The following is a 144179-nucleotide window of genomic DNA, read 5'->3' on the forward strand; positions in this document are numbered from 1 at the left end:
AGATATGCACCATTTACTTATGAAAGCATTTCATTGTTCTCACGCTGTCAGACAGCAGTTTTGTTTCACCATACTTTTTCTCCCAGCAATTTACTTCCTTCTGGATTGATGTGCAAATTCTCTTACAGAAGAGAAACGCTGGACCCTTATCAAAGTGTGAAGGATGTTAATATAATGCTCTCCAGGATAAGGGGATAAATCTGTGCATATTTGGTCTGGTGTATATCTGCACAGGTTTGTGATAACGCTGGACAGAAGCATCTGTTAAATAAGCATCTACTTCAAAAGGAATATTTTCTTATTTGCTTGGTAAAGAGGAGAGCTAGAACTCCTCATGATAAATATTGCACTTAGTAATTAAATTTTCATATTTACAAGGTCCATGTAGTAAATAAATAATCTTCATTTGCATACATTTCAATCCAAAGGGCGTCATTAGAGGACAGTATCTCCAAGACAATAATGAGCTGTTTTCATGAACCATGCCTTAATGATTACAGCAGGCTTGTACTTCAAGAGTTGTGAGATAGTTACCCAGGTGAGACCAAAGAAATAATTCTCTGTCTTTATCTATCACCCCTTCCATGTACGTCCCCGAGTTAGAAGGCTGTTTCCCGCTCCTGGGTTGATGTGCTCAGGAACGTCTTGAAAAAGATTTAATTGAACTTGGATGTGGTGCAGATAAAGGACCAGAAAAAGAAATCTCATCTCAGTTATAGCTCTGAAAATCTGGAATAATGCAAATAAAGTATTGTAGGAAGGAACAGACTTTCACTTTCTGCCTCTACAATCCTGAACATAACCATATCCTCTTATTGTTGCCAAATAAAATTATGTTTAAAATTACCAAAGGGATTGACGTGCTTTTTGCTAACTTTGCAATTGTCTATTTATTTTTTAAATAGAATCTTTCAATGTGTCTGTCATCACAATGTAAGAACATTTAACTTTAAATTTGGAAAATTTGTTATTCATATGTTACTGATCATCCACGCTATTTGATTCATTTTTATATTTTTCTATCCAAAAATGATATGTGATATTTTTTGCTTCTGTCAGGTCTGTCTGATTTGTGTTTGACAAGTATATATTATCCCCTATACTGCTGAGGAATTATCACTGAAAACAGATCTATAAAGGGCTTCAGTCAATCATATTGTTCATCTTTTGCCCTCCATATATCAACTAGATCTTTGTTATACCAAATGAGTGTTTGTCCAGCTTGCTCTTTAAATGCTTTAATGATGATAGAGTTTCCACAGCCTCCCTAGGCAACCTATTCCAGTACCTAATTATTCTTACTGTTAGAAAGTTGGGGTTTTTTAATGTCTAAGTTAAATTTCCCTTGCCACTATTAAAAAGGCGATTACTTTTTGTACTATCCACAGTGGACATGAAGGAAAGATTATTCACATCTTTTTTTGCAACAACTTTTTATGCGTTTGAACTATCATGTTCCTTATCCATTTATTTATTTATTTACTTATTTATTTAAATCAAGCAACCCCAATAACTTCATAGTGCATTTATAAGCCACGTTCTCAGATCTTTCTTACAGGTCATGTTTCTAGGGTCTTACATCATTCTTGTGGAACTCTGGATATTCTTCAGATGGTGCATACCTTTGCCAAAGTGCTGTGCTTAAAATTGGGCACAACGTTACAGCTAGTGTCTTAACATTGGTAGTATAACACAAATAACATTGGCAGTATTTGGGCAGCTGTAAGAATAAGTATTCTGAGTTGTATCTTTCTTTCTCCATTTATAGTTCATCTGTCTTTATAGCAGATTCACATCATGCCAGTGTTTTGAAGCTGCAGAAAACAGAGACACTTCTCAGCCCTGGTTTGTGCCAAGCCTCATTCAAGCCACCCAGGTGTTCAGCAGATGTTCGTCCACTTACTGGCTCTGCTGGTTTACGTAAGGACATTTTTGTTACAAATTACTGGTCCTGTGCCAGAGTCAGTTATTCAGGCTCCAGGCATGAGAAGTAACGTAAGCCCCACTAACATAATTTCATTCTGTCACATAGCCATACCCTAGCATCTCCCAACATTATCCAAAATTTGCATCAATAACTAATGTAGCCATGTACGTATGTTAAGTTTATTTAAATAATATTATTTAGCTTACTATTCATGGCATCTCATCCAAGAGGGGCTGTCATGTACCATGAATGATCTCGGTTCCCAGCTTCAGCTTTATGAACCACAAATTCCATCAAACCTTCTGTGCGGATATTTTCACCTACTTCTTCACAGAACCATAGTGTAGACTGGAGAAGACCCTGGGAGCGCCTCTGGTCTAACCTCTGCCTTGAAAGAGAGCTCTCATCAAATGGATCTGGTCAGCCATGACACTGTTTAGATACCATTTTCTTCAGTGGTGATGAAGTGAGAGCCCAGATTCAATAATCTAATGAAACATATGGTTAATGTCATTCTGCAAACTTCAGTAAAGTTACTCATGTACTTAAATTCAAACTCATGAATAAAAACATAGAAACTGTAACCTATAAAAAGCAGAGTTTATATCAAGTTTGAGACTGTACTGGGAGAATCACCTGCAGAGAAAAGAAAAAAAAAAAAAAAAAGAAAAAAACCACCCACCAAACTGTTGTTTTGGGAATACTGCAAAAATTGAAATGAGCCAGTTAATGTGTTCTGTGATGAATGGCATTGTTCTGTGCACAGGAGCCTTTCTAGAGGTTTTCTGTCTTATTTAAACGCTTGCACTGAGGGAAATCCCATCGCAAGGTTCCTGGGCGATCAGGTTAGATGGAGGAAAGCACCTGCTCCAAGCACGAGACGTCAGTTCTGCTCTGAATATCACACTTATCGGCTGCAGAGCCCAAGTCCGATTGCCAACCTGCCAGAACCTCAGTCCTCATCAACTGCCTGTGAAGTGTGCTGTGACCGGCATCAGTTGGTGATTACAGGAATGACTAGCTGAGGACTGGAAATATCACTGTCTGAGCTAGGTATGAACGATGTTCATTCCTGGCGGAGGCTCCCGTTCCAGCAGGCTGGTCCTCAGTACACCTGAGCCTCCTGGGTCCCGGTGGGCCCCATAGCTACTCCCTGAGGACAGAGCCCGTAGTCATGTCATGAATTTTGGCTCAAAAACCCAAACGGTGAACAACTAGGTAAAAGTAACAAACCTATGGCAGGTTTTAAGTGTATATGCTCTCACTTGTAACGTCCCGCTCTTCCTTTCTGCATAGCCCATTTTCAGCAGCCGTGCCTGGAGATGCATATGCGCCCAAACACCAGCCCTTTCCACCTGTCTCACCAGGTTTTGGCCTTTCCAACCTTCTAGAGTTTGGTGCTTTTCTCTTCTAACCCTCCTGCTTGCGCTAAGGCCAAATCTGAGTCTGAGTGACTTCCCAGAAATCTGCTGCCCTCCCATGGTCTCTAAAAAGGTTCACTGGGGCAGAACAGTCAATGAAAGCAGGTCTGGCTTTAGTCAACACTGACTACAGTTTTCAGATGCCAAGGAGGAATTTGGGGATTTGTGTAAAACTGGACAATCTCAGGTTTTTTTTACTAGCAAACCAGATATTAAAAAAACATCTCTGTCTGGTGCATTTTTTTCAATGAAGGAGTTTGATCAAGGTCAAAGCACGGTGAGAAAAACCCAAATGAACTGAAGCACAGAATTCACAGATAACCATAACTGTAAGTGTTACCATAATCAATAACTGCTGTCAGCTAGGTAAGTCAGAAATTTGAATGTCTCCTCTCAAATATAAACAGTTGGAATGTTACTCCCCAAGTTCCAGGTAAGGGACTAATTAAAGATCTGTCTATCACCAAATATGTGATGGAGGGGGGAAAAAAAAAAAAGTAAAAAAAAAAAGTATATACTTCTAAAATGCAAAGATATTTCAGAATATTGAATTTAAATATTCTACCTAGAAAAATATCAGAAGGAGAATGTGAGGAACTTATTAAAATGACTCAATTTGCATTTCTCTTTTCCCATTAATTGTCACAATTTTATATCAAAAATGCATTTGTATGGTAAATTTCTGTTTTAGTGAAATATTGTTCTATTATTAGAAACAGTATTTGAACCAATCATAAATAGATATATCTGCTTTGAAAACAAAAAATAATGATTTCTGTAATTTCCATAAAGTTTCAGTTAAAATATGAAGAAAAACAGTCTTGCATACCCCCCTCCAAAAAAAAAAAAAATTAAAATTCATAATTATGTTTAAGGGTTTTTTTAACCTCCTTTTATGCCAGCCCTAATTATCTGCAGTTTTGGCTGAGGACTATGAAAGTATCTGTATGCTTAAAATAAATATGCATGCATATCTAACTGATTCATATGCTCCTTCAGAACAGCTTTATTCTTTACTCTTCACCATCTGTTTCAGGGATGAAAGGAACAAGAAGGCAGAGTCCATACAACGGCTTAAAAAACATGTTTTTTCTTTCTTTCACCTTAGTCTTGTTCTGCATCTGATGTCAATTCTTTAGTACAAAGGCTCAGAAAAAAATCATAAAAACTCTGAAGTATTTTCCTTCAGTGCTTGCCATTCTCAATAGTGCTACACACTGCTGTTGAGGGCTTTATATTAATAAATTACACTTGAAATTATTCAAACTGTTTTAATTTTTTTTTTTTTCTCTGTGGGGGTAACTATGTAAAATCAAACAAAAGAATTTGAATTGGTCAGGAAACATGATTCAAACTAACATGACATTTAAGATTGTCTCTAATGTAGTCAAGTGAAAATCTACTTGCATTCCACTGTGACCTAATGATGAAGAATCCTATAATTGGAATTAGAGTGAGTAGACGATTCACAGAAATATGAGAGCTGTGATACTTACTATATTGATCAGCAGTGGTATTTGTCTTGACGAAGTGAAAAAGAGTATGAACAATTCCATCAGAGGCAGTTTCCTTTCATGGCATTTATCCTACATGGCCCAGTGTCCATGACAGAACAGACTGGAGTCTCAGCTACACTCCCTGGGTACTTTTTTTGAATTTTAGAAATGACAAAGGTAAATGATAAACAAAGATCTTGTAGCAGGTCCACTGTGAATATAAATCAGTAGAGCCCTGCTGAAGCAGAGCCCACTGTTGTGATTTACAGCTGGGAGGACTGTACCAACAAATTATGTGTATGGCAGAAGAAGCAAAAAGGAAATCAGAGAAAATAAGATACTTTGGTTTTAAAGACAAAAATATGTTAATTGGAAATATTTAAGTTTGTCAGTTAAAATTTACAGAAGTCCTTTTGGGAGTTGGATGGCAAGCTGTGATTCAGCAAATAGCTGTTTTCCATCACCCACCTGCTTCTTAACTGCCTAGAAGTCTGGAGTGCCAATTACCCTTATCATTGCCTCATGAATGGCCGGATAAAATGCTCCACCATTCACTGACCATGAGTAGTGCATGGACTGTAAAGACACCACCTAGAACACACACTCAGTTATGAGGATAAATGTGATGTGGCTCATAAGGCAAAAAAATAATAAAGTAAAATATCTGCTGCATAAACCCTAAATAAACAAATGTCGTTTCACACACTTAATCTAATGCCAAGATAATAATACTGTGGAATCAACGGGTAAACAGGTATTTAGCCTTAATATTCACTTCAGTCGCAGAAAGAGAGGTCTTTTAGGAGGTCTTTTATTTATCACATTCTCATCTCTTTTCAGTAGGCTTTTCCATTAAGTAATAGACCATTGACTTACAGTTCAATGGCACTTTGTAAATTAGACACAATCATGTTTTATGTAAAGGATAAAAATGAGTGTAGAAGAAACATGAGGAGTAAAAGAGTGCAGACTCCCAGGAACAGGATAACACATTTCATGTCACTTATTATTGAGTTGGGGTGGGGGGAATTTTGGTATTTTCTAATACTTGAAAAAGTTTTCTCTTTTTAGTTTCTGAAGGTTGTGAAGCTGGCTAAAGAAATGATAAACTGAAAGTCATATTTCCAGTTCAGTGTGACCTACCGTGGTGGTACCACTGTCCCTGATCATCCACTTCTAAAAGAGCCAAGCAGAGTCTTCTGCCATTAACCAGCTTTAATCAGTTCTTCAGCTGATCAATTTTTCCATACAATAGCACTATACTATACTATACACAGGTACAATATTTTAAGATTGATCCTAAAGCAGATCCCAGGAATCCCTGCACCTCTCTGCAGTATTGACTTCTGCCCAGCCACCTCCGGTGACGGCAGCTTTGCAGAAGAGGGTGTCATGGTAGGTGAGCATGACGCGTACTTCAGGTGTGTGGGAGGGAGATGCAGGCTGAAGCATCTATTTGGTTCAGGCTCAGCTCTTTTGACACAATTTAATAAAACAACCAACCAAACAAACTTTTTTTCCTCTTCCATGGCAGAATAAGAACAAATTTGAAGGTCTGTCACAAAGTGGACCTGTCAGGCCCTTCCAGTTCTGGTCCTCACAACCTCCTGCTGTGTGGGAGCTGAAGTAATTCCTCAGTGAAAAGGGGGATGTTGCTGATTCTGCCAAAGCTAATTTAGATGGTATCCACACTATCTCAAAAGATAAGGATTTTTTAAAAAAAAAAATCCACTTGCAGTTTTCTGCATTTTTTTATTACAGCAGATAATTTCCTAATCTCTCACTGTCGCTGTAAAATAAAATATACTTTTTAGAAAATTGCTATTCAGTCTTACTCTTGTAAAGTAGGCAGCACACATTTTAAGATATTCTTTCAGAGATTAAATCTTCTGAGTGGCTGTCAGAGGTCAGAAGACACATTGCTTTAGAGACTTAAGCACTAAAGAAGCACTTAATTATCAATTATACACAGAGACAGTTCCTAAATGATTTTTAAAACCATGAAAAATGAAATTACTTCATAAGGCAATTAAAAGATGCACACCTTCAGCATAGCTTACTGCATGGCTTAGACATACTTTTACCTCTTAGTCCCATCTAAGGCTGTTCTCTAAGTTTCTAGCACCAACTATGTTATGGAAGAAAAGCTCTAAAAGACTTCACCTTATCTGAACTGTATTTTTTTTAAAGTGTTGCTCTATGTGGAAAAAAAAAATCACTTTTCTGCTATATTTTAGAAATTAATAGCAATCCAAAATTTGCTGAATTTTCAACTGCCTTTTTCATGAACAAAGAACAAAGATGCTTTTTACCATCACCTTATACCTCTTTGAGGTCCTTAGAATTTAATCAGGTTGCAGTTGTTGTTGGAAACCGGAATTGCCTCTATCTTGCAATGAAATGGGGCTGACAAGAGCCAACAATCGAAGAAAGAGGAAGTGCAGAGATATTCTGTTTCTAGACACTTCATTGTTTTGGGAGGTGGGTTGTAATCACCATCATCTTGCAGTTATTATATGGTAAGTAAAAGTTGGTTACATCACGGCAATAGCATTTTTAAAAGGCTGAGAATCTTCCAATAGGACTCCCATACAGATTTCTTTCCAGAAAATGAGATTTTCACAATATGATCCATAAAAGGAGAAAGCAGCACTATATCTACAGCAAGTCACGCTATTCAGTTTTGTGCAGGACAGCAGTGCCCAAGAAGAGCTTCACTGAGCTAAACTCTGTCCTTGCTTCTGCCTTTCACTTGCTGTCTAAGCTAAGTCTCCACTTTTGCTGCTCTCCTTATCACTTTCCAAAACAGTAAAAATGCCCTCTGGTGCTTTTCTATCATAACGCATACTATAGAAGTCTCTGTCTTCACTTAGTCCTCTAAATGCTACTGCACAACAGTTAATTCGTTAATGATGAGAATACATCTATGTAAAGCAGCACAGATGCAGTCCTGCACAGGCAGAAGTGTTGGCGAGGCAATGGGGTCGGTAGGTTTACAAGGCTGGCATGAAGCCTGGGGAGGACAGATGAAATTCTGTGGTGTAAAATGGACTTGCCCTGCTGTTTATAGTATGGTCCAGCCTAGCAATGCCCAAACACAAGCATAAAGGATGGTCTGAGTGCTTCATATAGAGTCTGTTCTAGGACAAAAAGGCATCCATTTATTCATTTCCCATTAGCCTGCTCTTGTCAAAGGAGATAATGTTTGCTTTTAATGGGAGATGGAATTTGCCTGCTGGTTTGTAGGTTATTGAATTGACCTCTGGTTTTCAGGAATACATTTGGAAACTTGACTTCTTAAAAGGGATTTCTACTAAAAGATATAAGAAATCCCTCCAAGGGTGTTTACAGTGACTGGTTATCTGGTGTTGACATTAATTGTGCTGGCATATTTTGCAGAACAGCCTCAAGTGTAACATCAGCTGAACTGTAAGACCCTTCCACATATAACAGCCTAGCTTAATATACTTCATAGATACATCCCCTGCTTTGTGCCTATCGCTCAGCAGAAAGAATCTGGGCAATTTTATGCAGATGTCTCTTGGGCTGAGCCCTGTAGGTACATTCATAACGGTTAAGGATGTGCTTTTATTTGCTACATATATGTATACTACATTGGCTTTTTTTCAAAAATCTTCTCTCCAAAGAGAAGAAATAACTTCTCAGCAAATATATCTTAAAATCAAAATATCCAACATCCTATAGCAAAGCTCAAAACTTTTCATGTTATAGATTACAGTCTCCATATAGATATAGCCCTTCTTTAGCTCCTAGTCTTGGTTATGTACATTTTTGTGGTAGCTATCTCAATTGCCCCCATTAAGTTAATCGCTTAGCATTGTATCAATCAAAACTACACAGGATGAATTCTGATGTAAAATGAAGCAATACCTTGGCTGCATTAATCCATTTTTCACCAATTTAATATCTTCTTTTTCCTGTGGTATGGCACTTTAGTCTTTCAACTCTAACTCACCACTCCAGAGAGCTCAAGGTCCTGCCAGTATGAAGAGTAATGTCAAATCTTGACACAACTAGGAGCTGGATGTGGGATCAGCATGGTTAAGTGTGACCACAATGGCATCATGTCACAGCAGGTCATTTCTGCAGTGGATGCTGTGACAGGGTCATGAGGTAGCAGTGTAAGGTGACAGCCTGCAAGCTGTAAGCACTGGCACTTTTCACTTAGCATTCACTACCAAATGGACTTTCTGTCCCTTCTGCAGATTCCCTTCTTCTGTGTTTTGTAAGGGTTTATTAAATTCTATTAACCTGATAACCTGCCAGTTTTGTAGTTTATTGATGATGCATTATAAATGTATTGAATTTTTGGTAATGGCGTGCTAACTGAATTGCTTATTCTGAATTTAGGTCAGGAGTTACCATAATCATGGAGTCTCTATGAAATAATGGTACCAATTATTTATTCTTGTTGGTTGATTTTAATAACACACATCAAAGGGGAACAGGAGCCCCACTCCCTTAGAAAAATGAAACAAACCCAGGCTGATGAGACTCTAAGTGCACATCAGCTTGTTCTCCAAAAAGCCCAGTTAGCCCCCTTCAAATTAGCTATAGGTTCTTATGTAGCAGAAATAAGAGTGGATCAAGAACGGTGAAAACAGTAATGGAAATACAACCTTGAATTTTCTGGTTTTTTCAATGCATTGCAACACATGTAGTGAATTCACATTCACTGATGCTGCCTTGGAGAGTGATGAAAAAGAAATTACCAAGTGATTGAGAGATAGACAAATCAGTAACAGAAGATATATCCTTTATTATCAGCAATGTACATAAAAATATAAAGCCCAGGAGGCAGGTATTTTAAGGAACCAGTCTGAAATCCATAGGATTCCATTTTTTTTTTTTTTTTGCATGGTGGCAGGCAGCTTTGTTTTCACAAAGTAAACTTGCTCAAAAAAAAAAAAAAAATCGTCTAGGAGAATAGGAAATCACTGGGAATACCTAAGGCTCTGGTAATTTTTTCCCCATTTCAAGGTCTGAAACCCTCTGGTTGTTGTATAGACACCCATTGCTTGAAGGCCAGTCTGGGAAATGTGGAAAACCACTATACCCAACTGGAAGTAGAATACAAACTCCATATATGCAACATTACAATAACTTTGATGGATAAATTAGATGTCTCTCCATCTTGCAATGGAGTGGGATGAGGAATATGAGCCCAGACACTCCCAAAGTGGGCAGAGAGATGCAATCCAGACACTCACCATGAGCCCAGCAAATCCCACTGGCTTATGCACTGGCAGTATAGCTTGCTCTCCCAAGGCACCTCGCTCTCATGGGCTTGGCCTGGGAGCCCAAACACCAAGCTGCAGCCTTGGGTGCTGTTGCAGCAGCTCCAGCCATTGTCACTCAGCCTTTCAGCCTGGCCTCTGATGCCTTCAAGCCTCTCAGGACTCATCATTATTGTGACAAACACACTTGGTGTTAAAGTGTTCCCATCAACTTTGCCAGTCGTGGATCAATCTCAGTGACGAGGGTTTGAAGGCCTTCATGTTAGGACTCTTGAATGATTCCTTAAGACTGTCAAGCGTGTTTCAGAGGGATTTTACAGAGTGATGACAGAGTTAAATATGATGGAGTGTTTGTAATCAACAGATTGAACATCTACCACTATCAGCAAAAAAGGGATCCTCCAACTTAATAGGAGGACACTGTGGTTTCCTGGTTTCTTTGTTCTTTCCCTAAGCATTCACTACTCACCCTGTGAGAATACACTGGTAGTGCTGGTGGTGCCTGGGTTTGACACCAAATAAAGCTATTTTCCTCAATTCTTATTAACAAGGAGTAGAGAACAGGACACAACTGACACTAAACATTCTCTGTTGCAATCTGTCACTTAAAAAAAATAATAGCCACGGATCACACAAGGAGGTATGAGTGTGGCAGGTCATTAATATCATCTACCATGCAGCAAATTGCTTGTCATGCTTCCTTTATACTCATTTATGAGTAAAGAGGACTGTTCAAAATGAGAGACAATAAATATTTTTCACACAACTTCATTTGTTAACAAAGATGAATTCCCTAAGTTTCCTACAGCACTGAGGAGTTGAATCAAAGAGAAGAAAATTAAAGAAACAAAAAAAAGACTTATACAAATTTATGATCACAGAAACTTCATGGACTTTGCTATTTAAATATTTGACTTCAATAATGTTATACATCTTATATATCTTATTTCCACTCAGAATATGATGACATCATAATGGGAAATAATCATAATCATCAATATTGTTTTTCTCTATGGCAGAAAGTAGAGTACGTGTAATGGAGATGGATTGGGAGGTAAGCATTAATATTTTTGCAACTCCAAAACTTCAGATCATTGCAAAATAATCAGTGAACTGTACAACTCCATATCTCATACATTATCTTCAGGTATTTCCATTTCCAAGTTGAGAATTTAGAAATGGCTTTATGATAACTCATTGTAATTTTTCATTAGCAAATTTTGGTTTTCCATGTCCAACATTTTTTTCTTTTTTGGTGGTCCCAGAGAAGCTTGCACTTCCCACCTGCTTTTGCAGGAAGAATTTCAATGGATAGCAAAACTTAAACTACAGTCAAGTTTGGTTATTCTGCTGCTGAAAATGGTAATAACACAGAAAGCATTCCATGATACGCTAAATTTCTGAAATGAGGGTAGAGCCCAGAGACTGCAAAAGACACTGATGTTGGGTGAGATCATTGTGCTTACTAAAGTAAAAACAGAAGAAAAATATCTTCTGAGAATGTACTGAGTAGGTGAAAACTTCCATGTTTTTAATGAAGAGTTCTGATAGTTTCAAGCTATGTTTATGAAATGTATCAAAAATGGAAAACTGAGTCAAATATCAGAATCAATTAAAATGAGACTGGAAGTTGCTGCATGGTACTGTCCTTCTGCTTGTAAATGATAATGAAATTGGGTTGTTCAACTTGAAAATGAAGGCAGCAGAAAGCCCCTGACAATATACTGCAGAAAGCCCCTGACAATATACTGCAGTCATGGCAGCAGTTCGCCAGGTTAATCAGAACACACTTCATTTTAGTCATTGGTCATCGTGCCTGCTGTGCTGGGGTAGCCAAATCACAGCCAAACAGACATCCACGTAAAATAGTACGCCTCATCCCAGTGCCTGCTTCACGTAACCAGTACTTTAGCTGTGCAAGTCAAGTTTCTGAGTAGGTCATGTCTTTATGACTCGATGTGTTTCTTGCTCATCGATCTTTCATTCTCTGTATCACTACAACATTTTGATACCACTGTCATTGGAGTACAAGAATATACTATGGTTTGGTTTGGGTTGAGTTGTTTCAGCTGGTTTCTCCAAGAATTATGATGACTGGGCAGAAGACTGGAATTTAGATTATAGCTGCTAGTTCAAACTCTCACCCTGGTCCAGACAGTCAGCTTCTCAAAAAAAGTTCCCTAACTGCCAGTATCTTTAGCCTCATATAATGTTGGAGATATTTTAAAGCACTTTGAGGATGAAAGGATGTGTATTAGCTAGCTCTAGCCCTCTAAGATTATCAGATCATTTTGTTGCATGTAATTGCATTCAATATTCTGGGATATAAATAAATATGTGCCACGTGGACTCTCATGAGTTCAGTACAGGAACCATTTCAGAGAAGTAATTAAGATTGCTGTCCAATTCTTAACATTGCTGAACTTTCCCTCTCCCTTGCTTCCTTTTGCCTTTATTTAATCCTTCTTTCTCTGTTTTGTATAAATTCTTTTCTTCTCTTTCTGCAACAATATTATTCCCATTTTTGTTTCTGGGAACTTTACCTTTGATGTGAATCTCATGCATTACCTGGGAACTTGTTGTGGTCTGCTGTAGTTTCAGAATGCTTTTGAAGGCATCTTTAGAGGAAAGACTTAATGTTCAGATCTAAGGACGAATCCTTTCTTTCCTCCTGTCCATTCTGGAACTTGCTATCCATCTCCCTCATAAGAAAAGATACGAAAAAAGTAGAAGATATGTGGCAATCCATCCACACCTGCTCTCTCACAGGGTAAGGAGAACATACCTCATCAGCAAACTGCCCAAGGTTTTAATCCTCATTCTCCAAAAGTTTCAACCATTTCCAAGTTTTATATATCTGAAATGCAAGGTTTGATTTGTATCTCTGTGAAGCTGAAATCCTCTTTGAGTTCAAAGGGAGTATCATGAGTGTGAAAGTTTGCAAAGCATCCCAAAATTGATGTACCGGATACTCTGTTGATGTGAACTGATGCTGTTCCATTGATTTCACCGACAGTATTACAGTTTAGTACTGAAAGAACTAGGTAGAAGATATGTTACTTAGGTTATAGTCTCCAGTGGATTGATTGGTTTCTATCAATGCTATTGGAATTGGTGAGGAAGAACATCAATAATCTAACTCATAGAATTGGGATAAATGATATCTTGTAGTCCTGCCTCTACCTTACTGAACTTCTATAAATAACAATTCCCTCCTTGGATATTTTTTTAGAAGTGCAGCTATGAATGTTGGAGTAAACAAATATGTATGATATTGGTATGTGAGCCTCTAAGAGAGATGATAATGAAGAAGTATGGATGCAAGATTAAGCTATAAAATTCTGTTAAAGTTTTATGATATTAAGCCTTTTTTTTTTCCAGAAAAAAATCTCCCTTGACTTAGTGAGTTACAGATCTAAAAGCAAAACACTTACTTGCTTCTAGAACTGTTTTTAAAATATGGATTCTTTGGATGAGTTATCAGTCTCATAGTCCTTAAGTAGCATATGAATATTACGGCCCAGACTGAGCAGGGGGTGTTGGAGATTTTATCAGACTACCTCCAGCAGTGTCTTCCTTAACAAGTGATTCTGTGATTCTATGATTCTTAGTTTTCCACACAACTTATTATTATTAAAAATCTCAGGTGAGTGCTATACTATGTTTCTTCAAAAAATGTCCGTCATATGTAGATTTTTTTTTTTTTGGGGGGGGGGAAGGAAAATACCTCAAAACCTAAAAATTTTAATACAAAAATGCCAGTGTGGTACTCCATACACTTTATACCAACCTCACTAGTTTTTAACAGATGGGCATAAAATAAACTCCACAAGTGGCATTAAGTATCACTTTTACTGGAAGGGACAGTGTATGATAAAGCATGAATATTCTTATCTACTGAGAATAGTTGCTTTCTGAGGCATGAACACGGTGGCAGGACAGTTCAAGATACCATTCACCCTGACGTCCACTGAGGAGGTGTGATTTCAGAGTCACTAATTACCTGGGATGCATCTCCATGGCTCACTGCAATTCGTGTAAGGAGAATATGACCTAACCCTGGGTGACCTTGGCATGGCCACACACCATAGTGCTACACCATACAGGGATAATAACTTATTATAGGACTAATTAACTTACACTGGAGGTAATTCTTCTCAGCAGGTACAATTAGGAGAAGCATAGCACTGCACTGTACTTCCAGTCCTTAAAGAAGCTCTTTGAGCTCTGACAAGGCTTCACTGACGTAGACATGTTGCAAAGGGAAAAAAAAAATCTCTACAAGTGTGCATGCATGTAGATGCCTATAGTTATATAGATATAGGTATAAAATAAATGTATATTTATTCAGGCTTTTCCTTAATTGACATTGCACTATTCTTCGGAAGAACAAACTGCTAGCATAAAATACTTCATGACTAGTAATAATTCTTTTATTTATGATCAATTGCCTTGTGTCTCCAAGTGTGGTGCTGATACACTTCTGTCAATAAGATCCTCTGGAAATGAAATCAAAACCCTGCAGGAAATATATTTAGCATCAGCTCAGCTCACTACAGTACACTGCTCTGACTTGCTTAGTAGTTATCTCTTTCTATTCACAGTGAAGGTATGGACACTTCTTGGTTTATCTCCATAAGGACAATTAAGTGTGGTGTTTTGGAGAAAGGTGGTGAGACATACTGATGAGCCTGTAGTCTGGAAAGAAGGGCTGTAAGTACTGGTAAGGTTTTACTGATCCTTTTTTTCTTTTTTTTTTTTTTTTAAGAAAATTCTATGAAAGTCGAGAGCAGAACAAAAGAGATAGCTTACACTGAGCATTTCAAATTACAGCCACAGCTTCTGAATAGGCCACATTTCTACATTCAGTGGGGTTCTTGTAAAGCATCATGTCCTGTCACTACCAGGATATCATTTGACACATTGACTTTTTCCATTTACCAGGGAATCCCTATGCCCAAATAATCATTCCAAGAAAACCTAAATGTAGATGATCAGATCTTGAGGAAACATCAGTTTTCTATGTTCATCAACAGCACAAACATCCTACTACTCCCCAAAATGTACAGAATTGTACAGAGTAAAACATTAAAAAAATTATGCCTCTTTCAATAAAAATGAAAAAAGGAATAAGTAAAGCTGTATGAGAATTCATTGACCATGTGCTCAAGCTAAGCCAAGCTGACTTTGCTACCAACAAAACATAACCCTCTCCTCCCCATCTTTGCCCTTCATCAAGAAAACAATGTTTCTTTCCAGATAGAAGTTTGATATATTTTACACTCAATCCTGTTTCTTTGGGGATTTATTCTTTGGGTCATTATTCTTCATGCTGGAGACCTATTACAACAGCATAGTCATACAAGGAGACCTGTGCATCTAGCACCAAATAGACAAAGCTCACCTTAAGTTAACAAGTATTGAGTCAAAAGGGCTGAATTTTAACACGGCAGCAGAAGGGAAAAAAAAAAAACAACACTAAAACTTAACCTCGATTTACCGAGACCATCAGTCAGTTAACGTTTTCCCTTCCTTATTCACTTAATTTTCTATTCACTGCTCTACCCCTCCCCCAGCAGATGATTTCGTACTTCAGGGTTAAACCCTTAGATCATAATGCTGGCAGCTGCTTTCTATCAGTGATTGTGATCCACTAAAGAAGTCAGGTTTCTGACCAGGGAATATTTCATAAACACTTATAAGAGAAAGGGATAATTGAATGATATAAGGGTGGCAGCCAAACCTCAGTTCTAGCTTTAACAAACCTTACCATATATTCAGGAATCTTCAGACATGAAAATTAAAGGCAATGAAAGTGAGGATGGATTTTATTTGGCAGGTGCTGATTTGGAACGAGAGATGTTGCACAGCAGGATAATAGATTTTGACTCAATGAAAAGGATAATTATAGAATAGAAGAAAACAGACTGATGATATCACCAAATAGAGATCTTAAAAGGACAGGTAAAATATCTGTTTGGTTTAATTTTATTTCTTCCACTTATTATTTGTTCTACTATTTTATCCACCCCCAAAGTCATAATTGTAGCTTAATTCACCTTCCACTTTTTGTTGCTGACAAGCCAGATGCCTTGTCTCAGTTGATCATCTAGGCTCTGCATAGTTTAACCACAACAGTGGTGTCTTTAGACCATCCTAGCCTAAGACAGATGGGGTACCACACAAGTGTACTGCAGCACCCTTTAGATTCACCTCTCTCTATTCTTTGGCAAAACAAAGAACCTTTAGACTGGATGTCTCATTCTTACCGGGTTAAAGTTATGTGAGAGGTATCCTATTCACAATAGTTACTCATGAACATTTTCTTCTCAATAAAGAAGACATAATCTATCCCTCAGGTGAAAAGTCTAAAAATCAGGAGTGCTAACCTTCCCAGATTTGGATTAGTGTCACCATTAAATATAGCTTTCACATATCAAGTGTGATTTCCGTATGGAGAGCAGTCATATTACACCCTACTTTGGAAGAAGAATCGCCCTTGAATATGAAGCTAATATTTAACAAGAGTCATCACTATAAATCACTTTACAGAAGCTGGTGAAAAGCCATTCATGAAACTGATAAACTATACGTACATGCTTCTGAACATTCACAGCAGACAAATTTCCTATTTGGTATTCACACAGACACCTAGAAGTGACAGCTTACCCCTTCATCCCCCATGAGTAGCAGACACAAAACTTTCTCAAATTCAAAACTGGCTTTAATTGTGTGTTGGAAATGCACAAAGACTGTCTCTCCCATATAATCCAGAGATTGGAAATCATTTACAGAAACTGTTAGATGCACAACACTGAGAAAATCTAGATTTCTCTTTGGATGATTTACAGACAGAAAAGGGGAATGAAATTCATTAAATAAATTATTGTGTTAAGATTTCTAGAATCCTAAAGAAATTTGATCAAATTACTGTCTACTCGAAGCTCTTATGCATTATGATGCATATTGCTACAGAGATTTCAGGGGTTTATATATTTGCTGGTTTTATTTGGGGAGTTGGAAGTAAACTTCAGAACTGACTGCCCTGGCCTGTGCTTGTGTGACCAGCTCTGAGACAGTACCAGATTATTTCTGTTCCCTTTAGTAGATAGAAGGCAAATGAGTGTAGCACAAACACTTTCAAACTCCTGCTTAAGCAAACTGATGTGACCAGAAGCCATGGTACAGAAGTGAAGAAAAATGTGAACCCAGTCCTGACAGCAGTGTGGCTGTTTCAGTAGGGTACTGTGTTCATGAGTTATTCTTTCTGTAGCTCTTGAGCCAGCTGGGTGTCTGCTACCTTAGGTGACTCTTCATCAAAATCCACTGTATAATGTCAAATACTCCACACAGATTTCAAGTCCTGCATTCTTAGTGAGTGATAGCCTTTGAAGGTAGGACCTCTGAGTCTCTGTTAAATGACACAGGGCCGTTTTGTCCAAAGATAACACTATAGACACTCCAGGTAAATCATTCAAAAGTGCACCAACTTATTTTGAATTGAAGATGAGGCTTTTGGAAAAGCTGTGACCACACATTTTTAAAGACTTATTTGCCACAGTGTGCATGAAGCACTTCACATTGTACTGGAGGCATTGTCTACCTTTTGTCCAGAAAACTCAGATCAAGTACATTCTAAATGAAGAGTTTCATATTGGTTTTCATATGTATTTCCTTTCATCTATCACTAGTAGCTATCAAGATAAATAACGAGCTAAGAAAAGACCTAGACAGTTAGATGACTGTAAACAATGGGATTACTATTATGTAAGCTATAAAAGTGGTTTTTAAATTAAAAAAACCCCAACCAAACAAACAACAACAAAAAAAACCCCAAACAAACAAACAAAAAACCCAACAAAAAACCCCTTACCCTTTGTAAAACTGAGCCCTCCATGGGTCTTTGTATTTCCTCTGCAGGTAAATCTGGCAAAGGTAAGAGACTGACAGACTCTGGAGACAGAAGTCATTCGTTAGAATCCTAGGTCTCAGCAATAGTTGTGCAAATTAGTCCATGTTGCTTTATTTGTGTACTACCATCCAGAAGGATAGCACAAAGAGATAAAACAGTCCACATATACCAGGGCAGGTCTAGACTGCCATTGGCAGGATAAATAGAAGAGATTTCATGGTGGAGATTGTGACTGTCAAGTGCTCTTGATGGCTGTCGGAAATAGGGCAGAGGGCACTAACTCCTTCTGAATGAGATGGACACAAGCAATCATTTATCCTGTCCAAAAGTGGTTGGGAGGGAACTTTTGGAGGGGAATATCCATCCCCTCTGACTACAGAAGTTGACTGGCTTAAATTAAATGCCTGATTTTAGGAAGGCTAGAAGTAGCTGATATTAAATCAATGTGTCCATGCAACCATCTCTAAGACAGTATAGATTACTGTTGATGGTGATGAGATCAAATGAGGAGGAAAAGGGCATGGTACTTCATTAAAAAAATGTTTCCATGATAGATTTCAGTTTACAGAAGTCCAGTTCATTACATCTATGTTAAAACTTGAGTTTTATGACAGTGCTGCTGTGATTTCCCACAATGTCCGTGGCATTTAAACTCTCCACTTGCATTGATCTGCCCAACAGTACCCTTCAAGAACACCAAAAAATGACTGAATCATTATCTTGCCATCAAAAGAAGTATTTCAATGACTTTCCTTCAGGCATGAGCTACCCTTTGTGAAAGGAGTTGTCAAAAGGCCAAGGCCAAATGGCACAATTTGTAAATAAAGCTGTCAATCAGTCTATGAGGTCACAAGAGAATTGCTGCAAACAAATTGTTCTCTTTCTGCTCAGTTGTGGCAGCAGTTGTTATCTTAAAGGATACTAAAGACTTAGGCCAGGGACATGTTCCACCTGTGAACCCAAAGAACCCAATTTTGTCCCATCTCACTCCAACATTTTTCCTTTTAGAAATCCAAACACAGTCCCCAGTCCAGCATCCTTTCTGACTAGGGAAAGCACTGCTGAACACCATCTGTATCTGTGACCCAGCTGTTGAGCTTCAGCTCCTTCAGCTTAAAGCCGTTACCCCTTGTCCCCTTGTCCTATCACTACGTGCTCTTGTAAGCAGTCCCTCTACAGCTTTCTTGTAGGCCCCTTAGGTACTGGAAGGCTGCTATAAGGTCTTCCCGGAGCCTTCTCTTCTCCAGGCTGAACAACCCCAACTGTCTCAGCCTGTCTTCATAGGAGAGGTGCTCCAGCCCTCTGATCATCTTTGTGGCCCTTCTCTGGACTTGCTCCAACAGGTCCATGTCCTTCTTATGTTGGGGACCCTAGAGCTGGATGCAGTACTTCAGGTGGGGTCTCAGGAGAGTGGAGTAGAGGAGGAGAATCACCTCCCTTGATCTGCTGGTCATGTTTCTTTCAATGCAGCCCAAGTACCTTCAGGGACAACAGGTTTTCCCAAAGTTTCCTCTCTCTCTTTTTCTTTTTGCTAAATATGGAGGCAGGTGGGTTGAGTCCAGAATGAAAGTAGGATATTTAAAGGCTTATAAACAAGGAATTGTTCCATGTCCTCCAAATAACCTGTGAGAATAAATGCCAATATCATCTTTTTTTTTCTTTTTTTTTTTCTCTACCTACACCCAATTATTGTAATTCTATTTATATTTCTTTTGTGATTTTATTTTAGGGCTCATCAGAACAGGAATGAATGAATAAGGGGAGCTGGGAATTGGAGAACATGAGAAACATGCAGTCAATGAAGATGAAGCAGGTATACACTGGTCTATTGTGGAGAAAAAGAGGTGCTTCATTCTTTCCTAGCAGGTGTCTCCAGGCTTCTGCTTTTTGACTAAACTGCCCTCCCATTTTTCATGCTTGTAGATGTTTGTTAAATTGCTCCTCCGTGATCAGGACTCATACTGAGCTCTCGGTGAGGCGTCCAACATCATGATGAGCAGCGTGAACATCTCATGACTTTTGACATCAGAAACAAAACATAACACTGAGATTTCCATTTTCACAAAGTGGTGGGTCCTATCTCCAGCTTTGACCTCAATATCCCCATGATTATTATTTTTTAATGGCCAGCACATCTGAAGGGTTTGAACTATCCTGCTGGAAAGAAATGTTAGAAACAGGAATGAGGTACAATTTAGATGCTTTAACCTGGACTTCTCTGGTTTCCCAGCCTGCTCTGGTTTCAAGGCACAGGCTGCCTCAGGCACCAGCCTCAGTATGTTCCGCAGCACGGTACTTAGAGCTGCCATCTGAGCATATTCAGGTGGGAATCTCAGTCCTCTTGGTGAGGAGTAAATCCTGTACTTCTCAGATTCCAGGAACAGTGTATTTTGAGGGGTTAGAGTTTTATTTCTCCAACAACAACATGTTTGGAAAGGTCAAAGGTTTACACTAATTAAAAGGAAAGATAACTTTGAAACCCTGATAACTTTTGGAAACCTGAAATTATTGATCTCTGTTCTGCTTTCTTAGTAAGAAAAACAAGATTATCAGTTGTTTTAAACCAGTATTGAGTTCTCGATTCATGCTAATTTTGAACTAATTTGACAAACTTATGTGATTCAGGAATCCAAGTTTATAAGATGAGAGATTCATCTCATTGATTCGATCATTTTAAAGTCTATTATTGTCTGTTCCCTTACTCTTGAAAGTTAACTTCGTTACCTAAGAGAAAGGTGAATAATCCATTAGAAATCCCATTTAATGTGGGTGCACTCTAAGCGTGGAAGAAAAAGAGAATTATCAAAAGTCACTATATATAATAAATGGAAATTATTGCTACAGGCAAATGTGTATACAGCTAAGAGCACTGCACACATAATCCAGTTATAAATATGACTTTCTGCTTTATGGTTAAAAAAGCAATGTTTGTATCAATTCTGAAGCACCTTTCTTATGCTCACAAAAAATATAGCAAGTCTTCAGTAGGTTTTAATAAATAATAAACAGACAGCAGTCTAGTGGATGGAGGTGATGAATAACCAAAAGGAAGAGACTAAATACAATATTTGTGTATAATTAAAACACTGAGCTACTGCTGGTTGATTTGATTAATGGCACCTTCTTAATTATAAAGTGTCTTTACTTATAATTTAAAACTGTGACAGAATGTCTTTTGCTCATCCAGAATCATGAGACAGTGGAGAGATTAAGTATTTTATTATCTTTCTTGAATAAAGATGAGTTCTAATATAAGGCAAGCACTGCAATGCCAAAGTGCGCAGGAGGTTAAGGAATCTACAGGTTAGAACTCACAACCAGTAGATGGCACTCATTTTATTTAATTCCATTCTACCAACCTAGAGCAAACTTACTTTCTCTCCTGCAGTTATTTCATGGGTTTTTTTTTAAAGATAGAGAGCAACTTTTGCTGAAGGAAAATAAAGTTTTGGAGAAAATATTTAAAGATTTGGTCTCATCATGCATTTTAAAAAGGGGAAGAGAGGTTCAAAGTGTTTCAACATTTCCAAAACTAAGCTTTTAAATTACAAAACCAGACAAGGAAACAAACAAGAGGACAAGGTTAGAAAGAAGCCAAAAAATGGTACAGAACCTTATCTCAATTTAAATTAAACGTTTCTGCTAGACCCACAATGAAATATCTTTTTTTTTTCCAAAAATCAACCTCTAGAAACATTTTTAAGTTAATGAAAATCAGTTTGCCTCCTCACCACCTTTTCAACCAGCAGATCTATTGTAAACCAGTATCATTGAACTGCAGAAGTTTCACTTCTCAGTTTAGACTGAAGGCCCGCCACATCTGCTCTCCATATCAAATTGTGCAGATAGCCCCAGTCACAGGGAGGGTCCCTTCCTTTGATGAAGATAAAGCTTCAGTTATTCCATGTCTGAAGTTCAACCAGAACTGCTAGAAGAGCGGCCCTCACCACTACATCTGTAGAGGAATGATTTCAATTCTGATTTCTATTCTAGAAGCCAACAACTAGACAAGGAAAATCATAAAGTCACCAATAAGCAGCTACTTTCAGGTCATACCCTATTGACATCTTTAGAAGTACCTGTGCAACCGTTCACAGTTTCTATAGAGTCCATCCACTGGATCAGTGTGTCTTTTTTGCTTATACTCAACAGTGCCTTAACACATGGTTGGTACTACTGGAACTGTCAGGGGAACAGCGCAGGGTATGCGCTACCATAAGCTAGTACGCCTAAAGGCAGAAGGACGGGGGCATAACCTAGTTTTAGGTTTCGGGGAACCAGACTGGTTTCATGTTTCTTGGAAAGGGAGTGAGCTGGTAGCACGGCAGCTCTGGACACCATCCAGAAACAATGAGCAGAACCAATGCAGACAACTGAGCTGCCAGCTACTCACATAATTTTCTACAGCATGGTGGGCTTTCTCTAAATTTAATTTAAGTATTAAATAGATCTTAGTTTATTTACTAAACTTCCTGATTAGGGGAAAGAAAAAAAAAGATATAAGGAAGGAAGCATAACAAATTTGAAATAACATCTGCCTTCAGGTCTCAATAGTAAGATCACTCCAGACTTGCGGGGGATAGAGAGAGAAAACAAATTACTCCAATGTTAGAACAATTTTTTTGGCAAGCAAACTGGATGAATGAAAGAACCTGTTCTACAGCTAAGATATTGGCTAGCCTTTGATCTCTGCCTGAATAGACTGATCAGTGCCTGTTTGGTGCAGTTCTAACAGCAAATACCATTTCACAAAAGGAGACTGTGAAACAAGATTCTTCTTGAAATGCAGCCAAAAAGGTCTGAATTTTTATGGAGCGATCAAATTTACTCTGGCTACCTCTGGTACAAAAGTGACCTCTAATAAAACTGAACTTATGTCCCAGCTGTATAGGTGTTTAGGAAGATGCTATCACATTACTTTTCCCCCTCACTTCTAGCAGAGTATGGATTGGATTAAGAATTGAAGAAGTCCCAAAGACTTAACCTTGCTGTATTTGATGGCATTTTCAATGAATATATGTGCAGGATTTAGAAGAAACATGCCTAGCTGAAACTTAGCTTCAAAGGCACACAAACTTTGAGGCTTGGAGATCTGAATTTTTACATCTGGCTGTTATATATCTAATGTAGTAAAGCAGAACCCACCATTTCTCTTTGTTCAGAGTTACCTCCGGACAATACACAGTGTTGAGCAAATAAAAAATGCTGAAGTGGACTGTAAAAGGCTAAGGCTGCTTTGAACAATGCAGACCATTGGAAAGCAAAGCTTCCACCACTCTCCGTTCCCATCCTAACCAAACCTGGAGATGACAGTGAGTATTGTGATCAGGCACCCCAGAGATTTATATGTGACCGAAGTTTGTGAACTTTTGTTCCTTTATTTATCCACAGCTATGCATACCTCTGCTTCCCCTTCTTCCCCTTCTTCTACCTGAAATCCACTGAAAGCCCAGAGCAATGGCATCTGGACTATCACGGGTGTCAGAGAAATAGCAAGCTAAGAGCCCATGTTTCCTAGAAATACACAAAGGTCTTGAATGAAATGAAGGAGGTCATAAGTTTGTTGCTGATGCCACCCAGCTAGGCATGTACCTAGCTGGGCAGTCCAGACATTCCCGGTCTGGACCGCATTGAGGATTTCAGTTTAGTGATGGTGTGGTAGGAGTCAGCCCCATTAGAGCTTGCACTGCTCTTTAACAAGAGTCAGATTTGCCAGTCTAGGAAGGTAACACTTTTCCTTACAAAGCATATTGTCCTAAACCAAAGGTCAACAGGACTCAGACTGGCTCGCCATGAGTACAGGACCACTTGAAGTGAGTAATTCTTAACAGACGTATTGGAAATCAGTTTAAAATCTTTAACCTCTCAGTCAGCCTCATTACAGGAACCCAATACACTCTCTGGTGAAAATGCTGGTCAGATACCCAACTAGAGCAGGATATGATGGGCACGTAGAAAGGAACAGAGTCATTCGCTGTGTAGATCCCTCTTCTCCTTTATGCTATTCATTTCTACATATGTGTGATGCACCGGCAAAATGGAGATTCTTCATTCTTTGTTGCAGGAGAAAGCACAGACATTTGGGGCTGACGAGGTTTTTCTTTTTTTGGCAGCCTAGTATTTTCAGTGACTGATTTGACTGATTATATTAATATTTAATATTAATAATAGTAATATAAGTAAATTAATATTTTGTTCTCTGATCTTTTGGGTCTTTACAAAAAACAACAGAAAGATTAAATAAGCCACTGAAGACAGAATTAACTATTTGATCACAGAAACAGTCTAGGTTTTAAGCAGTGTGTGGAAAACACCTTCAGTGCTATTCCTGCCCATTTTTATTATTTTTATTTCACAGAGGACTGTACATCTATTTTGGTAAAAATGAGCAACAATTTTGGTGCCCCTCTTAAGGAATTGAGTTGGGTGTTTCTGTCTTGCACAGTACAAAATAGCGCTGAGATATCCAAACTACTTCTGAAAACCTATTTCCCAGATGATTTTCCCAATGGTAGTCTGTGTTACCACTAGTAAATTGCCCTAAGCAAGCCAGCTTGACTATCTTGAAACAACTGCCCTAAATATAGAGCAGAAACTGTCACAACTACTCAACCTTCATATTCTCTGGCTTTTGGCAGATCAGTGCCAAAAGCCAGGCAGGGCTTTACTGTGAGAGCATTAGAAAAGAGTTGTCATGGTAAAGTTTGGGGTTATTTTTTGTTGCTGTCACGTGAGCAACAATTATTGATTACTGAAGGTTTTGTAAACAAGCCCACATATTGTCACTGTGGGTGGCATATTAATTATTAAGTAAACAAGAGAAAATAAATGTGTGCAAAGTATTGTTATTACAAGCAGTAGGAGCCATTTATCATGGTGCCATATGAATTCAAACTGAACAGAAGTGATAATTGAATCCCTTAGTTAATACCATTCTTCTGGCAGAGGATCCCTGGGAAGCATAACTGTTAATTGATTGCCTTGTATGATTAAAAATGCAGAAATAAGCGTCAGCAATATTTCACATACTTCAGTTCACGTGTCAATGCATTTACATCAGGAACGGTCTTTGGCCCAGATTAATAAAATAGGCTATTGAGATTTGATTTTTTTTTTCCCCACAGTAAATGTTCTCTTTGTTGTAGACAGTACCAATACAGTACACAAGATGCTCCCACAGTTGGCATCTGTCCTGATTTTTATCATGGGATTTGCAACCTGCAACAATTTTTTTAGAACTCATTTGCAGGAATCATTGTTATCAGACAACCTCAACTTTTATTAAAAAAAGTGCAAATGCAATCTAGTCCTCATAACTTTGCCTACCTGCAAAATGTAAACCTGAAACATTCAGTAGCAAAGAAAAACAGGAAATGAAGTTTAAGGATTTAAGAATGGTGAAAGCATGTCCTGATTTCTGAACACTTATGTCAATGTCCTTTTACTTTCCACTGTATAATGCTATAAATGAAATGGAAAAACCATAATGGAAATAGAGTAGTAAAGTCTCCGTATTTCTTCTAATAAATCAAGAGTCAAAAAAATGATGTGATTTATCTAATGTCTCACAGATGGTCTGTGCCACAGACCAGAAATAAACCCAACTTATTTGTCACAAGACTGCTCTCCTTTTCAGATCAGCATTACCCAGTGCTGAGTAACGTAAACGAATAGAGTTTGTCGAAGAGGTTAGGAATCCAGCACCCAAAGAAAGGCTCAGACCAGACCCACTCAAGCAGTATTCCCAATAGCTGAAGACAAATACAGAGATGTAATAGTTGCTATTCGATACTTTAATCTCAAACTGGTTTGACATTACTGAAATAACCTTTCATGATTGCATTCTGCAGAAGTAAAAAATATGACTCAATAACTGCAAACCACATGAAAACTTTTAAAACAGAACTTGTATTTGCAGGCATTAGAGTGAGATTATCTTAAAATCTCAATGGCCCTCCATCAGCCTAGATGATCACTGATATAGAAATCTTAATGAGTCAGCTAACATGCAATGACAAGCTGTCTCCTTGATAATGTTTAAAAGGATCTATTTATTCTTCAGGCTCTGTGGGAGGATGGGACGTGTTCTATGGAGAAGAAATGGATATAAAGACCCTGCGTCGCAATTTTAGCTTAGCTGCCCAGTGCAATTGTAACCACATTTTCAGGATATGTAACTGCAATCGATCATAGTTTGTGAGCATGGAAAAAAAAAGAATTTTTTTCTTGAAAGGTACAAGGATGAATATTAGAGAAAAATTGATTCCAGAAAGCTTGCAAAGCTCATCAGATCAGGAAACAGAAATAATGTCATGTGACTTTTCAGAGCAATTGCCCATACTCAATAAAGGAAAGTGAGGCTTTTTTCACTGTTTTAAATATTTCTTTCTTCTTGAACCAAGGCCTGAACCACAATATTGGTGCCCTGTAGGGAACTAAATCTTCCCTGGCTCTGAATCCCTGGTGAGAGTTTTTCAGAAGCTACTACAGTATTTTCCTTCAGATTCCTGTCTAATTCTTGTGTTTTGACCAATGTCCTGTGACCATCTTTCTCTGCTTCTGAGTAATTCTGTCTTGTAGTTTCTTCCTGTTCCTTACTAACTCCACAGAAATCTTACTTTGAAAAAAGGGTAACCTCCAAGCAGGCAGACAGATGTCCACTCAATGAGCACCTGTTCCCTCCACTGCTATTCATGACTCCTTACTCTGGATTACTTTCCTTTCTGCCTCACATCACCTGCTCCTTGTTCAAAATGCTGGCACAGTTTACCGCCCCGAGACTTTTCTTCTAGAAATGAGAGGAGTTATTGGCTCCCTCACATCTCCCCAGTGTACTAGCATCTCTCGAGGGTCTCTTCTTGTTTTTGACGGAAAAAGATGCCCAGCCAGCCCTCTTCCTCTTTGGGCTTCTAGATTTTCTTCTTGCTCTAAGATTCTTCATTTATAAGACACTCTTCCTGCCACCATTTATCTTGAATTGTCTCAACTCAAGAAACCAGATGTGCTAATTATTTACTTGTACCAGTTAACTGGTAATATAATATATATATTTCAGAGTTATTTGATACTACTGAAATGCTTAGAAAATACAGGAATTCCACACACATAAAAGGAAGATAGTTCTCTAGATCATCAAAATTATATATATATATAAAAAAGATATTTATTGTATGTGTCTGAGAAGTTTCTATAAAGTGGATTCTGTAAAAGTATTTATGTGCATAAGTGTTTAAGTGGCTTAGTGCACTGTAGGCATAACATAGCAGATGCACTCTTGTGGAAATTAGTCCTACAGATATAGTTACCATCTTAAAAATGCCCACATCCATGTTTTCAGCAGAGTTCTACTTGGAGATTTTTTTTTCAGCAAGTTCTTTGCAGATACACCAGTGAAAATAGATTTAAGTTCAGGCAAGTCAGGTAAGATATATTATTTGGGTGAAAGACAACAAATTCTAGGTTATCACTTATTTTTGTCTCAGAATAAACACGTTTCAGACATTTCAGTGGACTTTTCATTGACAGCTTTGTATCTGGATCTCAGATTTCAGGGAAGGGGGGAGTTTTGAACAAAGGGAAAGGTTTGCCTAAACCCAGTTTTACATTTCAAAAGACAATTCTGAGTATATATGCAGCACTCCCCTCCCCAAAGACGCTCCTGGAGTGAAAGGGAACCATTCTAACAATGTGCCTGTGGTTTATCCGTGTCCAAAATCTGGCTCAAAATCTTTGAAAACAAAGTCCCTGCAAAATAAATTTAGTCTATTTAAGGCACCCAAAGTGGTCATCATTACACTCATTACAAAAGGTCAGCCAAGTTTTATGAAGTCTTATGTCAAATTTACCCTGTTGCAAACTTAGTACCTTTTTTAAGCTGATCCAAAGAGAATGAATTACTGGTAATTTGCCAAAATGAAGTGAGAACTACTCACTTCCTCCTTCATTTTAATACTTGTAGTTTATTGCTGGTGTAAATAGGTTTATAACCTTCTAGTATGAAGCACAGACATCTGCTCAGCTTAGCACTAAACATCTGGTTATTCCAACAAAGCATATAATTATATCTAATGGATGAGAAGTGTTTGATGGATTACATCCAAGTATCTGAATAAGACAGTTATGCATAAAGACTATTTGCATGGATTAGCTTGACAGGCTAACAAGACACAGTAGAACATTATTTTGTCTGATAGTTATATTGATTTCAACTGATGTTTTGTATTGCAGAGGCTGCAGACATTTATTTTGGTTGTAATCACAAATTCTTTTTATTTTCTTTAGGCAGCGACAAAATGTAGAAATTTTTATTTGCTTGACCATCGAGTCCAGCCCACTAACACTGCAAGATTTCTCTCTGTTGTACTTTGTCAACAAGTCATGTTTTTCAAACTTAGCATTAAATGTTGAAAGAAAGAATTCCTCTACTCTTTGCCCTCATAATCTATTGTCATCAGCTAAAAGATGGTTTTGTCAGGAAGCATTCCTTCAGCAGAAAAAAATTGGACATTTTTCAGTTAATTGATGTGAGCAAGTAGCTCGCCAAAGGCAATGCAACAACAGTTTGTCTTAAAATGAGAAGTATTGTTCTAGAAACATTAGTAGTGGAATTCCTCCAGGAGTACTTATTTTCATTAAGAATCATGACACAAAAGTGGGAATGCTCTAATTAAGTTGAAAAGCATTGTTAATAGAGAATGATCAGAATATCAGACAGGAATAGCTGGATGACCTTGAAAACGCTAGCAGAAATGGGATGCAACTTAATTGCGTAAACTGCAAGGTCACGTTCTTGGAGGCTACTAACAGGTTATAGGCCGTGAGCTCAGCAGCTGGAAAGGACAGAGAGCGAGGCAGACATTGGTGCAGTGGACAACACTTTGAACCACATCAAAACCTCAGACGCAATCCCAGCTGGTAATCAGGCACGCTTTGTCTATTATGGACAGAGAAATATTAACAGCATGACATGGAGAGTTGGTCTGGAAGGCTGTGTACTGTTCGGGCCACCTACATCCAAGGAAGGTAAGATCAAACAGCAGCAGTTACAGAGAACACTGATAGGCTGCCTGGAGGCATGGACAGCTTACCTTATCACACTGGATAGAAGAGTTTGTCCCTTTTGCTCTAACATAAGACAGTCTCAGAGATTATAGGACTGATCCCTACAAATACATCATGGGGAGAAAATAAATCTCTAAGGAAAAAGAAGAGCTAAAGGAGCTATTTAAATTAAGTGATAATTTGGGACCATTAATACGTTAACATAAGCCTGCCTTGAATAAATTAAAATTGTAAATTAGCAGACATTTCCTACCCACTAGGTTAGTAAGATTATAGAACTAGCTTCCAAGAATATCAGTGGGTAAACAGTTTTAAGACAGACACTAATAGATTTCTTAAGGGAATTATATGACATTGCTGTCTATAGTAACATAGGCTGGGTTCAGTGGCAGAAGATACCTTTGCCATCCACGTCTTGTGTTCCAGTAAAAGCAATAATAAATGGAATTGCATTACTACTGAATCACTACAGCACTGTTACTACCAATCATTGCTTGGTTATTGACACTGCAGAGGTCAATTGAGCAATTCAATGTGGGTATTTGGCAAACATCTGTTGAAAACTACATGTCACTTTTTGAAAATATAATGCTTTATACGATAGGGGTTTTTTTTGTACTAGAGGTAAAGAAAAACATTGTGGACACTTTTCTAAAGGGTGGGATTATTAATGTGATTTGCCTTGTGAGACTGATTGACTGACTTATCCCATGACACTGTGGACTGGGTGTCTGGAAATAGCTTCAGCAAATGGTGTCAGTCACAACCAGGAGAGGGACAGGGACTTGCTGAGATTAATTCTTTCCCATTTCTTCCTCTGAGATACGGTAGATACTTGCTGCCCTTTATTCAGAGCACATTCTCAGGCTACATTACCTCATCTTTTACAGATGAAGGAAGAAACAAAACAAGCTCCAAATCCAGAAACATTCAAGAAATAAATCTTGTGTTTTCCTTTGGAAATGTTAATTCATCCAGATAGATAGAAACATTAGGTGGGAATGTATCCATGTTGATACAAATTTCTTCCAAAAAAACCCAACCACCAAACCAAACAAATCAAACTAAAACCAAGTTAAACTCCTCACAAAACCTGATGTACTTAAAATGTTGTATCAAGCTAAAAATTGGTTTGCAAAAATTTAGTTGACCTTGAACTAATATTTTCATCCCAGAGAAACTTCAACATCTGAATCTTATTTGGAGCAAAATTTAATTTCTAAATCACATAATTTACTGCCACAGTGAAATTCCAGTTCCCTCATAGCACCAATTAAAATATAAAACACAGTGTACACAAAGTTCGGATCTTGATGGAAAATTCCTGATCTGTTACAAAGACATGCAGTCCTTGCTCTCCCATTCTTATTTAGAAAAAAACCCCAACAATTCTCATCAAGAATTGCACATGATAAATGAACAAGTGATAACTTTACTTTTAGTGACTCACAAAGGTTACTTTCCATCATAGCTGATGGAATACAGCTAATTTTTAGTGACTGGATTTTGTAGACCAAAGTTCTGGGAGGATGTGAAGGAGGGACTCAGGAACACACAATATGCACAGAACTTTGAAATACTATTCAAAGTTTTTCTTAGCTGCTGTCGCTGGTGAAGGAACCCTCTGCCTTGTCTAGAAAATAACAAGCACAGGTCAGTGTTATGAAGCCATGATCTTCATAGGTCTATCCTATTTTCTCAGGCAAACCACGCTATGCAAGATCATGCGAACCTCTGCTCATGACTACTGGTCTTTTGCAAACAGAGTCTTTTGAGTGAGAAATCTAGCTTGAAGAGCTGTGATGTGTAATAAATACTGGTATTAAAAGTTTAGTGTTGCCCAAAATTTCTAGTCTAAGTACTTCTGTACATAATCAGCAGGTTCAATCATTACCGCAAGTTAATTAGCCTGGAAGCGGCCATGTTTCTACAAGCAAATCTCTGCTGATTAAAACTTATTGGCTTATTGTCTTGGCAATTTTTTGTGCCAAAGCTTGAGCCATAAGCCCATATTTCCAACAAAGGTGTTACAGTCTTTACAACTGGAGGGAAAAATGGATTTTAAAGAAAATACAGAAAAAATGTTGCTCAGACATACAGTGGCATAGGAGAGCTATTGCTAGAAGACATTTTCAACTGAGGTAACCCAGGCCTAATTCCATTCCACACTCTGAAAATGATAAATTCAATCCTGACCTTGTGTGCATGTTCAAGATCATGAAGCAGAGGGATGCCAAGGTGAGGAGATCTTAACAGTTTGGATTTCCTTCCTGACTCTGTCATAGTTTCCGTCACCCAGCAAATTACATGGTTGATTTGTACTACTGTTCCTACCTCTGTAAAAATGGGATAATGGCAATTCATATTTTCCATCTCTGTAGCAATTTAGGGCATAAATATCTTGAGCCTAGGGCTATCTTTCACCATCTTTTTTATAAGGCACATGGTACAAAAAGGTTTCCATGGGCTTGGTGCTTCTTGGCGCTGGAATGATACAGATTATATGTTCGTCATTTCCCTTGAGTTCCATTTCTTCATTTGGTCCTGAAACAGGTGCTTTGTACAAAAAGATTTTTCACAAAGTGCTTTAAAATATTTTTAGTCATTTACCACAGCAAATGGATTCTAAAGAGCTGCCACTGCCAGTCTACTCTTCTTCAGAATAGGAATGCAAAGAAGTAATTATTTGCATACTTTTTTCTTTTGATCTGATGATGCCATGAAATATATTTATAACACACTACATTTAAACGTTTCTGTATTTGCTTGCATTTCATGTGTTTATTAAAAAAAAAAAAAAAGCAAAAAAAGCTCCAAGCTTCCAATCAAGCCTGCAATCCTCCCAGTGCTTAGTATTTGTACTTGGCTGTGTCTCCAAAGTGATAGGACTGGCAGTGCTTGTTGTTTTCTCAACTCACATCCAAGTTTTTCATTTTCTACCAGAGACACCAGCTTCACATGACCTATTTTCAGTGCTTTTTTGTTTGTGATAGTCAGCTTTGCCATATACTGATAAAAATATGTGGCCTACCTACATTCTGCACATAATATGCAGTCTTATTTGTGCATCAGCCACCCAACTAACTAGGCAACTTTTTCTACCAGTTCTTACATCTATGCATCTTTTAATTACCCATTTCTCATTGCACCATCTTTCCAATAACTTTGTGTGCCAAGACAGCACTGAAGGTGATGGTAACGAATCATACAAGAATGCAAGCTGAACAGACTGCCTGTGCTACAGTCCTGTTGGAAATGAAAATGAAATAATCTGTATGGATGACATTTTAGTAGCTGTTTAGTACAATAATCACACCGAGTGAAATCTTGGTCAGAGGGACACAATCTTTTAATTGTCCAGCATGATTCTGGTGAAGTAAAAACATTCAACTACCAAGTGACTTTTATTGAACTCATCAGATAAGGAACTAGAACTGTCTTGGGACAGAGCCATTGGGCTGAAATTAGGTAAAATTCTGAATTCTGTTCTAATTGTGGTATGTCTTTTGGTAAGTGATTTCAGCCCAGGTAATTCAGTGAATGTAGTCATATCACTGTCTTCCCAGTCCACTTGCTTAACTATTTTCACACAAGTTTACTAAAATTTGTATGAGCACAAGCAGTTGCTGATACCACAGATGAATGCAGAAGGTTTAACATGTTAGATCCAACAGTCTAGACCTTAACACACCTAACCAACACTCATTCCCTGTTAGCAGAAGGTATGTAAAGGGAAAGATAGAGCCATCATTGTCTTTATTGGAAGTAGTACAGCCAAAAACATCTGCCCAAAGATCTGAGTAGTGAATAAAAACACAAGTCTAACCTAATAACAAGATGCGATGATGTGAAGATCCTTGTAGACTTCTTCTGGTATGGATAGAGCAATAGAGACCAGAAGAAAATGGGCACCCTAATGAATCAAGAGAGTAGCACATTCACCAGGGGGGAAAAAAAAAAAAAAAAAAAGCCTATCAAGAGATGCTTCATCCCTAGGATAAGCACTCGCCATAGGAAAAGACATTAAAAGTCTTACTGATTCAGCACCAGAGTGTCTCTAGACAAAATCCAGCACTGAACTCAGGTGAACTCCTAGAAAAGAATAAGAACAAGGCAAGGATATATGATACTTGCTTCCTAATACACTCCTCAACTTCCAGTTATTTTAGTTCAGGGGATTTTCTGAGTCTATGTTGTATGCCCACTACCCCAAAGGTTCTCTCTTCCACATTTATTCAGTCCTGAACTCACACAAACTTTTTGCATCTGCATCTTAGAAAAAGTATTAGAGGAAATTAATAGCCATTAAGCATAAGATTAGAAAGAACAGTAAAAAAGAACAAAATGGCATCAATTATGATATCTGTCCATGACTTCGAAGAATTATGACCATTTGCAAAACTGTTCCGTCAGAGACATCTCTTATATCGCAATAATGCTCCAGCCCTTCAGAAGCCAACCAGTCTAATGATCAAATTCAAAAATAACAGTCATATAGACACTGATATCAGTCCAGGACACTGTGATATGTATTTTAGTAACAGTGAAGGGAACAGACTCAGAGAAACACTATGTGCTTTATTTGGTAAAGTGGAGGTCTTCCTGAGAGCAACTGACCCCTGCAAAACCCCACTAATGACTGGGGCAGATTTGCAGTAACTTGCCTTTCTAAAATCAAGAGTTGTTGTTCATCTAAACAGGACTTAATGCCAGGCATTTCAATGATCTATGGTATAGCAGAGGTCATATCACACAATGGTCCCTTCTACAGGCCTCTGACTTTTTCAGATGCAGCCCCTGCATATTTACTGAGAACACAGGGACTCTCTTTTAAAAAAACAGAACAGGGTGTTGTTCAGTGGGACTGACCTGGCTTAGCAGATGTTAAAGATCCATTGTTATAAAAGAAGCAATAAATGAAACCAGCTTCTTTTCAGCCAAATGTTTCTCTGCTTCTGGATAAAATAAATGGATGTAAGGGAAGAGGAAAGAGTATCTCTCCCTCTGCGTATAGTTCTATGCCTGTGAAAGGGTTTCCTTTCAGAATGGTAAAGATATCAGCATTTGTCTTCTGGAATGGGTAGATTTGTATTCACTTTTATAACTTCAGTAAAATTTAGCAACAAGCTTGCCCGTGATACTGTGTAGTACATGTATAAGGTCATGAAAATTTCAAGAACTTTACAAAGAGAATCACGTAGCATGCATGGCAGAGTGTGTCCTTCCTTCACCAAGGCAGACCAAACAATCCTGTCAGCTGCAGGACTGGGTGTTTGGGCAGTGGTGACAACAATCCTCACTTCCCTTCAGATGCAGAAGGAGCTTCCAATATACTTCAGTTAAATGAGAGATCTGAAACCTAATTCCTGAGCTGAACACCCTGAGCACACAGGAGAGGGAAACCTGTACTGGAAAGAGTATTCGCCATTTGCAAACTGATTTATCACTGCCATCCAGCAAAATCAGTGCCCAGGCACACATCATGCTTTGGGTGACAGGACAAAAAGCCAGCCTTCTGTAATCCTTTATCCAGCTCTGCATACAAGATACAAGGCAGTGCATCCTGTCTGTATGCAAAACAATTTAAACTCCAGGTGTCTTATTCTCCCCCACTTCCTCTTATGGCATGTTTTATGAAGTTCTGTCTGGAAAGTACCCCAGCACTGACCAAACTGCTTGAGATTGGCAATCTTATAGAATCATATAGTCATAGAATGGTTTGGGTTGGAAGGGACCTCAAAGATCACCTAGTTCCAACCCCCCTGCCATGGGCAGGGACACCCTCCACTAGACCAGGTTGCCCAAAGCCTCATCCAACCTGGCCTTGAACACTTCCAGGGATGGGGCGTCCACAGCTTCTCTGGGCAGCCTGTTCCAGTGCCTCACCACCCTCATAGAGAACATTTTTTTTTTTCTAATATCTGATCTAAATCTACCCTTTTTCGGCTTAGAGCCAAAGTAGAGAGGGAGAATCACCTCCCTCAACCTGCTGGTCACGTTCTCACATTGCAAAAGCAAATGGGCTACATGGTAAGGATAAAAGAAAAAGAAAACAGAGAGGTTTTACTTTTGTGTTCACATTCTTAGGTCAGTGCTGGCTTGCCCTAAGATGTGTTTAAGCCTGTGTCTGAGCAGAGATTTGCACCTGCACAGTGTAGGTGTGAGATAAGTTTGGGGAGGCTGGAAGCAGCCTACCACACTGCACAATAAATGAAGTAGGGAAAAAAGTAACCAAGGATTCACAAGCAAAGCCGTATGTCCTGTGAAACAGCACGTCTTACAGACACTTCAGACAGAAAGTTTGACACCTCCCCTTTGCACTCTCTTAGGGGAAAAAAAAGAAAGTCCTTACAGCCAGGGCCTGAATCATTTTCTCTGTGAGACACAGATGTCTCATTCCAGAATCTCACACAGCCGCCCCTTCGTTATCCGCGGGAACAAGCCTGTGGAAGTACTCTGTGTTCCACACCGGTAACTGCACAGCTCCTTTCATCCCTCTACTGTCTTCTTGTTTTCTTTAATTGAGCCAGTACCTTCCAAAATCATTAGAACAATATAAAAGAAAGACATCTAAGCTGTGGGGCCCTGAAATCAAGTGCAGAAGGAAGGAAGGAAGCTGTGTGTATGTGTGTGTGTGCGTGCATGGAGGGGGGAACAGAAGACGACTCATCTTAAAGAAAAGATTTAAAAATGCAACAACCTCTATGTAATGTGATCTGTCTGCCCGAGTTCCCACTTCTCTCAGTGCCACAGCTTCAGTGACCAGCTGTTTTCCCATTATTACAAAAGGAGAGAGACCACCCAAAGGAAAGGAATTCTCTGCAGAAGCATCGTGAGCTGAAGTTTGCTTCCCACCAACATGCATGGTACACCAAACATCCGGCCACGCTGCAAAGGCTTTTTGCAGTGAGTGGATATGTATGTGCTCGAATGTGTGAAGAATAACGAATGAAGATTCATTTTATGACTTCATGGATTTGCTACCAAAATATAAATATTTTATGCTACCAGGTGGACTCCACCACTTAACCATAAGCTAAAAGCAGTTGGGGCCTACCTTTGCTTTCTTGAGTGCTTTTACTATTGAATTTCTGTAAATAAGTAGCAAACCAAACTATTACAGAAAAAGCTAAAGCCTTAGCCATAACTATATTAGAGATGGAAGATCTGCTTTTGGTCATCCCAAAGTCTCTATTCCCAACATCTAAAGAGAATGATAGAATAAATGTGTCATCATCACTGAATTAATTTAATATTCTTCCCCAAACAGTATTATCAGGACAATTAACTGCACTTCCAGGAAATCAGAATGACCAGTTGCCACCTTGAAAAGCTCAGATAACAAGGACCAAGGCACATGCGGGGAGGCCAGAGAAGCCTCAGGCCCAGATTCTCTGGATGTGTATTGTGTGCTTTGGGAGATACCTCATAAAAAATTGAGTGTGAAGTGTGCAGCTCGCTCAGGAGAAAATCATGGCTAGAAGAAACATGCCTGGGGAAGATACAAGTGGAGATGAAAGAGATAGACGGGCTTAAGTGTAGGGATCTTTGCTATGGGGGATATAGAATAACCTAGTGTAAAGATGAAAGGTGTCTTCTCATCTTGAACTAGAACTTTTCTGCATTTGGCAGATGAGTCATTTTAAGGACTCAAAACAATAACAATTTTGTTTTCTCCTAAAAGACCACACACACATGGGGAGGGACCCTTGGAGGGGGGGACAAAGCAGCTAGTAAGAACAGAAAGATCTCAGAACAAGAGGTGATCAACAAAGTAGTATATAAGAGTCACTATTCCTCTAGCTCCATGGATACAAGAAGTTGGGAAATTCATAATTTTAAAACCATTTTATTCACTGTAGGCCACCATAATTTCAAAAGCTGCTAAACATGACAGCACACTATATCATTGAGGGAGCAGAAAATTTTGCAGTTTAGTAAGAGACTTATTGAACTCCAACATTAATTACTCAAAGGGTAAGACTGGGTTCAATAACCTACTAAGAAAATACATATATTGGGGCTGTCTGTGCAAAACAAACAGAAGAGAAGTAGTACCTCAGATAGGAGAGAAGTAGCATGTCTGCTACTGCTTCGCATTTATAACTCTTAATAAATTCTCATTAGACTTTTAGAAAAATTTGTATTTTGAAATAAATTGAAATGTGACAAAACTATAACATAACACAAGTATCAATGTTGTCTTGTTAAAAGAGAAGAATATATTGTGTGAGGTTCCCCAGGAATGTCACAGCCTGAGTTATGAAGGACCTGGATGATGGAATGAATATATGTATTACATCTGCAGACGATGTTATGCTGGAAGGACCTGGACATTCCCCTGAAGTTAAATCTTGGATGTAGTGTGGGGAGAACCTACGTTTCCTTTTAACCAGCAGGTTGTAACGTATCTCAGAGAGACATCGCTGTGATAACAGAACTATGTTGCTGTGGGCATATATGTGAAGGTATTTGTCCTCAGCTCACAAGGAACACACAATGAGGAGCACAATGTCTGTTAAGAAGGGAGAGGAAAGATTTCAAAAGCCAAACTGTGTTATACTCAGGCTACCTCTCTGTAAGTTTGACAAAGCTTACACTGAGAACAGTTTCACCTTGAGGGAGCAGAGATCAGTGAGGAGCTCCGAGGACTGCAGAGGTATGAGCAACATCAGCAGAGAGGGATTTTCTTTCTCCTGCGCTGTTACCCATTGGCGTTATTTTAGATCTAAAGATGCGCATCTGAGAAACCACATTTATAAAAAGGCAAGAATGAGAAAGTGAGAGGAAAACAGCAATACCAACCTGGCATAATACAGAGGGGACAAATGACCACACAATGTCAAGTTCTGCTCATTTCTGCTTTTCCAATAAGAACGGGGGCAGGGGATTACATTTGCAGGTGCACTGCTGCTACCAACAGCAGTGTATTGTATTCTCAAAATGAAGAAACCTTGGGGTTTACTCATATAGACATATTTAAGTTGTAGAGTAAAATCAGATCACAGTGGGAAAGGAAGGATGGTACCACTGCTGCCATTCAGAATCGGGCACCCCAGAGGAGTCAAGATATCCCCAGGATGACCTATTTAGAAGAAACCGGTGATGTTCAGTAGGGAAAAGAAAGCACTTGGCAGCTCTGTGCTTAAGCACCATTCAGCCTGGAGCAGGACAGGGTCACCTGCAGGACCATCTGTCCTGGGAGGAGAAGCACAGGCTCAACCACAGACACAGAAAGTCCTGTGACTCAAGCACTTCCCATCCAAACATCTGCTCAGCACAGGGTCACAGCCCCTCATGAGCTGAGCGCAGGGTATCTGTTGGAAGACTGGGCTGCAGCACCCACAGCTCTGCTCCTTCCTGCCATACAAGAGTTCAGGCCAGTGCTGAATCTGGAAGTATATAAAACTTGTAGAAGTCTGATCTTAGGAGATAGAAGGGGCTACAGTGCTTGCTGAAATCAGAAAATTCCATTTGGCTTTTCTTCTTTCATTTTTTTTCAAATTGTAGGAAGACTTAGAAAGAACGGAGGGATGAGGAATAGGCTGCAGCTCTGATCTGACTGGACTAGAAATCTCACAGAGACCTTTTTGAGTCAAACTACAGCCTCTAGATGTACTATTGCACTGCCAAGCCCAAGGAGTTCTCCTTGCTGTGTGGTTTGCTGTACTGACTTCAGTCTCGTGCTGCCAAAATGTGACAGGGGATTTGAGCCATCTCACATCCCACCAAAAGTCTGACAAAAGTGAGTTCACTTCAGCTCATATTAAATCATTTAGACAAAAGGCAAACTATGTTAGGAGATGTAACTTGCTAGTGGCTTTTTCATGTCTCTCATAATACTATGCTAACAGGGAGACTCAGTGGTTGGGGAGGAGTTTCCTTTGTTCTGTTTTGCTTTGAAAACTATTTATTATAATGTTTTTGTTTCATTAGAGGGGAAAAAAGGGTTTGCTTTTTTTTTTTTTTGGTGGGAGAATAAGATTTTAATTTTATTAACAAAAAGCCAGAATATGGGTTCTTGAATAAGCAAGGATAATTATTCAAAATATTTGCTTATGATAAGAACCATATTCACATCAAGGGGGAAATAAGCCATCAGCTTACTTTTCTCTATAATCATGCAATTATTTTTTTCCAGACTCAACATTTTACTAAAAGATATATGACTGACAGATGAAAAAAGAACTAATGACGTTCTGTGTTTCTTTTTCTCCAAAAGAAAAAAAAATAAAAATTATGTGAACCCATTGGCTAAAATGAGGTTGGTCATTTATAGAATAATTTCTTATGAGAGCAGATTTTCTGTTTCCTTTTGTTAAACTTGATTAAAAAAATGAGTCTTCTCTAAGTCACACTTAAGGGTGATTTCTTTCAAATTAGTGAGCTCACAGGCAGCAAATTTCACTGATTCCTTCTAGTCATTAAGTTTAGGCCTGATGAGTGCAGAGGAAACTTTTACTTGGCTGCACAGGCTTTTCAGGAACTTTTGGATCTGTTCATTCCTTTTTGTGAACACAAAAAGGCTTTCATCAGGTTTTTAACTCAGTACCACAATTTAGGCCCTGAGTCAGAGCAACTGAGCCACACTATGCCCAGTTGTGCAGTCCTGGCTGCACAGCTTGGCCATCTCAGAGCTGCGTACAATGACAAAATCTGATGTATTTCATTCCCTGGATTCCTCTGGGAGGACATCCCGACATGGGCACAGAAGGACCCTGGGTGGGTTTGTCTGGATGATCAGGGGGCCAGTACTACCCAAGCTGTGGTGTAGACATAACCATGGTGCCCACATAACAGGCCTCTCGCTTGCAGTGTCTGAGTCCTAGCACCACTGAAGCATTGCCACATGGCTCCGGGGCAAGAAGGTGGCATGCATCATTGCCATCCTGAAACACCATCCAGTAACACCCATCAGTATAAACGTTCCTGTGAGCACGATCTTCTCCCTGTGACTTCATACTTCATAGAGGCCCCAGGATCAGGTCTGAAAACTTTGTTTATGTTGCTCAATGTGGAGTCCAAATGTTCAGCATTTGCCAGGAACGCTCTCTGCAAACAGCTCTCGAGCCTTCACATTGTGACTTTCTGAACTTTCTTCTGTATTTTCCTTCATTTTTCTTTGAGGCGCAATTTACATTACGGGCAGCAGTGGGAAGCTGAAAATTCACAGATCCCACAGATTTAATGTTACTTTGCTTGGGAAAAAGATGGAGCAAAAATTGCCTAAAAACTAAATAAGTACTTTAATAAATATTAATAGCAAAGCTTTGCACTTACAGAGCAGCTTCCATCTGGAGGTCTTGCCTGGCTTCATAAATATTAACAATCCAGTGCCATCAAAATCTATCAGAATATTTCCACTGGGAGTCTATAAAAATAGGTCTTGGTGTTGGGTTTTTTGGTGATTAATATTTTTCACCCCTTCTTCTGACTCATAGCAATCCCATTCCTCCTTGGATCTTGTCAGGCATTGGAGTGTGTGGTCTGAACAGGCCTCTGTCTGAACACCTCTCCTTGATTTGTGAGCTTAATTATCCCTGAAGCGAGTCTTTTTTTCAAGAGGTGGTGACTCCTTATGTGTTTGTTTTTCCTGTCCTCTACAAGCACAAGGGAGAGCTGGTCAGAAAAGCGTTATCATCAGGAACAAGCGTATTTCAGCTGTTCCTGAAAGCAGGATTCAAAGCCCTTCTTCTCTTATTTCCTGAACCTCCCTACCTGTTAACTATTTCTCTGCTGCCAGTGGTCCCCTGTGTTACAGAAGGGCTCTGATCAGAAGCAGCTTTAACATGAACATGAATCAGATCTTCATTAGAGGAGTGCTCAAAATGCAAAGGCAGAAGGTGATGTAACATCTTGAAAAGAGTCATACCTGTCAAAACTGTAGAGTTTTTATTTTTTTTTTTTTTTTACTTGGCTTTGCCTGATGGCAGCACTTCAGTGAAGAGTCAAGACCCTGCACTGCAAGTTGGCTTGATGTGCACCTCTGGGAGAGTCACAAGATCGCGGATAGTTCCAAGGCATCACCAGAGGCAGAGCTGCTGCTTCCCATGACACAAGGTGACATTTGAATTGTGAAGTCAGCAGGAGCCCAGAGCTGCCGCCTCACATCATAGAAGCCGAATTTGGTCAGTCAAATAACATTTGTTTTCCCATTAGGGAATTTTTTTGTTTGCTCATGCAGGTTATTTGCTTGTTTTACTCTCTCTTGCCTTTTTTCTTGCTTCCTCAAATATTAATTCATTGAATAATTTCTCTCAGGGTATCCACAGTGCCAAAAGAAAGACTAACACAACTCTGGGGAGAGGGAATTTTCTGCAGTCTGGTTTGCTGTTGATGAAGGGTTTCCTTTGTTTTTGTTTCATGGATGCAACCACTTCTCTAGACTGTGACACATTGCTGGACACTATTCTATTTTTTCAATTTCCAATGGAAAGTATCTAGTTTTAAAACATATTTTAAAAGGTTTTTTACTTTTTTGGTGTTAATTTTAAACATTTTTTTTGTTTTCATGCTTGCTTTACTTTATAGAAAAATAAATATTTGAAACTGGATGTTACCAGGGAAGATTGTTTTCCCTTCTCCCACTTCGCTCATCTCTAAATGAACGAACACATCGTCAAGTAATGAGTTCATAGGATGACTTGGCAGTTAATTTGGAAAAGAGGAAAATAATGATGAAAGGAGTATATTTGTTAAAAAAGTCAAAAAAATCATGACTTGTGCATTCAGACAGGAATCTAAGATTCAACCTTAATTTAAAAAAACACGTGCAAAACAACATTGTGGTGTAGTCTGATTCATCATGCTTTTAAAACAGAAAAGTTCAAAGAAATTTAATAAAAGTATTTTTAAAAAATCAATTCTGCACCACGAAAGCCAAAATGCTAACACTGTGTGCAAGGTATCCAAGCCTATAATGTGGATCAGAAGCCAATATCCTTGCTAATAGGAAGAGAGTGGGAGGATCATTTCAGTTGCCTTGTCCTCAGTGCTTTGTGTTCCGGTTTTGTCCTGAATAAATGGTTTCACAAGTAAGCTGTTGAAGTAAATTGCCTTTAAATGACATAAAAAATGAATTGTAAACAACAGGACCTTTGCAGTTTAAAGGAGAAACATTAGGTTCAGTTCTTCCTGTATCTGAAAGCCCTGAATATCTCACAGAACAACACACATCCAATATAAATGCTGCAGCATCTTTGTTTGCTTAGAGAATTTTCAGATTGACTCAGTATAAAGTCAATCCATCCTCAGCTAATACTCCAGCTGAGCCCAGGGGGTAAAATTATGTGATAACTTTCTAACAGGGCTTCCATTGCTGAGGTTTACCTTTAAAATGTAAGCATTTTACCATCAATCACCTATCAAAAGTGATTCTTATATTTTACGATGTGGTTGCTAAAACCAAGCCGCTCATGGCTACCAGAACTCATGACCTACAGCACGCAAGATGCAAAGAGAGGTTAAAGGATCTGTGCTTGTTTAGTCCAGCAAAAGGAGGCCAAGATGCTTGCTGGCAGTGGCCACTGTCTGCTGTTATTATGATACCTGTGCTATCCTTTTGGATCCAGGGGAACAGCAGCAGAAACACAGTGGGACCAGGGGCGAGTCCCTCAGGTAAGTGTCAGAGTTCCGGAGTTAAGGACAACATGACTCAGCCAAGTTGACCTATTTGTTCCTTCTGCTGGCTGAAACTGCCAACATTAATTCACACCAGAGAGCAGTCAGAGCAAGGAAGTCATTGCACGTAGACCAGCCATCAGCTGCCAGGCACTAACAATGCTTGATTCCTACCTGACCCGACTCATTTCCTAGATATGAAAGAGTTTGCACTTCACTGCCTCTTCTGTGGGCTAGCCAGTCCTGCCTTACAATCCTGCCTAGAAATATAAATAGCTTTAAAATAACGCCTTTTTTTTTTTAACTGCTCAGGATTTGACCTCTGACAGTGATAACATGAGAGGAGAGGCAGCCGTACATGAAAGCAAACAGCCTGAACTTTATGAAAAGGGAATTCACTGCTGAAATTTCACTGTTAAGTTCATACCACAAACCCCAGTTTATGTACCTCCCTGCTTTCAGAAAAACATGCTCCTCACCTTTCCCAGGTCCAGGTGCCCTGGTGTTTTTGTAGGAATTCCTCCAGAAGGGTCACTTTTTTTCCTTTTCCTTTTTTTCTTTTTACTTTCTTCTTCCCCTCCCCCCGCCCCCAGCTGAGAGAAAGAAAAGAAAACACAAGGCAGCTGAATGGCATTCAGACTCCAGGACCTCTCCTTTAGTCCCCCACTGGGACATTTATGCTTACATTCCTCCCTGGACTTCCTTTTCCTGCACTTCTGTGGGCTCGTTTTAGCCACAACCACCACCTGTCAGAAAGTATGGATTTTCAGCGCTTTTGCTGAAGCAGCAAGTACTAGCACCAACCACCGGGACTAGGGATATCGTTTCTTCCCAGTCAGGGTTAGTAAGAGCAGGAGTGCTGTTGCCTTGATTAGCTGTGACAGAAAATGCTCCCAAGCAAGTGAAAGAACAAAAGAGAGGGTGCCAGGATCAGGTCTTTGCTGGAATGTATTTTCCTTCCTGTAACACAATTCCTTGAGACCAGGGCTTGTGAGCGTGCGACGTGTGGCACCCTCTTCCTCCACCGTGTCTAGGCAGTGCTCACTCAGCCCCGCGGACATCAAAAGGCAAATCTCCCCTCACAAGCCTTTGTGGTGAGTCACCCACCTACCTAGAGCTTAAACATGCATCACAGCCTACCCGAAAGTCTCCCATGTAACACAGAGGCGAGTTTATCTTTCTGTTCCTGGCTGTTGAAAAATATCTTGTGCTACAATACGGTGTCAGAGGGACATACTCCTCCCAGAGCATTTCTGATTCATGAGGACAGTCTTTGCGACAGAAGCTGAGGGCTTAAGCAATCTCTTTTCCCCTGCTGGTGACCAGAGCTCTTGTTCTTAATGCTGCTTACAGATATTCATCTCTTGCACAAAATTGTCTTATCTTGCTCCCATAAAGGAGACTGTCTGAGATGCATCTGGGAGCGCTGGAGATGAATACATGTTTATCTCAGCCTGCCTCTTTCAAGATGCCTTAGCTCAGAGATAGGGGAAGGACGTTAGACCTTTTGTTTTCTCCTGTGAAGAAAAATCCAGGCTCTGGGAGGGGCTGAGAGACTTTAAACAAGATATAAGGAGGCTTGAGGGAATGCAGAGAGTTCTCACTTTTTTCTTTAGAATAAGAAAATAGGAACAGAAAGAAGTGGAACTGGGTGAAAAGAAAAAGAGTAAACGGGTATGATGGGCAATGGAGAGAGATATTGAAACAAGGCCAGAGCTGGGAATGGAGGAAAAGAAAAGGAGATAGTTTTCCACAGAGAAAGCACAGGTCTAAATTCTGCAAGCCATTATCTCTTTCTGAAGGAAAATATCTAAACAGCAAAAAAACCCCAAAGACACTGTGATATCCCCCTCAGGATGTCTTCCAGCAGAAGGCTGTATGGGGCCGCATCGATAATGGGCTGCTGGCCTGTGCAGGCAGGGATGTGGTTGTGCAGGAAGCCCAGTGCATCCCTAGGGAGACGGGATGACTGCCCATCTGCTTGCCCTGACAATTTGGCCCTGATATTTGCTGGGGTCCCAGAGCTGCACAGGAAAGAAATTGGGATGACAAAACGGTAAGGACGCTTTTGGCTGTCTGTCTAGCTGCTTATCCAGGCACTGCTGTCTCCTTCCTCTTGCCCTTCCTGGAAATCGGGAGCCAAGCAGTGGCTGCTGAGCTCTCCTTCCTGCCTCGGTGCTTGCAAAGCTCCTCTCAGTGGAGTTTAAGAGGAAGAAGGCAGTGCAAGTGTTGGGGATCCCAGGACATCATCCTGACCTCTTCCTTTCCTTTCCCATGGAGATGATTCCAGCTGCTGTTCTTACTCTGTTTTAGCTTCAGGCTCCTTGTATTTGGGCCTCACCATGATAAAAGTTAGGGCTTCCAGTTCATGTACAAAGAAAAGAGGCAAGTAGTAATAATGATAGCAGTAATAATAATAATCATAATTTGGAAGATGTTACATGGTGCAGAATGAGTCAGAGATAAGAGCAGGAGATGAAAAAAGGGCATGAAAACATTCTGATATGCTTTTAAATACCAAGGCCTAAGATAATCAGGCTTTTTCCCAGGGATTTTTGCTATCTTTCTGCTTAGGTTGCATTGTATTTTCTTCTCAATGCAAATACAAAACCTAGAGCTTCTGCTGACATGGAGAGATTCTTCAAAATAAATGCTAATATGATCTGCCCCACCTCCCAAAGACAGGCTCTCATTTTGAGCACAGCCTGTGATAATTCCCAGTTTCACCCTCCAAACCCAAGACCAAACTAATGCAAACTACAAACCTAAATTAAGGTTTTAAAATACTCTCTACAAGTACTTAAAAAGAAACACAAGATTTGTGTTATTGTCATTATTATTATTTAATACATATCTGGGGAATCTAATCTAATATGCCACCCTGCCTTGCAATGCTGAAGTCCATCAAACCAAATTAATTATCCAAGTGGAATTAATTAATTCCTTTGATACTACCCAGTTTGAGAACTGAGTGTTTGGGGTTTTTTAAACCTTCAAACCAGCAGCTGGGAGAAATTATTTCTTTTAAACAAATAAGCAAATGAAAAATGGTGAAAAGAGTAATTTTTCTGTCTTGATTTAAGATTATTTAGGTTTCCTCCTCATGTTGTAATTTTTCCTATTAATATCTTTTTCTCTCCCTACCATTCTAGATGTTAGGGTAGAATATAAACATTACTTTAGGCCTAAATTAAGCCAAGGTAATAAAATGTTTAGAACAGAATCTAGATATAGAATTAGTAGCAGACTAAGGAGCCTTTTTCTTCTCCATTAACACTGGCTGGTCTAATATGGGCTCTCACATCACATAGTATTGTCATCGTCAAGTGACAACATAGCCCTTTAGACTGGAACTACATTTTGGTCCTGTTACTTCTTGTCTTGGCTCTGTGACCATGGAAAACATTTATATGTATTTGCATATTTGTGATCATTTCTCCACACAGGCATGTTTTCTTTAGGCCAAGGACCAAAACCACTTTTTTTTTCTCCCAGCATTTTATCACAAGTCATGTTTACCAGAGCAATGATCATTCACTTGGTCTCCCCTGAACTCTGCAATTGCTTGATATCTTTTCTGCAGTGTAGTTTAGAAAGCTATACATGGTAGTTCATCTAAAGCCTTGTCAATGCTCAGATAACTTCCTATATTTTACAGGTGATACTCCTGCTTATATGTTTGCTTTTCCCATGATATCATGAACATGACATGACTTGTTCAACTGTTACAACTCTTCAGCTGTCTGAAGAACTGCTACCTATTCCCCATCCTCTGTTTCTGCACCTAATTTTTCATTGCTCACTCTGCTGTCTCACACTTTCTATTTTTATATTATGTCATCCCAGATTTTTCCCAACCATGACTCCAACATACCAGAATTAGTTTGAATTCTTATCTTCTTCTACAGTGTCTTTGCAAGTCCCTCCTAGGTTATACACTGCAGTTTTAATAAATGTTTCTACTGCATCAGGCAGGTTATTAATGAAAAAGTTAAAAGATTTGCGCTATAGGCCTGCAGAATTACATGCAAAATGTTATTGTTCGAAGGCAGAATCACTGAATCACTACTTTTTTTCTCAGTTGATACCCACTGGATATCATTTTCATCATATCAGCCTCCCTTTCTCGATTTTCTTTTGCTGTCCGACAGAGTCCCTGTGTATTCTTTCCCCACTAGCAGGTTTTTTTCACAACTGAGGACAGAAGACAGGAACAGGAAAATTCCCTGTGAGGTTTGACTGTTCAGTGTTCCTCAATGTCTGCCCACAAGTCTGACGGACCCAATTTCTCCTGCTTTTTCACTTTGCTGCTAGGCCGATACAAAGTGCACAAAGCATCACCTTATTTTTCCTAGGGCCTGGGAAAATACATCTTCCTATTAAAGAACATAAATAGCTTCCTAGTATTGTCCCACCAATGATGAACCCAGTCATTTCCTTCTTCCTCGATGTACAAAAATGTTTGTCCAGCTATGCCAGATTCCCCCTGTCTTGTTATTCACAGACTATGGGGATGTGTTACTGGGGGGGGGGGGAACAAATCAAAACAAAAATCTAGTCCAGATATATTAATAAAAATGAGCAGAATAAAGAACCAAAGTCGAGACTATTCCAAGATACCTAATCCAGTAAAATCCTTTTTTATTGTAATATGCCAGTCACTGTGGTTTTATTGTGCCTAACATTTGCATATGTATACTTTCAAATTCTAGCTAACACTTCCAGACCACGTTCAGACCACCTACTGCAGCATCTAATGTATATTTAGCCTATATTGTAATATCTATTGCCAAAAAGCAATGAGCAATATAGACACAGATGGTGAGAGTCACGTCACAGATGATGAGATGCATGCCACCTAACTTGTAAAGCCTTCAGGATAAGCACCATATCTAAAGTAGGTAGTCCAGATTCCCTTTATAGAGAGTGGACAGAAATAGGAATTTCTCAGTTGCAATTTGTCACAGCCTAAATTACATGTTTAAAAAGGATTAGATGAATCATTTCTTGGAAACACCTATTGCTTTCCCTTAGTCATAAAAGGAATCAACCATATCACTATATCCATCAATATTGTACATATTTAAACTCAGAAGAATCTCAGTGGAAAGCTTGGAGCTGACATATCCAAGACAATCCACAGCCAGAAACAAAAGTTGTGTCCAGGTTATTGTTATGTCTTGTCCCACTTCGCTGACCTGATGGGAATACACGCAGCCCCTGGAAGTGCCAGCGCTCCTGGGGACCTGAGGGCTGTATTAAGGGCTCAAGCCCCCTCCCTTTGTGCTAAATGTCAGCAGAGGGGTGAGAATCAGCTGGATAATGCAACTATTCCAACTTTCAAAACTGGGTCACGTTAATTATAAGCTCATATGACAAACATTTCTCTAAGAAGCAACCTTCTGAGTTGCTAACTTAAGTTGAAATGATGTGTTACCAAGAAAGTGAAGGCATTTATCAGGCAAAGATCTTTAAGAGTACATCACTTGAAAATAACACATGGCTTTGAAGGCATAATACAGTATCCTTGGAAGTGCAGGGGAATGGATGTGACTTACACAGATTTCAGCAGGATTTTTAATACATCACTATGCATAGGCAGGTGGTGAACAAGATCAGTGAAGGCAGGGAAAAGGACCAGGGGCTTAGTATGCAGAAGTCCAAAGATGTAACACTTAAGTATTGCAGGTACACAGAAATCGTTGCTGGTAAATACAGCATGAGGATCTAGCAAAAGCAAGGGACCTGACGCTCATTTATCCATGCTTTTCTTAGGCTTGATTTTGAATCAGTACAATTAATGGCAGCTCTTTAGAAAAGATGGAATTTGGTCAGGATATGTAGAAGAAGCCAAACCTTAAGCGTATTAGCTGAAATGATTAAAATATCAGATAATTACAAATGGTACTCTCTAACTGGGGAACAAGCAGCTGATGAAGAGACAGATTTCCAAGGTTTCAGAAAGCATATGGCAATACATCAGAAGAAAGCAGACAAACAAGCCCTCAATTAAGCAAAACCCCTCAGTTTCTTTTAAAATGAATATGTTTGGCAAGGGTGAGGGAAGCAAAGGAATTGGTGAGGCTCTGAACAAGCAATATGATAACTACATCCTACTTAATATATTTGTGTTACATATATACAAAACCAATACAGAGCCAGACCTCAATAACTAACAGACAATGATAGATGAATGGATAGAGGAGGAACGGGCTTTTGGTCTGAAACAGGGGAAGACTCCAAAAAGTTCAAGAGAATAAATATGTTGTATTTAGGAAGGAAACTGCTAGATAATTTCACCACTGTTTCAGATACCTTAAGGGAAAGTGCAGGTCTTTAGAGTGACCCAGCTGGTTTGTTTCTGGCAACCCACCTGAATATTGGTCCTTCCTTTCATGGATCATCTCCAAAAATGTACTGGAAGCAAAGATCTGCTTTTTTAATGTTTAACTACTTCAACAGGAAAAAACAATGAGATTGTCTCTCATTTCCAAGGACATCCTGAAAGCAGACAGCAAGCACTCAGCTTACTTCATCAAATGGACAACACATTAGAGAATCCAGAAGAAACATTTTAAAAAAAAAAAAAAAAAGCTTCAGCACTCCTTTTGTTTTGGGACATTTCCTTTGTGTATCTTTCTGACCGGATATTTAACATTGTTCCATATCAAGTGGCTGCATATTCTACTGTATTAAATGACACTAAGCAGAGCCTTCGACTTTTGTAAATTTTAATGGTTATTAGTATGGTGCTAAGCTACTGCAGTGCAAAAGCATGACCATGGACATGACTGATTTGCAGCCAGCCAGGTGAGATACAAGTGGGCAGATTACATGTCAGTCTTCAGCACTTACAGGGGCCGAACTGTATAATAGATGCAAAGAGATGCCGGCTGCTCTTCCAGCCTCTAGACTATGATAGCACAAGAATGAACAAGTCTCCCAGAACTCAAACTTGGTGCCATTGTGAATGTAATGTGTTGGACCTACATGTGCAGAAAGGCAGGAGAAATAGTTGGGTGACTGATGTGCATATACAACTATTCTTTTGCATGCATAAAGTGTGTAATTACATTCACTTCATTTGCACGTTATATCCTAATTGACTATCGTATCAGCAAACATCACAGATAAGATGCTGAATTTTTGCTGTATTTACGGATAAAATCTTACCGTCAAAGTTTTCAGTGATTTGGGGTCTTGTTATTTATTTCTTTTGTCTTCAGATATTTCTGCACAGACAGGAATTGCAGGAATTTCTAACTGTTTGGTATAGAATTATTAAGACCCAAGAGGTTTAAAAACATGAAAAATATTTATCATAGGAAAAGGAGGAATCAAAGACATTTCAGAAGGTAAGTTATGATTCAAGCTTTTTGCCAAGACAGTTTTTATTGGTACACTTAGATAAGCAATGACATAACTATGTATGAAAAAAATAACAGGTTCCTCTACATAAAGGAATAAGAAAGTATCTGCCCTGACCTTGACAAAGCAACATTTTTCTTGTGAAGACATCCACCAGCAGCTGTCTGGAGAAGTAATACCAAGACTCATCATTGATATGGCTGGTTTGGAAGCCTCCTTTCTGTCGAAATGCTCTCAGTGACAGTTCATCTGCATTGGTGTCAGTCTTTTTCTTTAATGTCTCCCAAGGATATATTCCCCTTCTGCTGAAATGTGTACTTACAACTCAGACCTTTGAAGCCTACTGGCACATCATCACCTGTACTATATTACAAAGAGTTTTCCAAGAAGGTGACATTTGGTTCCAGAGTCTGCAGCCCCATCCTGGGACATGTGGCACCGCTTTGATACAAGCTCCTTCCAGAAACTTCAGTAGAATTGCACATCGTGTAATTCAAACTGAGTGAATTTAGTAACAGGTGCCCTCAGCTTTGAAAACAGATGCCTCATAAATACCATCCAGACATTAGAAAACCAGAGGACTCCTGAGGACTTCACAAAGCGTAAAAGGAAGCAACATTAATACATTGTTTGGAGGAATCTGGTGCCAAAAAAAAAGAGCAGATATTAAAAGCAAACATCAAAAAGAAATAACAGTTGTTTCGAATAGTTGCTACTGTGTTAGGCATTGGGGAGCTGTAATACTTCCTCAGCCATTCTTGCTGCTATCATTTTCCTACATTGTCACTAATACCCAAGCTACTGTAGTAATTTAATTTTACTTTATTGCACTGCTTTTCTAGCCCTTCTAATGAGATAAACATTTCTGACAGTGTTGTAATTTAAGGTGACAACAATTTCCAAGACAGAGTATGAACTGCACACATTATAAACAAAAGGGAGGAGGGGAAAAAAACAAAACAAAACAAAACAAAAGTATATTTTGCATTCCTTGGAGTCAGACCAGAGAAGAAAGACCCCACTTCTCACTGCTGAGAGGTATTTGAGATAGTGAGGAGTTGGCTCAGCGCATGACTATCTGTAAAGTTTGGCTCCAAGACAAAACTGGCTTTCTGATTACTCTAAACAAGAGGATGGATGCCTTTGTGGTTCAGGTACCTGAACCACGCTCAGGAGGATGACCAGCTTGAACTTCTTGGGTGATCTTTTACAGGGGACACAGAAAATACCTACATTTGTGAGGAGGGTGTACCATGAAAAGCCAGTTTATTTAGCACCACTATATCCAGAAGGAATACAGCTGTGGAAGTACAGAGCTTTGTCAGGGCTGCTTTCCTTTCTAGAAGAGCTCCACACAGTGTTGGCACACTTACCCTGCTTCCCAACACTCTGAACGACAGAGACAGACAGACTGGCCCATTCAGAGGTAGCTTGGTTTACTTTATTGCACCCTTACTCTGGACAGAACAGTCATCATCCCTCTCTGCTCCTCCTTTGCCTGTTTCTAAAAGAATGGAGAATTTCTTTCTCACTCCTTTTTCTGGAGCTCTTCCTCACTTCATCTTTATTCTGCAATATTACCTAATTTCCTATTGTTTACTACAGTACTACATACTACAATACTTCAACTATTCCTTTTTATCTCGGTACCTTTTACTAAATCATATCATTACCTCCTACTTCTCACTTTCACGCACCAAACCATCCTTGACCCCTCTGTTTGCAATGTGGTTTGTCAGCATAACTAGTTGGTAACACCAAATCCTTTTGAGAGCATTTTGGGAAAGTAACAACAAGCAGGTTATTTTTGGTAGAGCACATTTTGTCACACCAGGAAAGACGAGGTTACATCACAAGGACAAATGTGTCATGATTTCCAGGAGACACCAATCTGTTTAGAAACCATACCTACAGGTGTGAGAGAGCTCGTGGCATCGCACTAACGTCCACAGCAGGATAACGGAGAAAACCTGTAGTGAATGACTCTACGGTGAGAAACTTTGATGACTTGGGCTCATGCTGAGAAAAGTAGTTGTGCTGAAGTCATGAAATAAAGTAGAAAACACTATATCCTCCTACTCAATTGTTCTCTCTAGGTATTTTTTAAATATTCTGAACCCCAGGTCAGAATCTCTTTTATTTCCAACAGAGCTCTTTCGTTTTATGTCAGCAGAGAATTTGTCCCTCTTTCTTTTGCACAGGGAAGGGTTATATTAAATTTAACACCTAATATCACTCTAAGTTACATAGTGATAAATCTGAAGTTACTCTACTCTTTTGAGCTCAAAGTACCGAGCACAAATCTGATAGCTTTATCCCTCTTTTACAGTGAGATAACAGAAAATAAGCTGCACTTCAGGACATTAAGACCAGAAGTAACATACAGTAAAAGGACTAATCTTGGAAATAAATTATTGGGATTGTACAAATACAAGAAATAAAATCTCCATGGGCAGGGAGAGAAGAGTTAAGACACTCCGCCTGGAACTGCAATCAATTTTCTTCTCCTGGTAGAAGCTGTCCCAGACCTGATACGCCAGCTGCTGTCTCTGATATATGTCTCCTGCCTCCCTATATGCTTCATGTATATGCTTGCATATCACTCTGCAGTCAGCCAGCAGCTTTCAAATGTCACACTGATAGCTTGCTTGGTGACACTCTCCACCCTCTGTGCTCATGACTTAATTTGTATGTCTCAAGTCTACTTCTATAGCCATAAAGGCAGAACCAAGGAGGTTGTTTACAGTGAATTTCTTGGGCAGTGCTATAACAGCGAACTCTGGAGTGAGCTAATACAGATGGTTTCATCGGCCTGTGGCCTGTAGGGACAGAGGAGACATCACGATCATGTCATCGGATACTCTGCCCTTTACAGGCCATAGATTTTCATTGGCTGATTCACAGATTAGTATCTCCAAGGCCACTCAGGCCACAGAATGATATCAAACTAATAACTTCTGTTTGACTCATAAATCTTCCAGCAAGGTGTCTGTAAGATTTTAAGAAATAGAAAAATTCATACTTTTTCTCAGTACCTTGTTCCAAATCTTGATTCTTAAAAAAATGTATCTTTTTTTTCTCATTTGCATTGTTACAGAGAAAATACACAACTGCTAACTCTCATTAAACTTTACTCCACTAGATTAAAACCCCTTTTTAGTACCTATTTTTTCCTTCCCATGGAGATTCTTGCAAGGAATAATGATTGTACCTCTCAATCTTCTTTTTGATAATCTAAACAGAAGTATTTCTGCAGCAAGTCCTTGGGCTTGTATGAAGCATAAACCCAATATACTTAAATATTTCTATCTTCCATACTTTCAAAATGGAAGAGAAAAATCTCCTCCATGATGATTCTTCTTGTTTTCCAAAATGTTGATGAGACCACAGAAGTTAGCTCAAGCCACCACAGTTCCCAGAAGAGGTAAGGTCAACCATTGGCGGTTCATCTCAGGCTTCTTATAAAGATCTGCAGCTGATGAGATTCTTTTAAAAGTGAAAAGACACATTTAGCTTCAAGCAGTCAACTGGACTTCCCAGGGAATTCAGACAGTCTATGCAAGGGGCAAAAGTCCCTGTAGAGTTGATGGAGGAAAATTTCTAAATGGAAAAAAGCCCTTCATATCTCAATATTACAGGTCTGTGTTTCTTTCTAGATAATATTTGCAGTGCAGGATTCTTTTAAATCTTTTTTTTCCCCAGCGATCAAAAACCTCAAAATTTCCAACCTTTTCTGTCAGTACATTGTAGGTGATCTTCTACTCCTCTAAGAAATCTAAATAATTTTTAACTCTCTGCCAGCAAACTGCAGTTTTATGGTATCAGCTCACTAGCAGTGTATGGAGAATTGCTAGAAATGTGCTGTCCTCCTTCTGCTATTAGGACAAACCCATGAATAGAATTACTGAATCTCACCACATACCTTCCAAAACTTGAAAGACACTGACCTTACACTGTTATAAAGCTGACTATAAACATAAATATTGGGGGTTTTCAGTGCGTGTATGTAATTAAAGTCTATATATTGCCCATGGCCATTCAATTTGCCATTAAATTCACTAGTAAGTCAATGCTGACTTTAATGGACAATATAAAAATGTTAACTGATATGATAACAACAGAGTTAGACTGCTCATATCTGTGCACAGATAATTTGTTACAAGGTGCAGCTAACCGGATGCAGCTGTTAACGCACTTCGAGTCTGGGCTGGACTGATGGTTGTGCTGGATTGCCAGTGATTTAAGAGTAGTTAGATGGGAAGATTAACAGGCAGGGCTAGCAGCAAAAGAAATATATAGTAACACAAGAGAAAAACAACAGTGTTATTTGGTGGAGATGTTTCTGATTTTTTTCAGGTGAATTGCACATTTTGAATACCTGAGGAGGATAAAACATCATTCTCAACAACCACTGTAAACCACAGTGGCTTTATACAATGCCCTTAACAACATGCTTAAACTTTTGATCAGCCCCAAATTGGTCAGGCAGTTGGACTAGATGATCATGGTAGTCCCTTCCATCTGAAATATTCTTCTCTTCTCTTCTCTTCTCTTCTCTTCTCTTCTCTTCCCTCTCCTCTCCTCTCCTCTCCTCTCCTCTCCTCTCCTCTCCTCTCCTCTCCTCCATGTAGACAATATCTGGATACTCTATTCAGTGAGATCGGATACCAGCAAGACACTACCATTTTATTTTTCATTTTATATCTTAGCTGAGATACTCCAAGCTAGATCATTTACATGGGAATTTGTCCAGGTCCGCTAGATATCTTTAAGCACTTATTTCTCTTCTTTATTTCTGCACCTACAAAAAGCACACAGCAATATTTGTATAGTTATCAGATGTGCGATCTCACAGCCCAAAGATTAATTATTTTAGACTATTAGGTACAACAAAATTCTGAAACTTTGAAGGTACTACAGAAAAAAAATATTATTTAATGATAGCTAGTTAAATTCAAGTTCCGAGGGGTCATTCCCAGTTCTAAACTTGAAAGATGATGGTCTTATATCCAATATATGATAAACAGAGGGATAACTTATTAAGTATTTGCAATTACTTTTCTTTACCTGCTTCATTAGAAAAAAATCTACTCTTTTATTAGAACTTGTATACCTCCATCTCACTATCAAAAAGCATATCTAAAGTTCTATTCTAAATATCTACTAACACAGTCCTAACACAAGTAAATTTCTGGAAGCATTAAAGCTGAGAGCAATCATTATCACTGATGCGAATATTAACAAGGACTACAGTGACTAGAAAACAGTACATGTTTTCAGAGAAAGGTCAGGATTTGAATTAATGTAAAAAAAAATTAACCAACAGTAAAAGAAACAAAGTAAGTAAAAATTTATTTGGCTGTAATTACTGTACTTTTCAGGCAATTAAAGCTTTTAAGGCATTATGGATAACATGCAATAACACCGGTTTATTTAAATTTATTTAAACTATAAGCACAACATTTCAGAGGATATCTGACAATTATTTTAAGTTCAAAAAGAAAACAACAGAAGATGATGACAGGTGAAATTTCAAATGATGGAATATTGATACAGAGCGTTAATTAACACAGAGTGTTTATTCATGCTACATGGTGCATATAATCAGTTGCACTTTCTAAATGAGTATTTGATTGCCCACTGTTCCAAAGCATACCAGCACTTTTACATGGTAAAGGCAAGGACTCTGTCCATTTGTATTTGCTCAGTACAAGAGGGATGGCTTCTGTGAGGAGCGTGAAATGGTACCAGAATACAAATAGCAAATTTAAATATTCCTAGAAATGCTGCAATGTCCTTTAGGTCTGGATCTCAGCAAAGAAGGGGGTTGTTTATTTCCTTAGAGGGGAGACAGAATTATTGGACATGATGTAGTTCATTGCACCTAATTTTAGCCATAGAACGAATCACCTTCTGGAAACCTCTATCTCCTCTTTTTACTCCAGAGGGAATGCAGAAGACTAGAACAGATTATGTGACTAATATCTCAGTCACTGAAGTTACATAAAATGACACTAACCCCTTATCTTTAAAAAGCTTTTTCAATAGACTGCCTCATCATAGAGTCTGAGTATAATTAGGAAATTTAATTTTGGTGATGTGGTAGAGAAGTGTCCATACATGAATATTTATAGGAAGCCTTCAGTAATCAGGGAAATCTTTAAGCGTGCTTTCAACTTGGAAAAAGACCTAATCATGTGCTTAAAATTAAGAGCATGCTTTGTGTTTTCTTAAATCAAGGTAGCCATAAGGACAGTCTTCCGTGCTTTCCTAATAGGGGTTTGAGTTCCCAGAGGCAAATCAACAGTGTAGCGCTGGTGTTACACAGAATTTCTCCAGCTCTTGTTTCAGTGTTTGGAAAAAAAAAAAAAAAAAGACAAAATCCAGTGATTCTACAGATTTCTGAACGTAGATCTTCTTTCCCAAAACTTCCTGATCTAAACCGATTCCATTCCTGAACTCTCCCTGTCAAATCTACTTTCAGCCTGACTTCATAAGCCACAACTCTACTCGGTAGAGAAAATAAATATATGTTTAGATTATTCAGATATTTTCCCTGTAGTTATGTTTATTGTCCTGACTTATAACTTCCTGGGCAGCTCCTTGATTAAATAAGGAAGAAAACTATTTCTAAATAAAGCATTGCAGATTTCACAGTGAAGTATGTACATATCAGTAGATTTTGCTTGCAGCACATTACAAGAAAGGAGTAATCGCTACATATTCTCTTTCAGCATCTCACCTTTTACTTGCAGTGTAATGCCTACCATGTCTAACAGGAACACAGGGATGCTAAAAAGTAGATCCACAGGAGTGTTGTAGAATCAACAGCTAAAATTTTCAACCACGTTCATACATGTCATTTAAATAAGTTTCAAGGAAGTCTGTGACATTGTATCCAGAATGAAACATTTGGAATCTGCATGATAACAAAACAAAACTTATTGTATAATTTAGTCAGCAAAAGCATTCATTGTGTGTCCCAGTGCCTGATTAGTCGTGAGTGGGTCTGGTGAACTGTTGCAGTTGGGCTTGTTGCCATTCCAGCATGTGCAGTTTGAGAGGTTTTTGCTTTGTTTTGGGTTTTGCAGCTGTATATTTTTCTCCTGCTGAACGTCAAAAATCTTGAAGTAGTGCCAATCAGATACAGCTGAATTGCCTTTGCTGCAGTAAAAAAAAAAAAAAAGATCAGCATGCAATTTATTATTAGAATAGACGACTCTAAATTTTTACTCCCATCACAGCAGACAGCTATATCCATTTTTGTATAAAAACTTACTTAGCACAAATAAAAGGAACAGCAGATTAGCTGGTTTTAAGACCGTATCCTATTTTAGCTGGACTCACTGCGCAGTGGGCCTCAAGGATAGCCACATCCAGCGCGTTTAGCTGCACTTTGGGAACACTTTCTCTCCCACTCCCTGTACAAAGCTTGCAACACAAATTTATTATCAGTGGCTTAGGAACCTCACTTATGTGAGATGAATATTTAACTGTTTGAGAGAACCATAAACTACCCTTAAGCAGGGGTGGATGAATTTCCTTTAAAATTAAAAGGAAAAGTAAGGCACCCTCTTGTGTCTTGTTAAAAGACAGTGGGGAATCACATGTCTAATGCTTGGGTTTGGCTTCAAGAGTCCTCCCTGGAGCTCTGGTTTTACACTCAGTTTCTCATCTGCTTAATTCCTGTGAATAGTCTGTTGAAAGCAATGGGAGGAACTGTGTGCAGGATGTTAGTAAATCCAGGCACATGACTGCACTGGGAAGACATACGTGTCCATATAGCAGGGGTTAAAAAACATGGGGGCTTTTATGTTTTGTTTTCCTTAGAGTACACCAGTGAGCAGGTAAGAAAAAATAAGTTTACAGCAGGATTTTAGCCAGGGCTCCCCAGATCCTATGTCTATTGATTTAGGAATTGTTTAGAATAAGATTAATTAAAAAAAACACCAACACCCAACCGCCCCCCCCAAAAAAAAACCAAAACAACCCAGCACTACCAGAATAAAAGTCTTCATTGCTTTGGGAGCTTCCAAATTTCATCTTTGTGGCCCTAAGAGATGCCCTGCATGCAGGATATGGCAACCATTTGCCACTTTGGGAATGGTCTCCAAGAGCCTAAGGATTTGCAAACACTACAGGCAGGGATCAGAGGAGAACACACCCTGAGGGAGCTTGGGAGGACCCAGATCTGTCCTAACTGCCTGTAAGCCCTTTCTTCCCGCTGCAGTGAATTATTGGTGAGATTCTAATGAACTCCATTAGGATTGCTGACTACGTCTTCGAGTTATTGAATTAATCACTTAACAAAGGAAGCAACTAGACTAAGTCAGTAAACACAAACATCTTCATGATTGCTCAGACAAGTTGCAGAATGAAAGAAAAACCATGCAAGTTTAAGGTTGTTTTAAAATAAAAACAACTAATATGACATGACTCATCAGAAAAATGAAGTTCGAGCTTCCTTTGGGCTAGGAATTTTGTGGAGTTATTTTTAAAACAGTGATAGGAGCAGTGCTAAGCGACAGGGTCTCAGGGTCATCACACACATCCTCATGGTGCCCTAGTTTCATTCAATGTAACTATGCCTTTATCACATGCCAGCTTTGTGCTCAAATAGTGGGTTGAAACTCTAAACTCTGCGCTGAAGCATCTCTGCTTTTATAATTAATCCAAGGCTATGGAAAGCAGTCTGATAACCAAAGTGAAGACTGTTACAACATCAATATGATGAGGAAGATATCTAGCACAGTAATTATAAAGTGTGTTTCTAAAAATTAGCAGGACAGCATTAATTTGGTAGGATAAGTACCTCTAAGTAAATTTAGCCTGCAATCCTGCATAGAGACTGCCAGTTGTGGATTGGCCAGAGGTACAAAAGAGAAAGAGAAGAGAAGAGAAGAGAAGAGAAGAGAAGAGAAGAGAAGAGAAGAGAAGAGAAGAGAAGAGAAGAGAAGAGAAGAGAAGAGAAGAGAAGAGAAGGGAAGAGAGAAGCAAGACCCTTTTGCTCTTGCACTTACAAAAGTAGTCTTAATCTGATGCCTTTTTCTCCAGAGATGATAGTACATGCAGGCTAAAAATGAGATCAAATACCTCAGTGATATTACATTTCATGAAATATCATCTGCCAGTCTGACTGTGCGGCTTCATGTTGCTGCAACGTGGGAAGCAGATTCAGGAATGGATTTAAAGCACACATACTTATATACTTATCCAACACCTTTGTTGGACATACCCCAGCTACTGCTTTGGTCAAAGCATTCACACTGTGATTAGAAAGATCTCAACTTTGAATATGTCCCACCCGAGCCTGATCCATCCAGACTACAAAGGGTAGAAAAGAGGCTGAAGCCCTTGCTGAAGTACAGAAGAGATTGGGATCCAAACTCCCAGAGAACTCAGGCAGAGACAAACCCGGATGTTACAAAAGGACAGTCCAGATGACGGACAGGAAACCTTTGAGAGAATTTTGACCTGCGCTTAACTAGTAGTGAAAGCTTAATTTAACACTTGGGTAACAAAACACGCCAGGCTCCGCAAGCATCAGGACTCTTGATTTTCAATTTTCCATCCATTTTGGAGTTATGCAATGACCTAGAAAAAAACAACTTATTGAATTTATGCTACAGATAATACAGTTCCAACTATGTAATCATGAATGATGGTTTTCAGTCAAACTGAAGGTCTAACTACACCAGATCCCCTAGGAACGATGACTTCCACTGTTTCTGCTTTGTGTGAGCAAGTCTTCCCTTTGGTTTGTTTTAAAGTTTAGCATGATTATTTTATTTATCTTTTAGTTCTTTTGTTATGAGAAATCTATGTACCAAAGCCTGCTCTCAGATTTCTTTAGCTCAGCAAGAGCTGATAGTATGATTCACCGCCTCCACATCTCCCCAGTTTATGTTACTACTGACCCAAATGTGCACTATCAAACAGCATGTCAACATCCTGTTGACTGGTCTAGAGTACAAGCAGATGACGTGCTTTCCAGTGGTATCAGGTATTAGACTGGAGAGGAGGCAGGAATCAGCGGCTCTAAGGCATCCTGTGTGATCTTTGGACACGACAACATTATAGATAGCCACAGAGAATCTGCAACACTTTGTCCACTGTGCTCTTGACTTCACCCATTTTCCCTCCATATGGTGTCATTAAATAAACAACAGTTCATGCACAGGGCCATAGAGAAGACGTAGAGTCTCCTTATATTTCCATTTGACAGAGTGATGGCATGTTTTGAGAAGGATTTCTATTGTAGTGACACTGAAGGTTCCCCTGAGTTCACAGATACCTTACAGACACAAATGGAAAAGAACCTGCCCCAAATAAACTAACAGCCTAAGCAGGGATGTCTTAAACACAAACAGGCACACTACATCTGTTAGCTGCAAATACATGTGAGATAAGGCAAAGCAGAGGGTACGCTGTGTTCCAGGGATAGGAATATATCCCAAAGGTTCAACTGGAAGTCAGAGGGGTGGTAAAAAAAAAAAGTTGCATGCCTGAGATACAAAGTAGGAAGGAGAGTTGATCTCTTATCTCCAGAGTAAATCCTTCTCTTTTGGCATTATGTGAAGGTTAGGAACTTGTTCAGTAACAATTACTGCTATGACTGCCGACAGAAAATTCCTGCTCTGTGCCCCAAGGATTTCACAAGCTAGTTGCACTTACAGTCACTGGCAGCATAGGGACCACATAAAACAGGAGTTACTCTAGCATCACAGTCCATCCTGGGTAATAACTCTACTTTGATCCCTTTTCCATGGCCACAAAGGTTTCATTCTCCATTACATTCTCCAGACCTGAGTTAGCTCACACAGGGGATGGGTAGTCTATGACCAGTAATCCCCACACTCCTCGCACAAAAATAAATGGGAAACAGGAAGGAAACAAGAGGATTGAAGTCAGGACTGAAGACCCTACCTCACAAGGTAACAAATAAATAGACTATTATTCCTTCCAGAGATGGAGAGGAAGGTAATCAGTAGAAAATGGTATTTCACAAGGTGTCCAGAGCTAAATGCCTTCTTGAAGCACCTCTCATATGAAGTATCCCTCCTTCAGAATTCGGCCTAGCTTCTGCTGCACCATAGCTATATCTCTCCTTGACCTGCAGAAAGTCTTCAAAGTTTGGGATCCATCCCGACCACACATAGCTGACCAGCCTGGTGTGTTTAACACAGCCTGAAGTGTGTAGCCAGAAGAGGAGAGGAGAAAGCCACCACCGTCTCTCACACTAGCTGACCAGGTGACCACGGCACACAGCCTGGTGGGATACACCGCTGGCTCATGCAAATGTGGCCATTAGTATGGGCATGAGATCCATCCTGAACTCACAAACAGGCAAGAACAGCTTCAGTTGCTGCTACATCCTCTCCTCAAAGGTCCAGGTGATGGATCCAAACACCATCTCCAAGGCTGGGAGGCTGTGTAGGATAGACAATGAAGGATATTACCGAGAGATTTCCTCTCAGCTTCTTTCAATCTTGCTACAGATTTTACAGGCTGACATTACAGATTTTGCATTATGTTTTGTCATAAAAATCCAGCAAAGACAGGGATTTCTAGTCTGATGTCCTATTGTCGTCAGGCATAACTCCCTGAAAAGAGACTTTTTCCTTTGGCTTATTTATTTATTTTCCTTTGAGTGCAGCCTAAACCCTCCCTTCCTGTTGGGAACAACAGCAGCAGCACGTGGCATCGGCTTGCCCAGCCTGAATGACTGTGAAATATCATTTATCTTAGAGCAAGATAGTATCAAAGAGAACAACCATGTGTGCCTGACTATGAATGCATTACATAGCTGTGGTTAAGAGGAGGGGGCTAAGTTGCAGTATCAGAGGCAAAAGGGGTCCCACTTCTGAGCTAACACTCTTGGTCCTGAAAGGACTGTCACATCTGAAAGCACTACTGAGACAAAAAGGGAATTTTGGTTCCCTTGCTCAAAAAGCCACCCTAAGCTTTCAAAGGTTGGAGATACAAAAGTATTCACCAGGGCAGGAAGCTGATACTTCTCCTGTAGGTTGATGGGCACATGGTGGCCCCAGAAGATCAGGTAATTGGCTGATGAAAGCCACACAGCTGACACACACGCTTCCCAGCATATCTGTGTTACCCCACTGTTCCGGTGGATCCTGTATGAATGCCACAGCCCTTAGACAGGACATGCTTTCAGCTACCCCGGTGTTATCTTCACCCTTTCGCCATTTGGGGGGCTTTTTTGCCAGAAGCAACAGCTGTATTTAAAGTTTAGGAAAGTGTTCAGGCAAGCTGGAAATGAACAATTAATCCCATATTTTCCCCATCACCACCCCACTCCCATTTTTGCCTCTGGGTTCCTTTGGTGGCTCCCGTCCCCCAGGGGTGGCCAGCTGAAGGTCAGGGCAGGAAGAGAGCACTGGGCTGCTCTTTGTTCTGTGACCCAGTCTCAGGCTCTCCGGAAGCATGCTGGGCTGCGTGGAGCTGTCGTGCTCGCTTCCCTTTTCAACCTCACATATTTCCCATTAATGATGAGTGGGAAAGGTCAAGGGGAGTCTCTTTTATAGCCTGCTTGAGGGCAAGCAACAGCCTTGGGACATGGCACTCTGATTTCCTGGGAATCACAGCCTATTCAATAAACCAAGAAAGAAGTCCTAAGAAAAGTGAAGATATCAAGGTGTTAAGGGGGACTTTCCCATGTGGGCTTGGTTCTGCCAGAATCCTTTTATATAAACTTGGGTATAACTCTCCCAGTGATTTTGGTGGTAGGAGAGTAGCCTTAAAAAGAACAAAGACAGATGCAGGAAGTGTTGCATAGATGCAAAGAGGTTACGCACTGGGAGCTAACTGAGATCAGTTTAGGGGAGCCCACCTGGTTATGTGTATGCCATTTTGAGTAGTCCACCACAAAACTCCCGGGAAGTGTCTAGACCACTGGCACTAACATAATGAAGGTATCAATACCTTCCATCCTTTAATTCAGCTGCAGTTGAGAAGTCTTTTCACGACAGCAGTTCTGAAATTTCTCAGGGATCAGTATGATGAAAGATTTAAATGTAACAACTTTGCCTGACAACGATTCTCATGCCCCAGGACAGAAAACCCCAATTTTACCTGTGAATATTGTACGTCAAGTATAGAAAAAGTAACAGATAACATGCCCATCATTTTTTTCATAGAGAAGCTACCTGGTGTAAATCCATGTTGTGCTATAGAGTTGCAGCCAGTGGAGCAACGTCAGGAGTTTTTGCTATTATTTTTCCCTCTTTGTTTTGTGCCTTGCTTTGCTCTGTCTATCACTAAATGTTCCAGGGCTCTCTACCACGAATCCAGAGTGTGGAAAATGCTGACCAAAGTTGTTTGCTGTATCTGTGCTCACAAACAAGCTGTTATTTGTCGTTGGCATGTAAATAAGTCACTGTTATTTCCATCCTATGGCTGTTAAATAAATACTGTTAACCAACTCCATAACATTGATTTCTTGTAGGAGGTCACTGAGATGATTTCACAGAAATATCCTGCGACAGTTTTGCAAAACAGGATGAGTCTCAGGCTGAATTTCATGACTGGTTTTTTCCACTTCCATTCCAACGGTTACTGTGCTTTTGCTGTCACAGGCGGGTGGTTAATCCATTCTGGCTCACAGAAAACAGGACCAGGCTTTGTCCACTCTTCTTAGTGTCTAAGACATATGTGTTACAAATTACTTGGATTTTGGTATGACCTAGAAGTCCTAGCCCATGTCAACCACAGGCTGACTGTGTATGCACGCTTACAACAACTACATACTGCTGATTGCAGTATAGCATGCTGATAGCCAGACAGATAGCTTTAAATTATAGCAATATAAACAAGGGAGCTGGTAGCCTCGTCCATGCTGAAAAACTTGCTGCTGAGTATGAGTAAATTACGTCATGGAGATCAATAAATATATCCTATTTATAAACAACGCCTGCCTGCAGATTAAAATAAAAATACCAAGACTAGGAGGAAATCAGTTGTATCATCTTTATTCTACAGATAAGAAACTGAGGCAGAGATTAATTGCTTTGCCCAAGGTGCCATTAGAAGCCTGTGTCAGAGCCAGGACTGGAGTAACCTGTGTGCCTCAGCCTGTGCCTCAGCCACAGGTTCCTCCTTGTTCTGAGCACGGTGTAGATTCACGCTATACGCTGACGTAACTCCTCTGACCCACTAAATGTCATTCTCAATTTTCACCCGTTAAAAGGACTGAATCGGTTAGACTGTGAGTGTTAAGGATGCTGCTGGGCAATGAAAATTGAAAGCCCTACTTTTGATCTCACTCACCGATGACAGGCATTTTGGGAAGGGAGTCAGCAGCAAGTTTTGCACTTAAAAGAAATAATAACAACAGTGGTGGGTAGGGGTTTGGGAAGCGAATCTAATAGGTGCGTCTAGATTTGGCTAAGAATGAAAAGAGCGTTTTCTTTCCACTGGTTGCTGGCTAGTAAAAGCAGAGGGGTGGAATACATCCAACTTGCAAAACTTGAAAACAGTTACTGCTATCTGCAAATGGGTGCCCCTCCCCGCTCATGTGAGCTACACAGGCAAAAGAGAATGACACATGTGCTGTTTCCTTTTCCAGTTGTAAAGGGGTCAGGAGCCAGGCAAGGAGAGCCCGAACAAGAGGAGCATTTTCCTGGGCTCTTCCAGCTGTTCTGTTCAATCCCGCCGTCGGTTCTGAGCAGGGAAGAGAGACTGTCAACACAAATAAGGCATTTTTCAAAGGCGTAAATTATGAGTTACCAAAACAATACGACATCTCAACCACGTGAGTACCCTTATCCCCCTCCTCCTTACAATAAGAGTGGATTTACCACGCTGCTGCTTAAGGAAAAGATTGTCTAATGCGTTGCATATGAAAAAAAAAAAAAAGAAAAACGCCTGAGACTAATCCTGAAAAAAAAAAGTTGTGATGAAACTGTTTTCCTTTTTTCCTTCTTTGTGTTTGCGTGTGCGCGTGTGTGTGAAGAACTGAAATGGGCTCTGCAAGCTCCGGCTCCTGAATAGGACCGAGCAAACTTAGTAACGTTTCCGCCTCAACCCTGGCTTAGAAAAGTTTCATCTGAATGTTTTTTCCCTCCCCCCTGCCTTCAGGAATGAAAATACAGAGCATTTCGAAAGCGTACTGACACTTTTCTAAGATATTAATGGTGCTGCCCAACTCGTGTTTAGAGTCTCAAGCTGTCTGTGTGTAACATGAGACGCAAGCCACAAACTGACAGTCTATATTTAAAGCCACAATGCGTTTCTGCTCCTGGAAATTTAGAAACGTAGGCTTAAGGACAAACAAATTAGTTTCTTAGCAAGAGAGAGTATAGGAGGGCAAGTCCTCTGCTGGTGTAATGCTGCATATTGCAGTAGATTTGAAAAGGGAGAATTTGGCCCGAACAGTCCAGTGAGCACCGAGGCTTAACTGCAGCACGGTAGCGTTCACTTTGGGATAGTATTAAAAAGAAAGCGGAGGGGCAGGGGGTGGATTCTGATTTGATAAACTGAGAAAAGTCAATGGGAAAACTCCAAATTTTCAGTGCTGCAATAGCAGCTCCATCTCTATTTTATGGCTTTAGTATAAACTTTCCTGGTTTAATTCAAGACAGTAGTTTTGTATTGTTTCAATAAACTGCCAATAGCAGAATTGTTTATTATACTGTGGTATCTGTAATGAAGGCAGAAAGTACAGACAGTATTGCTGTGAGCTGCCTGTAATTCAGGATTTGATCCAGAGATTGCTGTAAGAATATTTGTTCTGTATGGATGTTGCCACTGATGAGGTTTCCCAAGCTCTGAATGAGGCAAGCTGATCCAGCAGAAATGACACAGTGAGCAGCATCTCTGGAATCCTGACCAGCAATTGCTATTTACCCTGTAGTTCTTTTTGCAAGTTCTAACCAACAAGAAAGAGCAGATGCTAGTTTTATATTATATTTATTCTCTTTTATTCAGCAGTTTAGAATATTATAGTTTGTTTTCTATTGTTTCTATTACAGCTTGTTTTCTATTATTGATAGGAAACAAGCATGCAAGCTAATTCAGGATTCTGAGAGTTTGGGTTTGGAAGAACTAGAGTAAATTACTGCCATTGGTGTTCTCCAAGGATGTGCAGGAGGGTGGTCATGACTCATTGAGGTGCATTTTGCTCATTGTGCAATATCAACAAGGGTCCAGGACCGATCTTGTATCTTTAGTGACAGGCTTGGCCAGGTGACAGGTCCAGGACCAGCTCTACAGTCCTGAACACATTACGAGTCGCTTCTCTGACAGACCCAGGTTGTAAGAGGACCCCACAGAGGGCCCTAGGGTAGAACCGAATGAGGAGTTAGTGCCCTGTGGGCCTTTTGTCAGTTCATAATGAAAAAAGGCTGATGCATCAGGTTCTCTTGTTTTTTTTCAAAATCTAGGCAGGAATTCTCAGCTTGAATCATTTTAAGATCATGTGATTGCCAGTGAAAATAAATGGCTTGCAATCTAGCTAGATGAAGTACTCTGACTGAAAACTAGTGACTATCTATTCTTTATTTGCCCTCATAACTTCCCTTACTGATTCAGACAGGATGTTCCCGTATTTTGTTTCAGTCTGTCTTTGTTGGTTTTTGTTTGTTTGTTTGTTTTTTCCAATTGCATGGATCAAATTTACAGATTAAGAACAAAATTAAATTAGAGGGAAGTCTGACAGTATTGTACTCCTGTATAATGCAAGTTTGGTGCATTTTTTTTATAATGGTTGAGGTTTTGGGGGTAGGTCTTGGGGAAAAGGGTCTTACTTCTTAGTAAAATTGTAGCAATTTTTGCAAGAAACAAGATATTGAAAGATCAGTGTATTGACAGGCACTGCACAGCATGGACAGCAGATGTTTGCCAGAGAATTAGAGTAATTGGGAGAACAAATTTGCTTCATAACCGTAGTGAAAATCTTTGAAATGGGTGTGAAAATGCATGAGGAATCAGCAAAAACCTTTAACTATGCTGAACATATTAATTCTTTGCTGAGTACCTGCAGGTGAGACCACAGAGCAGCTGCTTACTGATGTAAACTGAACAGTGTTAAGTTACGTAATTGCTCATGTTCTTTGCTTATCTCCTTGTATTTGCTTGCAGCTGATAAGGAATTTTTATTCATTCTGTAAATACAGTATGGTCCTGGCAATCCAGGTGGGAGCAGACTACTGTTTCATATTTAAAATATTCAACTCTGTGAATCCTGAAAATGTATTCTGCCTCTATACAGGGATGCCACATCATCTAACCTTGGGCACTTCCATGCCCAGCTCAGCTATCCCATCGCTCTGAGTGGGCTCTTTGTATACTCAACAGAGAGGCAAGGGAGCCAGTAAGTCAGCCTGCTGACGTTAGGCAGTGTGTGTATATTTACTTCATCGTTCATTGTTAATGGACATTTGTGTGTGGCTGGTATAAAATGGAATACATAAGTAAAGAAGTCTGCTACCAAAGCCAAAAATGGAGTTGGGCTTGAGTTTCGTTGGCTCAGATTCAGTATAATATTGTACTGTGAATATATCTCCAGTTCCATCTTTCTTCTTCTTCTTCTTCTTCTTTTTCTTCTTCTTCTTCTTATGATGATGATGATGATGATGATGATGACGACGACGATGACGATTATATACAAAGGATCTAGCCTGACTGCAGGAATGTGAACTTCCCGATTTTTAAATGCATCACTCTTAAATTTTTGCTTCCTCTCACCTCTGCTCAGATGTACAGGCAGTAGCTACCTGACTTATTACAAAATCCAAGGAATTCCACAGGTTTGGGAATCTCTGTTCAGACTGTAGCTTTTGCCCTCTTCCCTTTAGACTGCAGTGACCCAGTTCCGAGGCAATGGGACAACTCAAATGAGGTGAAGGACTCACACAAACGTCACTGGGTCGAAGGTTCAGCATGAGGGGGGGCAGTGATCTATGCAAAGCCATCTTTGGGGTTAAAGGTGTTCATTCCCTTTTGTAAGGTGCTCTGCACCTTACAGGATTTAATCTGTACTCGGCACACTGGGAATGTTTTATCTGGGGACTCATACTGCAAATGCCAGTTGTCGAAGGAATCAGTGGTTAAGGACAGCAGTTTGTGGAGGCTTCTCTTCCTCATCACCTACCAGCAGAAAAGGTCTTCCTTCTGGGTGGGCAGGGAAGCAGTGCAGTCTGTGCTATGTAGAAGGATTGGCCCAAAAGGAAACCAAGAGGCAAGACTGGACCTCAGGCCATGTCCCAGCTGTAGAGAGAGGTAGAGGGTCAGGAACAGGGTGAATAAAGCGAGCCCGGTGAGCTGCGTGCTTTCCATCTGCACCGCCAGCTGTAGTTCAGCAGCAGCCCAGGTGCAAGTTCTCCCTGCCCAGCTCAGAGGAGGTCTCAGCTCCATCGTGCCCAGCTTCTCCACCTGCCGCAATGACAGCTAGGGCTTCTGGCAAAAAGAGTCAAGTACGTGCAGGCTGTCCCCTCCAGAGAGGCTGAGAGCTTGCAAGGGTGGCCCCCAAAATAGGCAAAGTGACTTCCAGCTGTGAATGGTGAGTCTGGGTCTGAGAACAGCCTTGCCCTATCGTTAACTCCTGATGAGATGTGTTTTGGGGCTGCAGACTGGTCCTTTCAACGTTCCTGGAGCTTTACCACTACCTTTCACACAGGGCCTGTGAAAAGCTGCGAATGATCCCTGTAAACATTTAATCATGTTATTCACTGCCTTGGCAATAGATTCGATTTCATTGCCCTTAATCAACAGAAGTGTTTGTCTGTGACAGTAACTAATAAACAAAAATGGAGGCTATTGACTATGAAAATTTTGGTCTTCACTGGTAAACCTGTGAGCATTTATAAGCAAGGAAACCTATGGATTATAATAACCTCTCATTTTTAGCACAGAAGTCTCAAAACGTGTCCCACAAGCATTTATGTAAATCAAATGCCTCTGCTTATATATTTGTCTCCCACCACTGTGCATATGAATTGGAAAATTTGGCTTTATACCCCAGGGCTCTTCCCAACACCCTCATTGCCTGAGATGTTGATGTGAAAGTCTGCACATTGAAAGGCTCAGAATACACCTGAAATTTCAATAATTAACAGCAGAAATGTTGGCAAACCACTAAGCCGGAGGGAATAGGGGGAAATGTCCACCCAAATAGGAGTCTGCTTTTTTAAAATACATAGTTATCAGCATTTCTGTGCACTGTTTTTCACACACACACCAAAAAAAAAAAAAAAAAAAAGAAAAAAAAAGGAAAGGAAAAGAAAAAAAAAGCCAATGATTTACACAGTAGATGTTAAAGATTCAGGTTATGCCTGGTTATGTGCTTAAGCCTATTAGTGTTACAGAATTGTGCAGTGTCTGCATCTCACTGCTGATACTGCTGCACCTTTCTTTCTAGGCTTTTGTGGAATATACCCTGTATCCATCACTGTTCAAATGACCGAGTCCAATCAGCAAAGCCTTTTGTAAAAAGGCTTTCGGGGCTGCATTCTCTAATGAAAGTCTGTTTGTGTGACTGCTCTGTGGAGTGCCTGTCTCTATTGTTGGGAAAGGATTAGTATTCCTATAGCATAGAGGAATTCAAGCCAACAGTGGGATCTGATTGTGCTAGGTGCTGTACAAGCACCCTTTCTTCAAAAGGCTGGTCGACTACATAGAGAGGACAGAATACAGGTAGGAGAGAAATGACTGCTTTCCAGGGGCACTGCGGGGGAGGCAGCTTTTGGCTATGGGAAGGCATTTATAGCAGCCAGGAGTATTGATTCCAGTAGAGCTGGGGCAACGGCTCTTTCCTTCCCACTGTCTAATTTTGTAATGTATGCTTAGGAAAAAGACGTAGCTCAGAAGTCATTTGCTTCTGGCCTATTTGTTTCCCACAGAAAGATCAGAAAACTTTTAAACACGGCGTTTGACACTAGTAGGATCTTCGCTTACATTTTTTTTGCTTCACATCCAATTTGTGATAGGAAATGCATGGAAAATTGGGGGACACCCAGATGCCGCAGTGACAAGAATACATGAACACCTTAGCTGGGCAAGTATTCTGTGGTTCAGAATCACAGAATCATAGAATGGTTTGGGTTGGAAGGGACCTCAAAGATCATCTAGTTCCAACCCCCCTGCTGTGGGCAGGGACACCCTCCACTAGACCACATTGCCCAAAGCCTCATCCAACCTGGCCTTGAACACTGCCAGGGATGGGGCATCCACAGGCTCTCTGGGCAACCTGTTCCAGTGCCTCACCACTCTTAACAGTAAAGAATTTCTTCCTAATATCTAAACTAAATCTACCCTCTTTCAGTTTTACTTACTTCTGGAAGACTTAAGTTCCTAAGTCAAATGAATTTGACAATGTTACCCCAGGAATGAGTTGATGAAAAGTTCACCAGCTGCTACGGATTCTGAAAAACTACTTGGCAAATTAAGAAAAGTGGCATTTGGAGAAATCAGGTTTGGTTTGCCAGCAATTTATGAACACGAATGGAAGAAAGGACTGCCTTCTCTGGATGATTTATTTGTAACTCATAACTCAACTGCATGAAGTAACGATACTGCAACGTTATAACAACAGACATGCAGCTCATAATTTGTAGCTGAAATAAGATCCATACTCCTCTGTTTCTCCAAGAGTCAGCATGATCTAATTCACATATCTCTTCAATGTTAGTGTGGAAATCAAATGCACAGTCTGTGCTATGCTGCTCCCTTATTGCAGATGTACCTTGCACGTGTAGTTTCACCAGTGAGACATCTGGCTAAGTGATTTTCCTCTTAATTAATCTTCTCATCTGCAAAGGAGGCCAGTTTCGCATATCTGCTTCTTTTCTGACATATGTTTCACCACAGGGTTCTTCCTGATGAAGCAGAAAACTTCACTTAAAATCTCAATGGGTTAAACTTGTTCTACTGCACTGAAGTTTTAAAGTGATTTTTTTTTTCCTTCCCTCTCCCTCTCTTTTTCATCTTAGAGAAAAAAATAAATTCAGTTATTTCATGAGGGTCTACCTCTTTCTTCCTCAGATAAGCCCTGAAATGGAGTTAAGCTTTTTATCAGTAAGTTGCAGGGGGGCTTTTGAACACACCCTGAGACAGCTCCATGTTATCTTGGGTGATAAATGCCTATTTTACTGAGGACTGCATGTTTAAAATAGTTTTATGTGGCAGTCCACATTATAAACAGCATGTGTGACAAGGTCACAGGAATGCAGAATCAGACATCAAGTCCTTACATATGTGTGTGTGTTTAGATTTGCAAACAGAGACATCAAACCTAGAAAATGGATTTGAATTCTTTATATCCATACATATATACACAGAGTGTATGTACATATAATATTATGTATATCTGTATGCATACATACATACAGACATACATATATATACACACACCACCCTTTTCACTACTTCGACGGCTTTTCACTAGTCAGACTTCCGGGTGTGGAGAGTTTTATCTCCCTGACCACACCTCTCTTCACAAGCCAATACTCACAAGCTCATGTTTCCCTTTTTACATGATAGTTACCGTCAAAAGTAGGAGAAAAAATGACTACATTTTTGAAGCCTTAGTAGAGGCGTAAACTCAGTAACAAGAAAGCAAGCAAGAAGATGATTTGGGCTATATACAAGAAGTTGGAAAACATTACAAAATATCCTTTTTATATGTATAGTAAAATACATAGCCTTATGCAAACTATCCCTTGCAGATGCCAGATTCAGGTGTCTCTCTGCTGATGATGGTATAGACACTGAATCATTTCATGTATTGAATTTAAGCATCTACAGTATTTGCCTGAATCCATCTTGGAGACCATTACAGGACCCATGTCCCCATAAGCAAAGCTCCAGAGAAAAGCAATGATAATGACTTAAGAAACAAGGAGGAAGTATATGTTCCATATGGATCGAGCTATTTAAAAGGGAGAATCCAGATTAGGAAAAGCCAAGTCTGTGGTGTTCAGGCAGTGAACGGTGCAAGTTTAAACCTCGAGCTGGTCAGGTTTGTGTTCCTCTAGTAGCTCGTCTGTGCTGGGAGAATTTGGTAGTTGCATCTTCAGGACAGTTTTCTAGAAAAAATGATGATTGTAGCATATCATGCTAAAACTACTCTCCTTTGTAAACAGAATACTTACTCAAGAATCAATTAAATCATATGTAATTCTCTGTCCACCTCCATCAATTATGGGAAAATGAATTTATACTGGAATAGCTTTCACAGAGTTGTTACTCCAGGTTAACTTGATCCTTTTGTGTAGGCAAATTTGTTCTCTGTACACAAGAAAAATAACCTTGTTTTCTTTGAAAAAGTATTCTTATTAACACAAAAGCAAGATGCTTCTCAGCTGCTAATGGGATATTTCAAAAATTTCAGTCACTTAACAAGGGGTGAAAAAGCATCTCTTGATGACCAACTTTAGCTAAACCAAGTAATTCTTAGGTAAAACAAATAGCCCATAAATCAGTTAACTGCAGGTGATTAAAGAGTTACATGTACGAATGAGTAGAGGGAAAAAATATTTCTAGTGGATTGTGAAGAGTTACCATAAAAATGTGATCATACAAAAATTCAAGAAACTTGTGTACCTTTTCAAAAATTCTGAAGTATGTTTAAAATGACACTCTGGATTTTTATATTTATTTCTATCTTCTGGGATCTATATGGGTATATTGTTGAATTCTGCTTTCAAGGTTTTCTTAGCATGTATTAGGGCTAGAAATTTACCAATTTATTATGAAATTACATTTTCAGTAGAGTCTGTTATATCCTGAGAGTTTAATAGCCAGCACTCATGAGCTAGCAGAGGTTGTTCTTCTAACAACTGATGGTTCATTCAAGTGCCATGAGCACAGTCCCTGTCCTGTCCAATAGAGAGCAGAAAATTAAATTCTTGATGTATCTGTGATACAAGGATGCTCTCAGAGAGCAGACCAGTCTCTATCATTACCTCTCTCTCACACCTGCCCTCTCAAGTTGTCTAGTTCAAATATCCTCTGTGCCTCCTAATTCTTCCTGTCTGTCCCTTTCTCAGCCCACAGCTAAGTGCTCACATCTCAACATAGGAGAGACACACAGGTCCCAGTTGTTAAATGCTATTTCCTCCCTTGTTTCAAGGACCTTCCACAGTCCTGGCAGTGGGAAGGAAGAAAAGCATAGGCAAGGAAGACATAAATCTTCCTCTGTCATCCTCTGGGCTGAGGCCTTGTTTCCTTTGAGAGTCACTCCCTCTTCCATCTCCCTTTTCTCTTTTCCATTGGTTTCTCTTTGCTTTCTCATCTTCGTGGCTTGCTATGAAACACCACCTTCCCCCTCCAGATCTTTCCTGTCATCACATAGAAATTTTTATTTACAACCTGGGACATGCTTTTTACATCATGGATCACACGATTGGGAGAGTTTATTATTGTCTGTCTCTCTTGAATTTCCATTATTACATCAGTGGACTTTGATTTTTGGACTCCGTTGCACAGAAACCCAATTTTCCCCTCACTGAACTCATTGGAACTTCTTTATTTTAAAGAAACCTATACTACCAGTGACTAATGGCAATTAAGCCCTGCGTGGAAACAGGGGGATATACACAGGATTAGGCAGCATCTCTACAGAAAAAACAGCACAAGGTGTTGGGCAGAGCAGACCAGGAAACAAAACTGCCGTTGAGAGCCATGCTTCCGTTCCGGCTTCCTCTTTGCTTTGGGAAAAGGGGAAGTCATGGGTTTCTCACTCTTTTTCAAAACCACTCAGTGTGCTCTGCATACCCTGTTGCTTTTCCTATTACTCATCCTATTCCTGCCGCAGTCATGAAGAAGAGTGGAGTGAATGGCTTCTGCTAACATCAGCATGGCCAAGAAGAACACCACCAGGTCAGGGAGGAGAATGGTGCTTTGTAGGTCCTTCTTGTGCAGGCTGTGTCCACCTAATGGAAAGGGACCAATTCTTCTGAAACCTTGTTGATTGTCTTTAGCACTTTCCCATCTCCCACTGAGAGGTGTCTTCTCATCCACACCTAGAGTTCAAGCAATAGTGTCAGGAACCTTGATTATTCTTTAAAAAAATGAAAAATCACCTTCTATCTCACCTTCTGTAGAGCTGGATGGATCCGGTCCTTCCAAATACCTCTCCCATGCTGCTTAGTTGCCCACCCACCTCACCGTATCTCCCCAGTTTATGCTCCCTCCTTCTCAAGTTAACCATCCCACACCTTGACACAGGAACCCAGCTCTCATTTCTACTTCCTTGCTGTATAGGGGACAATTTGGGATTATTTCCAAGCCATTACCACAAAGGCAGTGAAGCATGGTGACTTCATGTGGCAAGAGATGGAAAAGATGGTGTTGCACAGCCCCAGAAAGAAACTGGTTTGCTCATGTTTTCCCTATTTCTTCTTAACAAAATACAATCTTCCCCATTGCATAAATGTATCCTTTTTGCTTTGTTTAGTTTGTAAATTCCTCATAACAGAAATCATCTCTCCTTCTACCTCCTTTCTAAACAAAAATCACCAAACAATTATTTGCCACTTCAGTGCTCATGGTAAGGGGCACTGACCACATCCCTCTTCCCAAGTTACCTCATCAAGTTGCTCATTCTGGGCAGAGCTTTAGGCCTCCTGAAGCGTAAAGATAAAATGCAAAAAGCAACCTTAGGTATGACATCAACTGGCAAAGCATATCAAGCTGGAAGGACTTTAGGGTTTTCTCCGTGAAAATATTTTCCCCTTAAACATACTTATTTGTATTCTCTGAGATAGTCTCTAGACTGTGGAGATCAAAGCAAGCTGGAAATCCAGCAGAGTTGTTAAGTGCATTAAAAGGTAGTGTGTTTCAAAGTCACATGCTTGAACATTTAAGCACCATGGAAGCACTGAAGTAGCAGGTGGTAATACATGTAAACATGATTGTTCTAATCTTAATACTTTTCAACTTGTCAAAGACTAACTCTGTGACACAACGTTTGACAAGGAGCAAAAACACAGGATGCTGAGTGCACACACAGACACACAGGAGAGCATAAAACCCAAGGACACAAGCCAGCTTTGAATCTTCTCTTTCAGCCACATTTCTGATCTTGTAAGTCATTTACAGCAATAAGGATGTAGATTTACCAGACTTATGTGGTACCTAGCAAATCTGAGCATGGAGTGAGTACTTCTTGGGAGATTTAAATACAGAAATGTAGTTCTCTGCTGCACACTTTTTCGCCAGGGTAAAGAGTATAAAATGCCATCCACTACAGACTAGTGGCATTTTGTAAATGTCTGCGTATCGTGAATAAATATAATCAGTCTTTAATGTTTCTCACTTAGCAACTGAAGCATTATGGAAAAATTTTCAGGTGGCTTCAGAGAGCTGAAGTGAGACAAAATGAGACTATTTTTATTACTCCTAAAGAAATGAGAACATAATAACTAGAGGTGTCCACCAGATCTAATCCCTTTCCTACCATAACTTTTGATGCAAGTTTTCTGATCAGCTCTAGCTACAAACAGAAAGCTTCGTCACCTGATGTCCTGGCGTGTAAACAAATATTTGACCATTTCTGTCTCCTTCACATTTCTGCAGTGCTTCTCAGGAAATGCCTTACTCAGTGCAAGTTATCATTTCATTGCCGAAGTTGTGCTGAGATACTTGTACCCTGGAACTTGAGATTGCTCATATTGATTTCATTGGACTTTGGATCAGAATTTGCTGATTTCAGATCTTCACTTTTTAATGTTACTCTGCTTCAAATGCCTTGATTTAGCTCAGGGCAGCCTCATCTACTATCACCACAGATTTTAATGAAGGTAAAGTGATTTATCAGTCATAAATAGAGCTCTTGTAGGAACCACTACTGAAGGCAAGGGGTAGTGGGGAGCAAATAAAGATAAACTGACCCTGTATGCTCCCAAAGAAGAATACTTCCTGCTGATTCAAGGTTCTTGCACATTCAGAAAAGATGTCAATGGCTCCTGAGCTCGTTCTCCCTGTGGATTAATGATCCATAAGGTACTCTGTGTACCAAGGAGAAGTAAATCACCCCTCCCATTTTGGCAGACAGGAATGCGACTGGGGAGATAAATGCTTTTGGATTTCTCTGAACTTTGCTGTTGCTTCTCGGTAAAAGATTTCCCCTTATGGAATCCATTAAAATCTGTGAATTTCAGAAAAACTCTTCTTCCTCCTCCCACGTTCTGTGTGAGATGCTTAATCTCTGCATCCTGGGGACATAACCATTTGTGAGCTGGAAACAGCACATGAACCAAGCCCTTCTCCTCTTGGGGTACCTCCTCTGATTTCCTTTCCTTGCAATGAATGAAACCTTTCATTTCAACAGCATCTGACTTGTGTCAGAAGGTTCATGACTGACTGGAGTAACAATGGGGTGGCAGAGATGGATGGAACTGTTTAAAATGTGTCATTGCTAAATAAGTAAGGATCAGATTTAAACACGGGGAGAAAGCAAGAGGAGGTACAACTCCATGACACTGTTTTTAAGACAAAATGCAGCCTGCACTTTTTTCCCCTGGTCCTCTCCATGACTTGCATTTCTTTTAAGGAAAAGGTCATGCCTTCTCTCCCAGGCTGCTACAAGCCTTCCCCAGGCAGGAAGCATATCCTGTGTCCTGTTTTCTCCAGAGGCAAGTAGCAGAGCAGAAGGGAGTATGACTTCCACATTGCTGCGTCCACTGTGCTGTTTTTAAGTGACCCGAGTACCGAATCACTGGATAAATCTCCCTCCCTTTCAAACGTAGTGCAGCCCAGCCCCAGGACCGTGCAGAGTCTGGCAGCTGCTGGAGGTGGTTGGAGGGGGAAATACAAGCTACTCCCTTTGGAGGTCTGGGTGCCTATTTTTGTCAGATATGAAATTGCAGCAGTCATTGGGGGAGGGTGGGAGCACATCTCCTGTAATCAAGGATTGTGTCAGTGATTCATTCCAGGGGAGAGGGGTGTATTTTCCTCATTGAATGAGCAAAATAGGCTTGGAAACTGGAACATCTAGCACATGCCGTTTTCCACCTAAGTGATTTCCTTCACAGCTCACACCCGAGAAGAGTCTCTCAAACCCTAAGGGATCAACCCTCCCCAGTCACACCCTGCATGTGCCTGCGGCACACAGCAAGGTCCAGGACTTGTGGGTAGCTGAAGGAGGTCAGCCAGGGAGATACTGATAAATGTGGGTGTCCAGCTTTGCAATTGATTTTGTTTGCCACTATTTGGCACATTAAGGTAATAGCTTGTGGTCTGTGGGCGTGAGCATCCATATCCCTAAGAGGATACTTCTCCCGCACACTGAACATAATCCCGGGTGAGGGAAAACGTAGCAAGAAATGCGAAATCAGTCCCTTGACAGGCACAAAGCCATGGCATGCTAGCTTTGGCCAAGGGCCGTATCGTTTCCGCAGACTCCCAGGGCACACATATCTTTCTTTCCCATTCCCCATCCTTGATGGGATATTTCCAATCCATCTTCTAGCTAACGGGATTTGGTACCAATTTTTGCCATCCTTTGTTTCACTGCACTGCACAATGAAGCGATGCTGTGGCATTACCAGAGCTGCCAGTGTGTTTCCCTTGGCCCTCGCCAGCTGGCTGTTAGGTTACACCAGTATCAAGAAAAAGAGACTTTCTTTCCCAGGGACATTACCACCTCTTCCCATCTGCTACAGTATCCATGACAAGCGATTGCCAAGGTAGGTTTGATCCTGATGTTGCTGGGTATTCTTGCCTAACCAGGACTTAAACACGTTTTCAGCTCTGCCCATGAAAATGCTGTAGTGAGCGTGGAGCTGATGGTCTGTTAGAGCCAGTAACAGATGCATAATGGAGAGTTAAACACAGGGCAACCATCTAGGGATCTGAGGCATGGGAAATTCTTGAGCCAGAGTTAGTATTTCAGTGTTTAAAGGGTTGCCTTGGGGTATAAAAGCTCTTGCATTTTTCAGGGTTTCTCATATGAAATACTTTAACCTCCTGCTCACATCCAGACTCAGCGCTTGGCAGGACTGAGCCTTACCTCCCCCCCTTCCTTCTTCTTGAATGAGCTCTTTCAACTTGTAGTTCAAGGAATTCAACCTTGGGAGCTCAGCACTACTGAAGGCACAGCTCGTGTCAGGGAGAAAGGCACTCCTCTGCCTCGTTCCCCCAGGTAACCATGGTGCCTCCAGGAGCCAGGAAATACGTGTGGCCATGGCTTTATCCTTTTTTCCCCTCTAACAGCCAGCTATGCAGCAGGAGCCTGCCCCAGCAACTATACAGGCTGTTGCCTGAAGCTATCCATGCAACTCAGCACAGCACAAGGGTGCCGACATGCCTGGCCCCTGTCTGGGAATGCAAGCAGGATAGGGAAAGTGTCTGCCACTCCTTCTTCCCTCCTCATTCAGCGGAGCTCCTACTTGTCAAACAAAAATGTTCAGTGGAAGCGTTTAAGGAAGTAAAACCAGATTGCTGCATATGTCCCTTCTTCACAAAGCATGTGCATATCCTAGGGAACACTTCTTGCTGACTGTCTCCTAAAGGGACTCCCAAGAGTAAAGAAGCCAGAAAGGCAAGCCCTAGAGCTTCTGCCTGTGTGTTTAACTCTCGTGGGGGTAGCCGGGGCAGAGGGAAAGGCTACCACATCTCATTAAAGTAGCTTAGTGAATTTAGAAACATGAGCATTCAGGTCTTATGGAAAAAGGAATTAAGTTTGATAGACAGGCCCTATAAAAGCATGGACTATTTTATCCAGTTCTTTCAGTTTTCTATTCCATCTATGCAGATGGAACCAAAAAATGCAAAAGGGGTGTAGGCTTTACTCCTCTCTGACTTGTAACAGATACATACTTGTGTTGAAGCCTTGCCCTGACATGAAGTACAGCACAGCTCCCCCTGAAATAAACTGCAGCTCACACATATCTCGGGGTGGAACTTGGCTCTTAAACAAAGTTTAATGGGAGTCTGCTCTGGCTGAACTCTACTTATGACTTCATATTTTCCAGGGCTGTGCTAGTGCTGTTGGTTTGTTAATTTTTCTTTTTTTTTTTTTTTTTTTTTTATTCTCTGTATACTAATAGGTGTGTTTCAGTGGGATAACTTGACCTTATGGTACTGTTCCAAAGCAGACTTCTCTGGAGGCAATGGTGAATAGTTTGGGTATATTATGAAAGGGCTTTGAGAAATTTGCAGGCTCTCTCATGAGTGCTTGAGAAGTCAGATTTTTGCAGCCTGTTAGGCAGCATCAACTGGAGAATTAAACCGGCAAGTTGGAAAACAGAGAGGATGGACAGAAGTTATATATAATGATCTTGACAATGAGTTCTTGGTTCTATCATGTTTCTAATATTCACAAAATAGAGCTTTTTGAAGTTTTCACCATCGGCCCAACTGAGCAGTTGGAATGTGTGGGAGATCTCCCACCAACTTCAAAGGGAGCAGAAGCAGTTTAACAGAGAGAGCTTTTGCAAATCCCACCTTGTATGTATACCACTTGCTGTTTCATTTTGTGTGTTGGAACAGTGCCCTGCTACAAGTGTAAATGGGACAGCAGTGACTGCTGCTGCTCCGCTGCAGAAGAGCAGAATCCCTCCAGGCAGGGAGGGAGGTACAGAGCTCTGCCCTGTGGTCCCTATTTTGACAGCTGAGAGTGGCTTTACTTCTCAGTGCATTCCAATATATTCTTACACAGGGAATACCAAGCCCAGCTTTTTCCATGGCCTTCTAGAGATACTGTATTTCAAAGGAGTCACTTGTCTGTGAAAATCTGGAGTTTTCTATTCTGATCAGAGCAATCTAGCAATGAAATCTTCAGCTTTATCCAGCTGTTTTTCTCCTTATGCTTCTCTTTTGGGGGAATTGTTTTTTCTGAGTGCAGATTCACCTGCCCAAAAGACCATTCCTGCTTTTTGCCCTCTCTATCTGCACCTAGCAAATCCCTCCCTGTTAACAGACTGATGAACAGTCAGACTTGGATCAGTTTGCCAATAAGTAAATACCCCCCACCTCTTTCCTTTTGGTGGGCTAGTTTTCTGCTGGATCAGCTTGAAAGGAAAAGGGTTAGGAACAAGAATGCCCTTTTCTGCTGGAATGTAGCAGCCAGCTCAAGTCATAACAATTCACTCACAGCTTTCCTGCATGTATATTTCATACATTTAGGAAAAGAGCAGCCCAAAGGCTTTACAGTAAGTCAAAAATATGTTGATCAGAGAAGTGCCATAGCAAGCATTTGTTGCTGTTGAAAAGTACTAGACCATATTTCTTTGCTTAATGACACGCATTAATCCTCCATTGAAATTGCCAGGGCTGCCCAAGACAAATCTGGCTTTAAAGGTTTAAAATATAGTCCAAACTATAAAAATATAGCATTCTCACCAAAACGTGAGCTGAAAAAACATCTCAGCAATGTCCGTTTGTTTTTTTAAAACCACTAATGACATCATCTACAAGCTTTGAAATGGTCGCAAAAACATACCATTTTTTAAATTGGTGACCGAAATATGAATATTATCCAAGTACCCATTGCTACTTCTGTTTTCAGTCCAGTTTCCTAATGAAATGAGTCTTATGTGTTACTACTATCTGTCTGCTTAATCATCTGTTCATCCATCTGTCACTTCCATCAAGAACTTTTAGATCCACTGACCAGATTTGAAAGAGAAGCAGAAGCCTCAGAAATTATTATCATTCTCCAAGTTGTATGAAAGTCAACATTTGTCTACATAGAGCCATTCAAATGAGCAGTAAAACAAAAAGGACTCCTTGGTAGGAGACCAAACTAAATGGAGTTCTTTTCTAGTTAGGAATGTAGTAGCATCAAATTTTGGCACAGTAAGATTGCTTCCATAAACAGGACTGAAACTTAACAGCCAAAAGCAGAGTGTAAGACGCTATTGAAGCACCTGTAGGAGAGATCTAGCCCTTCTGAGCAGTGCATATTGAAAGCTCTGCCAAAAAGTCTCTAAGACCTAAGGCTCTCCCTCAGCACAGGCTTTAGAAAGGGATGGTTAAGCAATGCTAACAGTAATGGTTGGGGTTTATTTTCCCTAATTATAGACACCAGAAAGCTAGGCTTCTAGTCTAAGCTAGTCTTCCAGGTTTGTTGCTTGGCTGATGGGAAGAGAAATTCCCACCCCATCCCCCAGGACTCATCGCACCTCTCTTGGAGCAGAATGGATCTCCTTGCAAGAAGGCATGTCAGAACAGAACAGAATAGTTCCAGTTGGAAGGGACCTACAACAATCATCTAGGCCAACTTCCAACTAGTGTCCTCTCTGCAGCACCTGTGAAGACAGTTTAGATCACAGACTCCTTTCCAGTAGTCAAACATCTCACCAGGTTGGTTATTAGCTTTCCACCTGGTACTTAGCGTTCATGTTTCCTTAGGAGAGAAAAACATTAGTAATGAATTGTTAATGAATCTCACAACAATGTAAGTCCCATGCTGAAAAACATTCAATGAAGGCTTTTTTCATGTTCAGCTCTGTTAATATGTTCAATATGCTATTTGACAAGTAATGCCAGACAACTGGCCAAAAATAATAGACAAGCGAGACTTTTTCTTTTTTTTTTTTGCCTCTTTTTAAAAATTATTGCACAATCTGTCTAGAATTGCTCAGATGAATGATAGATTCATCAGTAAAGAAATTTTACTAAAATTGCTCAACTCCATTCAGACAGCTTGCACTGGTATGTAAACACCTTTCAGATAATAAAATGTGCTTTGTCTTTTTAAATGGAGCAGATATGCAAAAGAAATCTGCATACTCATTGCAGAATCCTTGGAAGATGAGAAATGTTGTTGCCCTGAGCTACTATTTGCCTTGCAAGTTTCTAAGGTGTTTCAATATGTTTTATTTCCTTTGTTTAATATGTTCAATATTTAAAGCATTTGGAAGATTGTTTCCACTATGGATATGTCCAATAATAATATTAACCTCATCAGCGTTCCAGAAAAGATCTCTGTGTCCCTGAAGAGCATATGCTAAACATCCTGACATTTCCACCTGCAATGCTTAGTAGACAGTGCCTTAGGCAAGCACTGGTGTATGAGCTGGATGTAGCTGAATACAATTCATATCAAATAAGCTAGGGGAAAGGGCACAGAGAGCTCCTGTTTCCAAAAACTGTCAGCTGTCAGACTGCTTTGCTACAAAATATTAGAATCATAGAATCATTTAGGTTGGAAAAGACCTTTAAGATCATCAGGTACAACCATTAACCCAGCGCTGCCAAGTCCACCGTTAAACCATGTCCCTAAGCACCACATCTACACATCTTTTAAATACCTCCAAGGATGGTGACTCAACCACTTCCCTGGGCAGCCTGTTCCAATGCTTGATAACGCTTTTGCTGAAGAAATTTTTCCTAATATCCAGTCTAAACCTCTCCTGGCACAATCTGAGGCCATTTCCTCTGGTCCTCTCACTTGTTACTTGGGATAAGAGACCAACACCCACCTGGCGACAACCTCCTTTCAGGTAGTTGTGGAGAGTGATAAGGTCTCCCCTCAGCCTCCTTTTCTGCAGGCTGAACAACCCCAGTTCCCTCAGCTGTTCCTCATAAGACTTGTGCTCCAGACCCTTCACCAGCTCAGGGGGCTGAGTACCCTGAGAACAACTGTCTTACTATTAAAGACTGAGGCAAAGAAGACATTAAGTACCTCAGGCTTTTCCTCATCCTTTGTCACTATATTTCCCCTTGCATCCAATAAAGGATGGAGATTCTCCTTAGCCCTCCTTTCGTTGCTAATGTATTTATAGAAACATTTTTATTGTCTTTTACTGCAGTAGCCAGATTAAGTTCTAGTTGGTCTTTGGCCTTTCTAATTTTCTCCCTGTATAACCTCATGACATCCTTGTAGTCCTCCTGAAAATATTGGTGGTGGGAATGAGACATAAAGGAATAAACCTGCCCATGTTGGGAAAATGCTTATACTCTTCTAAGGATGGTAGCCTGGCACTACATTCTTTGAATTGTCATGATAATATCTTTGTGCATAAGTGCAGGCTTTTGCCAGGTTCCAGGTGATTTCTAGATGACATCACCTGTAATTTGATCATATCACCTGTAATTTAAGGACAAGGTCAAGCTTTTTCATCTCAAAATGAGAAATGGACATTTATCAACCTTAATAGAATAATGGCCATGTTTCTTTCCTTGCACGTCAGTGTTCGTTACAAGTTTTCTGCCAGCAATCAGTGAACACTCTTGCTTTTGGATTTATCTTTGCCCTCTAAATCCACCCCCAGCATACACTGGCTCCCTCCCATAGCAGCTCCCCATGGGGAGGGAAGGCACCTTGCTGCAACTCCTCTGGATCTACCTGCACGATGTCTGGGAAGCATGTGGTGACTGGAGAACTGGCTGCTGCTAAAAAGAGCTTAAAATTGCTGAGTCCTCACTGCCTTTCCTTCACTGCTGGACTACTCTAGTCTCCCTTTTCTTTCCAACCTACAGTTTTCACAAAAATTGAGACGAAGTGCTTATCTTTGCCTGCTCTTCCTTTAAAAGCAGTTGGAGTTGTATAATGGACTCAAAACTTGTAAAAGTTACAAGAACAGTAAGGTGCCCAGCAGGAACAGAGAGGAACAGTGCAAAAATAATGCCAAATATATTCAATGGAAATATTTCAAATACTAACAAACAGTTCAGCCTGTCTTAGTTAAGGGGACTAATTTTAACTAATGTTTGTCTTGAGTAGTGCCACATTCATAAAAAGGTTATGTTTCAAATGTAAACTAAAACCTAATCTTAAGAATTTATTAAGGTCATAAAATCAAGCACAGCAACATTAAGAAACACAGAGATCACCTCATCCTCTGATGACACAGTCAAAAGGCCTGAGAGTCAGGACTGAGGCTGGTAGAACTGTTAGGTACAAATCAAAAGCACGTCTTGGTAAATAATTACAAGCAGTTTAGCAGTTAAATTGTCTTACTGTATCATATAACCATTTACACAAGAGGTTGGGAAGGAATTATTGTGTCCTCCAAGACCTCTTGGCCTCTGACTTTCCACTGAAAGGTTCTGGCTCAAAGTTTTATGCTTATGTTTCTAACGTGCAAAGTTTAGGTCAGCAAGGTGTGCTTCTTTCATGCACTGTTTCTCAAGAATTACAAGTTAAGTATGTGTTACAGGTTGTCAGATGGGCTTTCACTATGCCCATAGTCAGCTCCTTTGGTTACCTATGATCATTTGCAACATTTGCAATGGTTAATCAATTAAGCCAGCAACTCCTTTCCATTCAGTTTTGATCTCAGTGAATAAGCAAATGGTTGGGGTTTTTTTCCCATTTTGACTCAGCAAAAAGTGACTAGAGCTTGACATTGTTGACTTTGGAGGAAAGTCCGGCAGAAATTATTTAGCAGATTCGCTGGATATTTAGTGTTTCTTTCAAAACTTTCCTGATTAAAAAGCCCTGAAGAGGAGTACTCTGTTCTGGTGAAGAGGGGTAAGGTAGGAGGAGGAGGGACATATGCAGGAAAATGTCCTGATCGTGGACTGTACCTTATGGATTGATTCATACCCCATTTGTCACTCCTTTAATGAAGCAATACCAGATCAATTTATCTTCCCCGGCAAGACATTGTACATCTGGAGTGTGAGCCGACTTTGATGGCTGTGGAGGAAAAATGTAAATGATGGCCTGGTTACATTAATGTATTTCCATGGAAAAGTAAGGAATTTTTTGCAGTGATGTAACTATAACCATGAGACAGACAAAACAGGGCACAACATGCAAGTTGCCACATGCAGCATTTTTTGAAAAAGATTAGACCTTTTTCCATTTAACTGAAAAAAATTCTGGGGTTTTTTAGATTATGTAACCCTTTAAAACACATTTTCTTCTCTTTTTAATTTTTTTTATTTAAAAATATCATAGAATCATAGAATCATAGAATGGTTTGGGTTGGAAGGGACCTCAAAGACCATCTAGTTCCAACCCCCCTGCTGTGGGCAGGGACACCCTCCACCAGACCAGGTTGCCCAAAGCCTCATCCAACCTGGTCTTAAACACTTCCAGGGATGGGGCATCCACAACCTCTCTGGGCAACCTGTTCCAGTGCCTCACCACTCTAACAGTAGAGAATTTTTTTTTAGCATCTAATCTAAATCCACCCTCCTTCAGCTTAAACCCATTACCCCTTGTCCTGTCACTACACTCCCTGATAAACAGTCCCTCACCATCTTTCCTGTAGGCCCCTTCAGGTACTGGTAAGCCGCAATTAGATCTCCCCGGAGCCGCCTTTTCTCCAGGCTGAACAACCCCAACTCTCTCAGCCTGTCCTCACAGGAGAGGTGCTCCATCCCTCTGATCAGCTTTGTGGCCTCCTCTGGACTCGCTCCAACAGCTCCATGTCTCTCCTGTACTGGGGCCCCCAGAGCTGGACGCAGGACTCCAGGTGGGGTCTCACAAGAGCCGAGTAGAGGGGCAGGATCACCTCCCTTGACCTGCTGGTCACAGAGTATCTGATCAGGTTTAAAAGATTCTTATAATTTTTCACCAAAAATAATTTCCCAAATTTCATGAACATTTTCTCCTTGTTCCTCTTATCATTACGGGATATCATATGATTATTTTTTGACAAGCTGACTTTTATTGTATCTCTCCATCTCTGATTTTCCCCAAGACCCACATGCAATTCAGCTTCACAAAAGAAGAAACTGTCTGAGTGAAGCCATTTCTTCCTCAAACACTGGAAAACTTATTTTCTTTTATTTACTTTATAACATTCCAGAATGGTACAAAAATATTTTGCTGACACTCTATACCAGAATCAAATTAAAACTGCTAAATTATGTGTCAATCCTAATCTAATTAAACTAATTTTATAATGCCTTTTTAACCTCACTATATCACAAAGTGTGAAAACTCTTGAACAGACCTTTATTTTAATTGAATGAAAGTAGATTCTGTCTTCTCAGAATTAATGACAAAGTACTTGCTAGCTAGCATAGCAAGAGGATTGGGCCCAGTACATTTTAATTTTGTAGATATTTTTAATCTGCATGATTTACTTTACATTTAGAGCACAGGCCATTTACTTACCCAAAAGATCATGTGGTTGTTGTTGTTGTGTGTCACCATTATTGTCCTTATAATAATTTAGTATGTAAATGGAAGCCAAATTATTCTGTCTCTTTTCCAGATTGACAGATGAGAAACTGTTCCTTAATTTTGAAAGAACAGCCTTGATGTGTTTCATTGTCTAATGGGAGATGGTGATGGCTTTTTCAGCAGACTATGTCAAACTGATGGGTTCAGGCTGATGACCCTTTGGGATAAGAGATGCTAGCTCTGGCAGGGCACTGCACACTTACTGGCAAATATTAAAATAGGTAATGAATTTTTTTTTCAATCCAGAAAGGCCGCAGTGCGATGCATCTGATATCGTAATACAGGCCAGAGAGCAGCTTGAGCAATTAACATATTTTTAACATGAAGTTTTCAGAAGTTGGTTCAACTCATTTTTACACATGCAGCTGCAGTGAACCAGTTCTAACTATAGCTTGTAAATTAAATCGGTGTGCTAAGGTTAATAGATTAATGATTTTCTCATGAATGCAATGTGTTGGCAAGGCACAAACATAAACCAAAGGGCAAGGAGGACATACCACAGTTGCATAAACAATGGAGACGTTAAGACTTCATTAGTTCTTCCATACTAAATGTGTGGTTAGAAAAGTCTTGCATCAGTGATGACAATAGGGACACGTTAAGACCTGCTTTTACAGTCGAGAGCAATGATAACTGCAGAAGAGCATACGGAGAACAAAAAGAGCCCCTGGGAAAGGAACAGTTATAATAAATACATTTTATATACATATTAAAAAATAAAAAATTGCAAAAATTATAGTAAAGGTTTTTAACAATTGCAAAAGCTTCCTGGTAGACTCTGTATATTCCTCAATACTTTCACAAGTTTATAATGTTTTACTGAACCCAATCAAATACTTTACTATCGTCTTCAGTGGAAGCAATTAGATCAGTGATGAGTGTTTTGAAACCCCTTCTAAATTCTTTACATAAAAAGGCAGTCTTCCTTGAAAATTCCAAGTTTTTTAAAATAAGGCAAAATTAGTATGGTATGTTGGTTTAGGTTAATTGATACAATCCAAAACAATAGAGAATAATTTACTAGGCTCAGTATTACTGAGAAAACTGTGTTTCATTAGTCTCCAGTTATACTTAAAGCTCTCTTTCAAATGTATGAATGTATGAAAGAACAATCAATACAGAGGCACAATCCTTCCCTGAATTCCATTTATATCTGACCTGAATCATGAACTGAGTGTTACTCAGTGTGAACATCTCCCTTGTTTACTGGACGTGCACAGATAGATAGGACTAATGTTTAAGACAAAACCATTAAACATTTAATAGTTGAATTCTAAAGACACATTTCAGCCTACAGACTGCTTACACACTACTTCCTGCAACAATACAGTCAATATTTGGGGTGGTTCTGCAACGCACATCCATGGATATACCTAGATAAGGTTGGGTTGTTCCTCACCTGGAGAAGTCCCACTAGCAGCATAAGGTGGTTAGGTGAGCTGATTAAAGATGAAATCTTACTGTGCTTTTCCTAGTCTGCGCACCTAGGAAAGCCCTACGAAGAAAATGACTGCCCTAAGGAGCTCAGCTCATCATTCACAGGGATTGAATGAATTTCAAGCACTTCTTATGCAATGAACAGCACATCAAGAGAGAAAATGGGTTGCCCAAGAAAGCACTTAGAGACCTACTTGAGTATAATTTAGCAGCCAAGGCTTCATCTGAGATTGTAGCCACAAGCAGGCAGGAATGGAGCATCATGATAAGAGATGGCTTAGGCTGCTGAGAATCAAAAGCACAAGCTTGTGGGTAGGAAAATCCTGAAAGGCAGGTACAGGAGCAGTGCTGCCTGACTGGTGTTGAGTAGCTTTGAAAACTGTGTCGTAGAAGCTGCTTATCACATATAGATATCTGTGTACTCACTCAGCTTGACTCACCCACTCCAAAACAACAGTATCACCCACAGCTGCAAGGAAATTGTGGCAACATGAGTTGTAATCTTGGGGTTTTCTTTCTATATTCAACACTACTTAGCAGTAAACACTTGTCCAGCATTAGTTTGGAGCCCTAGAAAATGAGAGACACACTGAGAAGTTTGGGGTAAGGTCTATGTTATCCCATCAAATGGCCCGTGTTACACAGCAGAGATTTGGTAGTTCACACCAACAGATTAGATCTGTCCCGTAGGGTGATGCCCATGCATTCATATCAGCCGTGCCAAATGGGGATCCCTTTGCAGGTACAGTTTTCCTTTCATGTCTTTTCCATGCGTAAATCCATAACAAGCAAACATATAGGTACTTAAACTGTTAACTACAGTGCTGACTGCAAAACCACTAAGGGTGCAAGTACCAGATTTTTTTATTTCTTTTAACCAACAAATTTAGCAGGAAAAACTCGCCACTGGCTACATTAACAGAAAAGCTAGTTGTACTGGCTTTTCAGCTTTGAAGCACAAAGCCAGAGATCTGCTTGTGGTATTTAAGTCAGGAAAATTCCTGGGGCTTTCAGAGGCTGCTGCCTTCTCAGCATGATTTGATTGATGAGAATGAGACAGGTAGCAATTGTCATTCTATTGCAAAATTCCTTATCTGTAAGTTTATGGGCAGAACCGAAATTTGAAGAATTTCAGGTCATGACACAAAGGCATTTCTTTTCCTTCATTCTCGCTTTTAGAAACATACTTTCCAACAACAGGCAATTTGATTTGTATGTTCTATTTTTGATTTAGCCAACTCATTCTGATGGCCAGAGATTTTATGAAAAACAAGTTTTCCCACAATCTTTTGATTTCTGCATGTCATGGTAACCAATGGCACTAAATAACAACACTGTCTGAACACTTTCAGGACCAGACTGTAGCTATGGACAAGGGCCAGTGTAACAGTGAGAGGAAGTTTTGCAAGGACAATTTAGCAGCAGATAACACAAAAGATGTCATTGAAACAAAGGAAAATAACCAAAACAGGTGCAACAGCAGTTGCCAAAACACAGACCTCTGAGTGTTCTGCATGCAAAGAAGAGCAGAATAAGGAAGGTACAAGGCGGCCATTGTTCGGCTAAAAATTCCTCCAGTACGTTTGATATCTTTCCTGCTTCAGAAAGATTCAGTTCTACAGTAACGCAATGTATTTCTCACATAAACCGAGCTGAAGTTAAAGAGAACATGCTGAGGTTCCTGCCAAGCATGGATTCCCATCTGGGTAGTGGCTGTTGTCTCACCCCTGCTCTGGGAAGATGGCCTCTTTTCATGAGCACATACCTTGCATTTTCCTCAGTCATGTATTGTGAAGGATGATACTGCTCGAATCTTGAATGACACTGATGCCTTTCCCCCTGCCTAGCAATATTGTGATATTGCCGTGAATCACATAGCTATTTCTGGACCAAGAGAAATTTCAGGGACTGTGAGACAGGCATTGAGGGTCCCTCTCTCCCTTCCATTATCCTTGCTCCAAAACTAATCTGAGGAGCAGACTCTGGAAACCTCTGGCCATTGGTGGTAGCTGCAGTGTCCTGGCACTCCAGAAGATGCAGCAAAAGCCAACAAGTGCCATCTGGGAGGACAGCACACTTTTTGTATGTCAAAAGTTGACATACAAAGGAGAAGTCAGACTCTCGTGCTTGCAGTAAACTGGGAACTGTGGTTAAGTGAAGCCACATCAAAGTGTTAACTGGTTGCTGAATGGCACAGCATCGTCAGCTTAACAGGTCAGTGCCGACTACACCATAGATCAAGATGGGTCTTCTCATTCTTCTCAAAACTTGGAAAGTACAGTATGGAAATGAAAACTTTTCTACAAAGTGATGATACTGTAATCCATTATCAAAAAGCACTTTGGTGGCAAGTACTAGAGATAAGGCACCTGCTTGTTATCTGAATCTGAGAGGCACCTGGGAATGACAGAAAAGAGCAGAGAGTTACTTGCATACCTTTTTATAATTAAAGGGATAATGATTTGATCTGGAATTAATGTTTGGAAGCAAGCTGCGTGGCTAGAGAAGCACTTTAGAATTCACACCTTCAAGTATTTGATTGCTGTAGAGGAGCCTGCTTTTTTGGCATGCAGCATATACTTGGTGTATAAAGAAATACAGAACAGTTTGACCTTGAAGCAATTAATCTCTTCTGAGACACACGGGTTTTGAATGGACGTAGACATAATTAGAGTTTTTAAATTACACAAGGCATGCTCAATCTTTCCATGAGCGTATAGCTGGAAGAAAAAGTGAGGGAGAGGAAAGAACTGCTACTTTCCAGAAAAAGCATCTGCCATGTTTGGGAGGAGGGGATCCTTTGAATCTCAGCTCTCCTCAGTTTATTGCAATCTGATGAAAGAGACTGGACATGAGTAAGGAGAATGCTGCTGATAGTGTCTTAGCCTTGCATTATCTGTCACAGATCTGGCAAAAGGAGAGCCAGATACGAGCCCTAGTGCCACTGATGAATTTAAAGAAGGATTTGAAATTAGCATTTTTACCTTTTCCGGAGAGCTTTTCTATTCACTGTATTTACCAAAAGGAAATTAAAAGAGACCTCACATAAAGCTATTTGCCTTGTTCAGAAACCAACATCATTTAGAATTGTATAAATAGTCCAACAATAAACAAAGAAAGGAGTGTCCTGTCATAAACCTAACATGGAAAAAGTCCAGGAGTTCATCACCTTCCTAAATATCCACATAATTCAGGAATAAGTGGGCTGATACCAATGGCATGAAATAAGGAGTAGAAAATAAGATCAGAATTGTACCTTGATGTACAGCGAAGCTAGTGAAGAAATGCTTGTCTATATGAATTTACTTTCACATAAGGTCTATATCAGGTAATAAGGAGAGAAAAATCCTCACTATTTTTTTTAGGATTTTTTTTTTTCCCTCTCCCCTTTAAAACACTTTGGCTATTTGTTAGTTGTTTTGGATATTCTTAGTAAGTGCTATAATTAAGATCAAAATGTAATTCAAATTCTAATTGATCTTTCAGCAGCTTACAGCTTTTCAGACCAATTTCTTACTTCTTAAAAGGACATAGTTAGGTACTTCTCTTTTGCATTTAAATTGCAAAGTTGTCTTTATTTTTATAAATTAGAATTCAGTAAAGAATATGATTTGATTTTTCAGGATCAAATTCAGATGCACTCTAAGTGGGGTCTGTGTTTTATACCACACACATAACAGGCTTGCCCTTTTTCCAAATGTAGGTTTAAAAGAAAATAAATTCTAAGATTAAAACCAGGGTATTGCAGATAAATAAATACTAATTGAAATCAATAGACCCAGATTAATTTGCATGAAATCAAGATCCAGACCATACTCTGAAGAGCCATAAATGGGAAAATAAATAGGCACCAACATTTTTTCCGCAAAACTACCTTTCTGAGAGTAATCACAGTACCTGAATGCTCTTAATTTAATCAGTCACTGTAGGATGTTACAGGTACGTGCTCATAAGAAGCAATAGGTGTTTCCCTGCTGGCCATGATAGTTTGCATAATGTGCTAGCTATTTATTTTCCAGTATTATGGTAACAGAAAACTGTAACAGTACAGCTAATTCTAATTTTGTAAATGTCTTTTGCTAACAAGAGATCTTGTTTAAGTTCTGAGTTTCAGAGGTTAAAAAATATAGCACCACCAGTACAGTCACTGCTGTTACATATGATTCAATTCTTTTTTCTTTAATTAACTTTTGTATGTTCTAATCTATTTATAGATGGAGACATTGAGAGCCCCACAGCTGGAGCAGATGTGGCTGTTATTGGAGGTAAGTAGCAGACCGTACTAAGCTGCACCAACAGCAGGTTGGTTGATTTCTTGCATTTTGCAAAACCCCTACTTTGCTGACAAGACAACAGGAGCGGCACAATTAGAGTTAATTAGGCCAGTGGGAAATCTGCTCCCAGAGGGGCTATTGGCAAGATAACGAGATGAGATAATGAGCATAAACCGTAGTGAGCAGTACCACCCCCATCCATTCCTCATTTTAAGACAAAATACCTAAGAGTCCAGCAGCAAAGTCAACCTCTGATATTCTTCGCTATTCACTGGGCCAACGTTGTCATTTAATACAAAATTGGTGTAGCATCTTTGATTTGAGCTATGCTAGCTGATACCAGCTGACCCTTTATTTATACAGAATACAGCACATTGCATTTCCTGGTGTTCCATTAAAGCACTCTCATGCATTTAAACTAAATACAGTTGTCAGAATAAATGAGCAGAGCTATGTTCACAGAGAGAACCTGTCTTTTTATTTTTATTGTGTTTGTTCATTTCCATGCTAACGCACTAATTTCAGTCATTCACTGGGGGGTATACCAATCATTAGTGCAAATTGGTGAGGTTCTGCTATATTTCCCTTAGGTCCCATCTCCCGTAACTTTAATTTCAGCTTTCTATGAACAAGTAGCGGGTAAATTGATTTGTACTTAGTCCCTTAGGCTTATTAATATTGTGCTACATCCAAAGCCTATTAAAGCCTCTTGTGTCAAGGGATACCAGTGAGGTCTTAAAAATTGATGAAGCCCCCACTGCAACTATGATATTATTGTAAACCTAAAGTTCTTTGTATAAGCAATTTCATTTCTGCTAGCAGTACCTTCACTTTCCAGAACCAGGCACCATAAAATCTGTAGGATAACATTGCAGGCATATTTTTTTAAGACAAAGTTATCATTTTTATTCACCCTGCTAATGTTCTGTCCATTCCCCTGTTTCCATGCCAATAGGGTATCCCCACTCAGTTTACTGATGCTGATAAACCTAAAGCTCTGGAGATATACCCATTCTTACCACACATCTTGAACACAGGGGATAGAAGAGAGATACTGTGTACGTATCCCTTGTTGTCCCTGCAGAATAGTAGGCATTTCCAGGGACCGATTCATCTGACCAAACACAGGAATTCAATTCTAGAAGAGGAATCACCCACACACACCATCCACTGACAGTAAAGTAAACCCGGGGGAGTAACTCAGATGGAGCTTCCCGAACTGTAGATGCCTACAATGAGTCAGATGAATTCCTGCCCATTGCATCCTCACAGCAGCTTCATACTCCACATATGGGATTTACCTAGGAATGTCCTGTTCTGGTTCTTTTTCTTGTGTATTTCTTTAATGTTTGGTTTTCTCCGGGAGTCATGTGAACATAGCTCAGTATCATGTACTTGTACAGACTCACAGCTATAGAGTTTATAAGCACATCCCAGCTGTATCCAAAAATCTGTTAAAAAATAAAGCTCACACAAGTTGAATAAAATTCAAAATGCTTCATTTGTTTTCAGGATTCTTACATGAACAATTTCATCTGGAGGGAGGGGCATACAACTTGTAATTTTTTGACAAGGGACTTGCCAGTGTGCCTCTGTATTATGGACTTCTACCTTTCTCAGCAGAAAAGGAGAAAAACAGAAGGGCTCTGGGAAGCAAGGACACACAGTATTCTTTGCACAACCACCACTGGAACTTGAATTTAATTTCCTTCACTAGGAGTGCTTCCATTCACTGTTTAATCCTATGTGTATTTTGGTTACCTATGGAAATTTTTGTCCAGTCGACACATTGCCAGTAAATTAGCCTTAGTCCAGGAGACAGGAGAGATCTACACAGAATCCCTTCCTCCTCCCAGGTGTCATTTCCACATTCATTACAATCAGACTTTCTTAATTAGAGCACAGCATGAAATGGCAGCTTGCAAATACGGCGCAATACTGCAGTCACATGGCTCCTGCTATTTGTTGAATTTCTCCTAAGAAATACTGAGTGCCCTGTACTCCTGAAATTGAGTACACTCATGGACGCTGGGTCGGGTGGCCTGCAAACTCCCCTGGATATATGTTACCAGAAGGATGAAAGAAACCTAGTGGTTTTCTTTTATGTTCTCTTATTTCTCCTCATTTTGTAATGAAGTTTTAGCTCCAATGACTTCAACCAAATCAAGCCATTGATTTGAAAGAAGTCTAGAGAGACTTTGACCTGCATTCCTGCAGTATCTATATCCCATCTTGGTTTTTGCACTATCAGACGGTTCTGACCTTGGCCACTGCAACATGCAGACATCTTACGGTACTTGGACTTTTCCCTATCAAGTAATTCAATTGTGATGCCTGGCTGTGAGATACTGCTTGTATTTTATTATGGGCAATACATTTAACTGGTCTCTTTCCTCTAGGTGTGATTGCTGCAGTGGTATTTGTCCTCATTTGCCTGCTGGTCGTGATGGTCCGGTACATGTACAGGCATAAGGGCACCTACCACACCAATGAGGCAAAAGGAACTGAGTTTGCCGAAAGCGCAGATGCCGCTTTGAAAAACGACCCCGCTCTCCAGGAAGCAGTGGATGAGAGCAAAAAAGAATATTTCATCTGAGAAGCAAGGATTTCCATGGAGACTTCCTCAAGGGAATCAATCAGAAATGCTACATCAACAGAAGAGATGGATAATATGAGGATACAGGCAAGCATCCTAATTGAAAAGTATCTCTACTTTTTTGTCACTGGGTTGTTTCTTTTCCTCTACTGGTGAAGAACTAAATGCCAGATACTTGCCTGTTGATTTTATTAGCAACACAGCTGGTCACAGTTGAAATCAATATCAGATAAGAAGAAACAAAATCTCAGTATGAGTGATACACCAAAACCAAATAAAGATAGCAAATGTCAAGCCTTGACATTTGGTGAAAATAGCAGATGCCAATGGAAAACATCCTCTTAGAGTTAATGATGCATCCTATGCTGATATGATACAGAACTACCTGAAATTGAATTTCAAATGGTCACAGAACAAACATTAAACTAGATAAAACTGATGTAGCTGGAACAAAAATAGCTTTGTAGCCCAGATATCTCTCCCCTCCCCTTAAATATGCAATTTTGCTGGCACAGGGGAGTCTGTTTTGTTTGTTTGGGTATTTAGATTGGGATTTTTTTATTATTTTCTGAGTTTTATATATATAAAAGTCAAAGAAACTTCAAAGGAATAAAACTGTTGGAAAACATGGAAAATGTAAGAATGAAGGATTTATTTCTAACTTGCTCTGCATGGCAGCTTCAGAACTGCAAAATGTTGGAATTTACAATGTAGTATATGATAGTCAGTAGACTTACAAATATGATTCCAATTAGTTGGTAGGTTCCATGCATGCATAAATAGATAGATATTAAAAGGTAAAGCATCTTGGTTTGAGCAGGCCTTTTGAAACAATGAAGCTCAGCTAGATTTTTTCATGAAAGATATTTTTGCCTGAGTATTTATTTATTTATTTTGCATTGGAACATTCTCTTGAACGCCCACCAGCAGGATTCTGGATTTTTGCAGGGAGAGGAATTCAATTCTGTTGCAGATACTGATAAATCTTTTACAAATGCAATCATAAGACCGCCAGTATAAAGAAGCTTGTTCATCTGCATCCCGCTGGCTTGTACTGATGTCTCCCTCTGTGGCCTCTGTATATCCTTTGCACTGTGCTAGATAAGAGAATTACACCGACCATCGATGCTTTATTATAAATAAATAGATTAGTCATTATGGGTCATGAAAAGATCTTATTCCTCGCCTAAGAACTGACAGTGATGAGTTTCTTTACCCCAGTAAGTTGACTTCCTAATTGAAGCCCACGATTAGCTCTGGAAATAGGATAATTGTTCTTTGCACCTGCTCATCCCCAGCTGCGATGTTGCCCTGGACTACTGAAAATAAAGGAGGAGAAAAACATGATAACAAATAAGACACTGATGAGCTCTGCTCAACTTGATATGTTTTTTCCTGTGTTTTGATCTATATATGCGTGTACATATATCTACAACTATGCTTTCAAGACGTGGTTGCTGATCACTTGTGCTCACTTCTTGGCACCAAAGTTTGGAAGGCTCCTGGACTCCAGTATTCATTGTCAGCATCGGCCACAAAAATGCTGTAAGAGAAGACAGATCTGAACAAGAAAAGACTCTGAGGACCCAAGTGAAGAAATGGGATATTTTTGTCTTTTTAATCACAATCTCAGTCTTTTCTCGGTGCCCAAAGGAGATGGACTCTGAATTATTCTTAGAATCCTGATAGCTTTGATTTTGAATCTCAAATCCCCATTTGTTTTCATTTTAACCAAAGAATATCAAAATCGTGCCAAATTTACTAAATGCTTAAGATATTTTTTGTAACATACCATTGCACAACCACATTGTATTCTGTAGCTAGTGCAGCATAAAATGCACAAAACCCAGCACTAGCAGAGCTCAAGTATTTTGATATTATGCACCTGTTTCCTTCCAACATCCATTACTGTTTTAATCTTTTTACTAACTTTGAAAAAGGAATCTGGTTTTATTTTTCTAAGACAAGTGTTGGAGAAATTCACTGATCTTAGCTGTAATACTGAGTTTGTAAAACTGAAGACCCCTGACCCACCAGTTCAATAAAAATGTAAATATTTCCTCTGAGAAGATGGTAAATGAGATGACTTGAGCTCTGCTGCATCTCCCATGCAAGGCATGAGAACACCAAAAACCTTTCCTCCAGTGCTAGCAAGATCTATAGAGGACTAGCAGCCTTTTGTCCGCTTTCATACGTTCAGAACCGTGTAATATAAGTTTGGCTATTAAAGAAAAATTACTTTAGAGGAAGGTGTGAGGGACATGAGGAATAAATTCCTGCCTCCCTCTCCAGTCATGAAATTCTGTTTTTTCCAACTTGAGCCTGCTGATTATAGTTAGACAACTGTGTCATACCTGATGCCCAGGAGCACCTGAATTAGTGGCTCTTTTGGGTTGTATGTGAGTTTTTTTAATTATAAGGTGGACTGACACAGACTAACTGTCCACATTGGAACTATAGAGGCCAGTTTTTCTGGTGGTACAACATGAGTTCAGTGGATCTCAGCCAATTCTTACCAGTTCAGTCAACACCAGACTTTGTGTCACTGCTTCCCCTAATTCTGAACTGCATGCAGCTACTGGTCTTTGACTGTATCCCTTCTTAGTAGCTTAATTAAATCTCTTTATCCCGTTTTCCCTATTCATCTAGGCTGACAGTCCAAGCGTACAACAACAGCTTCCCTATCAGTAATGAGCTACTTTGAATATTTGCAGAGCAGTGACTCTAGCAAGAGCTACAGTTTCGGTTAGTTTATTTTTTCACAGTGTCCTTTTGGGTTTCCGGGCTTTGTGTATTTAGAAATAACTCAAGCATGCTGAACAGACAGAAGAGATGGTTTGTGGAGGTTTTCTGTTTATTTGGTTTTTTCAGGACAAATTTTGCTTTGTAAAGAAGAAAGCTCATGATACCTGATGACTGGCAGACTCTAACGAACGGCCTGATCCTGCTATTTTTTACTCATACAATAACTCTACTGTCTTGAGTCATTCAACTGAGTTGTAAAAAGAGTGCATTATAAACTTCCTATTACTTTTAGGACTAATTAGCAAAACATCCTTCTGCAAGCAACATGCTGTGCTAAAACAAACATTATGTACAACACTCAGACATCTCGGTTGGCAGCCATAGCTTTTCATCACTGATGATTAAATGATTTTTACAATTTGGTATCCAAATAGGAGAATTAAGGAAACAGTTGCTTTTTCCCCCACATACTTTTATCCCAGGTCCCTCCACTGCTGTGGTCTGTTGCCCTGCAACTCTCTGGTGCCCCATCTCCCCAACCGTGACTGCCACTCCTGCTTGCAGCCCCCCAGGCTCCCATCTGGATCCCTACTGTCCTCCCTATGGCAAAGGATTGGCCGTTTACTTATGTATTTGTTTATTTATTTATTTTCCTCAGTGAAGATACTCTGTCTCTCTCTGCCAGCCAAGAACCAAATTTTACAAAGTGTTTATCTTTGGACTTCGAATCCTGTGTCAAATTTGATCAAACCTGACCAACCTGACCTGAGACTGCTTTACAGGGTGATCGCATACGCCACATTTTCAAAGAAAACAGGTCTACAAATAGCACTGCAAGCTCTCTAGTTAGTTAAAGTTAGTGCTATAAATCTCTAGTGTTCACTAAACAAGGGAGCATAATAACAATCCCTCAAGCAACTCAGTTTTGTCCTGATGACTTAATGCCTTCTGAAAGTTTGTTGAATCCCACTTTGCCACTGGCCCATACTTAGAAGCATGAGTCCTTTTCAATGATGTACAGGAAAGCTGTGCATCAAAATGACCAATATTTGCTGGAGATGGAAGAGAGAGGATAAATATGATGTTGTAGGAACACAAGACATTTTTTAAGGTTATATGCAAATGACAAGAGTTAAGCATAATATTTCTGATTACATTGGTGAGCTTTAAGAGTGGGTCCATGGAGCTTTCAAATTCTCTTACTGAAAAAAATCATTGTTTACAAAAGGAAACAAATTTCTTTTTAAACCATCTCTTCTTGTCAATCTTTGAAAACAGACTTCGCAGATTCAAAATTCCACCATTCTGCCTTAACACCTGGAACTCTATTTCTTCTAATTTTTGAAGGATACCTGTACAGTTGTCCCGTGCACAAAAATGACTGCTTGCCAGTGTCAGCCCCTGTAGCAACATTACAGCTCAGCAGAGTAATTCTGTACAAAAGCAGTCAATCCCAAATGTGTACCTGGCCACCCATTACTGGACGTGGTATGCATTTTTTTCCTGGGGCTTGGCCTCTATCATTCCAGGTTTTCCTGAGGTCCAATGTGCCATTGCGCATTAATGCAGTCCCAAGGAGTATTTAATCAGCCACTAGTCAAGATAACTTTTTTTTTTCTCTTTAGAACAACAGGACCAAATCACTTTGGGGAGCTATTGCAAATAGTACCATAGGATCCCTCAGAACATCTACATCGATTTTTCTCTTAAATCAAATCTAGGGATCATTGGGGGAACACTAGGACAGGAAAATAAAAAAGACTGTTCCCTTTCAGCAAGGAATGCAGACAAGGTGCTGAAACATTTATAGCTGCAGAATAAGTACGATGGCACAACTAGCTACAGCCTGCAAAGATTCCTCACAGAATACAGGAAACGCTGAGACAAGATGTAAATCAGTAAAAAGATACAGAGGGGGAGAAGGTAATTAGATGCCAATAGAGACAGAGAGCAGTCTTTCATCAAACAAAATAGATATTGCCATTTGGAGAAATCAAAGTGTATTTGCTGAAGGTAACTGCTGACAACAAATTTCTTTGAATTATATGAGGTGTTTGAATTCCTTGCATGTGCCAGTCCAATCAAAAAATGCTGGTAAATACACACCAAAAGAGTACTCACGTTAAATTTATTAAGAGCTGCTTATTGCATTTTCTAAAATCTCTCAGTTCTTCACATAAGAAAGCTTTGTGTGTTTAGAAAATGCAGAAGCTTCACAGAAGCAGTTCATGTAAGACAGAAAACTAAAGAACCCCTGAACAAGCAATGAACACACATCTGATGTCTGGAAATTCAGGTAGTCAATAAAGGAAGCTAATGATATCAAAGGAAAACATATATGGTGAGTAAAAATTTCAACCATATTACAAAGAAATTAAATGTTTGTAGTTGGAGAGGTCCTCCTCTAGTTCAAGAAGGTAATATTGTCCGTGACTGAAAATAAGGAATCCTTATTCTGCATGACTGTTCCCTGTGTGGTGGGATAAAATCCCACTGAATTCAGTGGGACAAGGATTTCACTGACTATAGCCTTTCTGAAAAAAATTGTATTCCAACCCATGTCAGAAAGAAACACACATAGTAGAAATCTTTATGTGGGCTGATTTTTCAGCATAACCTCGTGTCTCCACAGCGTTTTTCTGTTGTTTCAAACTGTATATACCATGCAAAGTATCTGATATGTTGTATTAAAGTCTATTTGAATTGCAGCATTAATATGACATGAATGGAGAACACAGAGCATTCAAAGCTTACTGCTGATTGTATGTTAAAGCTGACTATAATGTTTGTATTTACCAAAGCTATTAATACACTGCTGGTGTAAATCTGCTATATTTTGAAGAAAAAAGAAAAACAAAACAAAACAAACCTAAAATATGAAGAAACAAATAACTTTATAATTAAAGTTGTCATTTTCAGCATTTAAAAGACTGTTCTCATATTTTTCTTCTCTTTTGAAATATCATGAACTTTGAGAATTGCCAATTATGTTGTTTTTATAAGAACATAGATCAAAAAGGAATAGTAGACTAGAATTTTTCTTAATAGAGCATGCAAACCCTAAAAGATATACTGCTGGTGTTTGCATTAAAAAAGCAAGAGAAACTTTTGATAGGTCTAAGTAGGAGTCAAACTTCAAATAAGAAATCAAACAATAATTCTCTCTGAAGGAATATTACCCTGCGGATGCCAGTGTGGACCTGTACACTGCTCTGTTATCCTAAAGCACAGTATTCTTAAAAATTCTAGGCAGGCTGATAAATATCTAATGGGTATTTACTGATGGATGGCCTGCCTACCCAATGTGAATATTGCTGATTTGTTCTTCATGCTTTCCATACAATTTATCTTTTATCTTAATATATCCATAGTTAAGGAATAATCAGAGGTTATACCTAGTGTAATATGTATTGTAATCTTGTCTCTTTTTTCAAAGGTAATTGCTGTCAGTGACCAAAAAAAAAAAAACCCAACAGAACAGTAGGTCTTTAAGTGATATGTTAGTGAGTCAAAATGATGCCTCAAAATGGTGAAAACCTGGAGGGTACCAGAAGGATGGTGGATCATCTAAGTTTTAATATCCATAAGTGGAGAAGTTGTGGTAAGAACAGGTCTTCCAATGGGCTTTTATGTGCCATAGGACTTTGATGCATAGGACTGTTAGGAGGCCAGCAATAGCCAAACGGTTCATTAGCAATGTTCTTGCTGGGATGACAAACAGAGGGGTAAGACTGCTGAAGACTAGGCGCTGGATCCTCTGTTCTTAGCCAGCACCTTATGGAAATTTGATGTTGACTTCATACCGCATCTGACGATGGGATTCAGTGTTACTGGAGGTGCTTCAGCAGCCCAAATCTGTGACGGCTTGTACTGTTACCAGTGGCACTGCGTGGCATGTAAGTCCATGGAGATTGACTATACGCTGTTTGCCAAGAAATAACGAACGTCCGTTGGGACAAAACTCTTCCTTCATGGATGACCAGTATTTGAAAAGCTTGCAGCAGACGCAAAAATGAAAAAGGAAAAAAAAAATACCAAAATAAAAAGGGAAGTACCTGAAAATATGAGTTTTCAGCAATATGTGCTATCACAGAGCAACATCTTACACATACATATGATTTGCTTCACACCTCTTGTACCATTGGTGTTAGATCTAAAGCCTCAGTACAGGATATTTTGACTACACTGAGAAAAAAAAGAGTCCAGACCTTACAGTAATGTACTTGCTTTCCAGCAAAGATTTTGATTAACATTTCTGTTTCAGCTTAAAAAAAAAAAAAAAAAAAAAAAGTGTAACGCCCAAACATTTTGTAGCCAGCCTTGCCAGGGCTGCACATAGAAAGGTTTCCTAATTTCTGATGTTTGGCTAATGACCAGGAAGACCTGAGTGGTCACTCAGTTTCCAGTATCTTGGAAACAAAGTATTTAATCTCCCAGAGGTATTGCCAGCAGATGCACTTGAAAGCCCCACTCAATGTGACATATGGATACGCTGATAAAATGCAACTCAACGCCACATTCTTGGTTACTGGGAACAATCATCTTTATTCATTCTAACACCTAATGGAGGGATCAATAGCATTTTAATAAAGCCCACTGTAAGTCATATTTAACTCAAATAAGATTTTATATTGTATTTCAATTAAATTACACTTTCTGCCGTTCTTTACTGTCAATTTCTGCTTTCTTCTCCATTCATAAATTTTTGTTTCACAAATGCATGTGTGACCCTCAGGGCTCTCCATACCTTTTCTAACATTCCTGTAATGTTATGCATAAATACAGCCTTGTGCTCAGAGATTCTTCTACAGAGCTGAAATATCCCCATTCCCTTCTGTTCAGCAGCAGCACAACTTACTTACCAGAACAGAAGTGGAAGAATCGGAGAGATTATTACATCTCTCAGTTTTCTGGTAAAGGGATAAAGACCATTGTTCCATGAAGGGAGCTCAGGACTCTCTCAGTCTTTCTTCTTGCATGACATGAGGGATGCTTCCGACACTGGGACATAAGAAAGCAGAATGAAAAATGAAAGGCAGGGCGCAGAATCAAGAACAAGCTGATTCCCCTGAACAGCAAGGCGCTGAACACTTGCCAAAAGTTAAACCACAAGAATTAGTCATAGACACTTCTGCCCAACCCCCAAAGAATTATTTTTCTTAGTCTTCACATTCAATACCTCTCTCCCCTTCTTTCCCCCAAAAAAACATCTGGCAGCTGTGTTTAACCAGATCTCTCATCTCTGCAGCTTCACTGACTGCAATGAAAAATGAATTACAGGCCCAAGGAGACGAGCAAATACTTCAGGATCAGATTACTTCAAACCTTATCTGACCTACCAAGTCAGCTTACGCACAGTCCCACTTGGAGGTATAAGTTACATGGATTTTGAAAGCCTGTCCCAATTTTTTTCATTTTGACCCAGCCCTCCAGTCCAGTGTTTGTCCTCTCCTGCTGCAGGATCAGGAGGTTTCTAATTAGGTTCTGGCTGACCTTTTCATAGATCCAATCTTCAGGGTAGGGAGGGGATTGTCATTGGTTTGGTTGTGGATTTTTTTTTTTTTTTTTTAACATACAAAAAACCTTATAACTTGACAAAACAGTGGAATTTCAGTAAGGAAGCTAATGGCATAGTCATGAATGAAGGTCACATTCCCAAAGAAAGTCAGCCTCTATACACAAAGAAAGGGGACATTGAACATTTGACAGAAAGCATTACCAGAATATTTTTCTGACACGGACCAAACAATACCTTTTTTAAAAAACAAATTTCTTGGCCAAAGTTGAATTGTTTTTTTTTTTAAAAAAAAAAAAAAAGTCACCTCTTACCTCCTCATAATTGTCTCCTTTCTTCAAGAAAGAGTAAATAAATAATCAGTATGATGAAAAAGCATTTTTAATCAAAAACAGATGAATAGGAGGTCATTATTCACTAAAACTATTTATTTTCCAAAAGTTCTGTGCTGTATAGTGTAATTTGTTAACATTGCACAAAGGCAAAGTAATATTTTTGTTTCATCTTCCCTCTGCAGTAACATTGGTGGAAGGCATTTGTGTTGTTTTATCTAATAATCATTTTTCTTGTGCAGTGTCTTCCCAGGTCTTGCCCTCTCTCTCTATGTGCGTTGGGTTAAGGCAGAGCTGGGAAAATATATATAATCATACGTTGCTTAGCTCTGAGTCCAGGCAGGAGTTCACACCTTCCAAGGGCTATGTTTTATTTTATTGGTATTATTATGGAAAATTAAACCCCTGAGAAAATGCTATGCAGTTTCTTAAAATTGTATATTTAACATATGTATCTCTGTAGTCGCTATCCAGAGTATGTGCAAGAACATATCCTTGGGTTTTATTTGGTAACAATCTTCCAACATTGTCCAACATTGTCTTCTCCACCCTGTTGCTGTGACTGCAAGTTTAAGACTGATTTCTTCAGTCTTAACTCTCAGCCGATATTCTTCCAGAAAGCCTGAGAAAATTACAGCATCATCTACCAGTGCACACAGCTGCTGGAATGCAGAACGTTTACATGCCTGTTCAGTTGTCATGTCAGTGGCTGTTGTGGCTGCTAAACTAGTCTAATCCAAATAGTATTTCTACCTACGGGCAATACCTGAATGAAAAAAAAAGCTGAAATAAAAAAATCTCCATACCATGGGAGATGTCCAGTCTCTACCCGTATGTTTCTGCCCGTGTTTTCTGGGTTCTTGCAGCTGGTGAGTGAAACAGCAATACACCTCACATGTTTACCCTGAGTGACATTCCTTGGCTGCACAGCACCTCACGGAAACAACCTTGCAAATGACAGAATTTCATATTCCAGTTAACAGGACAAGAGAGCAATACAAATCATACTTGTTAAGGTCTTTTACTAAGCCCGTATAGAGAATGTTACCCTTTGCACCACTGTACCCTTTAATACCAGTGGGAACAAAATCAGTGAATGATTTGTATCCCCAGGTGTGTATGTCCTAATTCTGGATGGATCATTTGATAGAGAAAAAAGCAAATGCCTCACTTAGCTTCATAAAGAGAAGAAGTGTCTAGAGTCGCTCGCTCTGGCCGCCCCAGACTTGCACAGCTTTTTGTGGCTGTGGCTCTGTTTCAGAGCAGCTGCTTCATCCCAGCATTGCCACAAGGAGCTCTGCTGTCTCACGTCTCTCAGATCTGCGTGCAACCTCAATAATCTCCATCAACATCTGCCGTCAGCTTGTGAGGGCCGTCAGCTACAGACAAAATGCTTTCCAGAGGGTCTTATCACCTCTAATTGAACTGGCAAAAATGGACTTTGCAATAACTTTAACAGCAGCTGAAAGAGGCTACAGATGCCTGGCAGAGTCCATAACTTGCAACAGCAGTTGTAAAACCAGAGCAACCTGTGGGCTAGAAATGCTGTGGTGGGTGAACGCAGAAACACGTGGACCTGGGAAGACAGATGAGCTCTACCACGGTACCTTGGGAACCGTGGAAAGTGAACTCATACCGCCTAGCTCCTGCGCTGTGTAAATACAGCTATATACTTGTGATTCAAGAGCAGGCTGGCCACAAAGACAGGCTGAATTAGCCCAGCACCTATCTGTGGTTGTTCAAACTCAGTTATAACATAGTCTGAGAGAAATCTCTTCTGACAGCTGAGTCAGGAGTAGGAATTGATGGTAGTCACTCACTATGAAGATGAAGCTGTGGACCTCACAAATATTTTATTACCACATAGCACAGAAAACCTCTCCTTGAAATTCTTTGCACCTGCACACTGATAGGAAAAGTTCAGGCAGGATCTCCCTGTAAAAGGCTGTTTTCTTCTTGTTTGGATCCAGGGGTTTAGCTCAGCCCACAGGTGGCTGGAATAAATAAACACAGATCCCTTCACTTCAATGTAGGTACTTCGACTTAAAAAAAATCTAAGCAATGTAAATTGCTCAAGGATCTGACACATGAACATGTTGCAAATTGAGATTTGGATGAAGAATAGTTATGAAAAGGCTTGAATCCCAGACTGAGAATATTTTTTGTTAGATTTCCAACAGCAAATCTTGTTGCAATAGGTAAATTGGAGAATTAAAACGACCTCAAAGACAGCAAAGAAACAGCATATTGGAAAGCAGAGGGATCTGATCTTTTCTAAATTGTATTGGCAGAGTCTTAATTTTGCAGAACTGATGGCTTTTTTTTTTATCTCCTCAGCACAGTTAATCTTACAATGTGCTACTGTAATTATAAGCCAAGGCAAACTTGCATACATTCTAGGGAGAGTATTATTTTAACAGGAAAAAAAAAAAAAGAAAGAAGAAGAAATACGCTATTGTGCATTAATGACTTCATTAAACAAATTTCTCAGGATTTTTTGGAGGGGGACTGAAATGATGGGCGAGAATTATCTTCTTCAAACATCTGGGAGCAGAGCACAGCTGGCTCTCTATTGGAGCTTGGCACTCAGCGTGCTATGAGACATACTTGAGTACATAAGAGAGGCTCTTATAAAGCTGAATCATTTGGGCAATTAACACTCAAAGCAATTTTCACACAAGCCCTTGATATATGAAATTTGAGTTTTCCAGAAGTGACAGGCAGGTTTCTGTATGCAGACAGCTCCAGCTTTGCTGTAGCACTTCAAGGTTTCTGAAGGGGAAAATGCTTTTAAAGATGGAAGGTGCTTTAAACAAGTTTTTCTGCTCATTTGAAAAGGAAGACTTACTGACAATGTTTTATTATTATGGGCCTGTCCAAAGTTAGTTACCTCACAGGAATATTCAGATCAAGGGGAAAAGTTTGAAAGTTCTACATCACAAGCATATAATGTCTTAGAAGACTAAAAAATAACTTTTAATTGATTTTTCACCTCTTGCACAGGATCTTGCATTGGGTGTAAGCTGGAGATTCTCTCTTAAGAAGGCACAGAGTTTTGCTCACATTTTCTGTGGCAAGCAACAGCTTAAGTTAATGGCAAGAAATTGAAACAGACAAGAAAAATATATGGATTTGATAACTGTAATTACTTTGGATTAAAATTCCTGGAAAGTCATAGATTTTTTTAAAATATCTGTTAAAAACCCAACAAAATTTAAGTTGCCTATTAATGTTAAAAGGCCACATACAATATAGTTCACTGACTCAGAAATTCTGGAGAACTGGGAATTGACTGGTGGATCTATAATGCTTAGAATGGGCAATCCTGTTCCTATGGCAGCCAGAAATTATCACAGGCAGGTAAGGAGGGTAAAATTTGGAGTTAGTCACAGTCAAGAAGATTAGAGGGGAAAAAATAGAATTTGTTCTACCATCATCCATAACTCAAGCACTTTGCAAAGTAAAGACATCACCCTTAAATTTAAAGTGTAGAACAAGAAGAACAACTTTCTTCTCCCACTCCTTCAGTCTGTGAACAGCGAGTGAAGGTTCATTGTTCACAAAATTTACTTTTGAATATTTAGGTTATTTTTCCCATTTTTGTAAGTGCAGGACTGAATAAAATAGAAAACAGAGGAATACTATTGCTGCTCCTTTCGTTCTGCAGGGAAGTGATTTCAGATGCTCTTTGAAAAGGAATACGGTGATTTAGTAGCAGTACGAGAAAGGTTATTTAGAAGACAAAGTTACATAGAGCATACGCTGCCCACTGCTCTGCTCCTATACTATCAGCTGGTTTTGATAAAGCTATTCAATTTCCACAGAGATAACCGAGAACAGAATCCGCCTGAAGACCCCTGGTTTGATCAGAGTTTTAAAGTCAGAGTTGAACTCTCTCTTCAGAAGCAGCCTTCCTATCAGCAACTTCTTCATAGTAAGAAAAGGGATACACAGTCAGATCCTTTAGACCTAACAGAAAATTGAACAGAGCTGCTTTCCAGAGGTAGACCTATGCATTTGAGGTATCTCAGAAAGCCTATATTTGCTGCCTAGTAAAGTCAATAACAAAGACTTTATTTTTGCATTGCTACTAAGACTGACAATAACACTTCGTCATTAAGTGCCTCAAACTCATTTCGGCTTAAACCCATATTCTACCAAAGCAATTTTAGACTTCAATGACCAGAAGCTTTTTATCAATGACTCTGAACTCCCAACATACCTTGCTTCTTGACACTGACAGTCTCTACACATCTGGATTTCATTCCCCAGGATACTATTATCCATCTATCCATCTATACTATCATGAACCCTACCAGTCACTTAGGGTTTACAATCTAACACAGCAACAAGGTGTAGTTAACTGTCTGTGCTGGTTTCCACTAAGAAGCTAATCCTCTCCTATTTAGTAAATCGCCACAGCTGGGGAGAAGTTTTTGTAAGGAAATTTTCGGTCAATCCTCTAAGTTGGCTAGAGGAGTGCAAAACAGAGTGTTTTTATTGTTTGGGTTTCAGAATGCATTTGTAGCTAAAGATGAAGTATGGAGAAAAGTTTGAAGGAGGAAAAAATAGTGAGTGAAAATGCAGTGTTGTTTAGTGAAGAGCACCTAAATATAGCTCTTCTTGTAGAAAAGGATACTCTAAATTAGAAGCAGGTCCATTTTTCTGTATAATTCTATATGGCTGCTCTATGTAAGGCTGATTTTCTGGCAGAGCAGGATACTTAGAGGGAGCGCAAGTTCTTCTGCCCTCCTTCTCTCCCCCTGCACACCTCAGCCAGTGTGGTGTGGGCTTCTCAGTCAGATCTCAGCGTTGCACCGTTCCCATTAAGACACAAGCTGCACCTGGCACAGCTCGCACGCTCTGGCCTGTTGTAGGGACAAATACACTGCTGGGCAGCACCTCTCTACCCTGCTCTCCTGTTGCCACCCTGCTAGCAACCCCTTGACTGCATCCAGCCGTTATTTGCTACTAGAGCAGCTGCTTCTCACCAGCGAATGCTAAGTCTGGTTCCCTGTGCAGTGAGCTTTTCTTTCAGCTTATTTTGTCTCTAGTTGATTCAGGGCAACAAATCTCTCTCACCTTCCTCATACTGATATCGCAGTAAACTGCAGAAGCAGTTAGAGGCTGACTCCGGTATCACAGGGAATGCATGTAGCTCTGTAAGAAGGGAAACATAACATAAAAGAGCTTTACTGGGTCAGAAAAAAGGCCCATGTGTCCTAGTACTACATCTCCAATTCCTTGTCAATAGCAGATACAAAAGGGAAGGATGCAAGAACAGAGGAAGCTTATGGCGCAATTTCTCTAACATATACTCCAAATATTTATGATTTACGGATTTCGTATATCAGAGGAAAGTCGTCGTGTTCTCAGATTTTAAGGATTTTTCTTCTATTAACTTATAGGGTAATACTTTGAATTCACATAATTCTTTTTGTGTTTCAGACATAGAATCATAGAATCATAGAATGGTTTGGGTTGGAAGGGACCTTAAAGATCATCTAGTTCCAACCCCCTCATGCTGAAGCAAGAAGCTACACAGCTCAACAGGGCATTTAATAAAGCAGTACTTCCTTTTCTTTGTTCTGATCCTGTCCCTGATGGTTCCTCAGCACAGCCCTGATGGTCCTTACATCAGAACAGCTGGCCAACAGTTATTTCCATTTACTTCCTCAGTAGTCCTCAAGCCACTTGGAAGCCCTGTCCACCTTCTGAGTGGCTACTTAAGACAGCTACAGTAGCATGACTTGTTCTGTATGAGGGAAAGTACAGCAGAACTTTCAAATAATGTGAAAGGAAATTACCTGGAAAGTTGTTTTCTTTAGATATTTTTCTTTTTGTTCTCAACTTCTGTTAAATGACTCTTTTAAAGCTTGACACCTATTCTCTGCATAATACAGTCAGCAATACACTGCCTTTGTGGCAGCAGTCTTATTCAAGAAGATAACACTCTGCAATCCATGGCTTCTATGCAACAGACAGCATTTTAATCTTCATGTTATTATAGACCACTAGAGGGTTTTCAGGGCTGTCTTCATGTGTAGCCTTACTATTAAAAAAACAGATGTTTGGCTTCCACTTTGTGAAAAGTTGTTCTCTTCCTCACATAATGAACTATTGTGTCAGAACTCATTGGACTGAACTAGGATAATATGCAAGGGAAAGTCCTGATGGGTACCTAACAGACTTGAGCCCAAAGTTTGTCTCATCTTGGATGGATTTGCTTATAGAAATCAGATAAATTGGTGGCAGAAATCTCTGCTAACACAAAGCAGCTGCAGATTGGAGACGGGATAAATTCTAGTCATGGAGGTGGCATATTTCACACTAGCTGACAGCATGGGAACATTACCAGAATGTTTCAACTACACGTCACTCTCCAGTTTCTTTTCACAATCATAATACTATTCTTTACCAAGGTTAAATAGGACTTCTCTTGTCTTTCCATGAAACATGAAACAGCTCTGCCTTAGAACCAGGGAATTACAAGCCTGAGCTGTAGATCTCCTAGTCCATCTTCCTATGGAGTATCCCATAGGTGAGCTGGAGGTAAATGTAGAATTGCTCCTCATCAGAGAGGGTGACATGATGAATAAACATCAATAAAGACAGTTACAGATTTTGCTTTGAAAGTTTGATCCATGCAAACAAAGTGCATTTTACTAAGTGAAATGCAGTATTACTGATCTAAAGATAAGAAGTGAGGAACTGAACCCTAGTAACCAGCGAGTCATATTTATAGTTCATAACAAAGAAACAACCCAACATATTTTGCAAGGGTGATATAATCGGTGAACAAACTCATTCCTTGGGTGCACCAGCAGGCAAGCACTGCGATGATTTTAGTTCCCTGTCTGGCGCAGCTCACCTGATGCTGGCATGTTTCCTGCATACTGGAATGGCATGTCCAGTTCTGGTGTTGACATTTTAAAGATGATGTTGAAAAACTACAGGGTGTGGAGGGAGGAGACACAAACATAGCTCAAGGGATGGAGAAAAATATTTACAGGGAGTGAATTTGATCTGATCTCAAAGAAGAATTGAGACAGCCGTGATTAGTGCATTAGTAACCTTCCTGGGGAGAAAATAGCATATACAAAATAGTCCTTTAATCTTGCAGAGAAAGGCGTAACAGACAATTTATGGAAATTGAAATTGAGCAAATTCATATTAAACATTTTTTAATGAGTGTGATTAACCATTGAAATTCACTGAGCATAACAAGTTCTTGTTCTCTGTGGCTGTGGCTGTGCTAATACTTAAAAGAAGTCCAGGCTCTCATCAGCAAAGCTAGAATCTTTCTACCTAGATGTGGGCTAAATGGATCACACACACACTTTTATGGCTTCAGGTCAAGACCAGCTGTGTTTTGTGAGGTAATATGTAAGCCGAAACACAGCACAAGCTGTTGGACTCCGTACAGGAGTAACAGTGTGAGACTGACTGGCCAACCACTTGGACGATTTCATTCAAGGGTCACGTTTTAGTTAGCAGATCTACGAATCTACACAACCTTACTCATTCACAAAATGTTTTGAATACCCATACTTGCCCAAAGCAAGCTTGCTTGCAAAAATAATTTACCTGCATAGAGGGTGAGTACTGCAAGAAGTAATAACACCGGCATTACAACTGTGCCTCCCGCATGAATGAAGCCAGTAGATATTGCCTCCTGGAAATAACAGTGTAGGAGGCCTATCAGCTGCTCAGGTACTGTTTAACCTGCAGGCATAGTTGTTTGTGTTGCTTAACACAAAAATGTGCTACAGTGTTATCATTCACTCCAGCAGATATAGCACTGCTAATTATCCCATCATGTAGTCACTTTGCAGTGATATAAATAGCCCAGTTAGTGTCATTTTACATTATCCAGCAGAGAACTTCCAAAGCCTGGGTAGAGCATAGAAGTTGTTTAAAAAGAAAAGCAGGTCACTTTAAAGATGGATGCTGTAATTTCTCCCCATACGCTTCAGATGCTGCTGTTTGCTTGAATCAAGTCAGTAGAGAAGGAAAAGGGGAATGACAAATAGGATGATGAAAGAGATGAATTAGTAAATAGTCCTATTGCTGAGAATTCACCAAAAGCAGAGATGGAGATGGAGATGCTGATGTGAATAATATTTGCCTCAGTCTCTCCTAGATACTATACCTCACAGTTCCGCCCTACAAATCAGTTCTGTAACGTGCGTCCCTTTTTCCTCCCTGCAAATGGTCATATTTCCTTGCTGCCAACAGAACGGCTTCTTCTAGAGCCCTGCCTTAAGGACCTCTGATACTTACCCCTGAGGTCTACCCCACAGCTGAGAAATTCTGCTGTATCTGAGCCAGACTGCTTACTCATGTAGGAGGTTCAACACAATGGCAGAACCATTGTATGTATGGGAGATTATGCCTAATGAACAGGACTCCCAAATTTCAAGCTGAGATTTCCAGTCCATAAATAGATAAAATCAGGAGGCAACTATGAAACACAGAGTGGTTTGGACCATTTATGCACACACATATGTCCGGAACAGCTAGAAATTCTGGAAAAATGTCCGACATCCTCAAACTCTGCCTAGATAAGATTTCTAGACAGTAAATATATCTAAATGGGAAAAAAATGTTTAAAGGAGTATTATTACTATTTTAAGCATCTGTAACAAAAGATTAGAAAAACTAGGAAGTGCAGACTTAACTGTTGGAGAAGGAATTGACAGAGAATATTTTTAAAACCAAGCTGAGCAAAGGAAAACTTAGGCAGTCTTAATGAAAATTTGTTGACAAAGAGATATTGTGCTATGTAGTAGCATCACTAAAAGCAGGCAGTCTGGGCCTCATTTCACAGATGAAGAATGAAGAGAATAATCCCAGATAGATATCTGGAAAAGGAGGTGACACAGGGGTCTGAAATTTGTTTCATCTTTTTCCAAGTTCTGTAATCATTGTTGGTACTGTAGTCCTTTCTTCTGCAGTTCATCTTGCTTGTGCTGTCTCTCTGATATGCAAGCAAGATCCGTTTACTAGGAATCACACGGATTTTCACCATAGCCAGCTTGGCTCCAGGAACACCATTCAGCTTCCCTGTGGCTGAAGGCTGGAAGATCTTCCAGCGGCAGGTTGCCATATATCAGCAAAGACAGCACAGATTACCAAAATGGGGTCTATAATCGTCTGAGGATACTTCATTTTGAAAGACTGGCTTCTTCTGCTTGTTTTCAGGTAGGTAATTTTGTTTTAAGACAGCTAAAGAATACATATTTTCCCAGTGTTTCTTTTCCAGTTGAGTAGCCATACAGGTTGCCACAGGGACAGTAGTTGATGGACAGCAGGAGAGAAGACGGTCCAGCTCAGAGTGCATCAAAGGATGGTTCCTCATCCTCAGGATGTGGTCCATACTCTGGAAATCTGAGACCTTCTGCCCAACTGCAACCATGGAAAAGGAGTTAACAGTCAGAATGTAATAAGAAGGTCTTGACAAGAGATGGGGAGTCACTAATTAAGTGAATTAAGAGAAACCTGGATGAAGGTACTCATGGAAAGGACCGCACCTCCATGGAAGTATGTCCTTCACTCAAGATTGCATTTATTCACAAAGCATGGTCATCTAAAAAGTGTAAAACCAGAAGAATATGGTCTGAGGCACTAGGGAAATAATTCTTTGCAAGCAAAGGGCTGTGCAGCCTCTGTGGAAAGAGGAATAAAATTTCTAGAGCATTGGACATTAAGTTCTTCCCCAAATTTGCACTGAACTCACATACATTTTCTGTCATAAATTCTTTAAGGTGAGGAAGTGATTTGCAAGCTCCAAAGCAACCTTAGGATATTATTTTCTGAGCAAACACCTCTAAAATGAATGTTGTAAATCTCATCCATTCCTTGAGATGACACTCAGCCACCTGCATGTCTCAAGGCAGAACCAAAGTTTTAAAAAAACTTGCATACAGTTGTCCAGGGAATTTTTCATGCACATCTCAGGCTCTATTTGCTATGCAAATTGGATAGCAGCATGCCCAAAATAACTTACATGTCTGCCTGCCTATTTGCAAACCGAACGATGTAAGCTAATAGGCAGAGAAGACTGGGTCCCCACAGCAAAGTACATAGATTTACAATTTATAAATCAGCAAGACCTCTCTATTGCTGCCTCATAACTCAGTTGCCAATTGAAATTACCTCCCATCTTGCATACCTCTAGCAAATTTGTTTTTCTTCTGCCGGTCTCTTTAACAGCACCGTTTGTAAGTATGTCACCGCTCTATGGGCCAGCTCCAGAGCCCATTGAAGTCAACAGAAAACCTCTCATTAGTTTCAGCAACCTTTGGAGTAGGCAGGAAGTAAATAGGCATATTGCGTGCATTGCTCCTTAGAGGCTTTTCTTCATGCCAAATTACTCGAGGTACAATTGCGAAGAATTCATAAGTGGTTTGATGGAAATGAACATGTCCACAAGAGCTGACCTGAAGCCCAGGAACTAAGAACGCAGCATGTAGTGTGTGGTTTTACTGACATTTCACCATTTTTCCAAAGCTTAATTCGCAGCACTTCTCAGGGGCCTCAGCATAAGTAGTTGCGACAGACCAGACAGGATAACCCTTTTAGGCCCGTTGCCTCCACTCTTGCATTTCACCTCTAACACCACCGCTGTGATGCTCATCTCCTTAAGCTTTTTGGTGTTTTAAAGACAGCTGGAAATTCTATTAGCCAAATATTTTTCCCTTTCAGAAGAAATGCTGCTTTCTTTGGAAACAAAACTTTTAGCAGGAATGAGTCCACCTAGATGAATCTCCTATATGAAAAGCATTTTCAGTTAAAGAAAAAAATGTTGAAATCACCTATTTTGATGTGCCTGACAAAAAGTTATATTTTCTGTTCCATTAAAGTTCTATTTGCAGGTTATTCTTTAGCAAAATAAATAAAACTGAGCTCACTACTAACGCTTTGAAATGATCAGTGACTTCTTTTTTTCTCACACAAATTCATTATCATAATTGCTTCTATTAATGCATTTCCAGATTTTGCACCTCTCACCTGATTTGTGCACTGAAAATATGACAAGATTATCCCTTCCTCCCCACCTCCTGCCCAGCTTCATGGGGTTAGAACTGGATATTCACCCTTTGTGTTAGCAGCTCATCACTGACACCTTCTGTTGTTTGCGTCCATGCAGGCTGCTGGATTTTTAAATCCTTTAGCCAAGCAGCTTTCTTGTACATCCTAGACCAATGCTGCTTAGAGGAATATTGCAATCGATCCCTGCCCTTTTCTTGAATGACATGCTCACTGCAGCACTGGTAACTCTGTTCTAAATCTGCATCATGCCTTGGACACAAAGCACTCTAAGCATTTTGCAACCCTAAATTTAGTGTTTGCTGGCCGATGAACCCAGCCCAATGGGCAGTACGTGCCAAAAGCTCAGGCACGTTTCCCTTGCAAGGTAACGCTACAGTATGGGTAAGTGAAGCAGAAGGGATTTCTGTACCTCCCCTGGATAGCTGTGCAGGGGCTTTTGTTCCGTGTGAGTGCAAATAGAGGGAAATGGACTAGATGAACTTTGCAGCCACCCTCCCCAGCATAACTAAGTTTCTATTTATCTTGGCGTGGCTTTGTGAATATTGGACTGAGTCTGAATGACAGAAGGGTGACAGGGAAAGCATAGGCCATCTATATCAACATAATCAGATTTTAGATTTGCAGACCTTGGGGATGGCTGCATTTGAAGTCATATAGAGTTGCAAGGGAATTAAATACAAATCTCTGCTGCCTGATCATAAGGTTTCGTTGAGGACAGCAGCATTGGTTCCATTTATTATGCATAAAGCACTTGTGATCATGGGATGCTTGGTAAAATACACATGAACTGCTCTGCAGAAGAATCCAGAAACAGCTGGATTTTGGGAAGAACCATGAGGTCTTCCTCTCTCCCTGAAAACTCTTGCTCATTCTTGTCAATAGGATTTGGAAAGAAGAATAAAAGGAGTGAGCTTTCAGCCACCCTCAGCCAAAATCAGCATCTTTCCTATTGCTGCTGGGAGCTCATGTTGTGAGAGGTCATTGCAAGACCTGTAAACGCAAAGATGAAAGCAACTGAACCTCTTGAGGGAAAGGCAGAGAGGATGAGGCTGGAGGTAGCAGCAGGATACCACAGGGTGGGAGAGGAAAGCTGGAAAGAAACCTTGAGATTTGCTCTTCCCTGCCTGGCAGGGCTTGAGCTGTTCTTGCCTCCCCTAAGAAGGCTTGCTGTTCCTGTAATGGGGTTGTTATCATTTAAAGGCTAATTATCATTCCCACAGAAACAGACAAAAACAGAGATGTTAGGAGAGAGTGAAGTTCTAACAATGTGAAACCTAGCAGAGACATATGACAGGGCCTCTCCCCATCCTGTCCAAAAACACATATTGAAAGACTCCCTTCTGGTCTAGCAGAGGGTGCTGCTATCCTGTCTTACCCTAGCCTATCATGTGAATTACTATTTCCTAGCTCTTGGTGTTCTCCAAGTAAGTAGTTCCCTAAGCTCTTTGTAGGCAAGCCCAGAATGAGCATGCACTGAGCTGGTCATCGCTCCCTGGCTTTCAGACTTCGAGCTTTACTAAAAGTCAAAGACTGCAGGCTTAGGAAAGGGGAGACTAATTTTGTTTCTTTCATCTGGAGTGACTCATACAAGGAAAATAGTAAATTCAAAAATCTTTTAGAAGTAAAACAATGGTTTGTTTAGATATAAAATTGACTTTTTGACTTAAACAAAACTAAATATCCTACATGCCAATGTTGTCCTTTTCCATAAAAAAATGGTTTCCATAAAAATTGCATTGCTTGTGGAGGACAACAATTCTTGTGTGTCATGCTCCATCTTCTCATCTAGTGCAGGATGTCAAAGTAGTTCATCTCCAACATTGCACTATGGCAGCACCCCATGTCACCCCCATGACACACATCTCTGCAGGCACAGGAATTTTGCAGGATATTTTTAGCCTTCATCATTTGCTCTGCATTAGAATTGGATAAATCTGGCTGAAACTGAAAAGTTTAGTAATTTGGCGCTACTTAGCCCCCAATAACTACAATATATAGGCACAAGTCAGTACTGGGAACTCTGAAAATTGTGCTGCTATTTCTTTGGAGCACTCCCACAGCTGCCATGAACAGGGCCTGTAAGTCTGGCAAGCAAACTCTGTCAAACACAGGGAGACTATACCCTTAGCTCTTTGATCTATAATATTCATTAGGATCCTGCACATTCCCAAGAAATTGTTGCTTTGATTTTCATCTGGTTTTGTTTAAGTGTGTTTGAGTTCATGGGATGTTTTGATTGTCTCTTCAATATTTTTACACACAAACTCCCTGCTATAAAGCTGCCATCTGTGTCTGAAATATACACTAAGCATGCTGGGGTTTTCCTCCCTAGAGAGCTCCTGTTCTCTATGAAACAGTGAATAAAATTCATATGGGTGTTTCAAAGCCAAATAATAAAATAAAAAAAAAAGAAAAAGAAAAAAAGAAAAAAGAAAATAGCTTTTGCAGGATTGAGGGAGTCAGATTTAACTATCTTTACAAGCATTATTTCATCCAAGCAATGTTCTCACTACAACAATAGAAATATTGTTGTAGTTAGCCTGTAACATTCATCCTCAGATTACACCACAAATATTAGGAAGCTTGTGCTACATGTGAGGTTTACACCCTCCTGACCAGAAAGGCGCAGAGGAGGATTAGGCCTGTACAATAAAATGACAGCAAACACTGAATAAAGCTCATGGGCACCACTCGATGAGTAATGATGAACATTTTTGGTGACTGTAATTAATGTCCTTTCATTGTCACTGGACCAGCTTTAGCCTCTGATGCTGCACTGGGGACCAGTGCCATTGCTTTATTGTCACTTATCTAGTCTGACCACGGAGGGCACATGAGGGCCATCTTAAAGATGAGACTCACCACAAGTTTGAGTAGCAAAACTTTTGATCACAGACTCTGGTAGGGCCAGCAGCTGTCCAATGGCTATGGGACACCCTGAGTTCTCCAGTGTCCTTAGCAGGTCACTTAGACCTAGACCTAGCAGATGACCATGTCAAACCACCGGCAAGATTTTTTCTTTACCTGGGCAGGCAGTGTCATGCAAGCAATGGGGGCAAAGACCATCTATGCTGATTTAGCTCTCTGCTTTGATCCACAGCCTGGAACACTCCCATGTGGGATTCCTCCTCTTTCCATGAGTGATTTATATTATAATAATGCTCAGAAGCCCACTCAGGACCCAGCTGCCATACTGACCCATACTGAAATAACCCCTCATTGTGGACTGGACTGACTGCCATCTTTTGTGAACTCCGTTATGAAAAGAATTTCTTTGCCCCCATCAACTGGAAAGTCTGGATAGTTAGGGCTAACTCTGGTCACAGGCAGTAAAGGCAATCCCTGCCCCCAGGACCTTCCAAAGGTTTATATTAGAGAGCAGGAAGTTGCAGTGCTGTGAAGTGACTTGCTCCTCTCTTCTGTGAATAGATGAAATTAAAGGTTCAGCTCTTGCTGAAGAGGGAAATTGTAGGTGCACAATGCTGTCTTCAACAGCTACGCTGGAAAGATTTTCTGATGCACTTCCTGGGACCTGCTGCAAAATGCTGCATCAAGCTGCTCATTCACTACGAAAAGCAGCAATACGCTGTATCGGACCTACAGATCTCAGGCATTATGCTCTATGTGTGCTTGGTCAAAGCCCCTGACACTTATGTGTTAATTAAGAACACAGCTGCTGTTGTCATGACACAGCAGTTACTCAGAGTTATCCGAGTTCCCTGCAAAATGAGAACAAATGCTCCGGCTTTGGATGATCATTTAGTTTGTAATACAAAGAAGTAGACAGAGCAGGAAGCACTGCAGAAGAGTTAGTTCTTCATCATAAGCTTTGGCAGAATAAAATCTAGGTAAGGAATTTCCCATAGGGAGCAGATACAGGATTTCTTAGAAGGAATCCCTGAGAGACACCATTAAAACAGTGTATTTGTTGACTTGATCTGTGCCAGGCCTGGCCCATAACATTAAAACTTGCATGACCTGGAGCAAAAAGAAAAATTTATGTCCTCTGAGCTGTCAAAAGATACTGAGGCGCAGTTAGGGAAGGAAGCTGGGAGTCCTCATTTTTCATACCCTCCTCTCCCAGCAGTAAGTAACCCACCCATGTACCATAATTGAAACAAGAGAAGTCCTTTCACTTTAAACCGTGTTATAGCTTTGGTGCAAGTTGTTTATTTTTATGGCCTGGCACCTTTGAGGCAATAGAAAAATGATTGTTACCCTTACTGAGAACCACATCTGTCTCTGGGATCAAGCACTGTGTGCTGTCCTCGTGATACCATGGGACACAGCTGAAGATTCAGAGCTCTCTGGTATCGAGGGGAGTTTTCCCACTGACTTCCATGGCTGCTGGATAAGACCTTTATTCATCTACTTTATGAATGTTCAGTGTTAAATGTTTCTTTTTTACAGGGTTATTAGTGTATAGGTCTGATGTACAGAGGACACTGGGAAACATTTTTACTGCCAGCCCTGTTTGAACCAATGGGCAGTTTGGCATATTACGGCCCATTATTTTTGACTGAGGCTCTAAACTTCACTTTAAAAATGCTGTTCTTGCTGTTAGTTTGCTATCCTGAGTGTTGTCATAAACACAGGCTCTTGCCATCCAGGAGACAAGTTAGGTGATTTCTGACAATCTGATGAACGTCTGGTTACCCCCAGGCAGCTGTAGGATGCCTGAGCTGGGATCACAGTCATTCAAACACCGGACGGAATCAGGAATGGGGCTGTACAATCCTTTTGGAGATATATGTCCTCCTTGGCTATTTACCCACTGCGTGCCAGCGACTCCGTACGTGAAAGGATAAACCAGAGCCCAACTCACACATTGTACCTGAAGACTAAGCTTTACATAAAGCCTGTTAAAGCTTTTAATGTGCGTTATAGGCCGGTGAGCAGGAGATTCCCTCCAGGCTGGTGAGTATGGCATTTATTGACCCTGTTTTACCAATATCGTTTTGGGGAAAGCTGTGGGGTTTTGCCAGCAGCAGGACTGGAAGGAGAGATGACAACCTGCACCATGCAGCAGATTCCCAACAGCTTTTGAATAGCTGTACTGCATTTCATCTTACAACTTCATCGATCTATAACAAACAAAGAAATAAGGAAAACTTAAGACAAGAAAATTACACTAGGCAGCCCTGCTATACACAGTTTTGACTTGGATTTTTTTCCTAGCCAGTGATTTTAAAAGTTGGCATGGGTTTGAAAAGGGATTTGAATAATTAATAGCAAACTAAGAAGAATGTAAATGACGATGCTAAATATGAAGATAGCAGCCCTAGAAGTTGGGAGAGCATCACGTGTCTGTGTGTGTGGTAGCACCCTACCTTGGAGACTCCTACTGGCACCATTGTGAACAGGATCCCACCCCTGGCTCCGCTTTCCCAGTCATTTTTGATAGCCAGCTGCAGGGTCTGGTCAAACTAGAAAAAATATGAAAGCTTGCAGAGACAGGAACATATCAACAACACAGCTAAGCCGTGAAGCTCTGTGTAGCTTTTTCCTCCTTTGAAATCAAAGAGGATTTCACAACTGCCCAGTCTACACGCTTTTGCAAAGCTCACCTCTGCAGTGGTACAGTTAATAAATAATTGTGCTTTTTTTATCTCCCAGTTTGAGAATGGCAGGTGTTTATGTGCTTTAAAAGATTTCAGTATGCCTTTTTTAAATAAATAATGGGTCAGAAGCCTTATATCTTGAGCTCTGGCTCCCAGAATAGATTTTTCAAATGGTAGATGTATATGCAGCTGGAGAGCAGCCCATGTCCCTGCCTGCTTTGCTGCGAGAGAGCTGGGCCAGGCAGTGGGGCAATCAGGCACCCGGGATGGGTCATTGTCACTAATGAGACGTTTTCATCCAGCAGGGAGCTATGGGGGAAGCCCATGTTTCTGCTGTGCTGTGGTGCCTGGGCAACGCCACTTCTCTGAAATAGCTGAATGTTGTCTTCTAGGGGAAGAGTAGGGCCAGACCATTCCTGCTGCAGAATGGGAAAGGGGAAAAGGGGACAAAGAGTGGGGATGGGAGGTGCAAGGGTTGCCATTGGGGTGGTGAATTGGCCATCAATGTGTCTACAGATGCTCCTTCCTCTTCCTCAGAGATGAGAACAGCAACCTGGTGCTCAAAGCTTTGACACAGGCTTACTCTAAGGACTGGTGTTACAGCTCCTGGATATACAGCAATTTGCAATCAACAGGTTTAACCGACAGCACTCCTGCAAAAAATGGTAAGAGCCTTTAAATTTTCAGGAATCGTGAACCCTGAGGTTGGGTAAGGGAACAGACTAGATGATTGCAAATACAGCATGTCCCACCAGCTCTGCCGAGCCTGTAGGAGCAAGAGGTCATTTTGTCATGGTTTGCGTTCAATAAGCGTTCCTAGACTTCCACTGTGGTTTTAAAGGGGGGTGGTATTTTGAAGCTACTGTATAACCTTTTTTTTTTCTCCTGCATCACCAGACAGCTATATTTCATGTTGGCTTTTCATGCAGAGTTACTCGTGCTTGCTGCTGTGAGCAGGTGAAAAAAGCAGATACCTTTAACAGATTGATTTAAAACACACCAGGGAATAAAAGTAAATCAATTAAGGTTAAAATATCTGAAAATCAAAAATCAAACTCATACTCATTCTTAATGATTCCTTCCATCATCTGTTTTAATTCAAAAAGAGCTTCTTCGGTTGAGAATGCTATTATCATCAAAAAATGCCTTTCCTTAAAAAAAAATGAAAAAAAAAATAAAAAGACCTGTTAAGTGCTGAGTGCTAGCAAGTTTAATTGGCCAAGATTAAACATGCTTTTACAGAAATATAACAACTACTCAGGAGGGAGAGGGGGAAAAAAAGGAGAAAAAAAAAAAAGAAAAGTTTCTGCATATGAGGTCTGTTTTATGTATTGAAATGCAGTAAGCTGTCTCATTCAGCTCCTGTGTCTCATTAGTTGAGTCCAGGACCCTTTTCCTGGGTCTATTCCCACTGATTCCCATGATTCCCAGTCACGGATTTGGCATACTGCTTTGGGTTACTTTTAACCCCCAAAAAGAACAAATTAATAAGTAAATGGAAAGCTATAAAATGTCAGAATGAATTGATATTTGGCACAAAGCTCCATGATAGAGCAAGCTGAATGAAAATATAAAGTGGTAACTTCATCCTAGTGTTACTACACTGACTAGTTGCCTTTTTCCAGTACACAGCAAATGTGATGTACAACCCTACTGAGACGGCTCAAGCCAAGCTGCTTTACCTTATATTCACAAATATAAATATAAAACTAAGCTGAACTAAAAGTATATAGGTGGCTGGTTACTGAAATTCAGCTGATGGATGGTAATATCATTGCTCTTAAACAGGAGATTGAATTTTCACCAGACTTCATGATTTGGATGACAGAACTAAAGCCTTGGGCAGATGTCAGCTTCTCCTCAACAGGCCTCTCTGGGTTAGATATATCTGGAATAGGTATTGTCCAAGAAATACAAAAGCTTCCTCCTTATTGTAATGAAAGCAAAATAAATCAAAAGAAAATCTCTGAGAAAAATCCCTTGACAAATAAGGTTTCCTGGTCCCCTATTAAAGGTTCCTTCCCATAGAGTTCTTGTAAACTTAGCTTGCAATGCATCTGGTAGACCTGTGTTGAGTTCCGAAGTCTCATATTATTAATCTGAAAACTGTGTGAGACTGTGAATCTTCCAAGTGAATTCAAACTAGTATAATTCAATTACTTCTTTTAAGGCTTAGTTTGAAAATTTGAAACCATACCTTCATGCTCCTTTTCGAATCTTGCCATGAACGATTTGTTCAAGAGAGTTTGGGGAGAAGTAAGTGAATTCAAGTCTCCATGGCTCCTGCCATCATTTCTTTACCATCCTTCTTGGCAGGGGATGAAGCACACAGCAGAATTAATACAGACTCGCAAAAGGGCAATGCGATGTGTCAGTCATCACTATCCACTTCTTTGACTACAGACCTTTCCCAGCTGGATCTACTCATAAAAACCCTCAAAGCTCCAGCTGGAAATGGCTGGTGATTCCAAGTGTGCTGCTGTGACTCTGGGAATCTCCTGCAGACAAATTAAAGCAGGAGGAGACAGATGGTCCCTTGATTCTGCACACACTGACCCCAACACCTGCCTCTAGCCTCCTCCCTTACTGAGCTGCAACATTAGCTAATGTGTTCTTGATTGCTGCTGCACTTAAGCAAATGAACTAATGGAAAGTTGTTAAATGCAGAGCAAACAATTAATTAAACACTTTATTTTTGTGCTGTTTAAAAAAGGAAAAATAAATGAAAATGTGACTTTCCTCCCCAACCGTTGCCACCTCTCACACAGTTTTTTTATCAGCACGGCACCCGCTCTGCTAATGACCTGCCTTTTCATAACATAGACTTAATGGCTCAATAAACTCCACTGTGTGACAAATAGGTTCAGCTAGTTTCTCAATCTCACCCCAACTGTTTACAAAACGTTTTGTTGGCATTTAGGGCTCTGTTTTCTGGAAATACGAGTCCTGGACTTAGTACATGCTAAAAGATACCTCCCCTGTTCATGTCTGCAAGGTCAAAACCTTCCTCCAAGCAGAGTCTTCTTAGTGATGGAATTGTTAAGTCTCAGAATTCACCTGAGATAAGCTTGTACAGCCTTTAAACTGTGAGGATCCCTGACAAGGTAATTTTTTTCTGGCATTAAAAATTGTGTACCAAGAACTGTATTCCACACGTAGATAAGCCTCCTAGAGAGAATCAGGATCCCTGTGTGGAAGAAGCTGGACATATAAAAAAAATTATTCCCACAGCTTTGAAAAAATACTAAGTTTAGACCCCTATGTTCTGCAGATGGTAGCATTTTGGGGCTGTTCTACCAGTCCACTCTGCAAAGGAGCCATTCCAAAGTGGGAAACTCAGGAGCAAGAAGATGGAGGGACTGCATAATAGAGGCTGACCAGGTTTTGAAAACAGAGTTCCTAACCAAATAAACATGCTTTCTCAGGAATGTGCTCTGCAAATTCCTCTTCATCTATCCTCAATTTCCAGGAGGCATAAAACACAGTTGGAACATTGCTTCTGGGCTAAAACTTATATTGATGATTTTAGTCAAAAAGCAATTTTATTTTGCATATTTGAAGAAAAAAAGGTTGTGTGAGTGATCTCAAGCTTACAAAGTTTGAAACAAACAACAAAAAAAAGACAAAAACAAATTGAAGTTAGTTTTTCTGAAGATGCTCTTTAGTATTTACATAATGGGTTTGTATTTCTAAAAAGAAAATTTTGCAGACCATTGAACCACAGCACAGCGACTAAGCGAGTTTGCTACTAAATCATTCAAAACAAGAGTTATTTAGCTTTTAGAAGAAGCAAAACATATTGTTGCATAAGGCTCTGAAAGGACTATTACAGTTTTTGTGCATCATTAAAGCAAAACCCCCAAATAATCCCTTAGTACATAGGTCAGGAAACCATAGCCTATAATGAAGCTATGAATATTTATTATAGCAGAACTACAGCAAGAGAGAAGCAGCTTTGGCCTAATAGTCTATAATGCAGCTGGCTGGATAATCTCAATATTACAAAGTCAAGAATTTACCAAAGCTAAATAATAGAAATCTGCTATGCAAGTAAAGCTGCTAGAAATACAGGAAGAAACAAACCTCCCCACCATATTGGACCAAAGGTGACTGTGCGCCAGGCTTCTGCCTCTGTTAGGGGTCAGCAGCAAGTGGTGAGGGCCAGCACCATCTCACGGCATTCACAATCCCCAAACAGGTCTTGTGAGAGGACAGCTCTTGCTGATGTCTCTTTCCTGTCCTTCCTGATGTCATCTTTCAGCCATGTCCCACAGAACTCCGTGGTTCCAGCACAATACTTGAACAGACTGATCCTGTTCCTGTCCACATATCCAAACTATGTCATCCCTACGCTCACGTTGTCTTGGGGACTTGGGCACAGCCCAGATTTAGAGATGTCATTAATGGTGTTTTCTGCCCCTTCTCTTATTACTTTCCTCATAATTTCTGATAGATGTTTTTGTGTCTCTGATTTGGCTGACATTTCTGTACCTTGATTTTTGACCCCTGCCAAGCATAGGGGTAGTGTTTTCAGGGAAATCTGCAACGACTAATTTAGAGCCTATACTGTGTGGATAGCTGGAGTTATTTTTTCCTGATGTGCATTACTTTGCACCTAGCAACACTGAATTTCATTTACCGTTTTATTACTCAGGCTCTCCGTTTCATCCACCCGCAACTATTTATCTGCATCATCAACTTCAGGATTGTCAAATCTAAATAAGTTCATGTTAATGCAAACTCTGTCACTTCAATACTCCCTGCTTTTCCCACACCATTCATTAATATCTTGATCAACTCTAGTTCCCTGGTATCTTTCACTCTTCTGCATTCTATTGTGATCACTTTTAACAGTCATCATTGCAAAGTGGTAACTTTTAGTAACCAGGTATTGATTTATAAGATTTTCTATTTTATCTCACACGGACTTTATGCTTTACCCAAATATGATTATTTGCACCAATATCTGGGGTCCTTTTTACCCCAGTAACTTTGTTTTGCCTTCTCAGAACATCCTGAAAATCCAAGCATATTTTATCAGCCTAAGGCATCCTTTTCAACACATGTCTTGACTTCTTTGGTGAACTAAGGTATACATAACTTTCTCTTCCACTGCCACTCCAATTTTAGACCTTTTTTTTTTTTTTTTTTTTTAGATTCATTCCCTGTATGGGAATCTCCTGATTTCCCCCAGAGTAAACACCAAAACAAATAGTTTATTTAAATTTTCTGTTTACTATTCTTCACTGGGTGCTTAGGATAGGAACATTCTACAGTTTAAAGGTAGTTAATAACTCCCCAAATGAGTAAAACTGGGAACTATATCCATGTCTTATTGCTTCCAGAGTAACCTCGTCAATCTATCTGCATATTTGTAACTTAACCAGGCCAACTCTTTGCTTAAGATGAAAGTTCAGATCCGTAAAATGCTCTTGACCTTGAAGTCCTGGTGACTCAGTGTTCATTTAGTCACATCAGGCTATTAGTTTCTACATCACATAAATGTTTTGGGGTGTTTTTTCCCCTCTGCTTCTATATTCTAGAGTTCATGTTAAAAGATATGTTTTTTTCAGAAAAATTCAGAAGGCTTAACTTGTGTCACATAGCACCACTTAACCAATTTGTTAGGTTTGGATTCTTACCTTACATCTGCCTTGATGGGTGTTTTTGTTGTTTGGGTTTTTTCTTTTGTTTTTTCTTTTTTTTTTCTTGTTTCATGAGAGCATTGTGAAATACAACGGTGCAGCTTATGCTGGCACCACAAAGAGCAGGTGCCTGTGGGTGACATGCAGCTCTGTGCCATGAAGCTGTGCAGAACTGATCTCAGAGTCAGAGGACCCCAAAGGCTGCTCTGATTTAATCAAAATAGCAGCCACTACTAGTTGCAATTATGTTGATGAAAGGTGTAATGAAGACTTTGAAGGTCTACCCTGCACCTGTGGCCACATTGCTTCCTCCTTGGTGATGCAGATCTCATCTGTGCTCCTTCCTTCTGGGCTGGGACAGACCTCCCCAGGCAGCTTCAAGTGGTGTGAGGGTGAAATAAAGATATATGGCTGCTTAGCTGCTGGCAGATCTCGTTTTTCCTCTTTTTGTGCAAGAATAACACCCCTTCGCAATGAGAGGACAATACAGTTCTTAAAACCGTCTAGGACAAACTGACATAATTCCTGTAATGTCATATTCTAATTAATGCTGGTTATAAAGGGCACCCCATTTATATCAGATTATCATCTGCGTCTCTAGGCTTCAAGTCATTAATTCATCTTCTGAAGTAAACCTGTATACACAAGCCACTCTTCACTGGAGAAAATAAACTTTGGCAACAGTTTTTCCATCTCACCTTCCCAAGGTTGAATTTACTGAACAATAGTTTCTGAACCTCAACAGGATCTTTTAAAATTAGTAAGGCAAAATACTCCATATTCTGTTGGAGGATGATTAGGATTTAGGGGTAGATTTTTCTGCTTTTTAAAAAGATGCCTATTTCTTTTCAATTCCTTAAGACAACACAAATTGTTTTGATCTAAATAATATAACCTTCTTACATTAATTAATCCTCTGTTACAGAAACACATTTTCCCACAGAGTATTTCTCCTTCCCTCTGGCTACACAGTCAACCAAAAAAAAAAAAAAAAAGAAAAGAAAAATCACATCCCTCGCACAAATGTGTGTGAGCACACACACATAGATACAGAGGCACCCCCGCAAGAGTCTCTAGGAGAACCAGGAGGACATGGACACCAGCACCAGAGGTCTGCCTCATTTCTTCTCCAAATGAGGCTGGCTGTTACCCGTTGAGGATTCTGCAAGCCTGACTACAATGTATAACATTGAAGTTAGGATCACTCTAGTTGGGAGCACAGATAAAATCAATGGCTTATAGCTACTCACATTTATCAGTTGAAGTGGTCAAATTCTTTATGATATGTGATCCATTTGAAAGGATTTACTTGTGCCTGATTTCTCTGTATTTTCCACTCTCAAGGCACTGAGCAGATCACAGATATTTGAAAAGCAATTGCTATTTAAACACAGGAAACTTTCTTTTTTTGGTGCTGAAATGCATACCCAGGATTGATGATTTTATCAAATCACAGGAAGCCTTTATTTTGTTTTCCACCACAGTTTATTTGACACTCATCATTGGGAGGTCTAGGAAAAAAATGGTGGTTTTGCAGGTAACAGGTTGCTGCACATCATCTAAACTACGCTAAATGACTATGTAAGTATCACCTGTACAACGTGTTGGGAAAGGTAGCTTCCTCCCAATCCATTTTACTTCTTCATCAGAGGACAGCAGTGCACTAGCTGCCTGGTGAGCTCAAGAAGAGGGACCCCAGCTAGTTCAGTTACCAGAAGAAATATCCGTGGAGCTGTGGCCTCAAGCAGCATTGCCATGGCAGCCTACAGCAATTTGGTTAGTGAGCAGAAAGCTGCCTTACCATGTGGTGGTAAAAAAAAAGGTGAAAACAGTTAATTGTTTTCATCTGGCTTAGTGTGCTGAACTGGCCCAACAAAAGTCGGCAGGAGAGCTGGGATTACTGGGAGGAGGAATGGGGGCTTGGCATGGTGGCAAGGATGTGGTGATCAGCGGAGGGGTTGGTACCATGTAACAGCACTCTTAACAGATGTATTTTCTAAGATGTGAGCCTCCTTCTGCCTTCAATGGTGATCACAGCTTGGCTGATGTGCAGGAATATGTCAGACCATGATCTTCCTATGTTGATGCACTAGGTTTTCAAACAGATCACCCAAATTATCTAGCATTGTTCTCTTGCCTTGACCAACTTATGGTGCTAGGGAACTACAGGTAGCACACAGAGATAAGCAAGCTGGAATGAAAACAGTGCTTTCAAATTCAGCAAAACCTGTTCTACAGTCATGTTTGTCTCAGCAGTTCCCACACCAGGATCCCTGGTGACACAGACAAGTGCATCAATGTCATAGCAAGTTTTGATTTCCATCCCCCCAAAAAATTGTATCAACACCAAACCACCTTTCCAAATGCTTCTCAAGGACAGGTTCCTGACTCCATGGCTATCCACACAGGGGACAATTTGCTTGACTCACTATATTCTGCCCCTTCCACCATGGCACTATGTATCCTTATGTGTCAGGCTAGTGTGACAGTCCTTTTGCCTTTGAGGAGGGGCAGCAACCATGCTGAAATCTCAGAGCTGGATGGGACAGACTCAGGCTCTGGATGGTAAACAACTTTGCACAGGATTTGTTACTGTTGTGATCTTCTTTCATCAGACATTGTTCTAGCAGCCCCTGACACAGATCCCAGTTTCCTACTCTGAGGTGGAAGGGAGCCCTTTGATTTCATCCCAATCATCTTCATATTAATTGTTTGGATTTAAAATATTATACAGAGGAAGGTTCATAGCCCAGAGTTGCTGTTTGTTTCAGTGACCCTGACAACTTCTTCACATTTGTCATCTGTTCCAGAAATTGCTTTACCTGGAGGCTCTCCTTGGTGTTCTCCTCCCCAATTTATAGGAACACCATTCCTAAACTTAGTATCAGTATTGACAGGACAAGAGGAAATGGCCTCAAGTTGCACCAGGGGAGGTTTAGATTGGATATTAGGAAAAATTTCTTCACCAAAAGGGTTGTCAAGCATTAGAACAGGCTGCCCAGGGAAGTGGTCGAGTCACCATCCCTGGAGGTGTTTAAAAGATGTGTAGATGTGGTGCTTAGGGACATGGTTTAGTGGTGGACTTGGCAGTGCTAGGTTAACAGTTGGACTTGAAGATCTTAAAGGTCTTTTCCAGCCTAAACAATTCTATGATTCTATCAACTCTCAGCATCCATAGGAGTTAACTCTTGCCCCCCCCCCCCCCAGTCAGCAGTTTGGAAACTGGACATGACTGTTTTCCAAGAACTGCTCAGTGGAAGCAACTGGTAAAAGGGAGTTACTTGGTACTTCAGATCATGCAATGACCATGATATTTTTCGTTCAAGGGAAGGATCAACAATCCTGTTCAAGGCTGGTCCACCTTTGCTGCCTCTACAGTCAGGGACAAGCATTAGTTGTAGTTCCTAAACAAGACACCTATCACATATTCAGCCTAGATTCTCCCTCCATATCAGACAAATAACAACATTTTCCAGGTTTGGACATGAACAGCGGAACAGTTTGAGAGATGGGAAGATACAGAAATTTGGGGTTTCTTTTTCTTCTTTTTTCAGGTCACTAAATGATTTAATGTATTAACAGTAAGACCTGGACACTAACTAAATTTGACTAGCATGTTGCCTTAGTAACCATACAAAATATTTCAGTCGCTTCTGAGATGTGCCTCTGTTCCATGGGAGGTGTTGGGAACTGTAGCAATAGTTTGAAACAGTCGGAATATGACATCTCCAGCTGCTACTGCCTCTCCCTGCCTCCTCTCGCTTTCTCTCAGCATCTCTGAGATGGGTGCAACACAGATTAATGACTAAAATGGGATTAAAATTAGTATTATGAGGATGCAGAAGATTTAAACCCTTTCTTAAAATTTCCTTGCAATCTGAGGCAAATAATACCCCAAACTTGTCAACATCTCTTTTCCCTTCAATACTAGCTGCTTGTCGTGGTTTAGGCCCAGCCGGTAGCTGGGTGCCACGCGGCCGCTCACTCACCCCTCCCCCAGCGGGACGGGAAGGAGAAGTCTAACAAAAGGCTTGGGTCGAGATAAGCACAGGGAGAGATCACTCGCTAATTACCGTCACGAGCAAAACAGACTGAATGTAGAGAGGAGATTCATCTAATTTATTACTAGGCAAAACAGAGTAGAGCAATGAGAAAATAAAATCAAGTCTTAAAACACCTCCCCCCACCCCTCCCATCTTCCTGGGCTCAACTTCACTCCCGGCTTCAACCTCCCCCCCCTCAGCGGCACAAGGGGGCGGGGAATGGGGGTTGCGGTCAGTTCAGCACACGTTGTCTCTGCTGCTTCTTTGTCCTCAGGGGGAGGACTCCTCTCATCGTTCCCCTGCTCCAACATGGAGTCTCTCCCACGGGCTACAGTCCTTCACGAACTGCTCCAGCGTAGTCTCTCCCACAGGGTGCAGACCTTCAGGAGCAGACTGCTTCAGCGTGGGGTCTCTCCCATGGGGTCACAAGTCCTGCCAGCAAACCTGCCCTGGCATGGGCTCCTCTCTTCACGGGTCTACCGGTCCGGCCCGGACTTGCTTCAGCGTGGGCTTCCCACGGGCCACAGCCTCCTTCAGGTGCCTCCACCTGCTCCGGCGTGGGGTCCTCCACGGGCTGCAGGTGGAATCTCTACACCCCCTCATCCTTCCTCCATGGGCTGCAGGGGGACAGCCTGCTTCACCATGGCCTTCACCACGGGCTGCAGGGGGATCTCTGCTCCGGCGCCTGGAGCTCCTCCTCCCCCTCCTTCTGCACTGACCTTGGTGTCTGCAGAGTTTCTTACATCTTCTCACTCCTCTCTCCGGTTGCAAAAGCTTTTTTTAACTCTTTTGTTTTCCTTCTTAAATATGTTGTCACAGAGGCGCTGATTGGCTTGGCCTAGGCCAGGGGTGGATCCATCTTGGAGCCGGCTGGCATTGGCTCTGTCAGACACAGGGGAAGCTTCTAGCAGCTTCTCACAGAAGCCACCCCTGTAGCCCCTCCCGCTACCAAAACCTTGCCACACAAAACCCAACACACTGCTGCATCCCTTTCTACTGTAATTATGGCTCTTCTTCTATGCTATTTTTTATACTGCTCCTTGGACTTAATCTGGTCCTGAATAACACAGCAGGCTTTTTCTTTAAAAGGTCCGTTTCATGTCTTTGACAACGCTGCTCTACTGTAATGATTGAAGCCATATTACGGGGAGAAAAAAAACCCAACACCACCTTGACAATATGCAGTAACAGAAGCTAATGTGCTAACCCTTTGGCATTACCTGGGCACATAATGTTGGATCAGCAATGTATCCCTATGCCAGAGTGTGTAAAGTAATTCAGTAATTACCATTGATTATGCTCTTTTAGGCTATTTAATGTTACAATAAAACAGAGTATGACAGGTCAGGCTCCAAATTAGAGCTTGGATTTCAGTACAAGGGATCCAGGGAAGAACTTTCCACTGCCAAAGGCCAGAGATATTCTGCTGAAGCCAGCAGAGAAGTGCTGCTCCTGCTACCTCAGGTTTGGGCACCCGCCCCACCTTCCAGCAAACATCTGCATTGCATTACTATCAACACGCCAGTGCAGGACACCAGCGGTTTCTGAGGCTGTTGGTGCTGGGAGCAGCATGTGGCCTGGTCGCCCTCGCTGCCACTAAACCTGTCACTTCACCAAGGCGCTTTCGCAGCTGCAACATGCTTGACTGCCACCTTTTCCCCTTCCAGTTCTTAAGTCTTTCCTTAAGTACCTCTTACACCGCCATCTCAGCCTAATCCTGCTCCTGCCTACCATAAGGATGGAAATGGCTCCTCTACTCACTAACCTCAGCAGTAAACGTTATAAACAGATCCTCTTGCTTCCTTTCCTAAAGAAATACAATACTTATTAAAGAATTACATTGTAAGATACTTAGCGTCAGCTTTACCTCCTGCCTCCCTTCACACACACGTGCATACGCATGAATATTACACCTTTATAATTTGGCTGTGCCTGCCAGTAACCTCATCTGGTTCCTCTTAACTAAAGAGTTTGAGAAGAGATGGAAAAAAGAGCATGAAAATGCTACCAAAATATCAGGAGACATTTGACAGTCAGGTTGTAAAAGTTTTCCAAGAATGACAGAAAAGCTTAAAAAGGAAAAAGTTCCATTTCAGCTGGATTTTTTAAAAACTCAATCCTATCCCCAAGTCAAAAATACTTGGCTATAATCAATTAGCTAACAAGCATATTAATATTGACACTTTGATAGCTGTTCCTTAATAAAAAGGAAAAACAATTAGGGTGTAACTGAAGAAGCCGAGAAAAATCAACCCTATTCAATGGGTGGGAACAATGATCTATTTCACTGTAAGCACAGCAAATAAGGGAATTTTATACCATCACACTGTGTATCTCTTTCTGAAGAATTCCTGTGTCCTAAAGTATGTGTTTTCCTCAGTCTCCCCATACTGGTTTTGTCCCTGATATATTTGTGTTTGTAACACCGGCTATGTTTGTGGCTTGTTTTCCTCATCACAGCCCGTACACTGGTGATTCTCTCTGATTTCTGAACCAATGCATCCCCCAGCTCTTTCAGTTTTCAGACTTTGGACTGCCTTGGTTACACTTTGTGCTCTGCACACCAGGTGTGTGATCTTATCCATCAGAAATAGCTGGCTAGCCTAGTTGTGCATGCAGTGCGTTTCTGTACCACCTGGCAGGGCTTTATGCCTGAACAAAGTCCCTTGGAGGACATACACCAAGCTCAGGGGTTACACATCAGATTTTGAGGAACTCCTCTTTGGAGTTAGGTGTCTAAACTGTTAGCAGATCTCTGACCTCTCTCCATGGCTCTCACCCCACCTAAAATCTGACTGACTTACTGGAAGCACCTGATTTCCTCCGCTAGCTGTGAAAAAGCCAAATTGCCAGCTGAGGTACCCCAGGTAGATGAGGAGCAGTACACAGGTCCCCATCATGCAACAGGGATAATAGTCCTGCTTCACCTCATGGGGGTGAAGTAAGGTAAAATGTCACAAAGATTATGACACCCACACATACTAGTTTAGTATGGAAAGTAGAACCATCCCAAACAGGATCAAAAAGGACCTTGAAAAATCCTCTGCTCCTTTATCTAAAACAGATAGGCAAACACAACTTCTGCCGTTCCCTGACTCTCTATCCATCTTGTCTTTCCTTCAGCCTCTCATTTTCTCTGTTCACTTCTTCGTAGCTCTGTAGCTGGCTTCTTTAACCCCTCAAAACATCTGGGAATACAGTCTGACTGCAAGGTCCTACTACTGAGAATGAAGTTGATTGTAATAAATAAGGATGCAAAAAACTACTGCAGATAAAATAAAATGCAACACATGACTCATTAAATATTGAACAAAATTCAGGCTGTGTAGCCAGCCTCAATCTGTTTTTACTGATGCTAAATGATGGGCTTATATAATTTCCAGCATCCTGATGCATGATATGACATCAGTTGTTTAGGTTGAGGAAGACAGAGTGAAGAGGGTGTTTTTTACTGTTTTTATTAAAAAGCCAATTCCTGTACAGTGATGAGGACTCAGGATGGCTCAGTACCTTTCTGGTTGGACTCTCAGCTTCTCCAGTGTTAATAAAAGCTGCAGCATTTTGGAGCAGTTTGGTTTGGGCAGTTAGTAAAAGGTCCCCAAACGCAAGCTTGAGGATTGATTACCCTTGTCTGTTTTTAATGAAAATTAACAACGTGGGTGGGAGTAGAGTTTTATAATTACCAGGGCACTGAAATTAAAAATAGAGGAGACATTCCCCAAACCTCTGAGACACCATTTCCCTCCAGCCAGGTTCACCACTGCATGGTGACTGAAGGGAGACACGCTCTGCTGAAGAACCGCTGTTCTGCTGCAAGGGAGAGAAAATAAAAATTAACCTCTGATCCACAAAAGCACTGGAGCCACTGGCAATTAAGATGTTATTTAATAAGATGCCATGCTTTGAATCACTAAAATGAAGGTTCGGAGGAATCTCTCTGTCACACTGCTCCTTTCACCACTCTCAGGCTCAGATATGGCAGCTACCTGAGGAGATTAGAAAGCTGTAATTAAATTAATAAAGCATGGCCTGGATACTACAGAGAAAGACAGAGAGAGAGAGAAAAGTGATTGCAGGTAATTGTTGGACATGCTGCTCTCAGGTTTTTTTTTTTTTTCTTTCTGCACTTGAGACTGGTAATTTTTTGTTGCTGTTGTGCTTGATGGGGTCTTCAGCTAGAAATCACCAGCTAAGCCACGCTTTTTCATCAAAAGTTAAAAAGAGGTTGAGATGACAGCAAAAGTGCCAGATTCTCTCAAAATATCTAGATTTTTTTTCCCAGATGACTGAAAATGTAAACGATTTTTCTGATAGTTTTTTGTTGAGAAAAATATGCCCTTTTCTAAGAAAATTAAGAAGAAAAGAACAAATTTATCAACAGTTTCCACTGGAACCCCTTCCTTTAACAAAATTGAATGTTTGTAAAAAAAGTTTTGTTTCAAGTATTCTGTGTTGGGAGGCAACATGAGGACAACCTGTCTGTGTTAAGGAAAAGGTTGATTGAAATGCTTCAGCAACAGCTGACATTAAAACCTTGTGTGCTGTGACCGGCTTCTTGGCAGCTCATTTTAATTCTTCCTTCCTGAAACTTGCATTCTTCCTTCCAAATCCATGAAGATTGTTATTGTCCGCTGCTGAGGCATTTTCACCTACATACCCTTGAACTTTGCCTAGCACCATGCCAGAAGTCCAGACTTAAAGCCATTGGTGCATGTAAAAGTTCTCTGGGCTGTGGATCAGTCCTTTGCTTCATGTTTGACAGACTAAGTCAGAAATAGGTGTTTGGACCTCAGCTTGGGTATTCTGTATCTGGAACAACATTTTTTTCACAGCTTCTATCCCCACCACCCTCAAGCCAACAATGTAAGTCCTAGCCTGTTTAAAAGATTAACATGGAATCAGTCCTATAACTCACAGTTCACTGTTTGAGCTCCGGGCAATGATCTGCCGCTTTTCATATAAGCACGTCCTGTGGTTTATGCAGGACACAGCCCCAAGTTGAGGCAGCATGGACAAATGTGTTCTTTGTAGATGAGCAGCATATTCATGTATCTTTGGATGGAGCCTGGGTCCCACCATGGCATTCAGATCTGCACCAGGCTTAGGGCATTTGAAAGATGTGAGACCTTTAGATGTAGGGATTTGGTTCAGCTTATCAGAAAAAGAAAAGCCACCTGCAAGATTTAGATCTATATCCCCATAACGGCCTTTTGAACTTCCCCGAAAGTGTTTTGATCTGGAGTTTTTGATTCAGGCTCACCTACGTTCGCTTATCAGGTTCGGTTTCCTTCCTATTTAGAGCACACATATCACAGCTTGAACTCCCTGGCCTTGCTTTCAAAGGCTGTAGAGTGAATTACAACTTGTCCTAAGTAAAAAAATGAAACACTGACTGAGTCTGTTTCTGATTTTGCTAAAACTTTCCTAGAAAGTGGGCCTTAAAATGGCAGTACTCTCTCTGATCTAGCAAGATGGCTGTCAGGTTGGATGCGGAGCCAAAGGTTAAGGCAGCCTGCAAAAAATTTGGATTTTACCACATGATCTGGAGAAAGCAGACTTCAGCCATGGGGTCTATATATGTTGTAGCAGAACCCCCAGGCATCCCAGATGAGAGAAGCAACCATGTGCTGGGTGTTGAAGAGGCAGAGAGGGTTGCTGCTCTAGACAACACAGGTATTTTTTTCTAAAAGTAAGATAGAGGGGAAAGCAGGCCTGATGACCCATCAGAGAGGAATCCAGTTTTCCTGATCCCCAACCTTGAATATCATATGACTTTGTCAGACAATGAAAGATAAAAAGCAGCCAGCAAAACCTAGCTCAAACTTTTGCCTCAGGGACTGTTGCAATTTTCTGTTCTGGGACTGCTTTCCCCAGAAGCTGGTATTACGAGGAAGACACTTATTTTTCACTTTTCTGGTAAAATGGCAGCAGCCAGCAGGTCATTTCTATCCCTTGCAGCTTTTCAGATCTCACACAGGCAGATAGCCACGCTGGGAAAAGCGGGTATTGTGGAAGACTGACCTTAGCGTTTCTTTTATCAGATTGCTACCCATTAACTGGGGTAGTGTGCCCTCTCTATCCATCTCTCCCTTTCCCTGCACAGCTGAGGTAATACAGCCCTCTGGAAGAAAACAGGCATGCATATTCATGGAACACCTTGTGATGAATGTTATCATCGACTCGGCACTTTGAGGTTTTGTTAGCGGTGGGGATGTTTCTGTCTTTACAAACCTCATGTAAGCTCAAATTTGGGTTACAAAAAAGTGTTTGACTTTCCCTTGATTTAGTGCAGAACAAGAGTGCTGCTCACTTCAGCAGTCGCTCTAGGACTTTTTCTGCCTGTGGTTCTGAGAAGGAGACTCTTTGAGGGTGTTACACAGTTGAGTAAACAAAAGGAACAACTGTAGCAGATCTGGACTAAAAAGCCCTGAGGCTCACAGAGAACAAAAGGAAGAGGATATGTTTAAAGTCCTTACATTTAAGAGAATTGCAGATAACCTGTGACTGCTAATGTTTTGACTGAAAGCCATTTTCTGAGCATACTGTGGGGACTGATCCTGGACCCTTTGGGAATCCAGGCTTACAATGTCCTGGTGACAAGGTTCAGTATCTCACGACATTGGCACAGATTCATGTAAACCTCAGTTGGACAACAGCAGAGTCCCTACAGTTTCCTCAGATGCCCAGTTCAATTTTGAGATAAACCCTGTCAGGAGGAGCACAACAGCCCTGGAGTGAAAGTCTCAAACAGACAGGGAGTGCTGCACCCAAGGTCTGAAAACATATCAATGGGAGGACCAAAAAGGATCCTCAGTATCCATTGAACTACTTATTCATAGATCCCAGATTAAATCAGTAAAGTCCTGATCTGAATCAGAAGCCAAATTTAGAAACATTTTGAGAAATTTCTCCCCAGTGCCCTGGGACCACCAGCCCCCGGGTTCAGGCTCAGATCCATTTCTGTGGAGATGCTCAGAGGCTGGTTCCTCCCACGCTGCTCCTGCTGGGAGCTTACACCAGGGACCCAGCCTCAGCCCGTGGCACCTCGCAAGCTGTAAACTGTCCCTCTGCTGTACAAGGGTAAAGAGCACTGATGCGTTTTCAAAATTGTACATTGCATGGATATAAATCTGTGTGTTCAAGTGCTATATGAGAAGTAAAGCCAAAAACACTTACCTGTATTAAGTGCTTTAGTCACTGATCACCTGAAGAGACAGCCCTTGTTTTGACCAGTATGAGAGAGAAAGCTGGATGGGTCAGGCTGTCCCAGCAGGATGAACAGGGCAGTGACTGATTCATGGACATCCCTGTGGTTCCCTTCGAGTCTGGATCGGTGCTGCTCAGCACTGCCACTTACAGGCAGTTGTGCTCAGGCTTGCGAGCTGACAAAAAGGCTACCAGTGAAGCTTTATCATTCCTGTCAAGGGGAACTGCAGGTGCTTCTAAGGTCACACTCATTTCTGGACTGGAGCAGACATTTGTGTTGACTTTGGTAATTCCCTTGGTCGAAAGAGAGAGAATTGCCACATAGGGGATTCAGTGTGGGCTGGAAAGTATATGACTTTAACATATTCATCATCTTTACTTTTTTTCCCTTCTTCTGTGTAAAAGGTTAACATCTTGGTGGATTTCCCCTGGAAATTTACTTTAATGAGGCAAAAATGCAGCCATTGCATTTTACGAGGCATAGTCTGTAGCTGACACCCTTTAGGGGTAGAAAAGCATGCAAGCTGTTAAGTATGCAGTTCCTTCATCAGTCCCAACAAAATGCAGAAAGAATCAAGCTGGGACCACTGGTAAGATATTATGCCCTCAGGTTAACCTAAATATGTTAATCAGTCAGGTATTTGAAGGGAAAGGGAGGGAAGTTGGCACCCAAGAGGAGTACAAATGCTCTTAACAAGGGGAAAATGATTACAGGTCCTGAGAAAGAGACAAGCAGTTAGCATCTGTGAAATAGGTAGAGGTTGTCAGATGGCAAGGTGAGGAGGAGTTTGTCACAAGACATAAAATTAACGGGTTTTTTTTTATTTTCCATTGCATTTGTGCAGCTGGGTATCGGTGCACTTTGACCCTGCCTAAGCAACACCCTGGCATGGACAAAGCTTCTGCCAAGAGGAGAACCTGCCTTGTCCCCACTCTCTCGGGAAGCACTAAACCCATTTCCATGCCATGCACAGAAGCACAACGTCAAGCTGATCTGCACTTCAGTCGAAATTTTGCAGTCTATCCCCAGCTGTTATATTTCAGCCTTAGGGCATCACATTCGGGGTGAATGGCAGATCTTCACTCTGCTTGCTCTCCTCTGAAGAGGGTATTTGTTTGACTGCTCACTACATCTGGCTTTCTTGTTTGTGCCTTTGGTTTGAGTAATTGCCTTAATCTGAATTTCAAGGCTGACACCCCGCCTGACCCTTTTTTGTTCACTTTTGTATTGTGTATTGCATCAGCCTCCTTACTTTTTGTTTTAATTAAAAACTACAGAGGCTTAACGAGTCACTTCTGCATCAAATTTATTTCCAAAAACAATATTCATGCATGCATGTTTATGTAGTACAGGATTTAAATTTTGGTTTCTAGTACTCTGTTGCATGCATATACATTAGAAAGATTTTTGGAAAATAACTCAATCAAAGTATTTACGTTTCAGTTGAAAGTATGTCCCCTAAAAGCATTGCAGCAACTACTGGTTTTCACACCAGTGTGTCAGATCATCACTCTTTTTTTTACCCCTCAGCTGCTACTGCTGCTGTCCTGGCCCTGGATAACAGTGATTTGGTATCCAGGTGCATATACCCATGTGCAGATGTAGCAGGTTTAATTGCTGTTTGCTTTGCAATTTAAGCCTCTTTAATTTTCCATTTGTTTAAATGAGGAACATGCAACATTTACGTAATTAATGTGCTCAAATAATTCAGCAATTAAGCTCACCAGCTTAGTATCTGTTTCTGAGGCCACCCCAGAGTGGCCTCCCTGGCTACTGCAGCCCTGGAGTACTCCTCCCCTGTGGTGCATCACCAGTTTCTCCAAGAAGAGTACAATGACCTCCTTCAACTTTCTCTCACACCTACCTGCCAAGCTAGTTTGCAAGTGAACTCTCTGATCCTGTAATCTCATTATACCTTCTTCCATGGCTCCCTCGTACAGCCCTCTCAGTCTCCTTGTTGATCTCTTGGTCACCTCCTCCCACATCCATCCATTCTCCCGTTTCAGCCTTACCTGACCTGTCTACCCACACCAGCAGCACCCCCACACTGCTCTGATGCTGCTGTGCATCTGTCCTCTCTCAGGTCCTTTGTTCTCTGATACCGTCTCAGGACCACAATGTCAACTGAATACTTGATGCAAGAATTATGAAGGTCCTTTCATGAATATCTAAGCAAGAGGACAGATGTAATAACAAAAATGTCGGGCCAAACTCTGACATTTTCGCTAAAAAAAAAAAAAAAGTGTTGCAAGATTGGAGAGATCGGTCAGGACCTGCAAAGTAAGTTTTATACTGATGTGTTAGATTTGGTTATCCAGAAAATAGGAATAGAAGGCAATCAACCCCCTTCCTGGTTGTGAATCTCTGAATTATATATTAATAGTATATGCATCAACATGTATAACGACCTCCATAACAAATACACAACTGACTATTCACATGTGTTTATCAAGTACTGAGGTTTGTGTGTCTGTGACATTGGTGACAGGGAAGCTGGAAGGAGAAGAGGATCACCTGGTGTACAAACGCATAAGGACTTATGTCATTATGTCAGGTTTTCAGATCAGTTAATGATTAAAATATTTACATAAAAACTCTGTCAATCTGATAAATTTTGAGTGGCTGGTTGCAAAAAAAAGATATTTTTAACTTCAGCTGTTTTGAATTTCCTGTATATTTATAAAAATAAAATGTTCCTTTCACACTTGAAGTAATTCTTTTGTCTGTCAGTTAGCTGGTAGGATTTTTTTCTTATCAAATCCAAATGAATCATGACTGTTCCTTGGCTGGCAACCCAGATAGTATTTATGTTTCATAATGCAATAAGAGATTTTCATAGGATGCATTTGTTGTTTTTTTTCCCTTTTTTCCTGAAATCATCTATCTGTTAGCCTTAAGAAAGCATTGCCATAAAACATAATTTCCATTATGTTACTTCAGCTCCAGGCTTTGCCCTGTTTTGTTAGTGGAGCGTAGAGCTGGCCCTAACTCCAGATATCCATCTATCAGTGTAAGACTATGTGGCAGCCAGACCTCACTCTGCAAACTTCACCATTTCTATTTCTTGCTCTGGTAAAACCCTAGAATTAAAGCCAGCCTTCTTCTGGCCCTCCTCATTCAGGCTAGTCTAACAGTGTTTTAGGCAATGGGGTGTTGCTGCAGGACTTTTTCCTCATTCATTTTCATTTTGTACAGTCCAGGAAATAGTATTATGGGTTCATATGTCATAAACTCGTTGATGCAAGCAATATATTGTTGATAGAAAAAAAAAAAAAACCACCACCAAAACCCACCTAATGTATGTTCATCATCCGAGTTGATTTGCTGTAAGAGGTACCTAGTCACTTTGCTGCAGTAAATTAAGAGAGAGATGTATGAGTTCTCACTATTTAAATTCACCATGGATCCCTTGAAAAATGAATATACCAAATAAAATGCCCTGGGTCCCGAACCGACTGCCTTGTAAAGCCTGGATGTTCAAAAACCAGCTCTGCATTATACGTCCTTGAACTTTCTGTGTATTTTAATTTCAAGCACGGATGTGTGCAGTTCTAATAATTGATCCCTTCTGCACCTTTCTCAGAGAAAGCAAAGCATACTCAATCTTGTGTTTGTACAGTGATCCCTACCGAGGGGTTAGCCTTGTATTTTCCATGCATTTGTCCTAACTTTGTTGCTATTAGAGATAATGAGTCACTGTTGATGAAAGACCTAATGATAAGCATAACAAAAATACTTAGTAGTTCCACAGCATTTTGAATTTTCAAACATATTCCATATATCAATTGTCTCTAGAGTATTCTTTGGAGTAAGGTAGGCATAAATATCCTCATTACAGACCCCCTTATAATTTTTGTTGTGTGAATCAGGAGATGGCAATGAAACATTGCATGAGAACTGTGAAATCTAAGGAATGGGATATGGCTTTAGGACATCACGTGCCAGAATACCAAACTGAACGCATTGATGCTATGGATCAACATGCACCTTATGCCAGCAGCAGCCCAGTCTTACCTCCAGAAAGTAGTGTCCTTGCTGCTATGTCCCAGCTACTCAAAAAAAAAAAAAAAAAAAAAAAAAAAAAGTTAATTTTAGCCCAGATTTGCTTCCCCATGAAGTTCAGTGACAGCCACACAAAAGCAAAACAGTGGTAGCATTAGGAGGGGAGAAAAGAGAGAGTAGTCCTTGTCTCCCCATTAAGTAAGAATAGCAAAGCTGATTTAAGCAAAAAGGGTCAATATTCTGTGGTTACCTTGCACAAGAGGACCTGTACTGTGGCAAAGGAGACAAAGCTGCATCTGAGGTACAGCTATAACATCCGTATCAGAACAAGGGGGTTTATTTTCTTCAGTGGAATTTTGAAACCAGTAGGTTAAAACATTGCATTACTTGTCAGTGGATTAAATATTCAACTACAAAGTATAATAATGAAACAAATATGGTATTTTTTTCTGTCAGTAATAGCACCTTGAGTATATGCATTTTGAGGGAAAAAATACTCTAATTTGGGAATTTTGTAAAAAAAAAAAAAAGGAGCTTTTACATATATGCATATATTTTCAAATACAGTAATTGGTAAAAACATTTTCAAAAGAGCATTATTACATTGATTTGCAAACTTGCTGCTGGCCCTGTCAGAAAGAGGTCGTCTCTTAACAACTTCATGGGCAATCAGATTGACCAAACCTTAATCAGTTTTCAATGTCTCAAAGTTTAAAATCAACTAAGGTTTATTTTCAGATCCCAAGTATGGGAAATAGATTTTCTTCCTTATGAGGATCAAGACAATGATCAAAATTCCATTGAGAATGTAAAAAAAACATTTCAGATATCTCTGGAAAAGCAACATTTGCAGAGTGAGAAGCCAAATACAGTCTTGCCCTGTGATCAGCCAGTTTTGACAGTGTGATGCCTGCACAGCTATCCATTTATCTATTCATGTGCCTCATGTTTAGAGCAGAATGTAGCTTAGCTTTGCAAATGGAATGGGAATAAATTATTCTAATTGCCATTAAAATGTTTCCATTTAAATATCAGCTTCTGCCAACTGTTACCCTGCAATGGTCCGTGAATGGTACCTAAAACGGCATGTGCAAGGGCAGCTTTTGTGACGGAACAAATGTGCGCTGTGTGAATGGATGCTGTGAAGAAGGGAAAGTCCTAGGGAATTAAACCAAGCAGGAACTTATCCCTTTTGTTGTGTAGTTTCACTTTGGTTAAATTTATCACTTCTGGAGAATAAAAAATATAAACTTTGTTAGTTATTGTTCCCTTCCTCAGTAACCTCAGATTTCTTGGTCCCATTTTTCTGTAAGTAGTACCCATGATGATTACTGTCTCTTTCTCTCTCTTTCGAACAGAGTGTATTTTCTGATGGTAACCAGATATTAGGAAAGACTTTTAAGATGAGAGCTATGGAAGCTACAAAGCAGCTTCGGTATTACAATATAACCTTGGGTCATCTGCCCCTCAGTTGTCCGAAACTTTCTATTATCCAAAGCACGGCCGTGTCCCCCGATATCTATTAATTATGCTGACAAGTCCCTTGAATTTCTGAAACCTCTGTTATCCAGGCTTATTCAGCTTTCCCTATGGCATCTTGATAATCAGGGCTCTACTGTATTTCATTATTTTTCATAATGCTTTCTGCTTTTCAGATGGCAGAAGCAGTCTCTCTCTCTCTCTTCCCCCTTTGCAGAATGCATTAGACTAGCCAAACAAATGGACCTGGCCAGATGGGAAATGCAACCTCTCTCTGCCTCAAATATTACTTTATACTGTTGTGTAATGCCAGCACTATGGATTTGGCTGCAGAATACATAGTCAACGTGTTCAGCAAGAGCAAGATGGGATTTTTCAGTTCCATTCACCCCATTTAAAAAAAAAAAAAAAAAAAAAGTCTGATAACCAAGAAAGTCAAAACAATCATCAAAACTCATGTTACCATTAATGCATGCTCTGTTCTCTCACCAGTCACTGTAACACTGTGGTACAGCTGCAAGTGCAGCTCTGCTTCCCAACACCAAGAGCCAAGACTGGCCACAAGACTGTCCCAATATATTGGGAAGAAGCAGTGCCATAAAATTTTGTGACTAACCAGTAAGACCACCTGGAAGCTCCCAAATGCTCTCCATTTGCCTTGAATTAAAGCAGTATAACTAGTAAAATGTTCACAAACTGGGGATGCACAGAAGGGTAAACTTTCCCTAAGTGGTCCCGGATTATCTGAAGGACATGAGTGCTACCTGGTCCAGGTGTTCTGTCCCTGCTAGTGACCATGATTTGAAGCCTAGGGACATTAAAAGGGCATGGCAACACTTCCCTGGGGTGGTGCTCCCTACAAATCAAAGGCTCAATGAATCGTCCTGAGCCTCAGGTTGTTTCTTTGTACATAAAAGCGTTTGCAGATTTTTTCTTCCTAGAATTCATTAAATGTCTTCTCAAACTGCTGTGCTTGAATACATCCCGAGTTCAACAGTTTAATGGTGCGCAGTGTGGGGAATTAAGTATAGCTTTTCATTTGCTTTCTGTCCACTGCCTCACAATTACATGAGCTGTCTCCTTGTTTCCTGTATTGTGCAAAACTGTAATATTCCTTTATTCACATTCTCAATGCAAGTCAGGATGTTAGTGACCTCTGACAGGGTATCATGGGGTCAAGGCAGATGAGACCAAATAGATGAGCTTCAAACCAAATAATAGGAAGAGAGCTATGTGTGTAGAGTCCACCCCTGCATTTACTGCAGAGTGGAAGGAAAATCAAATATACAAGAAAATAGAAATGAAGGGAATAGAAGTGAATACAAAAATGAACAGCAAAGAGAAAGGAAGCCTAGGACTTCTGAGACTGACATATTATAATGATCATACTGGACCTAAACAAAGGTCCTCGCTGCCCAGTGGTATACACTGGCTCCATCAGTGTATAATAACAGAGACATGTTATTAGACAAACACAGAATGAGACTCCCCAGTCGTCAGGATGGCAATACAGTTAAAATGACCTTGCCTGCTTTGGTCAAGACATTGAGGACTACCAGGGAAACTTCATATGTTAGTCCAAGGTACATGGGCAATAAAGCAGAGGTCTTAGAACAACTGATGCTATATGTGAAATCAGACATTAATGGAATGGCATAACATAACAAAATAATGACCTTAGTTATAATGATTTTGGAAACAGAAAGAAAGGCAAAGATAGCTGAGTGGCCTTGCTTGATGCAGCAGAATGAATGAAAAGCGGTAGGATGGATAAAATCGACTACATTTGTGTAAAATTGCTTACGGGAAGGATAATAAGAGATTCTATTGAGTAGTGCTGGAAGTTTGTTATAGATGCTCCCCCCTCCAGGTTCAGTGCTGGATATGAATAACAATTTCTGTAATGTTATTAGAGGAAGAGAGAGACTCGTGAGAATTGTGTCATTAAGGTAGACTGGCTTCCAGACATATGTTGAAAAATAAATGTGACCAATAATCCTAAGGCTCAGATACTCCTTCAGGTGACAGGCAACAGATTGGACCACTAAGCAGTGAGGATAGAGTAGAGATGAAAGACGATCTCAGCATGGTCCTACATACTTTGTCTCAGTTTTCAATAAGGGCAGTGGTGTCAGCCATGGCAACAAATGCAGGGTGGGAAGAGACAGCAGAGAAA

General features: G+C 40.2%; 1 protein-coding gene across 1 annotated transcript; it reads left to right on the top strand.

The window, feature by feature from the left end:
• The first annotated feature begins 41186 nt into the window (after positions 1 to 41186).
• GYPC (glycophorin C (Gerbich blood group)) lies at positions 41187 to 100092 on the top strand. The gene is made up of 4 exons (XM_054830307.1): positions 41187 to 41203; positions 64651 to 64836; positions 91764 to 91814; positions 94223 to 100092. Exons 2-4 carry the CDS (start codon positions 64803 to 64805, stop codon positions 94417 to 94419), a joined length of 282 nt encoding a protein of 93 aa, XP_054686282.1. The 5' UTR covers positions 41187 to 41203; positions 64651 to 64802; the 3' UTR covers positions 94420 to 100092.
• Positions 100093 to 144179: the final 44087 nt, after the last annotated feature.

This window comes from Grus americana, chromosome 6 (genome assembly GCF_028858705.1).
Source record: "Grus americana isolate bGruAme1 chromosome 6, bGruAme1.mat, whole genome shotgun sequence".
Taxonomy (NCBI): domain Eukaryota; kingdom Metazoa; phylum Chordata; class Aves; order Gruiformes; family Gruidae; genus Grus; species Grus americana.

Bases quoted from the DNA above. Each gene is read 5' to 3' on its own strand.
- GYPC (XM_054830307.1), top strand. From the start codon at position 64,803: ATGAGTTACCAAAACAATACGACATCTCAACCAC. The intron at 64,837-91,763 runs GTGAGTACCCTT...ATCTATTTATAG, and splicing joins CAATACGACATCTCAACCAC to ATGGAGACATTGAGAGCCCC. The intron at 91,815-94,222 runs GTAAGTAGCAGA...TCTTTCCTCTAG, and splicing joins AGATGTGGCTGTTATTGGAG to GTGTGATTGCTGCAGTGGTA.